Source organism: Equus quagga, chromosome 11 (genome assembly GCF_021613505.1).
Source record: "Equus quagga isolate Etosha38 chromosome 11, UCLA_HA_Equagga_1.0, whole genome shotgun sequence".
Lineage (NCBI taxonomy): Eukaryota > Metazoa > Chordata > Mammalia > Perissodactyla > Equidae > Equus > Equus quagga.
This window is the reverse complement of record NC_060277.1, coordinates 5,442,756-5,586,934: the sequence shown is the minus strand read 5'-3', so window position 1 is coordinate 5,586,934 and position 144,179 is coordinate 5,442,756. Positions and strand designations below refer to the sequence as shown.

Here is a 144,179-nt window from a genome sequence, read left to right as displayed (position 1 = left end):
TCTGAGAATCCAGAGATTCGAACAGGTGGTTTGTGAAGAATTTTAACTCAAGAGATTTATGTCAACAGAGCATAATTATACTTATTGCTGGGTAGAGAACTAATTTTGAGAGCCATTTGGATTAGCCTCTCGGAACAATAAGTTCATGAAAATCAAGGAGGGTGATAAATCAATATTCTGAGGGTTTCAAATAATCTAAGGGAGAGACAAGTTCTCTGGATGTTCAGTTGTCATTTGCTGCCTCTGCTCTTGTGGATGCTGATGATAATTCTAAGGAAGAAAGTCTTTATCTCCTTGATAACCTTGATAACTGGGATGAAAATCCATCTCTTCAGTATTTTCTTTCCTTAGTTTTTAAGATGAGTCTTCAATGGATGAAAGGTGATTTAGGGACGGTATCTCTGGAAGCAGAGGGCTTTTTGTTCAGGGGTGGGGACAGGCCTGTGTGGCTTGCATTTGCAGCTTCCCACAGTGTTATGGAAACACAAGTTAGGCTTGGCCTGGAAAAATGGCTCTCTGTCATTCTCTGGATGTGTGCATCTTCGGGACCCAGGCTGCCAAAACAAACAGGCACCATCAGATTCCTTTCCACCTCCCACATAAGAACGGCCTTATTGAGGGTGACCTCTAGAATGGTGAGAAAGGATTCATTCACCCATCACGGCCTTGGCCCTCCCCAAATTCTTAGACCCCTCACTTGAACCCTGCAGGGGATGCAGACAATCAGCGAAGGAATGTTTTTGTAAACACCGTTTTTCAGACAGTCCTTCATCAGTTAAAAATGAACCCATCCTGGAGCCTTCCTCTGCCTGTGCTGTTGTGAACTGGTTCAGGAGAGTTGGCTTTTAAAACACCACCTTGCTGTTGAGCTGCTTTTATAGACCCACATATGCAAGCAAGTAGATTTAATCTAAAGGTGCTCATTAGCAGGACCTGAGATTTGCCCTTGCTGCTCAACAAGAGGTGGCAGAATGTTAAGAGCTGGAAAAGATCTCAGATTAATTAATCCAATCCCTCTTTCCACCTAAAACATAGCTTGCTTGCGGCCCAGTGATTCACAACCACTCGACGAAATGCTTGCTATGCATATTTTCTTGAATATTTTCATAAATTTGTCTACCATTCCCCAACCCTTCTGAAAACACTTCTTTTAAAGGGCAACAGGCCTAAGTAACCCGTTAATAATTACAGTGAGAAAGTCATTCTGATAAATAGTGTGAGACCAATGAGAAAATACCTTGGATTTGGGGTAAGCAAAACACATTATTAAATATCAGCAATATAAGTATCATCATTGTAATCATCTGATCCTAAAAGCATTTTTATTTGGCCATGTTTCAAACTAATAAGCCAAAAGCGAATCTTTCTCTCATGGCCTGATACATTCTCAGCCCTAAACTTGGTATCTTGAAGAGCGTGAAAGAGGTGAGAGGCAGCTCTTGCTCACCGAGACCTGGCCGAGGTGAAGGTGTCGCAGCCCATCCATGAATCAGAGAACAGAACGAGACCCAACAACGGGCTGAAGGGCATGGCGCCTAGCAGCAGGGAATCTGGGCAAAAAGGGAGAGCAAGGGTAATTGAGGGAAACCTTCCAGCAGAGCACACACCCACTAGTCACTAACTGGATCTTCTGGTACCTAAGTAGTGGTGTTTCACTTACCAGATCTGTTTGCTACATTTAAATGCAATACCTGGTGCAAGGAAATGTAGGTTTAGATACACTGACACAACAGTGAAGTAAAAATCATATGACTTCTGCAATTACAGTATTTCACAGTGATTTAGCCCCTACATCCTAAGTGTACCTGTCAGATTTTATCATATTAAGTCTCCCATCAGTAGTTAGCATATTTGTAAAATCAATGTCTTACAACTTATTCATGATGTCACAACAGAAGCAGCAAAACCAAATTCAGGGAACGAAAGCTCGTGACTGAAGTTTGTTCAGCAGCAAAGCACAGGGTGTAAGGGGAAGTCCTGACCACCTCGTCCCGTGAAAGTATTGATAGAATTTTACCACACACGCAATCTTGTGCGCAGGTCAGCACGCTCACCACTCAACCCAACACATTTTTCAACTTGTTTCAGATGTATCCTATTAGTAGTTTACTCAAAAGCAGGTTGCATTCATCACTTTTTATGAAATGAAAAGATATATAATTTACTGAAACCAGCATTAAGAAATATATATATATGTATGTATGTGTGTGTCCATATATATATATTTCCATTTATAGTATAGACACATATACATACTTAGATATAATAGCATATAAATCTATTTATAACATACACACACACATTTTCCTGAAATGTAAGTATTGACTTAAATACATGAAAGACGTTTGTGTTTTAGAATTAGCTATTAAAGCAAATGTTTCATAAGTAAATGATAGTTTCAGGGTTCAGAACAAATCTCTACTTTATCTCACAAATGAGTTGAACAGGATCTAAAAGCATGCATCTGTTAGGACCTATATGACCTATAGACCAAGTCTGTGGAATGCAGTAAACTGGTGCATTAGTTATCTATGCCTGCATGACAAACTACCCCAAAACACACGACTTAGAAAACAATAGGGCCAGCCCCGTGGCCGAGTGGTTAAGTTCGCGTGCTCTGCTGCGGTCGCCCAGGGTTTCACTGGTTCAGATCCTGGGCATGGACATGGCACCGCTCACCAGGCCACGTTAGGCGGCATCCCACATGCCACAACTAGAAGGACCTGCGACTAAGATATACAACTATGTACCGGGGGATTTGGGGAGATAAAGCAAAAAAAAAAAAAAGATTGGCAACAGTTGTTAGCTCAGATGCCAATCTTTAAAAAAGAAAAGAAAGCAATAACCATTAATTCTCTCTCGAAGTTTCTGTGGGTCATGAGTCTGCACAGGGAAAGTAGGGACATCTTGTCTCCACCCCACAACGTTGGGGGCCTCAGCTGGGAGACTGAAGGCTGGAAGTGGAGTTAGCCGGAACCTCTTTCACTCACATGTCAGCTGCTGGCATTGGCCGGTAGCTTAACTGAAGCTGTCAACCATGAGAGAACATCTGTCTACACATGGCCTCTCGAGGTGCCTGGCTTTTTCACGAATGGAGACTGGGCACCCAGGGCAAGTGTCATGAGAGAAAAAGCCAGCAGAAGCCACATCCTTTTTGTGACCTAGCATCGGTTGTCACATGGCATCACTTCCACATCCTAAGTTGATTGGGGCTTTCACAGCCCCTGCCCAGATTCAAGTAACAACAGACATAAGTACAGGTCAACAGTTACTTCTGGTTGAGGAGGAAAGGCAAGCTGGTACTCTGGAAGGGCTCTCAGAGGTCTTCTGAGGTAACGGGTAATGTTCTACTTCTGAACTGGGCAAGAGGGATGGTGTGAGTGTTCGCCCTGCATCTCTTCTCAAACGCCTCAAAACACACCTTTGCACATCCATCCCAAAGGATCACCATTGTTCTAAAATTAATGTTTAGTTTTCTTAGTGTATCCTGCCTATCTCATCAGTCTTATCTTTCACATTCTATCTTACACCTCATTTTTGTTACAAGACAATTTTTAATTGCAAAAAAGAAAGTAGGCTCATACCGATTATGATTAGAGATTGGTAACCCAAAAACTGTTCGCTGTTGGACGGGTTTACATAAATCATCGGCCTTTTATACCTGAAGCCTCCGTTTGTGTACTGGCTTTTGTTGTTGCTATTGTTGAGCTTCTCGTCACTCCTTGTCTATTCCTGGAGAGTAAGGCTGTGAAAACCATCCCTGAAACGATGCTGATTCTTCGGGTCTCTCCTGGAAGCGAAAGAGGAAAAATGTGTTTTGCACATTTGAAAAGCTGGAAATAGCTATTCAGGCTCTGGGTTTATTCAAACCACTGATTTCTAATTTGTAAAATTCTTCAAGTGTTGTTGGACGTAGAAAGCTCTACCAAAATTTTCAAAAGTGTCTACTTCTCTGAATCATGTATGTTTTGGGTCATTTCCTTGAAGGGCGCTTCAGTTAACATCTCTTGTGCTTGACATCCCTGTTGGCTAAAGATACACCCCTGCACCGACTGTTCTGTTGGAACGTATTTCTTATGTTCCAGTCTGTCAACAGGTATTTGTTGTGCAACTCCCGTGTGCCAGGCACTGTGCTAGGTCCTCAGTATTCCATGGTAAACAAGATTTCCATGTTCCCGCCACCATGAAGTTGTAGTCTAGTGATTATGCAGAAAGTCTTGGTTTTATTGTATTTAAACTCTAAGAAATATTATTTCATTATTGTCTTGAAAATTTCAGAGGATGAATTCCTTGATAATTTTTTACTTCTACCTTCTAAATGATAGTTTTAGTATCTGATCTATTACAAATATAGGACAGAACTTAACTGAAAAGAAAGTACAGAGAATAAAAGAAAAATAGCATGAAAGGTAAGACTATGAACTTGTTAATAAACAGGCCTAGGTGATCGTGGATAATTTGTTAGGCAGCCATTTCTTTCATATGCTAAAAGTTGCAGTTTATCAAAAGAGAGCAGTCCAATGGCAGAGTCACATATTTTGTGTTTCTCGTACATTTCAAACTGCATGTTTCAGCTTCCTTTATTTTTGAGTAAATCTTATTTCTTACCTACATAGAATAAACATAACATTTAATAAGAACCTGTCAAAGTTGATGAAGTATTGATGCCTTTGATGCCAAAAGACAAGACTGAGCTGGTCACAAGATGACTGCAGATCTTCACAGCCATAAAGATGATAAAACCCATGCTCTAGGATTTTTATATTTGCAGGAGATGCATAACGTCTGTGCATCAGTTGTACAAACAAATAAACCGGTTTAAACGATTTTCACTTGCTTATGAGTCTTCTTTTTCCAGCCACAAGCAATATGGCTTCTCTGACTTCCAAGCAGTGGAGGGAATCAGTGATATTTAATAAGACCGATGTGTTGTAGCAGTCTGAAATGTGACCACTCTCTTTCTTTTCCGGGATTGCCGCAAAATGAGCGGTGTCCACTAAGTTGTGGAAATTTGAGTGGTTCTCAAGAAATGTTCCCTCAGGTAAAAACAACAGTAAAACAGAGAACAAAAATCTTTGGATAAATCACTACTTGACCAGTTTTTCTCTCCTGGAAAAACAAAACTCATAGAAAATTGACCTGAATTCAGTGTTTAAGCCATTTTTCATATAGCAATAGCTTTCCAAGTAACCTTGAAGCAATTTGGACGATATTTCTTCCTCAATTAATTTTCCTGAGAGTTTTGTGGAAATGCTAACTTTCTTAAACTGACACACATACCACAGTCCTTTCCAATTATCTGTTTATATATACTACATGTGTATTACGTATGTATATGTGTGTGTGTGTATATATATATATATATATGCACACATTATTTATTTATAAAAGGAAAAGGCAGATCTGAGAGAGGAAAATGGAGAGTTTATTTTGCTGTCTCTACTTCTAAACACTATCAAAACATCCTCCTTTGCTGCCTATTCAAACATTGGCAAATTACTTAGCAACAAGAGCATTTATTTGGGGTGTATTTTTTTAGTTACCACATCAGTGTCAAGGATAAGAAATATTATCAGGTATGTACCTTCCAAAAATACCACATTATCAAAAAAAATAATATTGTACCAAGTAGGTCAGCCATTTATTAAAGTCTGGGGTAACAGCAGTCACAGGCAAATGTCAAGAAAAAGTAGGTCTGGCTCAGCAGAGAGAAAGCACCTTGTCTGCAGTAAATCAAACACTAACGTTTGGATATGGAGAGGAAATTACTTCCTCTTCAAGATTTTATTTTTAATCTTTAAGCATTCATTCATTCAACAAATATTTATTAAGTGTCTGCTACATCAAAGACATTGGGCTGGGGGGAGGGGGACCGGGGAGCTGTTGCTCAACCGGCTTAAAGTTTCAGTTGTGCTAGCTGAATGTGTTCTAGAGATCCACTGCACAACGTAGTGCCTGTATTGTAGTGTGCACGACACAATTTGCTAAGAGGGGAGACCTCATGTTAAGTGTTCTTATCATGAAAACAAAAAATACACAAAAACAAAAGGTCTCGAGGAAACTCTAGGAGGTGGTGGATTCGTCTGTTACCTTGACTGTGGTGATGGTGTCTCAGGTATTCACCTATGGCCAAACTCATCAAATTGTACACATTAAATCTGTGCAGCTCTTTGTATATCAATTATACCTCAATAAAGCTGTTACAGATTTTTTAAAAAAGAAGACACTATTCTGGGAATTTGGGATGTAGCAGGAACAAACAAGTCTTTGTCTTCACGGATCTCACTTTCTTGCAGGGGAGATAGGAAATAAATGGAATAGGCTACCAATTAGTGATGTGCTACAATTGTAAGTGACGTATCTTGAGTTTGAAGCTTATCAACATCGCCATCACACACATCAACATTAGCATCGGCGCCACCACCTTAGAATGAATTTATTCAACACTCACAGGAAGCAGCACTAGGCCACGTACTACACAAAGTAAGATAACAGATACTGCCTCTGCCCTCTGGAGATATTTGATACAGGTGAAAGTGCCACAAGTCAACAAAGAAACATCTAATAGTCATGCAAAGTCAACGTGTAATCAACAGTTGGTATTACAGACTGTGGGGCTACAATCATAGGAGGGATAGGAAGTAATATGGAGGTTCCTCTCGTTCCATGGGTCATAAACTGACTTCTTCAAGTTTTCACCAGTGAAGGAACAGACTTTCATTCAACTCAGGGAGTTGCCACAATATTTTCTCTTTACTCAATTATTCCCCTTACTCAGTTATTCTAGGTAATCCACTTACTCAATTATTCTGGGTAATCCTGTCAAACGTCCTGTTGTAGCAGAGCTAGAGATTGGCGTGAACAATGCAGACTCCTTCCTAGGATTAAGGCCCATCCCTAGGAGATGATTATTGTTCTCATCAATGTCTTGCTTGCAATGAAAGCTCCATTATGGGGACAGAGTATCAAGAAAATCAAAATCAGAAAACAGAGTGCAGCTGGGTCTCCTGTGAATTGAACCTGGGTACTGGAAACCCTAAACCTTCCTACCCACAGCCATTAATCCAGGTTCCACATTGTGACCTTGCAAATTGAGATGATAACAATTGGTGGACTTCTTAGTTAAAATGCCTGAGAAACAAGGGAGTTGACACAATACATCTCTATTTGAGCAGAGTCTTTTGTATCAGATGATGTCATAGGGTTCGGGTCAGACAGTGGATTACTGTTTTTAGGTCACACGTCAGTGCATGATCCAGTTAGCTACAGCAGTGTGTCCTGTGGTTCATGTTGCTGCAGCTAAATGTCCTGAGGGAAGGAGTTTCTAGGGAATGAGGTAGCAAGTGGGAGAGGAATTGATAAACGTGAGTAACTGTATTAAATGGAAATACGTCACTTGGACTCAACAGCAGAATAATCCATTGAATTATCAGATTAATTAACTATCTCACTGGATCTCAGGATCTCAAGGTGGTGGAAAAGAGAGCAGGAAAAATTAGCTGGAGGGAAAGAGAATAAAAGACAGAAGGGGAAAATTAAATGAGCTATCCAATCCAGAAAGGGCATGTTTTTGTGCTATGTAAATGAGTGGTTCTTTGAGCACATAAAGATAACACAAGAAGAGTGTGTCCTTTATAGGAAGATAAGAAGCCTGCTATCATGGAAAGTTGTTATCAAAGTGGGGTGAATATGAAAACTACTTTTTCCTCTTTCTTAATTTTGCTGGAGGCAAGACATTTATGTGTGACATGAAATGGCAAATTTTCTGTTTTCATCCGGACGCTTAACAACACAGATACAATCTTGAAGTTCATGAAAATCTAGCAAGGAAACAGATCAAAGTATAAAATGCATAAGCCAGCAGAATCCTTCTGAGACCAAAGGAACAGGAAACAAATACTAACAAAAATGAGCGGAACACATCTCCCCAAGCCACGCCGTCCTTTCAGCGCATACTCAAAGACTCAACTCCTTGTCTTCCACAGGAAGGGGATATAACGCCTGCCAGTAAAACTACTTACGATGCACTCTACGAGACCCCTATTCCTTCTTCCCAGAAGGTCCAGCCTGTGCTAAAGAGCACAAGGAAAAGCAAATGGTTTGGAAAGAAAAGTTGTTGATGTGTCTTTTCCCCAAAGGTACTTCAAGCAGTAAATGAATACACACAATCTGTGTTTATTTTCTTTTAAATATATTTTTGAAAATATTATGTGATCCAAAATATGTGTTTTCAATTTTGCTTGCCATTCCCTGGCCATGAGTGATGCATTTTATCCATATTCATAAGCATGCACAAACTTTCTATTCATAGCTCATTCTGCAGTATGAATTCTGGCGGCTAGGAGGAATTTTCCTGTGTGGCCCACATATGATAATCTTTTACCAGAGGCTTGGCTCCAAATCAATGTTAGCATTCCTGCAATGGCTCAAGTTAAATGTAAAGGAATGAGGTATTTGGGTCTTCCTTCAAAAAATTAAGTGCATTTACATATCCAGGAAGGATAAGAAAGAGTGTTCATAAGCTCTTGCTAGCTTCAGGAATGTCTAACCTGATTTCCTGTCATAAATATTTCATTAAAAAAAAGACTTTAGAAATATGCCAGTTCAAACTCAGTGCAGACCCTTCCAACACCAGCGATCCGTGGCAGTGGGAAGCCATCACCACAGTCCCCAGTGCTCAACACCAGGAGGTCATGGGTCTCCCCACTGTTCTCTTCATCCTCAGTGTGAGGGAAAGCCATTCCCCCTAGGAGTTTCTTCTGGGTGGTAGAGGTAGAAGTGTGGGTGGTAGCTCAGGGTGTGTGCACAGCTTAGACAGGAGGCATGTTTACTAAAGGATGACTTCAAAGCTGGCTCATAGAGGAAGTATCTGTCCCCATGTCCACCCCTGCTCCAGAGAACAGGGTTTTAGTTTCAGGCAAGGGCCTTGTCTGAGTGGCCACTGCCAGCCCCTTTCCTCTGCACGTTGATGAGATGACACTGGCCCATCACAGGTTCTCCTGGTGAGCAAGCTTGGAGGGTACATGCAATGCTTGCCTGTGGGCTGATACCTGGGATGATCTGGCCTTTGAAAGTGAATGAAGTTGTCTCTTAGGTTAAAACAGTGGGCCCAGGGCATTTCACTTTTCAGAGCTCTTCATCTCGTCACATCTTCCCACTTGGCATTCATTCCTGGGGCTACCAGTGAACTGAAACTGAGAGGCTATGAAAATATATACGGGAGAGAGAGGTGAAGGAAAGGCACGGGTTGTTCTCTGGGATCCAAAGTCATAACTTACTCTGGTTTCTTGTTCTTGCCTTCCCACTTTGCGGCTCTGCCCCAAATAAAATATCCTCCTGCTTCCTTTAATTTGCCTTCATTGGGAATGTAGGGTCAACTTTGGGGAGGAAGCAAAGAGATGTATTTAAATCCACTAGGAATCAGCCACAGAGTGCTCCTTCTTTCCGACAGGTGGCATGCCTCTGAGGTGAAACATGAGCAGAATTTGGGTGTTTTTATCGTACATTTCCCAGATGCAGTTCTCAGGTTTCCCGCAATGCAACTCAGGAAGATCTTGTTTTTACTATTAAACTTGGATTCATTCATGTAGAGCTGCAATCACTGTTTTAAGTGTTTTCAAACTGACTGGCATAAAGTTAATAACGTAGACCAAGGCCAGCTATGTCAACGGAGACCAAGAAATTATTGAATGGCCAATTCATTGATGATATTTATAGCTTTTATATAGATGACGTGTCAGTAATTATCATAAACAGTAGTGAAAGTTTGATGTACATTCTGCATATATCAAAGACAACTTCATCAAGAACTCTCATATTAATAACTTGGGTGTGTGTCTCTTTCAACAACAAGTTTCCATTCTGCTTTGCTCGTCAATTATATACTCAATCATGTATCTAAGAAAGGGTTAACACCCACCAACATTTTCTGGGAACTGTGTGATACACAGGGGATACAAGTGGGAAAGATATGGCTTTCTTCCTTAGCAGATGATACAGATGAGCAAATCAACAATTATGAGACAATGTTATACATATCACTTTAGACATGTGCTTACGGTGCTATAGGAGCAACAGATATATATCTAAGTCATATTGGGTAGTGAGGTGTCAGGAAAAGTTCTTCATAGAAGAAAACTTTAGCTGACTCCTTGTGATACCAACCCTGATATCAGTTTCCCTACATTAAACCCAGCATATATGGGGTTAAAACCAAAACACTCATTCCCTGCTTTCTCCCTGGCTTCCTGGTTCCAGAATCCACCATCCTCCATGGAGACAGACACCGCCAAGGAAAAGCACCTGGATTCATTATCTCCTCCCCACAAGGAGATACAGGCTAATGGGAAAGCTGCTGACCAACAATGTCATGGGCTCCCTCCTTTCTGGAAGTAGTCTCAAGGCCAAAGACAAGCTGGTGGGAAAGCTCCGACCAGCAAGGCCATATGCTCCCCATCTCTTACCTAAAACCCCAAATAAAAACCCTTCATTTTAGCTTTCCGGAGAGTTTGGGATTTCAGCATTAGCTGCCCTTTCTCCTTGCTCAGCACTGTGCAATAATGAAGTCCCACTTTCTTCCACTACACCTGGTGTCAAAAATTGGCTTGCTGCACAACCGGTGAGTGAACTCACCTCAGGTTCGATATCACTTGACTGACAGATAAGACTTGCTAGGCCTGGAGTAGGGAGTGTGGTATGTTGTTCCAGTATGTGCAAAGGTATGAATATGGAAGAGTATTAGGAATCTGAAGAACCTATAGTTTGCTAAGACTGGAGTATGGACACCAAGAGTTAGGGAGGAAGAATTAGGTAGGGGAGTGGTTCATGAAAACTTTGACGCCATTCCATGAAATTTGCAATTATCCTGACATCATCATCTTCCTGGGGAAGCCAAGCCAAGATTTTCTCAGGAGAATAATCTACAGTTTTTACTTTAGATACATCATCCTGGCAGTAACATTAAGGACTGATTAAGAAGAGAGAGACAAGACTAGACTCAGGGAGGCTATGAAGTAGCTACAACAATTAGGTTTCAAAGAGAAAGAAGAGGGGTTGGCCTGGTGGCACAGCGGTTAAGTTCGCATGCTCTGCTTCTCAGTGGGGTTCGCTGGTTCAGATCCTGGGTGTGGACATGGCACTGCTTGGCACACCACACTCTGGTAGGCATCCCACACATAAAGTAGAAGAAGATGGGCACGGATGTTAGCTCAGGGCCAGGCTTCCTCAGCAAAAAGAGGAGGACTGGCAGTAGTTAGCTCAGGGCTAATCTTCTCCCCTCCCCCCAAAAAAAAGAAAAGAGAAAGAAGAATTCCAGAGCTCTGAAAGGTAAACACTATAAATCTCTGAGCCCAATTTGGTGAAAGGGTAGATACATGAGCGAGGGAAATGTAAAGAATTGTAAAAGGTCTGAAATTTTACCCTACTTGTGAGCTAACAATTTAACCTGCCATAGTTTCATTGATGCTGATAGCAGACACAAGTCTCCTGGATCAGAGACAAAGGAGAGACTATTACTCAAATCCATGGCAGGAGCCAGAATATCTGCATTTTTGTGCCAGTTCCCTGAGCCTTCATCTCCACAGGCTGACACAAAGGAGGGCCAGGTGACACCTGCACACACAGTAGGTTGCATTACAGGAAAAGAACTCTGAGTTTAGGGAACCCAAACAAAATCATGAGAATTAAGCATACCTGCCCCTTTCTCTGGAAGGAGACACTACCTCTCTCTTCCAAGACTATAAGCAAATCTGCAGTTTGCTCCAGAGAGAGGCACTACTTCTCTCTTTCAAGGCTCTTCACTCTCCAAACATCCCTGTAAAGGCAATCTAGAACAATGAGCACTCAGTGCCTTGCTTGTAAGGCTTAAAGAAATGCGAGACACCCACGGAGGCCTGTCTCACAACAGGAAGCACCCAAGGAAAAGAAGAAACTAGAATGACTTCCAGTTCTGTGACGTGAGGAAATAGGTGGAGGAACTGCACTAGGAATAGGAGGAGAGGGTTTGTTTTCATGTCTGTGTCAAAACTGAAACGGTAAAGCACATGGCACCAATGAATCTTCAGTATCACGAGGCAGAAATATTAAATCATATCTGACAACAATTAACCTCTAAGTTCACACAGAGCATAGAGTTCTCTTCTCAGTACCTTACTGATGAGACTCCTTAACCAGTATAGTCCTTTCTGGAAGAAATTCAGAACTCTTGCCAAGACTGAACCAATGTCCAGCTCAAATATCTTAATATGATACCTGGCCTTCTGGCCTTCCAAGAAGAATCTGTGAGACCAAGAGAAATCACTGCAAGAGCAGAATCAGCAGGAAATGTATAATTCCATCCTTGACACACTTTGTGAGAAAGGTTGATGCTTCTCAAGTTTTCCCAGACCAAGGATAAAAACCATGGTCTAAAGATTGTTAATAATCACATAGCATCCTCCAAGCTAAAAGAAAGGCCACTGAGTTTGCTCTGGACTGAGCTAAGGTTTGGGAGACCTGCACACACCTATTCCAAGCCCCACAGGAGCACCGATTTCTTGGAGCTGTAATTCTTTGGCTACAATTATTCATCTCTTCCAAACTAATGGTTATAAGTTTCCTGAAACTAGGGAGTGTCTTACTCATCTTTATATTTTTCCCATACCCTATCTTCAGTCTGATTGTTACAGAGATCAGAAATGAGAAGTCAGTTTAAGTTTAACTTTTGCACTTTAGAAGCTCTTTTATCCTCCATATCGTATATCATGGACACCATCCAATAAGTCAAATTATCTTCAGAAATGAAGTAGAATGGCTCAAGCAGTTTCTACAAGCAAGATTTAGAAAATCTCATTTATGTGTCATTAATGTTTTATAATTGGATGAATATAATCCCCCCATACCAAAAAAATAAATCACTCTAATCCATATTTTCCTTCTTAAGGTCATTAACAGTTTTGGCTACTTTGATGGACTAATAAGTTGCTTTGTAAAGAAAATAGTGACATCACTATATTAATCTACGGATTAAGTACAAAATTTTGATTGCTCTGAATTTTAACAGCCCAATTAGCATTTGTCTTGCTGTTAGCCTTTTTAAAGATACAATCTACTTACATGTGTTAGTGTTCTGCAGTTGCTATAGTTTGCTTAGGCCCCAAGGCTTATGTCACCAAAACCATTACAGCATTGTAAAGTAATTTTGATATTATGCAGAGAACAATCAGTGGCTTCAATTAATTACCACCATTGACTTATATCTGAAAAGCCAAGGTTTAGAGTTTCACTTGACCGTAAAGGAGAAAAGTTTTTAGATACTTGATTGAAATAATTGGAGCATAGTTATGGAGACTTATCAGGATTTTATTAAATTAAATACTTCTTCCCTAAAAGGTTCAGCGATTGTATTATTTTCCAAGAGCTGCTTTAATAAAGCACCACAAACTGAATGTCTTAAACAACAGAAAATTGTTGTCTCACAGTTCAAGAGGCCAGAAGTCCTAGATCAAGGTGGCATTTGAGCTGCTTCCTTCCGAAGGCGGTGAGGAGAACGTCTTCCATGCCTCCCTCCTCTCCCCATTGCTCGGAATGTTTGGCATTCCTTGACTTGTGGACGCATCACCCAAATCTCTACCTTGATATTCACGTGGGGTTCTCCCAGTGAATGTGTCTATCTCCAAATTTCCTCTTCTTATAAGGACACCAGTCACACTGGATTAAGGCACACTCTAATGACCTCACTTGAACTTGATTAACTGTATAAAGACCCCATCTCCAAAGAAGGTCACATCCTAAGTACTAGGTGTTAGGACTTCAACACATGAATTTGGGGGAGGGGGAACATAATTCAACCCATAACAGCTATTGATACCCAAATCTCATTTTGACAGTCACTCCTCTTTTCGTGCATTTGGTTCTCTTCTCCGGAACCCACAATCTCTTTCAATGACACACATTAGCCAATGAGAAACAAATAACACTCCATTGAACTTGGTTGATCAGAAAATTATTTCTCAATTTTTATATTTCAGACCTTCAGGCACAATTTTTTTTTAACATAAATAAGAAGTCAGTTTCCAATTGAAGTAAAATCATAGTTTGATGCATTACCACTCCCAATTTGTATCTAGAATTTCAAATGTCAAGTAAAAGATACTGAATTCTGTGCTTAATTATGTCAGAGTGCCTAGGACTGTTCTGAGCATATACCATATCCTTAATAAATGTCAGTTAACTTTCTTTAAATACAGCAGTTATAAATGCTAGGCTCAAGAAATAATTTATTTCTTTATTGCCTCAAATCAAATTAATTCCCTTCCAGGATCTCCATCCACTGAGTCAGAAGGAAATTCCATCTCATTGGGATTCTAATGTTTTAGCACAGACACATCTTGCTCAACTATGCCCATCTTATCTGTTCAGGGGCAGCTCTTTCTAGTTCAAAAGGGAATTTCTCCTTATCTCCTTCTTCTCCAAACCACTCCCTCTGATTTCAAATCTTATTTGAACAATAAATTTTATGTCACAGTAAACTCAGAACCTGACTCATTAGCAGTTAGAAACTTTGTTCTTCTTTCTTTTAGGACAAAAAGATTTTAATATTCCAATCTTCCAAGAAAAGTGAAAAGAAATATGTGTATTTTAGTCTTCGAGTAATTAAAGAAAGGGAAGAAGACAAGAGAACTATCTTGCTACAATAAAATTCACATCCAGGCTAGACTAGACTATGGCTCCTCTGAGGGCAGGGGTCAGAGCTGTTGAACCCGCCTCTCCATACACAATGAGTTGCTGAATGAATGAATAAAAGTAGTTGTTTATTGACATTACATAGGAAAAGCCTTGAGGTATCCCGAGGGAAAAAGGAGGGGCATAGGCAGTGTATTTTAGTTCAACGTCTTACATTTTGGAGTGAGAAGACCCGTGCTCAAATTCCAATCCTTGTTGTGTGACCCATTTTAAACCTTGGTTTCTGCGACTGTGAAATGGAGTTACAAGTTTTCAGGATTCTTGTGAAATGTAGAGATAATTTATATCAACTGTTAGGCACATTGAGGTACTTCACGTATGGGTAGCTGTGGTATTTATGATTATTATTGTTTTCTCTTTGCTGATGTTTTACGTTCCCAACAAATCATGTAGAGCTTGGCACATAGTTGCTGCTCAGTGAAAGGCTAACTATGGAAAACTGAAGCTTTCTGTTGGTTTCTACCAGATAGTATTGATCTCCTGGATATTAAACTTTAGTTTTTCATTATAAAACACTGTGGGAGACAGAATAATGACCCCCCTCAAAAATGTCCATGTCTCAATCCCCAGAACTTGTGAATATTTTGCCATATACAGCAAAAAAGGACATTGCAGATATGGTTAGGTTCAGGATCTTGAGATGGGAGATTATCCTGATGGATCCAAATTAATCAAAGAATTCTTATAAGAGGAAGCAAGTGGATCAAAGTAGAGAGAGATGAGAGAGGCAGGAGCAGAGGTTGGAGGGATGAGCTTGGAAGATGAAGTCTAGGCTGCTTTCACGGAATACCACAGACGGGGTGACTTAAACAACAGAAATTTATAAATCTTCTCATAGCCCAGAAAGTGATTTGACTGTGGGAGAGAAAGACCAGCTAGACTTGTGGCAGATTGCTGAGATCAGGGTCCGGCTGCAGTCTGCTGCTGGTTTCCCAGGCATGTTGATCCAGCGTGAGAAGCCTACATCATGGGAAATCACTCAGCATCTACACTCCATGGGACATCTTCATCCTCCAATCCTTTTGCTTTTATTAAAAAGGATCTTGCATCTTATATGGCTTGGTTTGGCATTACAGAAGAATACAGGTAAAGTTGAAAGAAGAGAGATGAATTTCTAGTGTATAGGGGATAAGAAGCAAGAAAGGCAGACAATTAGTGGGTGGTAGGGACCGTAGAGTATCCAACAGGACAGGAGAAAGCTGTATGTAGACGGTTCATTAGGGAGGTTCTGGAGAAGAGGAGAATGTGTCCAAATTCCATGGTGATTTTTACGGTAGATTCTTCTTAAAGGGACAGTGCCAATAACGCTTTGCTACTAGCTTGTTGAATATAAAAAGAATCAGACAGAGCCAGTAGTGCAGTAGTAAAAATACCAAGAAAGTGTAGAGTCCTGGAACCAAAGTGAAGAAAGCATAAAGGGATGATCATTTATGTCAAATGCAGATGATATATCAGATAATATGCAGCCTGAGTGGTACCTGAGATTTACAGCTGCTATATTTAAATAAAGCCAATTCATATTTAATATAAGCATCTGTTTTATGCTCAGACACTGCTAAGCACTCAGGCACATAAGCATATAAGTTATTCTCTTTGACTTGATATTTTCCCCTCTTAATCGTGACTGGGTGTGGCAACACACCAACTTTCACATGCAGTGTTCATTCCCACACCTCACCCTGTGCCCTCTGTACTCCAGTTACTATGTACACTTTACTTTTCTCTGAGCAATTCTGCCCCATGTACTTTTCTACCTCATATTCCTTCTGTCAGAAATGCCTTCACCCTTGTCCACTTAAGCATCCTTCAACCAAACTCGTGGTTTTTCCTCTACAGGAATATAGCCCTCTTTTTTCTTTATTTCTGACTAACATTCATTAAGGGCAATCATATGCTGGCACTGAGCTAACATTTTCCATGCATGATCTCATTTAATCCTCAAAACAAACCAAGCAGGAAGGTCCTGCTATGCCCACTTTACAGAAAAGGCACAGAGAAGAGAAATAATTTGCCCTAGGGTCACTAACTATTAAGCAGTAGGGCTAGGCTTGCAACCCAGGTCTGCTGAGTGATTCCAGAACTGGAGATCTTACCTTCTGTTCCGCCCGCCCCTCTATTGCCACCTTCTTTCCCCTCCCTCCCCACTCCCTGCCCAGAGAGCAACTTGCAGTGAGGTGGTCCAAGATGATGAAGTAGGGAGACCCTGAACTCACCTCCTCCCATGAACACACGGACTCTGCAGCTACCTACAGAACAATTCCCTCTGAAAACCAGCTGGGCAGCTCCTTCACATCAGTACAGGAGAACAGGGTCACATGGAGGCGGCTAGGAGAGGCTGAGATGTGGTCTCGCCATGAAAGAGAGTCGCTCGCTTCCCCTCAGTGCACCTGCAGCCTGCCTTCTGGGCACTAGCATATCGTAGTGTACTTCCAGTCTTGTCTGTTAGGCGGTTTGATACACATCTGTCTTCCCATTAGACTTGGAGTTTCTTGAGAACCTGCACGTTTTCTCTTCTCCTCAACAGTGTACTCTCTGCGCATGGCACAGGGGTGGGTCTATAGGACTTACGGGGGGTCCTTACTGCTGGTTGACATGTTTTTCTTCTCCAGAGAAGGAATGCCTTTATATAGTCTAAGCTTCATATTCAGCTTAACAGCAACGTTTTCTGGTTGGCACATAAAAACAAATATATTAAGAAGTTTCCTTCTAATTCTAGTTTGGCCAAGGAAGCTTCCAGGGTGATAGCATTTAACTGTGGTTTTGTTAAAACCAGATAGTTATGATGGAGAAACAGATTTTGAGTGCTATTTTGATGTAACTGATGCTACTAGTAAAGATGTGCTCACTTTCCAAAACCTGAGCATTCAGAGTAAGTGTGTGAAATAAAGCAAAATGCTAAGGGGCTGTTTCTCATATTTTTGCTACCTATGCAACAGTAGACACACTACGAAAATCAACAGGGCTATACTAGGAGGGTTGTTTCCAAAAGTAATGAAGGGAAAGGGGCTTCATATTTTTGCTTCTCAGGTAGGGACCTCTAGTCCATTATTAAAACAATCAGTATTTTAATTAAAATGTCATCAGGTGTTGACAGATCTAGACCCTGAGCCCTTAACCAAAAAAATAGCGTATGCTCCTTTTATGGTAAGTTGTGAGTCATATTCATTTGTTTTTGATCTATTATGGTAAAATAGACCACTGGAAGTTCTGTAGACAGAACTACCGGTTCCCATCAGCCCTGACTCCCGACTGGGTCCTGTAAGCTGGACTCACCCTGAGGCCCCTTCCTGCTGGCAGCCCCACCCTGTGAGCCCACAGGCGTCCACTGTACCTGAGCCAGGACCTGGTGCCCAGACCGCCCGGTGAAAATACAACCTCCACCATTTGAACCCTCAGGGCTTGTTACTATAGAGAGATGGGTTTTATTTCTAGTATGGTATTTACTCCGTAAGGTATTATCTGCCAGTTTCAAAAGCAATTAATTAATTTGAACAGAAATCTTTAAAAACAGTATTTTATGTTTTCTTTCTCTTGAATCAATAATCAAGTGTCATTTGACATTTTCTTCATCATTTAATATCACCAGCATGAATTTTTGTTTTTTAAATATAGGAGCAGTGGGTTTTTTTGCAGGGAAAGATTCGCCGTGAGCTTACATCTGCTGCCAATCTTCCTCTTTTCTTTTTCCCTCCCCACAGCCCCAGGGCGTGGTTGTGTATCCTAGTTGTAAGTGCTGCTAGTTCTTCTACGTGAGCCGCCACCACAACACGGCTACTGACAGGGGATGTGGTGACTGGGAAGTGACCCCAGGCCTCTGAAGTGGAGCGTAACAAAGTTTAACCCCTAGGCCATCAAGGCTGGCTCATGAACACTTCTTAATGAGCTCTGTTGCAAGGTTATGATGCTCCTGAGGTATACTAAAATTGACAAAAATTTGCACTAAATGGCCCTATATAAAGTTTCAAAACTTTTTTTTCCTTTAGTGTTTTCCCATCTTTTCCTGGGTACTCAGACTACTACAAAGTCCTACTACCCCTCGGTACCACTGTGAGTGTAGACGTCAGTGACTGCAGATCTGAATAGCCTTGAATTTGGAAACCAGTTCTGTCTAGAGTGACAACAGATAAGTTGTGTGATACGGTAATGTCTGCGACGCATGCCCAGTAACAGTAAATACAGTTTAACTGAGGGCCAGCCATGCCCTCCCAAGAACACTGTAACTGTGCCTTGGGGCCTCGATTTGGTGTGTATGTGCTTTTTAGCAGCTCACAGCTGCTTTATTTTTTTTGGTTTGCAAGTGTATTCCAAATAGATGAATTCTTTACTAGGGCAGGTGCTGAAGTGCTGAGCCCATTGATTTTATACTGTGCGATCGTGTTCACCTGCAGCATTCCAGACAGAGCTTGAATCACATGGTGGTTAAGAGATTGGGCTCTGTAACCTGGCCTGGCTGCTTGCAAATCCCTTCTCAACCACTTAGCAGTTGTGTGTCTTTAGGCAAGTTGTCTAACCTTTCTGTGCCACGGTTGTCTTACCTATAAAATAGAGGTAATAAGAGTACCTAACTCACGGGGCTATTGTAAAGATGAAACATGTAGAGTCCATAGCACTCTGCCTAGCACATGCTAAGCGCTCAATGAATGTTAGCTTTTATTAACATTGATATTGCAAACCTAGAACTGTGAATCCTCCGTGTTAAATTGAATCACTCCAAATGCTCAATATCCATGGTCCGTCGGTAACTCCACTTCTTGCAAAGAACTTTTCCAAATGTAATCGACTCTCTCTTTAAAACAGTAGGGGAGCTTGGATCTGCTTTTCTTTGTTGCTCCTCTTGTACCCACAATTGCAGTCAGAGAAACACGCTCTGCAGAGGGAAAGAAACACAGTATTGATCACCTTGACCTATAAAGCACCAGTACTGGAGACCAATCAATCACTAGTCTTGTAAATGGAGAGTGGACGTATACTTATGCACTAGGCAGCTCTTTCACTCAAAAGTTATCTATAACTTACTTCTTGAGGAACATCCCTGATTAAGGATAATCTTACAGGGGAACACTTGCCCTGGGAGTGAGTAATATTTACCGGGAAAATAAAGTTCTCTAAATCATTTTTGGGCTGGTAAATCTCAGCTCTGCAAATCTGTAGAAAAACCAACCACCCCAAAGAAGGTGACTCAGTAAGAACAGCAGGACTTTGCTCTCATGCCCAGACCTTTCTCTGGGAAAAGGAAAATCAATACCCTGCAGGGGATTTTCCAGGCTGACTTCCTCCAACGTTGCCCTGCTCTGGCAACGCACGTCGACAGCCCAGATGGAAAATGTTGAAACACTCAGAAGGGTGCTCTTCCAACCACTTCAAGCTGAAGCCTGTGGGATGTCTCTTTGATATAATGACCCTCTTTCATGCTTTTCCAGTTCTCTCCAGTTAAGAAGGGAGGAATGTGGCTGACATGCGTCATCCTTTATCAGGGATAACCAGTCTCTTGGGATCATTGGTTATAGGTTATAGTACTGGGCAGTTCACGTTCTATGAAAATAGTCATGGACTTTTTTTTTTTTTTTTTTGAGGAAGATTAGCCCTGAGCTAACTACTGCCAGTCCTCCTCTTTTTGCTGAGGAAGCCTGGCTCTGAACTAACATCCGTGCCCATCTTCCTCTAGTTTATACATGGGACGCCTACCACAGCATGGCTGCCAAGCAGTGCCATGTCCGCACCCGGGATCCGAACCAGCGAACCCCGGGCCGCCGAGAAGCGGAACATGCGAACTTAACCGCTGCGCCACCGGGCCGGCCCCGACAGTCATGGACTTTTAACTCAGAAATGTGTTATGGTTACAGAGGGAAAGTTGCACTCTGTAGGGTATATGTATTGTGTAGTTACTTCCAGAGACAAAAATCCTCTTTGAGGGCAGTTTAGAAAGAAAGAGGGATTCATGTTAGCCAAGGAGGAGGAGGTGTGAGAAGCATTGCTGTCTTAACGAAAGGGAGGAACTCAACCTCTGGAGAAAGCACGACAGGCTTGTCCTAAGTTTCTTGATTTGCAAACATGCCCTACCCTCCTCCCACCCACCCACCGCTCCATGTCTCTGCTGTTCCTCCTCTGAGGGGCACTTTCCCCTTCTAACCTCCCTTAGCCTCTCCTTGCTGCAAGACAACTAAATTAGACTGGGCTCTTCACACCACCTTGTGGCAATGCCTAAAAACCTTTTAAAAGGGTGTTTTTGATTCTCTTATTCAGAAGTATTCCCGAAGCCTTTATGCAGCTCTTCCTTTTCTAATTTAACAAGCTTTTTTTTTTTTAACCATTTAAGATAACTAAAAATTTGTTTCATACTATGCGATGATGTAACATATATTATTTTGTATTTCACTAGCATGGGTTATTGTTCAGGATGCTTTACCACCATTTGTATCTGTGTATTCTTAGTTTTGTGCTACTGATTAACAATTAACTTTTATAATATAAACTTATTTTTGAGTTGAAAAAAAGTAGAACTAACATTGAACCAATGAAGCAATAGTCATACGAAATAATAAGAATATACAATTTTAATGTCAGAAAGGATGTGGAGACAATCACATTCTGGGTTGCTGAGCTTGGCTGAGGGTTTCAAAACCTCCTTCTCATACATCACAAGGAAGCACCAGGAAACTGGCTGCTCTTCCGCTCTCCCAAGCAAAGTCCCCCTCCAAATGCTGGCAACAGTCATAGGCCTGTTATCGTTTCCCTCCCTTCCAATAAAAACTCTACAAATCATTGATATCTCTTAGTCCCTCCTTTGTCCCCAAAGACTCAGTAACTTGGACAATATACGGTGTGTCCTACTTGAAGAATAAAGTCACTAAACAAAAGAATGGTTGAGTTTGAAGAAGACTCTTTACAGTGTTTGGGTTCAAGATAGAAGAGATATGAGCAAAGATCTAAAGTCTCAAAAAAAAAAAACAAAAACAAAGAGAGACTTCTAGATTTAAAAAGAAACTTCCAAACTCTCATTCATTAGCTGAGGAAATGAGGAAACATAACCAAGGTCACACATGGCTTATTGTTAGCAGTGTGGGACAAGAGCCGAGACTCTGATCTCCAGCTCATTGGACCTTCCTACAGAAGAGGAAGAGACTCAGAGCACGTTGAGACAGTGGCAGTGAAGGTAAACAGGACAGTGACAGTAATGCTCTCCTTCTAAGTCTAGACTTCCCTGGACGCCTTGTTCTAGGCTGTATGTAATACACAGAGCTCTATGTAGAAAAAGGGGAAGATCTGATCATAACGGTAGGTACACCATATCACCTTGTCCACATTTCTAGATGACTCCCTGAGTAAAGAAACAGGGGCTACTTTGGGTTTCTTGCCAATCACATGAGCAAATTTCAGCAGATTGTTAGACTAAATGTTAACTGTGAGTTCTGAACCTGTTTCAGATTTGGGCTTGTAGCAGCTGCAGACATGGTCCTCCAGTTGCACAAGGAATCTCTGGAGCAGGCTTAGAATGAGGCGCTTGATGGCTAACCTCCCTCTTGGCATATCTCAGTTCCAGCAAAGCCAAACTTCAGTGTAACTGTTGTCTGTTCTAATCTCTCTCAGTCATGGATTTCAATAAGAATTCTACTTACGTAAATAGACAAACACCACATCTGATTTTTATCATATTGAGCTAAGGAGAGTTTCTCTCTTGTAATAGTTCTCTTATTAGAACTAGGCACTCTTACTATTTTTTAAAGGATGATTGCCTCTGCATTTGAGAAGTTAAGTGACGAGAAAGACTCAATGCCATTTGGAATCCAGCGTGCTTCCCAACATATGGTGTGCCATGATCCTCATCGCTCCTGTTGAGCACATGGCTCTCAGAGGCAGACATGCTGGGACATCTGTAGCTGTGTGATGTCAAAGAAGGGTTTGCTGCAGGCTTTGGCTTGACAAGCTTTGAAACATTTCCCAGCTTTTTGGAGGTATTACTATATTGTCCACATGTAATGAATCCATTTTTTTGTGCTGCCAAAATGTGGCATATGGGAAAGACAACACGGAAAATTGCTTATACCTACAGGATTCTAGTTCTTGTACATTTCTGTGATCTACACATACAAGTTAGGACCTGGGCTCAACCAGGACAGTAATTACCACCAACATATTACATTACTGAGCTACTAATCTTTATATAATATGGAGAGTCTAAGCATTCAGACAACAAACTGAGTTAGTACAAAATAGTGGCAAAGAGTATGGCCTCAGAGTCGTGTCGCCTTGGTTATCCAATTTGCAAAATAAGAATATCTATCCTTTAGATTTGTTGCCAGTATTAAATTGTATAATGCAAGCAGAGTACTGCTCAGTACTGGCACAGATTGAGTGTTCTAAAACTCTTCCCTACAATCAGCATTACCTGATGCCAATACCCTCAACTAACAGTGGGAACAAGGGGCCAGCCCTGTGGCTCAGTGGTTGAGTTCATGTGCTCTGCGTCGGTGGCCCAGGGTCCAGGGTTTCGCTGGTTCAAATCCTGGGTGTAGACATGGTACTGCTCATCAAGCCATGCTGAGGCGGTGTCCCATGGGCCACAGCTAGAAGGACACACAACTAAAAATACACAACTATGCACTGGGAGGCTTTAGGGAGAAAAAGGAAAACCAAAATCTTAAAAAAAAAAAAAAAAGTGGGAACAAGACAATAATCCAGACTTTGTTTAAATGATTAGGGATATTAAAATATTTGAAATCATTTGATCAATTGTTGTTGTTTTCTTTTTTTGAGGAAGATTAGCCCTGAGCTAACATCTGCCACCAATCCTCCTCTTTTTACTGAGGAAGACTGGTCCTGAGCTAACATCCATGCCATCTTCCTCTACTTTATATGTGGGACACCTGCCACAGCATGGCTTGACAAGGGGTGCATAAGTCTGTACCCGGGATCCGAACCTTGGGCCGCCAAAGCGGATTGTGTGAATTCAACCACTGCACTACCAGCCTAGCTCCCTCAACTGGTTTTTAAAGGCTTGGAATAACACAGATTTATCCTTAAATTACCTTCTCTAAATATGGGGATGCCAGCATAGTGCTTTGCATGTAGTTTTGGTACATAGATGTTTGTAAAATAAATGAATTTAAAAAATGAATAAATAAGTGTGTTTTTATTCACACAGTATATGATTTTTTCTTTCAAATCCCATGCAAAAATTACATAGAAATTTATCTTTAGCCTCCATTTGCCTGAGCACATATGAGAACTGAAGAGGGATCTGAATATAAGTCAATGAATATTCTTACTTTTCTGGCCCTCATTTATATGAGTAAGTTCATTCCTATTGACGACATGTTAGTCACAATGTTAATGTCTTTCTGTTGTAGAGTGCCTCACAGTTTTCAAAGCACTTTCACATAAAATATTTTACTTAGACTTCATGGGTCAAGTAGATGAGGATCATTATCATTGTTTTATAGAAAAGGAAAAATGTTCAGGCAGATTGTGATGTCTAAGGTCACACAAGTAGTAAATCAAAGAGAGAGAAGAGTATCTGAACATAACTGGCTCTCAATACATGTGTCTTGAATGAATGAATGAATGGATGGATGGATGGATGGATGGATGGACGAATGAATGAAGGAGGGAAACTGTTATGCATATGCTACATCTACTGTTTTTTCTACTACACCAAAAAAAAAGAGATTAAAAAACTGTATCTTAGTGCTTGTATTTATCCTGGTTTTTGCACCTTTACGTATGTTTATGGCAAAATTATTTACCATATTTGAATAGCAAGCAAATCTGTGTGCAAATAATTATTGGCACCTGCCAGGTATTAGGCACCGATGATAAGATGTGAGAAAGAAAGAACTTCCTCAAGGAGCTGACATTCTATTCAGGGACTGGAGAGCATGGACAAGAAGCACGACAACAGCAGGATAAACGTGATCTTTTCAGTTATTGATAATTTATTGAGACGATAAAATGGAATAATCTGATAGAGACTAGAATCTAGGACACAAGGGGAGGTTAATGTTTTGCAGGGCGAGCGAGGAGGTTTTCCTGAAGAGGTAAATGGAGAGAAGGCAGTGGTGAAGACGTTGAGAGAGAACCTTACTTTTCCTTTCAATAAATCTTTATTTGTAAATGACTTTAAGACATCTATCTCTCTATATTTTTTCAATATTATTAACTATAAGCAGTCTATTAATTTATAAAATCTTCACACTTTGTATATTATTACTTATATGCATTCTATATTAAGTTTTAAAACTTCCTGCTGATTCTGAGTACTTTTAAAGATACAATTATATTTTACAGTGAAATTGTTTATGCTGATATTTTAAAATCTCTTCTTTCTCTATCTGCTGCTTTAACTAGATTAAGTCAAATTTTAGGAACTAAAATTTTCATTTTATCCTTTTAAGAAATTCCATTTGTATCAAAACAGCCTGATGAAAATATTGGTACCAAATGATTTAAGCCAAGCTGGAATAAGACAAGAAGGCCATGAGGGCAGAAGCAAATGAACATGCCCTTTTTCCAGAATTTTAATTAGATGCCGGTTGTTGATTTTTCCACAGTTAATGCACAGAGGAAAGTCATGATTCAAGCAGAGCACAGCTCCAGAGATCTGAAATCGCTCACCATAACGACACGAAATGTACAGCAAATCTGAAATGGAAACCCAAGGAAAGTCTTGCAAAGCCCTTTGCAACTCTATAGTTGTTGATGTTTGTTGCAATGAAACTGTACAGAACAAAACAAACTTCAGCAGGACATCAGGATCCTCTCCTGAGCAACAGTGTTCCCGCTGGGTACATCATGACAGCAAGTCAGGAGACAGACGCTATGGCCTGCCATTTGCTGTGGATTTCAGGCAGAGGAATAACCTGCGGACAGGGGAACCCAGTTTGCCCAGTCCATCGATTGGGTGGTGAACCGTAAGAATGGTATTTTCAATTTTCAAACATACACACAATATGATACCTAAATTGTAGAGGGAAGAATTAAACTAATACACGTGTGTTAAAAATATTCAACAAAATATTCAACAGAGGGGCTCTGAAGATACAGGCATTTAATCACTACACAGCTTAAGAATTTTAAGGTGCTAAACTCAGGCCTCTCAAAGACACATAATACAATTCAATTCAATCCAACATAACATTGAGTGGTTATTATGTGCCAGAAATTGGATCCAGGGGAATTTTGTCAGTATCTTCAAAACCACGCCCAGTGCCTGGTATGCGGTATATGCACCATAAATGCTTCTGAATGAATGAAGAATGAATGAATAAAACTGCATGGCCCACTCAAGGATCCGATTCCAAAATTAACTTCAGTTATATTTCTTTTTCTATATGATTCCCTCTCTCAACATTCACAATCTTACTTAAGGAGACTCGATGTTTCTAGTCACCCATGTTGACTTTAGTTATTTCCCCGCTGGACTGGTTTCTCTATTACTGTCCTAAAAATTACTGACACAAACTTAACAACCTACAATGACACCCATCTATTATCTCCTTGTTCTGCAGGCCCAAAGGCCCAGTGAGCTCAACAGGGTCCTCTGCTCAGGGTCTCCCAAGGCTGAAGTCAAGGTACTAGCTGGGCTGGCTCTTATTTGGAGGCTCTGGGAGAAGAATCTCCATGCAACCTCATTCAAACTGTTGGCTGAATTTAGTTCCTTAGAGTTGTAGGACCCAGGTCACCGTCTTCTTGCTGCTGATGGCTGGGAGTCGCTTTCACTTCCAGAGGCAGTCCTTGGCCCTCCCCTCTCCATCTTCAACCAGCAGTGGCGAGTCTTTGAGTCCTTCTCATGACAGTGTTGAGTACTTCTCATGCTTCAGATCTCTCTGACTTCTTCTGCTCCCAGCCAGAGAAAACTCTCAGCTTTTAAAGGGTTCATGTGATTAGATTAGGACCATCTGGATAATCTCCTCTTTGTCATACAACATAACACAATCACAGAAATAACACCAGGAGGTGAAGGTCATGGGGCCATCTTAACATTCTACTTACTGTGCTCCCCATTGTCCCTCACACCCATTGAATTATCAAGTCTTATAGAGGCTCACATTCTCTCCTTTGCATTACTGCTACCTACAAATGAATGAGGTGGGATGGTATATTTACCAGGAAGTGGGAAGCGCAAAATCATGCATGTCCCACCTAGCCAGTAGCCCAACGTTAGGTTTTCAAGGGAAGCCTAAAAATCCAGATTTGAAGAGGAAAGTATCTTTATTTCAACTCTATCAATATATTTTTTAAAAACTATGCAGATCAAAACAAACTTTTCTGCTGGCTGCATCTAACCCTGGGTTACCAAGTTGTAATCTGCACTAGACGGTGCACAGATTTTTAGCTGTTCTCAGAAAAGGAGTTGTATCTATATATTTCAACATCTGGAATCTCTCTGACACCTATTAGTCCCTCAATTAATGTTTTCAATAACTTAATGATTATATTAATCTTTTAGTTAAAATTAGGGTAATGGTGTCTGTCATCTGCCTCTTTCATGGGAATATAATGAGAATCAGATACTTTTCATCTCTTTAGATAACAGTCTAATTATCATTTTAATATTTGAGGAATAGGGCACGTTCTAGAAGCAGTGGCCCTCACAATACCTAAAGAAACTGTTTCCACCATCGAAACTGAGATTGCTCAAGGAAATAAATTAGGCCTTTGACAACATTTATATCCACATCCTTTACATGTATAATCCTTTATATATAAATGCCCAAAAGCATTTATTCTGCGTGCGAAGCTGTACTGTAAACATCCACCACCCCCTGAGCTACCCATTGGATACTTGACAAATGGGTTCTTTACTGTACCCGAAGCCCAGGATTTTAGGTAAATTATCAATCCCTGATACCCCAAGACCTTCTCACATGGCTGCTGACCAGGGTAACCGTCTTGCCTGATACTATATTTAGCACCAACTTTGAAGCCTCATACGACATCTAAATGTGGTATGTTTTAAAAAAATAAGATGATCCCAAATTAGGGGGTGGATGTTGCCTGGGGAAGGATTAAGAGCATAAATCATGACTTCGCTGAATTACTTAAAAGTGCTTCAGTCACTGATATAGATAAAAGGTCCATCAACGAAACGACATGCAATAAAATTTGGACTTCTGGAATAAAAATCATTCTTCCTTTCGTTGTATCCACAGAAAATGCATTTTTGAGCTCAGAAGTGACCAACAAAGAAAGTTAGGAGAACTGCCAATCTATTGCTACTGCACAAAGACAAACGGCAGCCCGTGGATTAGCCGGCAGATAAATTTGGACATTGGGAGCTAGGGTGTTGTCACAGTGTTGTTTCCTGTCAAAATTAAAGAATATAGGCATAGATGAAAGATTTAAAAAAAAAAAAACTCTCCAGGTTCATCACTAGAAACAACAGATGCTGTTCCCCAGCAGACACATAAAAATGTTGTTATTCTCTGTTTAGTATCCAAACAGTAAGTTCCAAAGGGGCACAGTACTGGATTCACACGGATAATCAGCCATTTTCAGTTGGCAGGTCTCACTTCCTCATTCGAAAACTTAAGTGCTTTAGGAAGAGAATGACGTTTATGAACTAAAAGGAAACCTGGCATTCTTAAAAATTGTGAAGAAACTTAATCTATACTTTGTGGTAGAATGTTCTGATTTTTATTTCATGGTTACAAAACTAAATTTAGTTAGCCGACCGATAACATCCAGTATCCTAGGCCAGCTGAATTGATACTGAGTTCTCAGAAAAATAAATGAAATGTTATTTTAAGAGAAGTAAATCTTATACCATAAAATACAGCTGCTTTTCAAATATCAATTGGATTTTTAATATAAACTATCATAATGCTGTTCCTTCCCCTTTGGGAGGTGTTTTAAGTCAATATAGTAACCAAAATCTACAATTTGGCTCTAGCCCTTCAGGCATTCTTATGTTCAATTCCCACTATTTTAAGCTGTATGCAGTTGTTCCAACAACATACCTTTTCTCAGAAAGTAATATTTTCTTCACTTTCAAAGAGAAAATTTAGGAAAAGTTCAGAAAATGCAGACTCCCTAAAAAGTGACTTGGCATGCTTCTTCTCAGAAGTTAAAAACCATGGAGCTACTTGAGTTCAGTTAAGCTAAAGCAGAAAGACAACAGCGGAATTCATTGTTATAACCCACAGAACTTAACCAATGGGGAACTGCCAAACTTTGACTTCGTCCCTTCAAACCGCTTAGCTGCCTGCTGTTCATTAACTTACCTTATTCTGTAGTTGGTCTCTTTATTGTCACTGATTCTTATGGTCAAGACTTGATCGTCTAGAAAACATTGGCCCCAAAGACTTCATTGCGGGGCTGGCCCCGTGGCCCAGTGGTTAAGTTTGCGTGCTCCACTTCGGCGGCCCAGGGTTTACCAGTTCGGATCCTGGGCACGGACCTGCGCACCACTCATCAAGCCATGCTGAGGAGGCATCCTGCAGAGAACTGGAATGACCTACAACTGGGATATACAACTATGTGCTGGAGCTTTGGGGAGAAAAAAAAAAAGAGGAAGATTGACAACAGATGTTAGCTCAGGGCCAATCTTGCTGAAAAAAAAAAAGCAGCAGCAGCACTGTGGTGACTGTCTGCTAAAAAAAAAGACTTAATCGCTCTTTCCAGTATTACACGTAGAAACATCATATTTTTAATATATTGAGTTAAATAAAATATTAAAATTTTAAAAAAGGAAAAGGAAATTGAGAGCTTGGCAGTAGGCTCATATTTGACCAGCATGCAATGACCCGGCAGGGTAGGCAATAATTGCATTTATGTTTTACTATAGTGATGTGATTAATGATATATTGGAGAGATGTGATATAATGAGTTTCAGGTTAATATGAACAAATGATACTAGTATAAAATACCTGAAAAAGCATGAAGTCAGGAGTCAAGTGTAATTCACAGGGATGAAAATTATCCAAAACGAAAACTGACTGTGGTGATTTCTACTTTCTAGGGGGTTGAGTAGGTGTTTGAATAATTAATAGTGAAAAAATAAATCTCTATTGGGAGAGGGGGAAAGGCTGAAACTTCAACGCCTCTGCTATGTGATGAGACCTAGAGCAGGTGGTTCCTTGTTGAGTGGTGCCTATCAATAAGTCCTTCGGTGATGAAAAGTAGGCTCAGAGGTGAGTGGAGGGTGGAGAGTTACCTTGTAAGACACGAAAGGGTGATGGGCCAGAGACAAGGAAGAGCAGAGCGAAATAGGAGAGGCTTTGAGAAACGGCCAGGGCTGAGGAACGTGACTGGAGCAGTGAAGGCAGCCAAAAGACTTAAGACCAAGGATGGGCAACAATTCATTTTGAGATATTTGCACTCCATAGCTGTGAAAACTCTCTGCATTGCACCTACACTTAGGTAAAATCTGAAATAGACACACTGCACCAGTCAGTCTGCCACTCTTAGTCATTTTCAAGCATTAGCTCAAATGTCGCCCCTTCTTTGTGACTTCACCTGACCCACCCATTTCCCAAATAGTCTGTCAGAGAAGAGTAACCTCTTCTTGCTCTGTGTTCTCTTAGCACTTCACAAGTAACTTCTAGGACTTACCTACCTGAATTATATAGCATTACTTTGAAAGTCTGTCTCATCCATAAGACCAAGAGCTATTTTAAGTCTGGGACCTTTTCTATGCATCTTTGTCACCCCAAAATCCTAGCACTATGTTGACTGACACTTAATAAGCATTCATTAAATCTTGGTTGAAATGAATCAGTCAAGGAAGCCTTCTAAGTACAAGGAAACTTTTTTAAAAGAAGGAAAAGGTAAAAATCAAAAGCTTCAACAACTATTTATTGATCAGATAGATAGATACCAAAATTAATTGTATTATATTAGCAATTAGTGTGGACTTGTAATGGTTTGCAGGTCATTGTCCAGGACACATGGCACTTTGTCCGTGTGTCCCTTATGGCACTCATATGATGTATTACTACTAATCGTTTCCAGGTCTCCCACTAGCCTGTAAACACCCTGATGCCAAGACTGTTTTGTATGCCTGTATCCATCCCCAGCAGCTGCCCAGTACCTGACAGACATAGTAAGGGTCTAGAAAAAGAGTGAGGAAGGAAGGGGGAAAGGGGGAAGTTGAAGAGGGGACAGAGTGGAAAAGAGACAAAGGGTAAAAGTTTAAGACTGTGATATAAAAATACCACACCCATTCTGCTTGGGCAGCTGGGGTTTCATGGGTTCGGATCCCAGGCGCAGACCTACACACTGCTCATCAAGCCATGCTGTGGCGGCATCCCACATACAAAAATAGAGGAAGATTGGCACAGATGTTAGCTCAGCAATAATCTTCCTCAAGCAAAAAGGAGACTGGCAGCAGTTGTTACCTCAGGGCCGATCTTCCTCACCAAACACACACACATACACCCCAAAGATTTTTTTATGGGCTTGGGGATGTCTGAGTGCCTCATTTGGCCTGGGGTTGGAGGTGTCTAGGCCAAATGAGGCACAGAGAATATAAGAGTTTCCAAGCTGACAGCAATTGAGCCAAAAGAAAATCTATTCTTCCCGGTCTCCTTATTGCTCAGGTGCCACATGCATATCCGACTAACGTCAAAACAGAAAGCTGGACTCTTCGTACAAAAATGTGCTGGCACACCATCCAGTGACCTTTAAGAATCAATCATTGCATATGGGCATCGGAGCAAGAGAAAATGATCTTCAGCTGAGCTGTTCCTCTTCTGCATACCCTGGCTGGTGGAGAGCAGGCAGGCAATTACAAGGAGTACAATTTTTGTTTTCAAACCGCCTGCCCAAACCTTCCAGTATTTTCCATAGCTTTATTGCAGAAAATAACACTAGCTCCAAGTTTCACAGGATGTGAGAACGCCCTCCACGTCCCGGCACAGGTCCCCTCCTATGCCGCTGCTCAGCCCATTGGCCTCGCCTCATTCACCCAGTGCGATGTGCGTAAATTGTTTTAACAGCCAGATACCAAGAGCAAACATTGGCCTTTCTGCTTCCTGTGTCCCTGGGTTTTCCTTTATCCACGTGCACCTGGCGACTCCCCAAAGTCAGGAGGAATTGCCTAGGTCGTATTTATTAGCTCAGTGTGGACAAACACAGCCGCTTTCTTCTTTACTCAGCTCTGTTCTTCCCTCTCCAAGGATAGGGTCCAGCTGCCCACCTGAGGCTGCCCTCCTGAGGCTCTGTTTAGAACACCATCCAGAGTGAAGTGTCAGGCAAAAAATACAATACAATACCTTTCCAGACCATTAAAAACAGATAAAAATTGTGGTTTCTAGAATAATATTACTCTTTTGGCACTTCTCAAAGCTCCTGCTCACAAGCTTACACATTGTTTGCTACTGAACAATTAACGGAACTGAGAGTTCCTGTTCTTCTAATGAAGACACATGTGCGCACAGGAAACCTGTTCGGTTTATTTGTTTGTTTGATTTTGGAATAGAGGAGATGAGGAAAGGAAGTTGCTTTCAGTTTTTAGTATACATCCTTTTAAGGTAAGCCTGGTGTTGGGGCTAGCCTGGTGGCGTAGTGGTTAAGTTTGCGCACTCCACTTCCACGGCCCAGGGTTCACCAGTTCAGATTCTGGGCGCAGACCTACACACTGCTCATCAAGTCAGGCTGCGCCAGCATCCCACATAGAAAAACTAGAAGGACTTACAACTAGGATATACAACTATGTGCTGGGGCTTTGGAGAGAAAGAAAAAAAACATGAAGATTGGCAACAGATGTTAGCTTAGGGCCAATCTTCCTCACCAAAAAAATTTTAAAAGCATACCTTAAAAAAAAAGGAAAAATCTGGTTTATTAGCTTTCAAAAATCATACCGTATCAGAACTTTGGGTATAGGTCATTTTTTCCTAAAAGATAATTTCTTTTTGTTTTTGTTTTTGTTTTTTTTTTTTGAGGCAGATCAGCCCTGAGCTAACATCTGCTGCCAATCCTCCTCTTTTTGCTGAGGAAGACTGGCCCTGAGCTAACATCTGTGCCCATCTTCCTCTACTTTATATGTGGGATGCCTACCACAGCATGGCTTGACAAGTGGTGCCATGTTCACACCCGGGATCTGAACCAGCAAACCCCTGGCTACCCGAAGCGGAATGTGCGCACTTAATCACTGTGCCACCAGGCCGGCCCCTAAAAGATAATTTCTAGTACAAGTAAAGGGCATCAATCAGAAATGAAATTAATCTGCTCTCTAAAGCAATGTTATGTTAGAATAATCCAAATTTGGTTATCACATTTTGTCACCAGCTGACAATAAGTAACTACCCCACTGAAGAAGTTTATGTAATGTTTAGACGTTAATCTAACTTTGTAGACAAAATACTACCAATAGAAATATTTTTCAATTTTGAACAAATCTGTAAACTATAATACACGTAATAGTCACTACATAGCCAACTGTGAGTAAAAAGTTGTGGAGGTAAACGCTTTTGAATAAAATTCATACTACCTCACCTTCTAAAAACTTTATTAGCATTGTCTTTTCTTTTTCCTATATCATGTGGGAATAAGTTTCAAAACCTCTTCATCTATATTCTCTTCTGTTCATATTTCTTCTTAGAAATTCGCTGAGAACATGTCTTCAGGGCCCTACAGTTATTTGAGCTCTAGGCGTCCATCCCTGTCAAAGTCTGCCTAAGCAGTGGGAAGACTTCTTTTCAACAGGTTGGTGTACAACTAGGTTTGTTCTCCAGCACGGTTGACATCAAGCCACTGGCTCCAATGCACAGGAGACGTCTCCAACTACGCAAGCGACTTCCTCCTGCGGAGTATAGACTAGACTCAACCCTGCCGAAGAGGAGCTCCAGATGGCTCGGGAAACCTATCTCTTGGACTTTTTACAGAGCTAGAGGAAGCCAATGGAGTCCTTTGAAGCTCCTCTCAGTGCCTTCTAATTGTGGTCTTTTCTCCATCATGATCACTCCGGGGGTTCGTCGTGGCCAATTTGAGAAACATGCTCCTGACATGGTTAGCTACTCTTTCCTACAGTTCTGTAACAGAGAGAAAAACAAAGGTTTTGACCTCTCCAGTTTTATGAGAGAACTTTCCAGAATATTAATAATCCAGGACAGGCCCCTGCTCCCGGTACAGCCAGTGCCACGACAGGCGGGTTCTGCAGCTGTGGAAGGAGCACATCCTGTTCCTTGTCTTGATCAGCCAGCCAGACTAAATAGGAGCAGGGCTCCCCTCGCGGCGCAGCCGCCCTCCAGCTGGCCTGCAGGGTGCCTCTGCCGGCCAGGGGTGTCCTCCGGGGAAGCTGCTAAAATCAGCCAGCAGGGCCCCCCTGTGCTGCCTGGGGATACTGCTCCCCATGGGCCTCCGCCCTCAGCAGGCTGTTTGCCTTGCTGTCTTTGGAAGGAGTTATCTTTGGCATTTGGGAGCATTGATCATTGCTGTGTCTTAAAGGTGTAACTCTCTAGTAAGGACCAATGAGTGGAAATTCCAGGGAACAGAGCCTTTTACTATACGAATTCTGGGCAGGAGCTGCCAATAGAAAGATCTTTTGTAGGTTTTCTCCTGCAGGCCCCATCTGGGGCTGGCAGTTGAGTCCGAGGAAACCTAATGAAATAAGACCTCCTGTCTGGTATGGATGGGGCCCCCTCTACCGTTTCTCTGCCCATTTAGGACGAAGGTGCCAGCCTTTCCTGTGGACCCCCGGGGGCAGGGGAGCAGCAGGCAGAGGCCGCGCACAGCCTCCCGTGTTCCGCGGGCAGCGCAGCCTGCTCCCCTCCCAGGTCCCAGTCCTGGTTCTGCCAGCCCTCAAGCTCCCCGGGTGAAGGCCGCTGTGTCGCCTCCCGGAGGTCATCAGGACGCGTGGAACTGCTGAGGCTTCCCTCTACCTCCCCAAGGCTGCCTGCAAGCCCCAACACAAACTTCTGACTCCACATCTGCTCACCTCGCCCCCGCCCGCTCTAGCTCTCCCTGTGGCCTGGGGTGACTTCCCCCCTCCCTCAGGTTGGCCCTGGTGCCCTCACCTCGGCCTTACCAGCCTCTCTCCCGTGTCCCGTGCAGATCTCCGGTCCTGCCTTTCTGCTGACCAAATGCACCTGCGCCCCGGCTGGCCCTTCTCTCCAGGTCTCTCGTGTCTCTCTGCCACCCTTCAAATCCAAGTTCTGCTTCCCAGAAAGCAAGAGTTTGGGCCACAGCATGGAAGAACGGCTGCAGGTGGTGCGAGGTGGCTGGAGAGGAGAGCAAGGCTGGGATGAGAGGCTCTGCCGGCCGACAGGGCTCACCTGCTCCCTCACCTTAGGCAAGCCTGGACCTGCTCCAGGACTTGGGTTTTTCATCCTAAACAGGAGACAGTACTAATACTCAAGGACTAATTATATATTCTATGCAGAGCCCTCTTGGGGAACTGGGCTGGCACATGGTGCTTCTCAATATGAGTTTTATTATTACAGTGGCTTTTAGCAGGATATTTCCTGAAGAAATGAATCCCATGATTTGCTGTATCAAAAAGCTTTCCAAGTTCAAACTGCCTGGGACATGCTGTGGACTGATGCTTACCCAGCCTCACGTGGAGATTCATGATGCTCAGAGACAGTCCTTCAACAGAGGAGCCTGGACGAGTTACTCACCAGCTCTGCCACTACTCTCTCACCCATTAAATGGGCCAATAGTAGTTTCTGATTCCTTTTATTCTGTGAGCACGAAACCAGGTGCCATATATTAAACTTTTAGCAAAATACCTTGCACATACCTGCTTGATACATGTTAACAAGGAGTATTACAATTATTACCACCACGATTTAATGATACAGAGAATTTCTGCAATTAAAAAAAGAAAAAACTTTTTAATGTTGCTGAACCAAGTGTTTCCCAAACTTATTTGACCCTATCTCCATCTGGTGACCAGGAGAGAACACTAAAGAGCTGAACCCTTTAGAGATGTGCGCTTTTCAGCAAGAAGCTCCTGGCCATGTTGTATCTTCTCGGACTACAGCAATATTCACTGAACTCACCATGACATGTGTGGTTCATGCTGTGGGAGAACAGACATGGAAGAGGGTGCAGTGGTGGCAAAATTACAGGCCTCAGAGTCCAGACTGAAGAGCATCCTAGCAGAGTGCCAAGTGCATGCGCCTAAGACTCGGATGGAACTGAGCCTAAATCCTCGCTGAGCACTGTTTGTTTTTGGGAGATGAAGGGGATTACTTAATCTCCCTAAGCTTCGGCTTCTCATCCACAGGATAGGAATGATTGTGCCTACTTCACAGGATTCTTACCTAGGACAGTAAATGGCGTAAATCAAACTTCAAGAAATTACATCTCTTAGTTATTGTAATTGTCTTACAAATCTTTGGTATTTGGATCCCAGATTCTCTACCTAAGCAGCATATCATCTTTGGTGTGATTTCCTTCTGTGTCTGGAAATTCCTCCCAGGCATTTGAGGACTAGATGATAAAATGTGCAGGAAGAGGGTGGCACCCGGGGGGTGCTCACCCCACCCCCATCCTCACCCAGCTGTATCTCTGTGACATTGATGGTACTCCACTTTGTACTGGTCCCCATTGTTTCTTATTTTGAGACTTTTTTGGACCAGACTGCAAATCTTGAAAAGAAGATTACAAATTCTCTCCCCTCACCCTGCTCTTTTCTCAGTACCTAGAACGTGCTAAGCCTACAGAAGGGAATCTGATTCACTGTGAGAAAGGAACAATGGAATGTCAGGTATCCAATCAGATGAGGGTGGGAGATGCTGTCAACCCGGCATCTTTCTAGAGCCCTGCAAATCAAAACCCAGGAGAAAGGCTCTCTCTAGTTTTGTGCTCCAGTGTGAACAGGCACCACTTCTTTTGTGGAAAAGAGCAACAGGATTCTTGGCATGCTTTCTTCTTCCTGAGTTGGAGTATCATATGTTAGATATACCTTCAATTCAGTTGCAGGGTCCCCAGGTTGAGGAAGCAAAATCCTATGGGTATTTTATTCTGCAGAATCCTCTTCCCATCTTCCCAGATGTAGTCTGCTAATTTCCAGGCCCTCAGGAGCTTCCAGAAAGCTGCAGAATGGTTCAGCACAGCCCCTAGGGCATGAGTCAGTATCACCTACTTTGTTCTGAAGATTTTGTGCTAAGATAATTATATGAGAAAGGAAACCTCTTGTATCTGAATGTCTTGTGATCTCAAATTTCCACCTTCTATGACTATTCAGAAGGCAGGAATAGACATAGTTCATTTTACGTGTCAACTCGATTGGGCTAAGGGATGCCCGATAGCTGGTAGAACATTACTTCTGGGAGTGTCTGTGAGGCTGTCCAAGAAAAAGAGTGGCATTTGAATTGGTGAACTGAGTAAAGCAAATCGTCCTCACCAATAGGTGGGTGGGCATCCTCCAATCCATTGAGGGCCTGAATAGAACAAAAAGGCAGAGGAAGGGTAAATTCTTTCTCTCTCTGCTTGACCTGTGATGTCCATCTTCTTCTGCCCTTGGGCCATTGATGTTCGTGGTGCTTGGGCCTTGGACTAAGACAGTGACTTACACCACCTGCCCTCGAGTCTCAGGGCTTCTGACTCAGACTGAATTACAACACCAACTTTCCTGCTTCTCCAGCTTGCAGACACTCTTCTCCGCCTCCACTACCCTGTGAGCCAATTCCTTTAATAAATTTCCTCTTATAAATATCTGTATATATCCTGTTGGTTCTGTTGCTCTGGAGAACCCTGGCTAACACAGACCCCATAGGATGGCTATACTGTGCTATCCTATGAGGCACAGTTTTAAAGTTGAAATTTGATTGACACTCTATTTTAGAAAGTTGAAAAAATAGGAAAATTAGCCATGTAAGTGTACTTCCTTTGGGGAAAAACTGAATTAACATTCAGTTTATTTCTAAATAAATATACAACCTAAAAACTCATTTTTTAACAAGTTAAACACAGTAGGTAGTTATTTGCTTCTCTAGTCAGCGTCCTCCTTGAAAGTAAGGACTTTATCCTTTCTCTCCACCTACATTGTGTGCAGTGCAGTACCTGACATATGGTCGGCACAGCATACACTTCTAATATAAGAAGCTCTCTTCAAGTGCATTTAAAATATAGAAATTAACTTGCACAGCTTTCATTACCTAACCCATCTCTTTCACATATCTGAATTCTCACAGACAGGTAATATAATGTGAAACTTTCTATTCATTAAACAAGATTCAAGAAAACTGGTATGTTTTTATCATACCAGACACCACTAAACATTCAGGTTCTTAAGACAGAAAATTAAAATTTAGCGGCATTTGTCACAAATGGACATTGACAATAAATTTTGGGATGTTTTATTATTTGTTTAATGGTTTCAATTTGAAGCAGCTAGAAACACTTGGCATACCATTATTTTCAATAGATTCTACTAGTATACATAAGACAAGAGACCGTGAAGGAAACTTTGTCTGGGTTCAAAACCAATACTTTATAATAAATGCCTTTCAGAAGGCTATAGATGAACTTTCTTGTCCTTCTTAAGTAATACAAGTGAATATATGTATTATATATACACCATATGTTTCTATACACTGATATATACACTAATAGAAAATATGAAATTCTATTAGAATTGTATTCAAGATTTCTATACAGATCCTCAAAGCCCAACAAACCTTTTGACAACATTCACATCCGTCTTAAATTCTTGCCTTGGGTTCCTTCTAGAGAAATTTACCATTCTTTGCAAAGCGACAGATCTACCACAAGAGGGCACTGTGCTCCCAGTTCACTCCAAAAGAAGCTGAGGTTAGAAACAGCTCTCTTCCTGGGTTACCCCAGAAGGTTCCAGATGTTGTAAAAGGAACGTTTGCACGTGTCTGTTGTATTTGGAGGGAGATGAGACAGAGAAGCCGTTATGAGCTCAGTTGTTCCAAAGGCAAGAAAACAAATGTGACGAGAACTATAGGTTTGTCAGCACAGGTCATTTTTAGTTCGTGCCACAAGATGCCATCTGCCCCGAGCACTGATGCGCAGTCAGCGCTGAGCCAGCTGTCGATTTCTTTTTTAAAAATGTGGGGTTGATTATCAGCACTATCATTTTGTAAAAAGAATATTTCTTATAAGTAGAACTTTAAGAAACTTTTAAGGTTTTTTTTCATGTACTTAGGAAAATTTGCTATTTTTAGAGAATGTATTTCTGATAAAGATGATCAAATGTTAGAATAATGAAATGGAGAGCTATTTTCACTGCATGTGGGGGATTCCCACCAGAATCTGAGAAGAGGCTCATTTAATCCAGGTAATGCTGAGTTTCACAAGTCTTTTGTTTCCAGCACCAGGTTAAAATCTCCTGATAAAACTGATAGAAATCCTTACTTTAAACAATCAATAACAATTCATCCATGAAAACCATGAAAAAGATAAATTTTATTTTAAGGAATATGTTTTCATTACTTAGTGTCGCAACTAGGTTTTCAATTCTGAGTTAGTCGGATAATTTTCTAGCTCATAGAAAACTCATACTCATTTGCCTTTTTACTTACACCGTCCATCATTAAAGATCTCAAGCTTGAGGCATTTCTGGGCCATATTGTGGCACCTTGAACTGTGGTTTCTCTTTGTCATGTTAGGGTGACTTACTCTTCTTTTTAGGAGGAGGAAAGAGAGCAGCATGAGTGAATGGCTTTTTGTAAGAAACATGGACTAATATGATGTAACGATGAGTGTTGATGAGTCTTTTTAAGAAGTACTGCATGCCTTTAATTAACCAGTTGTGAGTATTCTAGGCTCATCCCCTGAGATTGTGCTCCAGTAGGTGTGCTATGGGGACTGAGACTGGGGATCTTTATTTTTACAAAATGCCCCAGGTGATCCTGACTCACATCCAGGTTTTGGAATCACTCACAAGGAAACTATGGCAAAAGACCAGATAAGAGATAATAAGAACTTGAGTTAAACTTGTAACAGTGAGAATGGCAGAAAGCTTTCAAGGGTCTACAGGACATAGGGACAGACAGATAGAAATGGGTGAAATCTAGGATGAGTTCAAATTTCAGTTTAGGTCAATGAGAAAATTGTGGTGCCAGTTCACGGAAGATAAGAATATAGACTTTTTGGAGTAAGATGAGTTCTATTTAGGATATAATAAATTTGAAATGAATGTAAATCATATATAATTATATTATATTATATAATTAGAGACAATAGTGCCTAGAGGCCATACAAGGCTGGGAATGAGCTAGAGCCTGTTCCCGACAGCTGGAGTGGAAAACTCATAATTCATGGGGCATTGGTTAAAATACTAAGAAAGATCTTGCTTTTGTAGTGGGGAAAAATTAACCCCAGACTAAATGCTGCTCTGTTTGCACCAACAAAGCTTAAAAGCAAGATCTGGGGATTGCGTTGTTTCCAAGTAACTTAAGAATGTTCCATAACAAGCTCAAGAATATTTATAGTAATAGAAAAATATCCAGTGACCAAGAAGGTAAGTTTCAAAGTATCTGGCATTCAATCAAAAATCACTGCAAAAAAGTCCTGCAAAGAAGTGAGAAAATACAGTCCATAATGAAGAAAAAAAGGTCAATCAGTTTAAACTTATCTAGAGGTGTGAAGGTGATGGAATTAGTAGACAAGGACATTACATTAGTTATTATCATTGTATTCCATATGTTCAAGAAACCAGAGGAAAGATTGAGCATAAGTCAAGACAAGGAAGATACACAGAAGATTCAGTTCACTTTATCCAAAGAACTTGAAAACGCAAAGGCATAAAGATACCTGCACCCCTATGTTCATTGCAGCGTTATTCACAATAGCCCAGACTTGGAAGCAACCTAGGTGCCCATCAAGGGACAAATGGATAAAGAAGGAGTGGTATATATAGACAATGGAATACTTCTCAGCCATAAGAAATGATGAAATCTGGCCATTTATGACAACATGGATGGACCTTGAGGGTATTGTGCTAAGCGAAATAAGTCAGACGGAGAAAGTCAAATACTGTATGATTAGTGGAAGATAAAAACAAGAAGAACAACAAACAAACATAGATACAGAGATTAAATTGGTGGTTACTAGAGGGTAAGGGGGGAAGGAATAAAGCAAAAGGGGTGACTGGGCACATGTGCACCGTGATGAATGATAGTAAGTCTTTGGGTGGTGAACTTGATGTAGTCTATGCAGAAATCGAAATATAATGATGTTCATCTGAAATTTCTATGGTGTTATAAACCAATATTATCTCAAGAGAAGAAAAAGAAATTAATCACATTAGACAGTCTAATGGACATAGATTTTTAAATGACTATTTTAAGAGGATTTTTAAAAATTTGATATTTTGTTCTAGCTTCCTGGTTGTGCTTCAGTGAACTTTAATCTTACGTTCATTGTAATGAAGTAAAGCAAAGATTTAACATCAATTCTTCACATCAGAATAGGTAATAAAGGCTACTATGACCTGGAGACCAAGCATTGTATAACAATTCCAAGTGGAAGCGTTTTTCTGTAGATGTGCGATATTAGTCACAGGACACAGCTGAAGCTCTCCTCTGCGGGGTCTTTGCTCGCTCATCCCACTTCTCAGTTCGCCTTCACTCTCGTAGGCAGAGTGCTCAAAAGTGTAGTTTATAAATCATACAGAGTTGAATGGATCCAAATCACGTCACAGAAAAAAATATTCTTATTGGAGGTGCAGTCATACCTTACTCAAAGAAAGATCTTTTAAGCTGCTGAATTTAAATAAATTCATCTGTAGATAATACAGAAAATAAGTTAATGGCTCCAAAAATATCACTAATATTGAGAGAAAATCAACACTTAATCGTGCACAATATACATGTCAAGTATTATGACAAGTACAGATGTACACCAGACGTGAAAACAACTGTGTCCTATGGCGGTGAAAATTGATGCTGCATTAGCATCACCATCTCTCCCGGGAGTTCCTTCACAGGGAGGCAGTGACGTAGATGCAAAGAGTCCTGGGGAACTGCGTAAGTGCTTCCACCTTTATCAGAATAAAGAAGTGTATGTTTTTTTAAATAGAGAATTGATGAACTAAATCATGAAGAGATTGGGAAGCAATGAGTAAGATGGTTCAATCAGAATTAAAACTGGAAATTAAAACAAAAACAAAAACAGAAAAGTGAGACATAAGAGACCAGAAAGTTGAAGATCTAAATAATCCCAAAATAGAAGGTATAAAACACAAGCCACAGTATGAAACACAAGCTACAGTAAAACAACAATTTGGAAATTTTTAAAAGAGGCTTCGAATCATCACAGCAAAAGGTTAAGAGACTTAACTTTTATTTTAGAGCTAAATCCTCAAAAAGAAAATTTAAAGTTAAAGTAGTTGCATTCAGACTTAGCAAAAATAGTAGTAACATGGAAGGAAGTAGGCAGAGTCCGAGACGTGAAGGGTCAGGCAGGTGGTTAGCGGTGGTCTCTACCTCCCAGTCCGCTCCGTGCAGGCGGGATTTACAACCAGATACACGAACGCCCTCTGATGGACAACAGAGAGAAACACTTTCCCGCTGAATATAGCTACTCTCCCACCCCACTCTCTTTTATTTCTCTTACTTCCTTGTTCTTGGTTAACAGAGTATTATTATATTTAGTAGGATTCCTTGGAAGAACCCATTTTTACAGACATATCCTCATGAGAGAAGACAACTTATGGAATGGTTTCTCAAGGTGAGGTGAAGACACCAGCATCAAACATGGAAGAAAAAGTCTCCCAAAGCAACAAAAAGTAGAGCAGAATTTTAAAGCTGGTCACACAAAAAACTAATCATCTACAAGACAAGAAAGGGGAATTGGTTCACTTGAACTCTGAACTATTGTTAGTTTCAATGAGAACAGATTATTTCCAAGAGGAGATAAAAGAGCACAATACAGTTTTTCCTCCTCAGGAACATAAGACATGACAAGTAGCCAGTCATTCAAGGGCTTGTGTGTGATTGATTGCCACCTTCACTCAGACGTAATAGTCATCAGCATTGGTTGCCAGGCAACGTACATCTTAAATGTGAGATCCTGCAAAGGGGAGCAGGAAAGCGAACACTGACCCAGCTCACTGTGCCAGGCGCTGTGTCCTCATTATCACATTTAATCCGTGATCCACTTTGTAAGATCAGAAACGATTACCCCTACTTTACTGATGGGGAAAACTGAAGCTTGGTAAGCCCAAGTAAATTTGGGTCTAGTTTATGTGCGTGTAGTTTGTAAACTGACTGAAACTTAGGTCTCCCGTGATTCTTGCAGTACAAGGGGCTGTCTACGTAGCTTTTCAGAAAACAGTCACCTGGAAAGCAGTTTTAAACATTAAACGAGAAATATCGTGAAAAGCACCTTGCAAATTCCAAAGCATTATGTAAATATATGGCATTATTTTGGTTGTCAATATTTAATGCAGTTATTTAAAAATATTAAGGGGGAGATTTGTTCAATTCAGGCTTGCATCCTACATTTGTAGATTATTCCCCTCAATTTCCAATTTTTTTTGTATTACATCAATTCCACATCATTAGTCTGTGTCTTTAGGTCTGAAACTTGCCAAAGATATATTGCCTTACTTGTCAATATTTCTCAAATACCTTATTTGTGCCATGTAATTAATTTTAGTATATTCTTTTTTAAAAAAGCTACTTTACTTTTCCTTGCTTTCTGTAAATTGTACTAACTCTAGATTAATTTTTTAAAAAGTAGTGTTTGGAGCCAGCCCAGCAGCGTATTGGTTGGGTTCGTGCGCTCTGCTTTAGCAAACCAGGGTTCACAGATTCAGCTCCCGGGTGTGGACCTAGCACCACTAGTCGAGCCATGCTGTGGTGGCATCCAACATAAAACAGGAAGATTAACACAGATGTTAGCTCAATGACAATCCTCCTCAAGCAAAAAGAAGAAGGTTGGCAACATATGTCAGCTCAGGGCCAATCTTCCTCACACACACACAAAAAATAGTCTGTGTCAGCAAAATAGAACAGCAAATAAGGAATGGACCAGTGAGCCCAAGTGGAAGATCTATGTCTGTTGGGCTGTTTTGCAGCTGCCCGTGAAAAGCTTGGAATCTCTGGAAAACTTGTTACAGAAACGTAGACATGCTCTGCTGGGAAAGTTGTCTGCCTCAAAGCTTGCTACTTGGGGAACAATGCTCCACCGCAATGTGGTTCATCGGTCAATGAGTTTGGGAAATGTTTCATAATACATATCTTCTCTTGGATTTTCAAATGCACATTCATATATTAAAGGCTCTGAGAATTTCTGCAGTGAGCCTGTTCAAGTTTGTAATGATTTTCCATGATTTTTTATATTTTCCATGGAACACAGCTCTGGCCAGGAGAATAAGGGATGCTGCCATGAGTCTATTCAATTGACCATTTTCTGCTCATGGAGTACCAGTTTGACTCTTCTGGATTTGGATACAACTGTCAGTCAAGGTCTTTTAAGGCTATCATGATCAAAAAGATATAAACTAGGTTCATGGTCCAAATAGTCTATGGAGAAGTGATGGTCCATGATGATGAATAGGCTTTTCATAAATGTATTCAAATTGAAGGACTGGCATTTATTCTGAATCCCTCCACTGTCCACTGTTTTAAATGACATGTTGGTGATAGCAGACTTTAGCTAACTCAGCTATGAGCTTCATCGCAAGACTCTAATCTCCGTCATGGCAGAGACAATATCTGTGTTTGGTCACAAGTGTAAACCCAGCACTCCCAGTGGTACAGAGCCTGGTTCCAAGTAGGCTTGCAATAAAATTTGTTAAGTAAATAGTTATTATTCTGCTTAGTGCTCTACTTGACAAAACATATAGTTGACAACCCTATATTGGTCTAACTTTTTTTTCGTTGAGGTAACGTGGGTTTATGACATTACATAAATTTCAAGAGTACATCTTTATATTTTGATTTCTGTGCAGATTACATCATATTCACCACCCAGAGACTAATTACTATCCATCACCATACACATGTGCCCTTTTACCTCTTTCGCCCTCTCCTCTCCCCCTTTCCCTTCAGGTAACCCCAATCTAATCTCTGTATCTATGTGTTTGTTTGTTGCTGTTGGTTTTATCTTCCACATATGAGTGAGATCATACAGTATTTGTCTTTGTCTGACTTATTTCTCTTAGCATAATACACTCAAGGTCCATCCGTGTTGTTTCAAATGGCATGATTTCATTTTTTATGGCTGAGTAGTAATACCTTGTGTATGTATACCACATTTTCTTCATCTATAAGAATTGTTTGTAAAACTCAAAAACTTGGAATCACTGGACCAGATAAAAGTCAATTTTGCTAAAAATATATATTGGAGCATAGATATTTTCTCCTCTGTGGTGTTGTCATTGGGAGGCAGCTACCGAAACAGACATTACGTTCCCAGTCCCTTTTTCATTTTAGTGAAGCCATGTGACTAATTTTAAACAACAGAGGGAAAGTGGACGTGATTTATGTCGCTTCTAGGTCAGGTCTTTCTCCATGAGCAGGCTGAATGCAAGGGACTCTCAGGCTTTCGGGATGATGGAGCCACAGGATCTTAGGTCTCTGAATCAACTTGAGAAGGAAAGCCCATCACCAATGAACCACACACACGAAGCTAGCACACGAGCATGAAATAAACTTTATTGTGTTAAACCTCTGCTATTTTGGAATTCGTTTCAGAAACTAGTGATGTCTAACACCTAGATATGGATTCACACAAATATATACTTTCATAGACCTGAAGCATATGCACCAAAAGGTTAAAAGTGGTATTCTCTAGGTAATCAGATTAACAGAGTTTGTTATTTATTTTGTTTGAAGTTACCATATTTTATAAATTTTCTTCAGTGTATAGGTATTACTACACATTTAATTTATAATCAGAGGGAAATACACAAAATAAATTATTTATATATATATTTTTAATGATTCTCAGTTCCAAGATCTCTTCCTGTCTTGTTTTGGGGATCCTTCCTTACTCCCTGGATTCTTCAAGCCTTTTGTTTGTTCGGGACCTCCAAAGGGGGAAGATACCCCATCTTTCGTCAGAACTGCCAGCCATCCCGCCCCTTTCCCATCAGCATCTAAGGAGTAATTGCCATCCAGCTTCTCTCTTTGCCACCCCAAAACGGTGGAGACGTCTGGGGAAGAAAGATCACTCTACTGTTAGGTGGATCCTTCATTGTTTCATTTGCATTTATAACTTTTTACTCTGAAACAACTTAAACTTACAAAGTTGTAAGAATAGTGTAAAAAAAGCCCTTATACCTTTCACCCAAAGTCCTCAATGATTATTTCACCATATTTGAATTATCATTCTCTCTCTGTAGACAGACAGATAGATCATAGATAAATAGATAGAATACTTTTCCGAACAGTTTGAGAATAGTTTGAACAATAAATTGAAGACATCTGGCAACATTCATCAAAATTCTCAAAAATTTATAATTATTAATTCAAAATTCTCAAAACCAGACAATTATTAATTCTGTAATTCCACTTTCAGTAACATTATAAGGTAATACTTATAAATATGACAAAGTTTTAACTATAAGACTGTTGATCACAGCACTGTTTATCATATTGAAAAACTAGAAATGGCCCGTATGTCCAACAATAAGAGTTTGGTTGAGCAAATTGTTCAGTGCACTTATGTACTGCTTCCACCTGTCCTCCTGTTTGCCGCTCATCATTGTCCTCCACAGCCGTTAAGATACGGTTCAAAGCTTTAATACGTCTGCCTCTGTTGACTGCATCACTCTTATCACTGCCAGGACCACCTTAATCCTGCCTGAGACCCCTCCAGAGAAGATGATCACCCAAGATACCCTGAACCTCACACGGCCTTGATGAATACTGGTTTCATCACATGTGTCTCTCCCACCCTCCTGCATTAAGGATCAAACCAGGGACAACTGTACATGAAGACCCCATGCTCCCTCGCTCTCAGGTGCTCCTTTCTGACAGCCTAGGAAATAGGGAGTGCAACTTGATCCAGGGCAGCAAAGGAAAGCCTGGGCTATTCTGGAAGATCTTGTTCAATGCAAACTAACTGAGAATATAGTCAGAATCCTGACAAATTTTCAACAGATAACCTATCATAATTTCCAGTAAAGAGTCAATGCCTCGAAATTATATATTTATGAGAATTCCTAGGAGAGGAAGAATGTCAGCTTTATTCTTAGAAACATCAACTGGAAAAGTAGAGTCCCCTGGCTACAAAAATGCAGGCTTCCAAAAGCTGTGCATCCTTTTCTAGCTGGTACTGGGTAAGGTTCTTTCCTTACCAAGAACAATTGAAAGAAATATAATATTACATAATTGCCCCCCAAAATCACTTTACTTTGACATCTCAGATTCAGAAATTCTCAAGTCAAAATCAACAGGAAATTTCAAATAGGAAGTGTTGGGATTATCATATTTCTTATACAAATATTTGGATAGAAAGTCACAGAATCTGATACAGCACTTAGGAAATAAAAAATAAGTAAAGTTAACTATAAAATATGCCTCATAAATATTACAAACATTTCATTAAATGGACAAATCCTGAGAATGAAGAAGGAACCACTCCAAAACACAATATTTATTTAAAAGACAATGTAGTTTGTGTTGAAGACATTGTTTGCTGGGGAGAAAGGCCTTAAAAATAGAATAGAAAAATGCAACATTCTTTATTAATTTGACTGGAAACATCAGTACTGAATCATTTTCTTCTCTCACGGAGGGTACAAGATACCACACAAAAATTTAATTTTATTTAGTTTATTAATATGATCCAAACAAATTCAGCCTAAGAAATGAAGAAAGGACACAAAACAAGATTTGGTTGAACTATACATAAAGAACCAAAGAAGTGATGAGCTTTTCAATCGGTGACAATTTTATTATGGAAAGTTAGTTCATTAACTAATATAAAAATAAATCTACAATAGCAACTGTGACTCAAATTGAGCCAGTCCGCAGCATGGGCACCCAGCACGGGCAGGGAGCTGCGTACTGCGTGGACCCACACCCTCCTGGGCTGGCTCACACGGTCTGGCCTCTGACCTGGAACCTCATCAAGGACCCCTCACAGCACAGAGTAGGCAGCCAGCTACATTTTCTCCTCAGCTCACAATCAGTTATATGCCATGTCTGTTTCCCATGGCTTCCTTCTTTTCAGAAAATGACAGAGCTCAAGAAAAAACTCACCTGGCCAGTGCTGAGCAGACAAGAAAAGAAAGTATTTTGAGATGGGTTCCAGGTAGTTTGGTGGTACCCACAGACTCAGATAAACGAGGAGATTCGAATGGGCATGGTTGAAAAGCATCGCGGGAAGGGGCCCATGGTAATTTACAGAAAGGACGGAACAGATAACAGTGAAAGGCAGGAAGGACCATGGTCACGCGTGGGAAGTCGCACCCAAGGAATGAGGAAAGGAAGAAACCTGGAATGGAGGGTACTTCCTTCCTTATATTTTTAAGATGAAGGCATTTTTTAAAGGAATATAGAAAACCAAATCAAAAATTAAAAAGTAAATTAGCAACAATGAGTATTTAAATAAAATGGAATACAGAAGGAAATAAAGAATTCTTTTACTTCCATGTTGTCCAGTTTTTTGAAAAAGGTTCTATAAAGTCAGGCCAGTTTTGCTTTACCTGCCATCGACATGTGCTATCAGACATTTCTGAGGAAAAGAAGAGAACCCGACTGACATCCCTCAGGCGACCTGGGAAAGAGGGAGGAGGGGCGGACGGGAATGTATGAAGGGCAGGTCTCCACGCTCTTCACACTCTCTCTTCAGGAGCTAAGTGTCTCTAACCCGAAGGGTAAGTGACAGGTGAGATCACACAAAACACTGTCACCAGCACAGCAGAATTACGACCACCAGCGCCAGCTGCTGGGCGTGCTGCCGAGGGCCGTGAGGCCCACAAGGAGCTTGAGAGAGACATTTCTGCGCAGAGAAGAGGACCGAGAGGTGCCACACACCAAAGGCTCTGCTTTGTAGGGTCTTTCTATGTCTGGAGGCAACGCTGTCATCCCTTGAATCTGAAAATGAAAGAGCAGGTGATTTCAGAGCAGGACGGCAGCCAAGCTTGCTCAGCCACTGCACTTCTGCAGGGGTCAAAGGCTGGGGGGTGGGGTGGGAGGCTGCTGAGGTGGTCAAAGGTCAGGAGGCAGAGCCTTAGGGACTCCCAGGGAGGTGGAGAAGAGGGCCAGACACATGTTTGAGAAGAAGAGATAGAGACAGGCTCTGTCGCTTCCTGAAGTTCTCACTCATCCTGTTCCTGCTTCATCCCAACTCTGGTTTTAGAATCAATTCCCCTCTCCAAAGGGATGGAATCAGGAGTTTCTGAAGTTCTCACTCATCCTGTTCCTGCTTCATCCCGACTCTGGTTTCAGAATAAATTCCCCTCTTCAAAGGGATGGAATCAGGAGTTTCTGAAGTTCTCACTCATCCTGCTCCTGCTTCATCCCGACTCTGGTTTCAGAATCAATTCCCCTCTTCAAAGGGATGGAATCAGGAGTTTTCAGTCAACCCAAGTAATTACTGAACAAATAAATTATCAGATATACCAAAAGACAACTGGGCCGTTAGATTTATGGATATTGGTCTGTTCCTTAGATTTTACCTGTTGTGGATTCAGGTAAATGGTGACACCTGGTTTCCCAGAAAATGAAAACAAAGTGGAGCTTACCGACCACTCCGCGTTGTCCGTCTTGGAGCATCTCACGTTCACCGGCAGGCTAAGGACCAGCTTATTGAAGGAGAGACCTTCCTTTTTAGTCCATTTAAACTTATTCATTGCATCCATGAAAGAAAGGTTTCTATACTGCTTGGGGCTTTTGATAATGAAAGGCCAGGTCCTGAATTTAAAATAAACCACCACGATTACTCATATTCAGAAGAAAAGCATCACATGTTTCCATTACTTTGCAACTTTCTAAAAGAGACCTCGTATGCGTTCATTTTTACACACATAGATAACGTAACGCAGAGCACTGATGAACTCATCAGCAATTACTGGGAGAAATATATGCCAAATAATGAGTCTTTTTAAAAAATCAAATTCCTTGTTTTAGTACCAGATGGGTATTCCTTTCAGACACATAATTTTGCTCAGAAAGCTCCCCCAGAGCCTCACAATTCCTCCCTTATTTGTTTTGGCTCTAGTTACAATGCAAATGGTTAAGCATGCAGGTCTCAAGGGCGTAATGCTAATGGTGTAATAAAGAAATGCTCATGTTCTTAAAAGAAGAGAGATGGAAATTTCAATTCCGTGCTGTTGAAAAGTCTGACTCCTGCTGGCTGCCCTGTTTTGTATGTCACTTGGCTAAGTGACAATAAATACACAAGATTTGAAATTGAACCAGTGTTTTTAAAATTTGACTGAGAAACAACACTCTGTAGAAGATAAACTCTGCTTCCACTTATGGCTGGAAAGATACACATGTTAAACGTCCAAGAAAGAAAGAAGAGGGGCTGGCCCCGGGCCGAGTGGTTAAGTTCGCACGCTCCACTTCGGTGGCCCAGGGTTTCCCTTGTTCGGATCCTGGGCGCGGACATGGCACTGCTCATTAGGCCATGCTGAGGCGGCATCCCATATGCCACAACTAGAAGGACCCACAACTAAAATACACAACTATGTACTGGGGGGCTTTGGGGAGAAGGAGGGAAAAAAAAAGGAAGCTTGGCAACAGATGTTAGCTCAGGGCCAATCTTTAAAAAAAAAAAAAAGAAAGTAATCACAGAAGAATGACATGACCTTCTTGAAAAGATACACTTCAGGTGGCATCTTTCATTAAATATGAATTTTATATTATTGATTCCTGAAAAAAGTAAAAGTCTAAGTGTTGTCACATCACAAAAATTTACGTGAACAAATCTATGGACCTTCCAGGAGATTATTATGGGTAATAATAGCAGGTATTTGTTTCCTGGACTCCTCAAGAAGAGGTTTCACTGATTTTCAGTAATTATCAACTAATTATCCTCCAGCCAAGGAATCTACATTTTTGATATTCCATCTTCACAATTTCTTCATTTATTTATGTCATTACTCACTCTCTCTCTTACATAACCTACTCAGACACACTGAATATTATCTTTTTAAGTATATTAAACATCTTTTAATAATTTTTTAGAGTTACAAAGATAAATTTGTAATGTCTAAATTAAAATCATTTCCTCCATACTCTTAATAAATGAGACAATGAATAAAACAGTGGGCAATATATAAGGATCTTTCTCTTCTTCATCCTAACTTCCTTTTTCCTTTACTTAAAGTCATATCTGCTTTGAGTTTTAAATGCATTACTTTCACAGAGACCTTAAAGTTAAGTACCATAAAGAAAGAGGAATCAGCATCACACTGCATTAAACATATCTAGGAATGACCTAACATCTATAGCATTTTAAAATTTAATTTGCCATGAAGACTCATAGAGATACAATCCAGAATTAGCGTAAAACAAAAATCTGACTTGAGAAGGGCCTATTATATTTATATACAATGCCCTTGGAAATACACTAAAAAGCTACAGTTAGGTTTTATTAAATATAAAATACTTTTTAAATCAAATATTAAAAATAAAATTTACTTTTCAAAAAGATAAGTTATCTATCTTGAAAAAAGAAAATCGCCTTTATAACCAAGGAAATGCTGGGGGAAATCATCAGGGTGTAACCACCTAAAATGCCACAAGGTGGCACTGGAATCTCTCCTAAGGCGCCGAGGTGGCCTAAATCCTCTGAATTTCCTGCAGCCTTGCTGGTGAGAGTGAGAAGGGTAGTACAGCACATAGATGAAATCTTAAAAAGCTTTGCTGCTAGAATAAATAAGTAAACTAGTATGTATTGAGATGGCACAGCATAAAGTGACAGAAGGGGTGTAAACACATTTGTTAACATAAATACACAGAAAAAGGATAGAGAAAAGGGCGAACCCCATGGTTCCTATGTTGGAGACGGCAGGACTGAGGCTGGGTGAACGGGGGTGCGGCACTCAGCTCTCTTAGGTGGAGGTTTGTCTCAGTATTGTCTCCTTTCCATTCCCACTAACTTTGTTCAGGCTCTTGCTCTGTAAGACCATCACACCAACAAACTTCCTACGTGTCATCTGTAAGCTTTCTATCCTGCACCACGCTTCCAAATCACCCCCCGAGGAAAGAGAAGGAAAAGACAGAAAGAGAAGTCCTTGAAAAGTGAATGCTTATCCTGGGCATTTTTCCTGCAAAGATTAAGCTTTCAACCAGAAAGAGGTAACCTTGAAGCAGTAAGTTCTTCTGCTATCACTGGGGCTGGGACCTGGGAGTATTAGGAACATGACAGAAATTAAAACTGTTACATTTCTGCACATTTGAGCAAGCTGTAAATGTCTACTGAGATACACAAATAAAAGGGTATTATTTATACATCACTGCAGTTGATCAAAATTAATCATGTTAATATGATTTAATAATGATGAGTAATTTTCCCTTGAAAGTTTAATCTAATTGACAAGTTGATTTAAAAATATACTCGAAAATGCAGTAAACTTAGACTATACCAAATAATTTTGGGAATAGAAAAAAATGACAAAGTTTGGCGATTTACAAGCTCTTATTTTAAGACTTACTATAAACCCATAATAACCAAGTGTGGTATTATAGTAAGTCTAAATACGTACAGCAAAGAAGCAGAATACAGAGTGTGGAAATAGTCAATATATGGTCAAATGATTTTCAACCAATACTCCAGGGTAACTCAATAGGAAAAGTGTAGTTTTTTTCATCAAATTGTCTTTGAACAACCTCTTCCCACACACACAAATTTCCTCAAAATGGATCATTAACCTAAATGCAAAAGCTAAAACTGTAAATGTTTTACGGGGGGAAGAAAAAAAAAAAAACAGGAGAAAGTGCTCACACCTTGGGTGGGGGGGTAAAGATTTCTTACACAGGATCTAAAAGGCACAAAACAAACCGAAAATAATCAAATGGATTTCAAAAAATAAGTTAAAAAAATGAAAATCAAGTCACAGACTGGGAAAAATTATTTGCAAACATATATCTGACAAAGAACTTATATCCAAAGTATGAAGAACTCTTAAAAATCATAAAGAACTCATACAACTCAGTAATCTGAAAACAAGGAATCCAATTAAACAATGGACAAACATTGAACAGATGGATCAAAAGGAACAAGTATAAATGACTAATAAGCATGTGAAAACTGGCTCAACGTCATTAGTCATAAGGGAAATGGAAAATAAAGCTACAATAAGATACCACCACACACACAAGAAAATAGGTAAAATTTAAAACGTTGAAAATCAAAACATTGGGAAGAATGTTAAGCAACAGGAACTCTTAGATGTTACTGGTAAGAATGTGAAAATGTACACCATTCTGGAGGACATTTTGAGAGTCTCATGGAGTAAACATGAACTTAGTAAACAATCCAGTGATTCCACTAGGTATTAACACAGAAATTAAAAGCAAGTGTCCACACAAAGACTAACACAATCATGTTCGTAGCAGCTTTCATCATGATAGCCAGAAACTGGAAGCAAACCAGATATCTCTCAACTGGTGAACTGACAAATTCCCACCCAAGGGAATACTACTCAGCAATGACAAGGAAGGGGCTGCTGACACACACACCAGCATGATGAACCTCAGAAACATTCTCAGTCAAAGAAGCCAGGCACAACAGAGTACATACCATGTGATTCCATTTTTATAAAAATCTAGAAAAGAGCAAACTACTATAGCGACATCGAGCAGATTCAGTTTCCTGGGGCTCTGTGTGGGAGGTGGGACTGTCTTCAGAGAGGCACAAGAGAACGTCTGGGGGGATGGAGATGTGTTATATCTCCTGTGTGATAGGGTTAAACAGGCGTACACATCTGAGAAAACCTTCTAACAATATACTTACAATCGGTGCCTTTTATGGTAAGTTTCACCTCAGGCAATTTGACTTTGAAAAATAAGGAATAAAACAGAAATAAAAAGATATCAACAAGCTGACGAAAAAAGACACAACCTGATGCCATAAAGTTGACACTCTAATTGTTAAAGAAGGAAGCCAGGAAATCTGACGTAACAAGCTCCTACCCTAATCCTCTGACACTCTATGTAAAGGAATACGGGAGCGCACTGTAAAGGTGAGTCCCCCTGACAGAACATCTGACAGCCTGCTAGAAGGCCTGGGACATTCCTCCATGGAAAGGGAGTCAGCTCCTACCAGTTAGAAAACTTCCTCAAATTGGCTTGTAATAAAATCTGAGGAAGGAATAACAGTCCCCCCTCCACACCCACAGCCCTTTACCCTCAAAATGTAGAAAAGTATGTACGTAAAAGATATCAACCAACCCTCAACTGTGGTGTGGAAAGAAAGAAAGTTACGCTCAGATTTGCTCAGAAGGTCGTTAAGAATCTACCCACATTTTATAAGAGCAAAGAGGGGGTGTTTCAGAACTGGCTCGGCATAACTGAGAAATGATGTAATAACCATGCAAGCAGAGGGCAAAAAGGAAATTATATCATATTTCATGTAAAGAGACACAAACAGCTGACTCCAGAAGAAAATATAAACCAATTATATTGGAGAGAATTCCCACACGTGTTTACGCTAAAATTCATTTCATAAGAACATGAATTTAATGGAACAAGAGCTCAGATACGAGATGATAAAACAACAGAATGCGATGAGAAGGGAGATAGCAGACCAAGGAAATAAATTTAAGACAAAACAAATTTAGCACCAAATAAATTAGAAAAAGCAAGAAGCAGAAAAGCACTCCTGAAAAATTATAAGAGAAAATGCTTGAGAAAAATCTCGAATAGAATAGAAAAAAGCTTGTAGATATAACATTAGAAAATTTTCCTGAAATGAAAAAAAGAAGTGCATATACGGACTGAAAGGACACTGTGTTCCAGGGAAATTTGATTCAGATGCTCAACACTGAAACACGTTTAACATAACTTACGAACTCCACAGGTAGAGGAAGAATGCTCCCACCCAACCACAGAGATCTCCGAAGGGAGAAAAAATGTTATGACCCCAAAATATTACATCTAGCCAAACGTGGTCCAAATATAAATGCAGAAATTCTCAAACATAAAAGAATTCAGGGCATAAAGTACTTGGAAGCCATTCCCGATTACACAACTTAAACATAAAATTCTGATGAATCAGAACTGTAGAAATCATATAGAGATTGGAGTTGCCACTGAATCTATTTAAATAGAAAAGTTGCATTAAATATTGTGGGAATTAGGTTTAAGAATTAAATGTAAAAATTAAACATCTTGAAAGTACAAAAATTATAAATAGTAACTATTTGGAGGTATGGAAAAGGGAGGTGGGAGAAAATGTGAAAGTATGAATGTCCTCGTCTTTTATGATCTAAAATGCAGACGTATTTAAAAGAGTACAACATCTAAATGTCTTTTACAATCTATTTTCTCAACCTTCAAGAGGCCCTTTAGAAAACAATTATCTCCAGGCCAGCCCAGTGGCACAGCGGTTAAGTTCACACATTCTGCTTCATTGGCCCGGGGTTCACCGGTTTGGATCCTGGGTGTGGACCTATGCACTGCATGTCAAGCCATGCTGTGGCAGCCGTCCCACATAGAAAGTAGAGGAAGATGGGCATGGATGTTAGCTCAGGGCCAGTCTTCCTCAGCAAAAAAGAGGAAGATTGCCAGCAGATGTTAGCTCAGGGCTAGTTTTCCCCAAAAAATAAAATAAATAGATAAATAAATAAAACAATTGTCTTTTGTGGTTAAAAACAACAGGGCAGCATTTATTTGAAGTTCAACCATTGTTCTGTTTTAGTTTAGTTTCTTTTCCTTCTGATAAAACAAAATTAAAGTCTAATGTTTTGTTTAAAACAGTGAGCAAATTATAACCTTTATAACAATAATTAATTCATGTTTATATCAACGCCTACATAGAAAGTGTCTGTAATAACACCCAAATAATGTTAGTATTGTTTATTTGTAACAGAATTTGACGTGACTGCTTTTGTCTTCTTTTTGAAACTTTTTTCTGTATTACCTAAATTCTTTATAAAAAGTATGCGTGAATTTTACACATTATAAAGTGATTTTTCCTGCAAAAAAAAAAAAAACTATAGAAACACTTCTCTTGTTTCTTTTTTAGAAATAGAACAAATAACACAGGAACTTTCCATCACACAGACCTCACTGGAACTGCACAGACAGGGGTGATGTGTGGTGCGGCACAGAATACAAAATTTATCTAAACTCATTATCTAGTCTGTTATCTGATCTGTGTGAGTTTGTTGTTTTTCCTTAAGCCTTGCCAGATCTGTAGGAGGCAGAGAAAAACTTCATCTCCCAAAACAGACAAATCCTGACACAGGATGTAGTTGTCTCTATTTTTCTAGCAGCTTATCTTCTAATCCTAGGATTGCTACAGAATGTTTAAAATAAAATGGAGCATCTAACTAATCAGTATATTAAACACAGAGAATAGGAGATTTGGGGTTATATGTTATATGATATTCCTTTCTAGTACTGTATCCTGAATCCAAATTAGCAATAATCCTTTAAGCAAAACAGAAAAACACCCAAACCATTTCTCTCTTTCTGATCTTTTCGCCAGTACCTTGCTGGTTTGGCTTTCAGTAACATTTGTGTCACTGTGATGATGAGCTAGTCTTGAAAGTCTGATTTAAAGCCCAAACATGTATTTTAGAACAGAGGCTCTTTTTTACTGGTATTTTTGAAGAAGAAATATATTTAGCCACGTAGTTAAATGCTTTTACGAGGGCAATGACATCTCAAAACTGACCTTGTTCTGAAGCATTTCTCCTCATCTTTCTAAGTGATGAAAAACCCAACTTCGATATTTCCTGGGGGAGACCAAAGGTGTGGACAGTGACAGAGCTCTTTGGGACGAGGGAGCTGAGCATTTTCGGAAGCTTCACACAAGTTAAACACAAAAGGAAATACCTGGGCCATAGAATGCATTTCGAATCATCATCTTGTAAACACACAGCTTTGAACACCCATTTGTTTTCAACATTCTCTCAGATTAACCCTTGATTAGGAAAAGTTTCTAGTCAATATGCAAAAAATATGCTAAAGGAAAAAAGGTCACTTAAGTTTTAGCAAGGAACAATGTAATATTTATATTTTAAACAAAAAAAAAGACCGAAGCCTTGTGTTTTTAGAATGACATTTTACGCACTCTTTTGATTTTTATTAATGTTTTATTTATTTGTTGGCATATGTAATTATTTATTTTGACTAAAAAGAGACCACAGTACAAACCCTAGCTCCCCATTTATTCGGTACGATATGATGTTGAACAGTGTCTTAACCTCTCTGTCTCCATTTCCTCCTCTACAGAACCGGGATTAAAATTCCTGCTCTACCTATAGAATGGTGCAGAAATAAATTAAATGAAATTATGCAGGAGAAAATGCTTCATAAACTACAAACTAATTTGCAAACAAAATTTGCATTTTGTTCTTCGTATTTTAGTAGATATAGATTCCTGCTCTGTGGGACACTGGGTTCTCTTGGTAGGAACTCAGTGGAACATATCTACAAAGACTAAGTTCAATTTAAAAAGAACAGTGTTCCTAGTTCACAATTTATAATCTCTGTAATATTTTGGAACAAAAAGTAGACCATAATCCCATTCTCCTTCAGCATCTGCATTTCACCACATCCTCACTGTGTCCTTTACCCTCTCCTTAAATACACCTCAAAAATCTACGTGTATCTTTTGCCTAATTACGTGTCTCTTTCATTTTGAAAAGCCCTAATCATTAGAAAATTCTTCCTTATAGTAAAACAAAATATATGCTCCAAAATTTCCACCAGTCACCTTAATTCTACTCTGTGGTGTTACTAAGAGTGGATAAAATCCTTTTCTCTCCATCATCCTTAGTATATCCAAAACAGATCTTCAATTTCTTCTTCCAAGGTGCTCCCACGCCATTCGCACCTCCTCAGATCCCCTTCCTCCCCTCTTTCCCCCGCCATCTTCCTGAGACCCGATCAGTCAACACGTCCAGTGGTGCTACCTTCAAAAGGTCACCTGAACGTAACCATCTCATCAACTCTACTGCCACCACTCTGGTCCCAAATACCCTCACCTCTCAACTGGACAGTCACAATAGTCTCCTGGTTGGAATTATTGTCCTCCTAGAGTCAATTTTTTATATTTGTTTATACCCTACAATGGCTTCTCTTTGCATGTAAAACCCAAAGTCCTTATGTTGCCTGTGAAGTCCTCCATGATCTGGTCCCACTTGCTGTCAGACCTCCTCACCTATTCTCTACCACATTTCATTCTGTTCCAGCCAAACTCAGCTTCTTCATACCCACCATTGGTCCTTACGCTGGCTCTCCTCTCTGCAGAGAGGACACTTGCACATCTTCCCATGGCTAGTTCCTCATCACTGAGGTCTCTGCTCAAACATCACCTCCTGCCGTGGATTGAATGTTTGTGTCCCCCCAAAATTCATATGTTAAAATCCTAACCCCTAAGGCGATGTTATTAGGAGGTAGGACCTTTGGGAGGTGATTAGGTCATGAGGGCAGAGTCCTCACGAATGAGATTAGTGCTCTTATAAATGCAGCTTGAGAAAGCTCCCTTGCCCCTTCTGCCATGAGGTTACTTTGAGAAGACAGCTGTCTACGAGGGTCCTCACTAGACACAGAATCTGCCAGCGCCTCGATCTTAAGACTTCCCAGCCTCCGGAACTGGGAGAAATAAATTTCCATCGTGTATGAGCAACACCGTCTATGGCATTTACGTTATAGTAGCCTGGACAGATTGAGACCCCCCCCAAAGGCTTCCACCACCCTACTGACAACAGCTACACACTTCCTCCACTGTCTCAATTATTTTCATAACATCCACTAATACCTGAAATTTTATATTTATATTGTTTATTTGTTTATTACCGCTCCCTCACTCTAGAACATAACCTCAAGAGGGCAAAAATAATATGTATTTTGTTTATTATTTTACCTTAAGTAGTTTCTGTGATATGCACTTATGCAGAAAGAGTTAACATAGCAGGCCTGAGACTGCCAACCTTAGAAATGCCTGCTTGCGGACCAGCCCCAGTGGCCTAGTGGTTAAGTTTGGGGTGCTCCACTTCAGCAACCTGGATTTGGTTCTGAGGTGCAGACCTACACCACCTGTCTATCAGTGGCCATGCTGAGACAGCAGTTCACATACAAAAAGTGCAAGACTGGCAGCAGATGTTAGCTCAGGGTGAATCTTGCTCAGCAAAAAAAAAAAAAAGAAAGAAAGAAATGCCTGCTTGGATGGCCAACCTTTGGCTGACATCGGCAAACTTAAAACAGCCGACAATTTCCTGATATAAAACTTCCTCTAAATGATACAGGTGACTCATGCTGCCTACACTGTTTGTACAAATGATGCTGTTTATGTTGAACCCCTTCTTTCCTTCTGGAGTCTGGAATTTTGGTACTTGCTAAGCAGAGGGCACCTATGTGACCAGCCCCCAATAAAAACTCTGGACACTGAGTCTCTCATGAGCTTCTCCAGTTGACAACATTTCATACATGTTATCATAATCTGATGCTGGTGGAATTGAGCACATTGTGAGCAAGTCCACTGGGAGAGGGTCTCCTGGACACTCACCCCTGGTTTCCTCTGGACTTTGTCCCACGTGCCTACTCCTTCTGTTGTTTCTTTATATTCTTTCACTGTAATAAATATTAGTCATGAGTACAACTATACGCTGAATCCTTTAGGTCCTCCTAGAAAATCACTGAACCTGGGGGTAGTCTTGGGGACCCTGAAGATAGCAACCAAGAAGCTAATCTGGTCTCCCAGTTGAAAAGAATCAAATAGAATAGCACATACAGGAATTCCATAACATGGTGATGAATCCAGTATGAAAATAACGCCATCCTTCCCTGAAGTCCGTTACCCCCACCAAGAAATCCATTTCCTACTTACGTGACCGGCCTGTAGATCTCCTTAACACCGATGAACTGAAGCTGCTCCATAATGTCTGGAATACTTGCACATCGAGTAAGATTAATTCTTGGGTAATAAAGAAGATACGAGAGACACATTTCATTCCTGGTGCTTAATCCTCCCTGAAAATAGACATTTTTTTAGTAAAGCATAATTTGGTCTTTAAAAAGGTATCGACATATTTAAAAATTAAAAGAATTATTTCTATCTCTTTAAAAGTTGCCTCTCTTAAATAACCTAATAATCTCCTTTAAGGTCTGTTTATGTGACGCAAACTTTCCACCACAGTGAACATTTCAGAGGATTATAGGGAGGTTTGGTTAACATGATAGATACCAGTCAGTCAGTCTGGCGGAATCTTTGCCTGATTGCACTGAATTTTCTATAATCTTGTTGTCATGTCTATAAACATCAGCAGCTACACACCACAGAAGAGACAGATTTCACATTTTGAATCTCAGTAGTAAATTATCTACTAAAATCTAAAAAGATCAAAGATCCTCAGAAGAACAGAATATAGAGTTGCTACAACATATTATCTATAATGTCCAATTTTCAACCAAAAGTTATTAAACATGAAAAGAAACAGGAAACTGTCATCTGTACTCAGAGAAAAAAAGTTAGTCAGTAGAAACTAATTGTGAGAGGATACAGATGCTGGATTTAGCAAAGACTTAAAAGCAAATATAAATATGTTTAAAAAGTTAAAGAAAGATGGTCAAGTAATTAAAAGCAAATACGCTAAAATGAGTGAACAAACAGAGAATGACATCAGAGAAAAGACAACATAAGAGAGAAGCAAGTAGAAATTGTAGAGCTGAAAGCTACCATAACTGGATTAAAAATTCACAGGATGAGCTCAACAGCAGATTTGAGACAGCAAAGGAAAGAATCAGTGAATTTGAAGATAGATCAGTAGAAATTTTCCGATCCAAAGAACAGAGACGGGGGAGAAAAAAAGACTAAAGAAAGTGAAAACAACTCAGAGATCTGTGGGACAATATTTAATGTTCCAATATACATGTAATTGGAGTTCCAGAATGAGAGGGAAGAGAGAAAAGAATAGAAAAAAATTTGAAAAAATAATGGCTGAAATTTTCCCAAATTTAGTGAAAAACATTAACATACAGACTCCAGAAGCTTAATGAACACCAAAGATAAATATGAAGAAAGCCACACCTAGACACATCATAGTCATATGGCTAAAAGCCAAAGACAAAGAGAAAATCTTGAAAGTAGCAAGAGAAAAATGACACATCACATATGGGGGAACAAGAATACAGTTGACAGCTGACATCTCATCATAAATGATGGAAGTAAATGAAAGATACTGGAATTACATACTCAAGGGCTGCAGGGAAAAAGAAATTAACTAAGAATTCTGTGTCCAGCAAATCATCTATCCTTCAAAAATTAGGGTGAAAAGCTTACCAGTATTGTTCACAGTTATAAATTAATGTAGTGACTAATATGCAATGACTGTACAAATTGCAAAACATAATATTTTGCACTTGATGAGCAAGGCAGGATTGGGCAAAGGGAAAAGTTGATCTACAAATGACGTTGCAGCTGACACCTCAGTAAATATCACATTTAATTTATCCTTTGAGTTGGATGGCTCTTCAGAGTTGCACCAAATTGTAACAACGGAGCTGGGCCTTTCTATCCTTACATCAACCAGTCACGGGCTGCTGGCTGCCCCACTGGAGAGCGTGCAACTTTAAGTGAGGTGTTCCTTGATACCAAGGGCTAGGCCCAGTGAGGGACACAGTTGTGAATTCTTATCATCTGATATTTTCAGTGGCTGGAGTTTAGCTGTGTTGGCCCCGAAGATGGAGAGCATCCAGGAAGAGCACCAAAATATACACTAAAATAATAATTTATTATGTCTAGAGTAAAATATTTCATCCAAACAAAATTATATGAAAGGCATGAGAAAAATAAAGCCAACACCAGTATACTGACTACCCTCTGTGTGATCCTCTTCAATTCTCCTCTTTCCCATCCTAAGCAAAGATGTCTTAATATTTTGTTTATCATTTTATTGCTTTTCATCACAATTTACATTCAGTTTATTGATGTATGTATGTGTAGACAATATATTGTTTACATATATTTTGTATGTTCTTGAACTTTAGATACATGATAGCATACTACATATAGTCTGATGCAAACTCGTTCTTTTCAATCAACATGATGTTCTTCAGATACATTCATGTTAATATATGTGGTTTTAGTTCATTAATTTTCATAACTGTATACTATTTATATATCATATGGACATATTATAATGCATTATTTGTTCTCCTTTTGAGAAATAGTTGAGCTGTTACCAGTTTTTGTTCCTGTGTTGCTACACGTTACTATGAATATTTTATATATTTCTCTCCTGGAACACTTTGCAAAAATAACCTCAAGGTTAAATGAATGGAACTGGGTAGAGCATATATGAATCTCCAACTTTTCTAGACAATGCCATGTTTTTCCCTGAAGTGGTTTTATAAATTTACATTCAGCAGTGTATGAGGGTACCAGTGTTAGCACATTGGAATTGCAATTTTAAACATTGCCAAACTGGTGGGTATAAAATATCTCCTTCTGGTTTGCATGTGCATGACTCTGGTTTCAAAGGAAACAGAGCATCCTTTCATCTGTTAATTATCTATTTGGGCTTCTATTTCTGTGATGAAATGTTTTTGTCTTTTGCTCTTTTTCTACTGTATGTTTGTCTTATATTACTGATTTATGGAATTTCTTTTATATGCAGGATACTAAGGCTTTGTTAATCTCTGCATTGCAAGTATTTTTTTTAGTTTAAAATTTGTCTTTTCACTTATTTAATAGTGTTTTTTGGTAACCCAAAACTTTAATGTAGTCAAATTCATCATTCTTTTAATTTATAGTTTGTGCTTTTTATGTATTAAGTTCTTACCTACCCCAAGTCATAAAGATATAGTCATGTATTTTGCTCCTAATGGTTTTAAAATTTTGTTCTTCACATTTAAATATGTAATTTACCTGGAGCTTATTTTCTGTATATATTGTGAGATAAAGACACCATTTTATTTTTGTTATCTGGATAGCCAATTGTGCCAGTAATTCTTTAATGAAAAGTCCATCCTTTCCCATGTATCTGAATGCCATGTCTCTCCTAAGCCAAGTTTCCAAATGGAGGATTTGCAGCTGTTTCCAGGCTCCCTATTCTGTTCTACTGCTTTAAGTCTGGACGCAAAACACCATATTCATCAGCATAGCTCTAAAATGAGCCTTCAGATCCAGTAGCTTGGTTCCCATCTTGTTCTTTTTTTGTAGTCTTTTGCCTATTATTAGCTCTTTGCTCTTCTATGTAGATTTTAGAATCAACTTGCTCCATATAAAAGCTAAAACTGTAAAATTTTTAGAAAAATTAAAAAATAGGAGAAAATCTTTGTGGCTATGGGCAGGCAAGATTTCTTAGGATATTAAAACCCCAAATCTTAAAATCTCTCCGATTTATTTTTACTGGAATTACATCATATTTATAGACCAATTTAAATTGAAGGATCATCTTTATCTTACTGAGCCTTTCTGTCCATGAACACAGTATCTCTTAATTTCTTTAATGTCTTGCGATAAAGATTAATAATTTTTCTGTAGAGATTAAACATCTCTAATGTTAGATTTTATTGCTATAGAACTTATAGTTAAAAATTGCATTTTCTTGGGATAGTTTCTTGTATACTAAAATACAATTAATTTTAGATATTATCAGTTTTTAGGAAGCTTTTGATGGAGTAAATTGCAATATGTGTGAATAATGTGTTTTACTTCTTTGTTTCTTCCTTTCTGGTCCCTATATCTCATTTTTTTTCTTTTCTAGTACAATGTTGAGTAGAAAAAATGATAATAAATACCCTAGTATTCTTCTTGATTTTAAAAGAAATACCTCTAATATTTCACTTAGCTTGATTATTGCTATCAATTTTTCATAGCTGATCTTTAGCTGGTTAAGGCAATTCTCTCCTCTTCCTGGTTTGCTAAATGTTCTTTCTGCCCATGATTGACAAATTTTATAAATACTTCATGTGCTTCCATTGAGGTGATCATATATCTTTTTCCCTCAATCTCTTGGTTGAAGAATGTGGTTAACATATTTTCTGGGGCCGGCCCTGTGGCTGATTGGTTAAGTTCATGCACACTGCTTCTGCGGCCCAGGGTTCACTGGTTTGGATCCTGGGCGTGGACCTACACACCACTCATCAAGCCATGCTGTGGCAGCATCCCACATAGAAGAACTAGAATGACTTACAACTAGGGTATACAGCTATGTGCTGGGGCTTTGGGGAGGATCTAATTTAAACCAATTTTACATTTTTTGGTTAAACCCAAATTGGTCCTAACATTACATGTTTCTATTATGCAAGATTTGGTTTGTCAATACATAGTCAAAGATATTTCCATCAGGTGCATGTTGTTGACCTCTCTCACACTGCTATTATCAAGTTTTAGTATTAAGATTATGTTAACTTCATCAAGTGAGTTGATGGGAGATGTTCCCTCTCTTTGTATTCCCTGAAAGAGATGAGTCTATTTCTTGAACGTCTGGCAGAACTTCCCAGAAAATCTGTTGGGATCAGATTTCTCTTTGGTTCAGAAGCCCTATGATCATGCAGTTCATTCTTCCTTTTGAAGTCTTAATTCATCTGAGTCCAGACTCACGTAGATGGCCATTAGTGACCACAGGTCTCTTATTAATAATATTTGGTGAGAAAAAACTAAAAGTCTAAGGAAAGCTTTTCATGAAGGAGTCAATAAATTACACTGCAACTATTACCATAGTATCATTACTTAATCTGATAAAATTCTAAAACAGCTCTGATTTCAGTTTTATAATGTTTCATGTTCAAGACTTTCAGGAATTTTGCTTCCAAATGGGAATGCCTTTTACTTTTTTTCTTCTACAAAGTTTATTCCTCCCTCTCCACAAATGAATTTTAAAAATGAAAAAATTTTCTTACCCAAGTCATCCGGCCTCTATCTTTTGTGTTGTAGCGACACTCAGTAATTAGATTATCTCCCTAAAACATAAAAGTAAAAGCTTTCAGACTAGCATTTTATGCTATTTTATTTAGCAAACACATTTGTAGGCCAACAGGTTAATTTGCTATATGAATGGATGCATTAAGTCATTGGATTCAGGAGAAGACCTTTGATCTATTTAATTCTAGGATTGCTAGTATAATACACAAACAAACAACGAAGGCTTTCCGGCCAGACTCCACCATGTTCTAGCTGCATGACCTTGGGTAAGGAAATGAATCATCCGGGTACAATTTGTTCATCTAAAAAATAAGGATAAAAATAGCACTTATTTTGCACAGCTGATGTGAGAAAATTAAATGACATAACACACACTTAGCTCTTAGTACAGATTAAACACTTCATAAATGTTAGCCAGAGATGTTAGTTAATGGATCACCTCTTCATTTACATTATTTTCCTTAAAGGTCTTTAGTCATGTCTATTTCTTATATCAGAATTGTGAGGCAAAGTAATGGTACTTTATTGTTCCAGTGTTTTCCAACTTTTTGAACAATTCGGCACACATAGGAAATATTTTTTTATGGCTCCCACTCAGGTAAATGGATGGGCTATTCATGGACCAGAGGCAGCTAGCTCTGGGTGCCAGCCCCCAGATCTGCTCAGAGGGCCCAGGGGTCAGTATCTCAACACAGTTATACCTGCTCAGGGCACACCAGGTGGGAGCTCTGAGACAACACAATAAAACTGGTTGGAAAGCCTCAAGATAAGACAACACAATAGAGTGCAGTCCTTAGGAATCTTGACAAGGTCATTGCTTCTCAATCTTCATCTTTCTACTCTCAGGGGGTATCGAGGAATTTCTCGTGTACAAAAGATTACCATTGCCATTACTCTCATTTCCTAAATAGTACAAGAATCTGTTTTTTAAGAAGAAATTAAAGGTAGGAAATTGTATAACTATCGAGCTTGATGCTTATGGAATAAAAATATTGACGAAATGAAGCATCACAAAATTTTTTCTTAAATCCTTCATTATTCTGTGTCCTTCCACCATAATCCAAGTATTGTTGGATTACGCAACGTGGTATAATTAGCTATGCCTGAATACCTTTGTCAAATGAAAGAATTATCTTTATGTTCATTTTTACTGAGATGAAGCTACCAAAAACTATCCTATTGTATAAGGAAATCTCTGATTTTTTTCATTACCAGAATTGCAACCCAAAGGAATGTTAACTGGGGAATCAGTTAAAAAAAGGAATAATGTTTAGTGCTCAGAACCCAAGTTTTTATTTTCTTTTTAAGTCAACAACTTGAATTGCCCCCGGGAATCAGAAGAAAAATGAGCTTCAATTTTGGAAAACAGATCAAACACATTCCATCTGTGTTGTGCAATGCCCATGGTGGGTGGTTTCAGACTATGGATACGATGAGCAATTCATTTTGCTAGTAGAAACCTTACTAATTTTGGCAAATAGATGTCTCATGACTTTTATAAGATTCATTGAAAAAGAACAAAACATTCATACGGGTAAGATTGTTTGTTCTTCCTTTAGATACTGGAACTCCTGGAAATTGAAGTCGAAATCGTCATCGTAAGCAAGTAATCTCATTTCTTCCCCTTTGCGAAAATGACGCAGCCTGATGCCTCTGCCAGCCAGGTGAGCGTGGAGAAGAACAGCAAACACGTGGATCCCACTTGGCTTTTCAGCTTCCAGAGCCTTGGAGGTTGGGGACACAGAGGAAGACTCGATTACCCCAAATGCACGTGTGTTCAGACAGTTCGCCTTCAGACTTGGAGAAACAACTGAGAAGACATCTAAAGCAATTTAAGTGAAGGCCTGAGATGCCAAACATTTTGAATTTGGATTTTTCATGACTTATTCCTAGCAGTGTTATCCTCGTGAAGCAACATTTGCAGGGAGAAAAGAAAGGGAAATAATGCTTATTAAGGACCTACTGGACCACTTCTAAATGTTATCTATTTCTTTCCTTTAGGAGTAAGGAGGTAAAGCTCCTGTCAAAAAGATTCCAGGATGTTAGTAACCCGCAGGCTGAAGAGCTTATAAGGAGAAATTATTTCCACTTTTCCAGATAAGAAAACCGCAGTGGGAGAGTGGAATTAAGTGAGTTGCCCATGGTCTTACAGCTAGTAAATGATGGCATGGCAATTTGAATCATGTCTAAATAACTCAGAAGAGAGCAATCTTCCCACTTCACCTGTCTGCCATACTAACAATATTTTATAATTCATAAAGAATACGATTCATGTTGAAATACTTTCAGTGAAGAAAAACTACAGGGAAGCAGCCATTATACTTATATATGGTTTTCTCTTATCCAATATGTATTTTTATACTAGATTTTCGTCCTTTTTTGTTAAAGAAGGGAAAGAAACTGTAAGGCAGAGAAAAAGAGAAAAAATTGAAAATGAATAATGGAAAAAAATACAAAAGGTAAAGTAGAGAAAGGAAAAAGAGATTACATAAACAAAGGTAGAAATCGTAAAAGATAAAACCAAGTGTCCAATATGAAACAAAGGAGGGAGCAGTGGGAAAGAGTCACCCTGGAAGTTATCTCGTCTTCAAAATTCTACTCCTGTAGCCTTCAGATTTTAAAAAGCAATCAAAGGTCTTGCTAAAATTATAAATAATAGTTTTACAGCAGACAACAAGAAAAAGACTAATAATAAACAAGCATGGAATTTTCCTAACACAGTTTTCTAAGAGCATTGCTGCATCTGTAGACAGGCGCTCAGCGCACCTCCTGCAGGCACTCCAGCGTGCAGTGGCCCTCGGAGCGGAACTCGGGCATCCCGGGAGGGATGGTGTGGAAGAGGCTAACCCACAGGCCAGCCTCAATCGCCCCCGCATCGTATTTCCTTATTTCTGTCGTATGAAATATCCTCAGTCCAGAATTATCTATTAAGCCTGGAACAAGAGCATAGAATTAAAAGTGAGTTTGAGTTTCTTAAAAAAAGTTCTCCATATTTAGTGAAAATGGGCTCATTAATTTTCCTTAAAATCTCACAAGGGAAAGATTAATGGAAGACAACACGCAGCTTCATAAACAGGAATTAAAAGACAAGTCGCCATATTGTCTACAACTATTTTGGACTCACACAGCAAACCACAGAAGAAATGTTTGTACTGTGCAGCTGATATATTCCACAATTATCTAACATGAAGACAGGATGAGAATTCTAAAGTCATTTATTAGAATGTAGAATGACTCAACAAAAGTTTTATTTTATATTGCTTTGAGGTGAAGTTCAATAACATTTACATAGAGGTGAAAATCCCTTAGGCTAGAAACCATCTACTGATGGAGGAAACTGCTAATGATTAACTTTCCTTATAGTCTGTCACCATCTCTTAAGCATTGAGCAAACATTCAATCAACAAACAATTATTAAGAATCTATTATGTGCACAGCACTACATTAGGCATTGCAGGGATGAAAGATGAATAAGACACATTCCTTGCTGTGACATAGTTAACATAAGGATGGAGAGCATGAGTCCAAAACACTTCATAAATCTGTTCTAATGACTTTGAAATTAATTGACTCCCTTCTGCAGTGGGGACTTACCTCCCTGTGACTACCAAATTGACCCTTTGGACCAATTAGCAAAAATGTAATTTTATTAACTAGTGTGATTATTTTATTGTTTCTCTTTCCCACTACACTATAATTTCCACAGGGGTGGGGACAATGTCTGTTTTTCGCTCACATTATATCGTTAAGCACAGACCCAGCACATAGTTGGTGCTCAGTATTTGCTGAATAATTGCACAAATCAATGTAAAATAATAACTTTGAGTTGCTTCGGTTGACAATTTCATAGTGAATCTTTCAACTTTTTGGTTTTGGAAAATTACATAAGTAAATTCAAAAATCAAACATAAAGACTTACCCCTCTTCATTTTAATATCATATTACACAATATCACTGCATAAATATTTCTTGGGTATATTTATGGTTTGCCCATCACATAACAAAGTACTTAATATTTTCTAGTGTGACGAACGGTAGTTTTTTATTGTGCAATTAAAAAGAAAATGTTTCGTAAGCACCATGTATTGGGGATAATTTACATCACAAAGGGAAGCAGTCAATTATTCTGTCTCCTGATAAGGAATATGCAAATGGCTTGTTAAGATTAGTGACCACATGTGTCCATTTGCCTGGTTCAGTGTGGCTTAATGACTGTTGTTCCAGTGGAATTATTAACAGCACCCTCTTCCACTCTAAAAAGTATCCTAATTTGGATGACAAATGAATAAGTTAATTCTTTCTAACATTGGATGCTATTTTCTTTCAACTATGTCAAGATAAGAGTTGCGAGACTTTTTAAAAATCATTGGTAGAATGTATGAAGAACAAACTCACCTTCCTTATATGTCGGATTGTCATAATGGACTTCCAGGAGCACATAATGAGGATCTAACGGAGTGCCGAGGGATAATCCAACATGAGGTGGAAAGGAAAAACCCTAAAGAAGGAGAACTCCATGAGACTGTCCGTGAAAGGCCCTGGAAGCTCTACTCTACTCAAAAACCAACACTTCTGAAAGATACTTCAACATTCTGGAATTCATTAATCTATAGTTGATAAAATAAAATGGCTTAAGGAAAGAATTACTTCCTATGGAAAGAAAAATAAGCCACCCTCAAATCAAAAATAGTGTATAAAGCTTTACTTATCAGTGTTAGACTCATAGGGCAAAAACACAATCAGTTAGCAGTGTTACATCTCTGTCATCGTTAGCCCCACCTCTCCGCCAATGGCCCAGGCAAACATGACAGTCTCGCAGGTGAGGAACGCATCGGGCATGTTCGGGTGGTAGCACTCATGGCCGTAGTCCAGGACGCTGTCGTTAAAGCTGCTGCCGCACTGATAGAGCAAGATGTGATGGACCAGACTCTCGTGGCCTCTCTGAATCACCGGCTCAACCTAAACAGGCACAAATGAGAGGGAGGACGTGATAAATAAACCACCCTACAATACCCTACGATAAGCATAAAACTGGCACAAAAGATTATCAGTGTTTCAAAGGAATATTTTCTTAACTATGCAAAGGTTATGGGGTTCAAGTATAATTTGTTCTGGAGATGATGACAATGATGATGATGATGACAACAATGGCAGCAACAAAGATGAGATAACCATTTACTCCAAGAACCACAGGACTTTACCAATCCATTGTTTGGTTTTGGTTTTGTTTTTGTTTCTTTGAGGAAGATTAGCCCTGAGCTAACATCTGTCGCCAATCCTCCTCTTCTTGCTGAGGAAGACTGGCCCTGAGCTAACATCTGTGCCCATCTTCCTCTGCTTTATATGTGGGACAGCTGCAACAGCATGGCTTGCCAAGTGGCGCCATGTCCCGACCTGGGATCCAAACCAGCGAACCCCGGGCCACCAAAGCAGAACTTCACCACTCCACCACCAGGCTGGGCCCCATTGTTTGTTTTTTTAACTCACTTTTGTTTCCCTTACCATTAGGCACAGCCACTGTTTCAAACCTTGCTTGCTCTCTTCCAGCCTTGACTTTGCCCTGCCACTCCTCTCTCTTTGTTCTTTTTTCACATAGAAAAAAATAATCAAGGCTATAGGTATAAACTCTCTCATTCTCTCTCTTTTCCACTTCACAATGTTCTTTACCCATCCCTACTGGAGGTGACAGACAATGTCTCATTCATCTATCTATCTATCTATCTATTTTATCTATCAATCTATCATCCATCGATGTATCACCTGTCTACTTTTCTACTGTCTATCTATCTATCTATCATCTGTCTATCTGGTGCTGAACATAGTGCTGGGTACAAAGTAGGGCTCAATAATGGATATTTTTATTTTAGTAATTAAAATGAAATTCTAATAAGACTTTCACTATTAGAATTTGGGAGAGAAAAAGGCTTTGCAGTGATGTGCTCCTGTGACACTGCTCGAACAGGAGAGAGAACCTAGAAACCAGTGAAAACAAGTCGGTCCCAATATTGAAAGCACCATCCATGTGAGCAGCCCCTTCCAGCGTCCCTTCTATACTACCCCCTTCAGGTCAGGAACTCAGAATGAGCTAAGACATCCTAACATCCCAGGGAGCCTCACAGCCAGAGGAAATGCACGAGCCCCCTTAGCCGAGCTGGACTCTAGGTGTTGCCATCAGTTACAGGGTTCTCTGAACCCTCCGTTCGTCTGTCACCGAAGCCCTGGTGCATCCCTGAATTTCCAGGAGTTGAGCTGCCTTAGAGCTCATCCACGCTTCTCCTTTCAGCCCTAACTCCTCAAACGCAGGCAGTGCATTCTGAACCCCGGCTTGCTCTCTGCTTTAGACGCGCATGTAAAGATGAAATGTTTTCAGCTCTTTTGTCCTAAGGCTTTCCATTCTGACTTTCTATATAGTTTTCCTTTTTTAATAGGAAAATCTAAGCAGCCAAGGAGGGAAATGCTATGTAGCAGGCAGAGATCTGAAGGGACAGCTGGGGGTTTGAGTTTTCCAATCCAGCTTTCTTTTGTGTTGCCCAGTGAGTCAAGCCCCACCCAAGTCACACGCACATTCTTAACATCACAGTCACAGAAATGATACTGCGCATGGCTTCATCTGCACTTGTCTCATCTCCAACACATCTTGCACCCTGAAGGCAGAAACTATTTTCTATTTTGCTTGAAAATGGCAGTGATTGTTCAAGCATGGTTGCACAATATACAACAATCACACAGAAGGGTAACCCAGGATTTCTATTCGATTTTAGTTTTCACATGTAGTTTGAGCTTTCTTGTGAGACTTGACTTACTTGGGCACCTCGGTACTCCAACGGGGACAGGGCTCTGAGATCATATATGTCCACAGCCAGATGGTCAGGTGCATGTGAGACTTGCTAAGCACCGCCTAAGTTCAGGCAGAACTTGTAGGTCATACTGAGCTCTGCAAGGGGGGTCCCGGGGAGGAGCCATTAGGGCAAACAAGAGCTGGCTCTTACAAGGCAGCTGCAGAAACTAGTAGTCTTCACTGAGGCCAAGCCAGAGGGAACGAAAGAGGGTGGGTGTGGAGTGCATGAGGCTGGGCGATGCCTGCCTTTAAGGAGCTTCAAATAAATTTCTTCAAAGAACCTTGTAAGAACAAGTGCTTTTACAGAGAGAGAGAGAGAGAAAGTGCTGAAACCAACACCAAACTGCCAAGCTACCAATGCATTCTGGGAACAACGATAGTAACATCTGTCTTTTATTTAGCACTTATTCTCTGCCAGCCACTGTATTAGTCATTTGGCATACTTTGCTTAATATTTACAACAAATTTATAAGGTAAATGTTACTGTCTCCATTTTACAGATGAGAAACTGAGACTCAGAAGATTAGGCACCAAGCCCAAAGTACCACAGCTAGGAACGGGGAGATGGGGATTTGAAACTAGGCTGGTGCGACCCCCAAGGTCAGTCCTCTTCTATCGGCAGCACATTATTGCAGGAAGATACGCTGGAGAAGCACCAAAGACCCCGGACATCGCTGCCAGTGAGCGGGAGGATGAGAGGCTTCAAGTGGGCAAGCTGCCAAGAGCCGTCAGCAGTGAGGATGAGGACACCGTGGAGCCCAGGCCAGGAGGTGCCTTGGAGCCACTACCAAGAATTATCACAAGACACCGCCATCCGAGGAGCAGTGCCAGCCTGCAAGCCTTACGCTGGAGGTCTCCCGTCCCCTTTGCCACCCAGCCCAAGTGCCCCGTGGCCTCTAGCAAGAGGACACAGACCCATGGTCCCCGTGGTCTTTAAATGTGCTCTCTCCTAAGGAGGGCAAATAACAAAGTCACTCCTTCAAATCTGGTGAGGGCTTCAAGGACCCCCAGATTACAAATTGAGGGCACAGCCTAAAAAGTGAGGATTTCCTTAGAAAAAATACACTCATAAAACAGCAAGGCAACTTTCCACATGCAAACCTAGGTAGTGATCAAAGGAAAGTACAAGAAGTCTTGGAGGAAGAAAAGCTCCTGGCAAAACAGAAAAGATGTGAGACAGGAGAGGGACAAAGAAAGAATTATATGTAAGGATAACTAGTGAATTAAGGAGTTGCTCGTATGGAAGAAAAAATATGGGTTATGAAACTCCTGAAGAATAGGAGAATTTCTGGAGAGGAAACTTTCCTTTTTTTTTTTTTTTGAGGAAGATTAGCCCTGAGCTAACATCGTCACCAATCCTCCTCTTTATGCTTAGGAAAACTGGCCCTGAGCTAACATGCGTGTCCATCTTCCTCCACTTTATATGTGGGACGCCTACCACAGTATGGCATGATGAGCAATGTGCAGGTCTGTGCCCAGGATCCAAACCGGGGAACCCCGGGCCGCCAAAGCAGAGCCTGCGAACTTAACCACTGCACCACCAGGCTGGCCCTGGAGAGGAAATTTTAAGATGACCCTGGGGGATAATTAAGTGAGACACCAAGGATAGTCCTATGGATGGGGATAACCCATTTATTGCAGGGTACAAGTTCCAGGGAATGGGAGTATCTGATCAAAGTGAGTCAGTGCTGTTGGCTCACGGTGCCCAACATGGGATAGCATCTCCCACAGCTCCCTGCCATGCTGACAGAGCTCAGTGATGCCCATGCAGCACTACCAGTCCTGAAATGATGGCTACTCATCCTCTTCTGCTTCCTCCATCAGTTGCACAAACATCTGAAGCAGTCATAGCACCCACGTGTGGTACCCTGTTGTGATATTCTCCTGAGCCCGAGCAAGGCTGAGGAGGAGACTGGAGCACCGTGTGAGGGCGGAGAGCGAGGCACACACGTGCTCCATGACATGGCCTGCTTGTTGGCTGAAAGCGAGCATTAAGCACTGCTCTTTTTTACGTACTCAGAAACTGTCCAAGAGGAAAAGACTCTTTCCTTTTGCATCACTGCATCATATGAAACAAGGGTGGAGTTACACGTTTCTGTATTTAAAATATTTCTGAGACAAATGAGGCTGTAATGAATCATGCTATAAGGGGCAGCACTTAAAAAGGATTTCCCATTTCGGTTACTTCACAGATATCACATTATTATCACAATCCGAATGGAATGCCAAGAGTTGCCTCTATTCAAAAAAATATTAAAATTATAGAAATTCTCAAAGAAGAACACGGCAACATCAAGTATAAACATAGATACACTGGTATAACTGAGACTAGAATAAACATTTAATTTAATTTTTATTTTAGGCTGGCTATTTGGTGGTCAAAGAAATAAACTAAAAGGGATATAAAGCAGTGCATATGGAAGCAGATGGCAATGACACAAACACCTGATGACATATGAGGCCGCGTCATTGATCACTGTGTGCTTGTACATAGGGGGGATTTACAGATGCAGAAGAGAGGATAGGCCTGTATGCCCACTTTCAGATGCAGTAGGGGCCAGGCAAGGATGCTCGCAGCTGGGGTCCCCTGTTAGCCTCGGTGCATTTTAAAGGAACAGCCGGGAAACAACACACAGATGAAAAAGAAAGGGGAACATTCAACCTGAAGGACTTTAAAGAATAAAACAACTCCTTCAGTTAGTTCGAGGAACTGGCACTTCATGGTACTCTGGAGAGGACTTAGGAGTAAAAAGAGAAGAAGAAGAAAGAGAGCTGCTGTGCATAGCCAAGGCCCAAGTGGAGATTAACCCTGACCGTAAAACTGAACCCGGAAATCGAAAGCCCAAATATTTACACCGTTCCTCATGACCCCATCATCTTCTCTTACCTTCTTTATCCGGGTCAAATATGTCTAGCACAGTCCCTGAACACACAGATTGCTTAGTAATTATTTATTGGAAATGAAGTGAGTACTACGCTTTCCATGAAGCCAACATCAATGAGGCTGAGTCCACAAATTCATTGCCTCCTATTTTCTTGATTGTCTCAATTCCAGAGACCTACCCTGCATCCAGCAACCCCACCCCGCTGTCCCACCCTGTGCTTATAACCACCCAAGACTGTGCTCCCTCTGAAGCTTTCTGTTCCTCTTTCCTGCTCTTTTCCTTCTTTCACACCTTTCTAGTTGAGCGAGCCAGCACTTTTCCCAGGAAGCCAGTTGACCCTTTCCTCAGCAGCCCCTCACAAGGGACCAGACACTCACGACTGTGGATCAATCCTGGTGGTCCTCCACTTGAAGACAGAAGACACTTCCACAACCATTCACATAAAACCTCAAAACTCATGACTCACACTTTTACCTCCGTGCATCACTCTTTCTTTATTTTGCTCTGAGTGCTGGTCCTTAGCTCTGGATGGGCGTAACCATTCACCGCAGGGTGTAAGTTCCAGGGAATCGGAGCACTTTGCTCCCATTGCAAACCTTCCAGAATCCATGCATCCCACCTAGTCCGCCTCCGTAAATGACTCAATTATTTTGGCAAGAGAGAAAAGAATTTCCATCTCCTCTAAAACTGCATGAGGGTAGAGCTGGGGGTGGAATTTGATGCAAAGGACACAATATGATTGAAAAAGCTTAAACATCAGCAACCTATTCTACATAGTCAGTAAAAAAAAAAAGTACATAAAAATTACATAAAGTAATGAAATGATCCAAAGAATCTCACTTGGGATAAGATGAGAATAAGACAAAAAAAACTAAGTGTCTCAGAATTCCTCAGAACTTAGAACCAAGGCACTGTGTGAGAGCAGCAGCTAAGGAAATCTTAGGGGAAATGTGTGTAATCTTTCTCTCATTGAAGGCATGGCATCCTTGACAAAACTGTGCCTGCCTGCTGGTCTCCTTTCACCAGTTCCTGTTGTGAAACAGATTCAATTCCAAAAGGACTTCTCCAGAAAGCCCCTGGGCTTTGGCAAACTTGAGAACCCACATGCTTTTGTAACCTCCAAATAGCAATTACCTAAACAATAACACTTGCTGAAAGAAATAATTTTTTTTTTGCTTAATTCCCCTCTACTGGGTTGAATAGCGTCCTTCCAAAATTCATGTCCACCTAGAACCTCAGAAGGTGATCTTATTTTGAAATAGGGTCTTCGCAGATATAATTAGTTAAGATGAGGTTACACTGGCTTATGGTGGGTCCTAATCCAATGACTAGTGTCTTTATAGAAGAGAAAGGAGAGGGAGACTCAGACTCAGACACACACACAGAGAAGAGGACCATGTGAAGATGGAGATTGGAGAGTGGAGTCAAGCTGCCACAAGCTAAAGCACACCAGAAACCATCAAAAGGTGGAGAAGCTACGGAAGGATTCTCTCCTAGAGCCTGTGGAGGGAGCGTGGCCCTGTTGATGCTTTGATTGTGGACTTCTGGCTGCCAGAACTGTGAGAGAAGAAACTTCTGCTATTTCAAGCTATCCAGCTTGTGGTCACTTATTACGGCAGCCCTAGAAAACGAATACAGCCCCTACTCTCAAGGTTTTTTTTTTATCATAAACTAAAAATTCACAGATTTGTACATTTACACCTAGGTCATGATTGTCCTTGCATTTATTTGTGACATCATAAATATATCACAAATATGCATTGTTTCCCTTGACATGACTGATGTTAAATGTGTCATTATCTATAGCTAAATATACATGCATCTTGCTTTAGTTTTTATTTTGGGGGGGCTACAAAAGGGGGAAAAAGTACCCTTCTTGATTGGCCTAAGTATACTGAGCTTGGAGGGAGAAAACCAGGAGGCTGTTAGAGCTCTTCTGAGCAATTTTCCTATACCTATCCTTCCAGGTCTACCCATTTAAGATGTTGCTTGTTGAAACACGAATGGATGATAGCTCTCCAAAAACAACCTGAAATTCAACAAATTAAAAATTAAAACAAAAGGAGAGAAGTGATGGAGGAATCTGTAATGAGCTGGAAAGTTTGTAAATTCCCATCACCCTTCTTCCTGCCCATTCTTGTTCCTGGCACTCTGCTTTACATACCCACTGGAGGCACAGGTTGCTGTCCATATAAGAGCCATTAAACTCTCTCTGACACAGGTTATCCAAAGGGCAGCTGGCTAATAAAGCAATGCTCCCTATGAGAACATTTCAGCCAGAACCAGCAGTGTAGACAGATGATTATAAGATCATGCCGATATGCTCACGTGACTGGTGGGACGGGGGTATCTGCCTCTCTCTCTCTCCCTCTCTCCCTCTCTCCCTCTTTATCCTCATCCCTAATGAGAAATGCTCTTTTAACATGACAATATATCTAACTTATAAGAGGCGACCAAATCAAGCAAGAGCGTGGTATCATTGTCCCATAGGTAATCCACTCTCAAAAAGGTCAGGGTTCAAAGCAAAGCCTGACTTAACTGATGTGGTGTCAAGAAGCCAGATCATGAATGGACCTGGCAGCTAAAGCCCGGAAGTGATGGTCAAGTGGGATAGAGATGAAGAAAAGGAAGGAAGAAAAGGGAAGAACTGAGGGAGAAGAGACTTCTCGGAAATAATTCACCCTCTACTGCAACTCTGGATTCTCACGGGAACTACCATCTTCACGCAAACCCATGCCCTGCCAGCCACCACTGACCAGTTCAGGGACCCGTGCCCAACCCATCAATCTTGTCTTGGGATTTTCAGACTATGGCAAAGAATCCATCACTCTCTAGAAGCTGAAGACTGTGGAAGAAGCCAGTGTACAGTGAGATACAATAACGTCAACACACAAAAAAGTTTCAAAGACAAGATAAGACAGCCTCGGCAGGGTTTGATTACATAACAAGTTATTCCTGAATCCAGCTGCATCTCTGCCATTCTGTGGTTTATTTAGTCAACCTTTCCTCTTATTTCATGAGTAAATACATTCCTTTCTATTTCCTAAGCTAGCTCAAGTCTGGTTTCTGTTACTTGCAACCAAGAGTCCTCATTAATAATCAGACACAAGTAACTACAATCATCAATCCATCAATATGTGTGTGTATTTATGTATGTGCTATCTGAAATAACCTTTTCTTTTCCTCTTAGGAAGCTTGCCACAAAAAACCACCTTGCTTTTGTTTTACTCTTTCATTTTATTTATTATTCTTAATTGGATCTGGGTAAGTTACTAACAAAATTACTTCAATAAATGCCCTTGAAAAGCAATACAGGAAAAAAAATCACCCCCTGCAACACACACAAATGCCTCTCTCCCTCGCTTACTGATTCCTGAAATTCTACAAGGTATTTAGTATTAAGCCTGTTTTACTCGATGTATATGTGAGTACCCTTGAGAGAGTAAAACATTATGATTTATAGTCATTTATTTCTGAATGTGAATTAGACTCTTTTGCTAAACAGCTCAAGAATATAAAAACAAACAAGTCAAAACGGAAAATTACCTTTAAGAAAGCTTATAACACAGCACACTTAGTGAATATATTGTTCTTTGAATTTTTGATAGATTATTCACAAAATCTAAGGTAGCTTCTGGTGCTATATTAACATATATATTAATTTGCAGTTAACTGAGATACTCAATAAACTAGATCACATAACTACTCTAAGAAATTTTAAATTAACGCTTATATAGCCATCAAGGAATAGTGGAAAGACCTAGAGGTCAAGAGACCAAGTTCGCTTCTTGGCTATGCCACTAACCAGCTGTGTGACATGACCTTGAGCAAGTCTCATCACAGGAGCTCTCACCTTCCACTGGACTCTAACGCCCTAGTCTGTATATAGACGAGATGAATATATGTATACATAGTCATTCAACCCTCAAAACAACCTTATGAGCTTAAGTAACAGAATTATCACACATTTTGCAGCTGCAGAAAATAAAACACAAATAAGTTAAGAAGTTCGCCCAAGTGTCAGAGCCCAGATTTGACCTTTGGCACCTGGATCAGAAGTTGGTGCTCCTAACCACCACACTGATACAGTCATGTCTTTATTTGCAGGGAAGAGATGGGAGAGTGTCAGTGCTCCAGCACGGTCACTTCAGTCCCTTTAACCTTTTCTGTGTACCCATCACCCAGGTTCTGGCTGCCTTATTTCTAATCACTTGCACCTGTGACTTTCCTCAGAGGTCTGACCTTGGGTTCATTTGCAGAGAACAAGAAGCATCAGAAAACATACATTCCTCTGGGGCAGGGGAAAGTCAGGGGAGGATGAATGTCCAGCCATCTTGGGTCAGATGGGACAAACTCTAAACCTATTTTATGTTCTCCATGGGTGCTATGGACTGAATATCTATGTCCCCCAAAATTCATATATTGAAATCTTAACCCCCAAGGTGATGATATTAGAAGGTGGGGTCATTGAAAGCAGAGCCCTCACGAGTGGGATTAATGCTCTTAGAAAAGAGACCCCAGAGGGATCCCTGACCCCTTCCACCATGTGAGGTTAGAGTAAGAAGACCAGCCTCACCAGATACCAAATCTGTTAGTGCCTTGATCTTGGACTTCTCAGCCTCTAGAACTGTGAGAAACAAATTGCTGCTGCTTATAAGGCACCCAGTCTATGGTATTGCGTTATTGCAGCCTGATGGAGTAAGATAATGGGATTAGGTTGAAGGTAGAACGCCAAGGCAATCACATGCTCCCTGGCCATACTCTCCCGCTGTGTTTGCTCCTGACACCACCTTCATCAATCATCTGAACATAAATATTTGTCTCAAGGAACTGCATCTGGGAACCCAACTTGAGACAAGCAACATAATAGAAGAGCATTTTTTGGACCACATTTTCTTGGGTTTGAATCTTGCTCCATCACTTTCTCTATTTCCTAGTTGCTTAACTTCTCTCTATTTCAGTTTCCTTATCAGTAAATCAGTGATAATGAAGTTCACTTATAAGATTACCCGAAAATTAAATGTCTGTCACATGTAAAGCAACAGATACCTTGTAGGTGCTCAAAGAATGATGCGAGTATTATTATTCTAAGTTGGATTCGGGGTTTTTCAATACATTTTTAACATTGTGCCCACATAGATAACAACCAAATCTACACAAATAATCCATTCACAAATTCCAGTATTTCAACATCTAATTTTAACAGTTGTATGTTATAAAGATTCAGGCAAAAAATATTGCGATGGTCAAATGTTTTATTACAAAATATATAATCATATGAAATATATATTTATGTGTGCCATGCCAATTTATTTAGGATTTGATTTTCAAATTCATATGTATAAGATGGAACTGTATTTTCTCTACAGAGGTCTTTTTCTGAAATATGACCTCTCTCTTTTCTCCAAAAGAAACTTAGCCCTAATGATACTTCTTATGTGTGCTTATGTACAGTTTTGAATATAAATTTTCCTTACAATTTTGCTCCAAAGATCTTTTCTCTAAGAGATCTCCTCCATTCATTCATTTACGCATGCACACATGCCTTCAACTAATCAACTAAAAAAAATACAACCCATCTATATTAGCTACTATGTGCTCTTCATTAGATGCCAACGGAGAAGCCAAAGATGCATCAGACATGAATCTGACAGTCACATAGTTCATATTCTAGAACGGTAGAGAAGCCAAGGCCAGGGTATGATAATTTTTGGTTGCCTTCCAGCATCGATTCCCCAAGAAGACCTTCCTAGCAGGATCCTGAATTGCCTAGCCACACCATTTGGCTAAGAATGATTCCTACTTCTCTGGAGTATCCTAAACCCATCTACGTGATCTCATCCTTGACATGGACTTAAATTGGTCAAATCACAGGGAATTTTACATGGTGGTTGACAAGAGAGCTGTCTTCTCTCATCCCTAAGATGTGAAAGAGAAAGTGCTACTTCAGGAGTTTGAGCTGCCATTTTTCTACCAAAAGGGAAAACAGCCTAGGGATAAAAGACAATACAATATTTAGGGAAAACCTCAAAAGGAAGCTGCAGCTCTTCAAACATCATAAATCTTTGGACTAAGGGATTTGCTTGAAATAAACCCAAGCAACACTTAGTTGAGATAAAAATGGGTTTGATGCTGATGGTAATTGTCAATGACGATTATTTTCTCAGTCACCCTTTATTTGTTTCTTTTCCCTCTTCAGACAAACAATGAAAATGGAGATGACTACCCAACTCTGGATTAAGTTAGAAGCTTTGTTAATTAAGCCTTTTGAAAAAAACAAAAAAGAATTCCCAAAATAACTAATAGCTGAGTCTCTTCTTCTATAATGTATTTGAAAACTGAATTCTTTCACGAGAACACTGAGTATTTAGAATATGTCAGAGCAATATGACTCATCCTATTCCATATTTCTCATCTTCAAAATGTCCTTCAAGTTACTTTTCAGTCATAAATCATCCTAGTCCACACCTCCTATCCGTCTGACCTGGGGTACACCAACAGCCACGTCCTGGTCTTCTTGGATGTTTAGGAGCTTGCCTTCTGGACAATGCTCCATATTCCAGGCAAATGATCTTCCCAAATCAGCACTTTTCACCTTGTTAATCTAATCGATAATATTCAGTGGCTCCACATCACTCATTCTGTAGCTGATCACGTCCTCATTTCTTTTTCTGACATTCAGGGCCCTCTGTCGTTGGCTGCATGTTACCTACACAGTTCCACATGCATGGAATCCCAACCGTAGGGATCCCTTCCCTTCATATGCCATGTTCATTCCTACTTGCAAGATTTCATTCACACTGTTTTCTCCATCCAGCAAGTCCCCCTTACTCAACTTTGCTTATTAAAATCCTCCTCATTCTTGAAAGCCCAGGTTTTGTTTTCCCTGGATGCCTTCTCTGATTATTTTGGCTCACATTTTCCCTGTTTCTCTGAACTTCTTTCAGGAGGCAGGATTATGTGGTAGTCTGAAGCCAAAGACTTGGTGTGGAATCCAGCGTATGGCACTTACTAGCTCTGTGACCTGAGGCAAAGGACTTACCCTTTCTCAAACTCAGTTTTCTCATCTATAAAATGAAACTACAAATCAACTTTTAATCCATTATGAAAAGTAAAGGAGAAAATGTATCTAGCACATCATAATTTGCAGTAAGCAATTGAAAACTATATGCAGTTCTGTAAACTTAGCACATATATCATTTGTTATTGATTGCAATTATTTCATATGTGAATTTTTTTCTCCTTAGTTGGAGTATCAACTCATTGTTTTATTACTTGCTGACAATTCATTACATAGAGCAGACTTCTTCAAAGCCTTTATTATTTGTGCGTGTTGTAATTAAGAAAACATAACATCAAGACTAGATTTTGCTGGGTATTCTGTGACAGGCTATTGCTTACATCTTTGCAAGTGCGATCTGTTTTTAAATGATATATTAATTGTTTTTTAGGTTAACCTGCATTTAAAATGCTGGCAATTCATGTAATTGAAAGTACATACAGTTCATATAAAGTAGATATGATTTTGCTGTTTCATAATGCAGAAAAATTGTTCAGAGAACTTTTCCAACAGTTTTATTGGTCAACGCATACTCTTCAATCCAGCAATACATAGCTCAAAAGTATAAGTATATGTGGATTTCTGCCAATCCTATGCAGGGTGAAGAGAACACATGGACCAACATGTTTTATGGAGGACAAAAACTGCAGAAATGGGGAACATCTTATAGGAACATAGTTCCACATCACAGAATGACAGGGGAGACAGAACGGTGCAATAAAATGCATGGACATTTCAACTTTATTTAATATAACCCATCCTCCTATCCTGCAGAAGTGAACTAAAGATTAGTAGAGAAAAACTTGGAAGCAACATTCAGCAAAGATAAGTAAACATTAAATTACCAAAATGATGAAGAAACTTTTTGCAGCATTTATGTCACTAAAGGGCTAATTCCGTTACTATAGAAAAGCTCTGAAAAAACAAACAAAAAAAGCCCAATAGTGAAATGGGCAAAGTACATGAACGAAAAGAGCAAAGAGATACAAGCAAAGAGATACAAGTGGTTACAAACAGAGAAAAAGGTTTAAAATTCGTTCATAATTAAGTGAATGGAAATGAAAACAACATACTCTCTCATCTATGGGACTAGCAACATATTAAAAGTTTGTTCCTAAGCAACGCTGGAGAGTATTCTGGACTGAATGTTGCATCCCCCTCAAATTCATATGTTGAAGCCCTAATCCCAAAAGTGACCCTATTTGGAGATGGGCCTTTATGGAGGTAATTAAGTTAGAATGAGGTCATAAGGGTAAAGCCCTGATCCAATAGGATTAGAGTCCTTAAAAGAAGAGATGAGAGAGCGCTCTGCCCTCCGGAGCTCACTCGTGCGCTCTCTCTTTCTCTCTCCCCGTGTAGTGAGAACACAGTGAGAAGGCAGTCATCCACAAGCCAAGAGAAGAGGCCTCAGGACGAAATGTACTTGCTGGCATTTTGATCTTGGACTTCTCAGCCTCTAGAACTGTGAGAAATAAATTTCTCCTGTTTCAGCCACCCAGTCTATGGCATTTTGTGATGGCAGCCCAAGCTGACTAATACAGAGAGAAAGTACGTAATAGCATAAAACTGGAAATAATTTAGTGTTGCTTATTAAGTTATATTAAATTCAGACAATGGACTACCACATAGTCACAAAAGAAGATAGATCTATACACACTAAAGGGAAACATTTTCCAAAACATACTGCTAAATGTAAAAAGCAAGTATCAGAATATATAGTGTAATCCGATTAGGGTCTAAAAACAAAAACAAGAAAAACTATATATATATAAAGAGATGAAAATATAAACAAAAATAGACATAAAGGTATATGATTTAATATGTATAGAAAATTTCAGAAAATATGAATGATGGCTTATGGGAAGTGGAACTTGAGTGGTAGAAGTTAGAGCTTTTGCTTTTCACTCTATAGCCTCCTGTATTTGAACTTTTACAGGGAACAAATATTATTTTTAAAATTCTGGTTTCATCTCTTACTAGCTGAATGGCCCCTGACAAGTTAATGAACTGCAAGAGTCCCTATTTCCTACCTCAAGGTGCGCATGAGAATTACATGAGACCCTGCAAACCTCCGCACAGGGCATGCTATACACAAAGCAGTCATCAAATGTTAGTTCTCATATTTCGCATCCATAATCTATCACAGATAGATAGATTATATATACTGTTCCATATATATTACATATAATATTACATATCTATTTATGCCATGCCATTATACTTAATTTTATAACACAGAGTCCCCCGCAAAATCTTCAAAAATGTTTATTTCCCTAATCTTACGTCAGTGCAACATTATCTATTTCCTCTCATAACTTTTTTTAATTTAAAGTTTGTTATTTAGAGTAATAATTGACCAGGATGGGTTTGAGCTAAGTTTCCAGACAACGCTTTGTTCCTTTGAAAACCCAATGATATCCTCTGAGTTTTTAGGCCTTTAGAGTAAAAGAGTTTTCTTCCCCAAACCTGCTGTCAAGACTTCACAGCCCAGGGGCAGATGTCACTAGGTGTGGCTTCACCCCTGAGCAGGCACAGCTCCTGCTGGGAAGGTCTCAAGAAAGACACCGAGACCTTTCCTTGGTTCTGTGTCAAACAGTTTCTGTCTCTCTGCGTTGCTGTTTTGTTTTCTGGTCTCCTTTGAAGTTACAGCCACCAGTCTGCTTTTTTCGTTGTTGTGTGTGTGGGTTTTTTTATGGCTTAAAGGCCTAATAATTCCATTCATGAAAGGACAGAACTCAATTACTAACAGATGATCCTCATGATAAAACGCCACAGCCTCAAATTAGGGGAAAGGAAAAAGCTTAGTTTTTCATTTAGTCCAATACAACTTACGTGTAAAAATAACCAATTTAACTCTGCATATTTTAAAAATAACATTTTAAAACTTATTTTCACATCCTGAAACTTTTAGTACTTGTGTTTATATACAATTTATCATAATGATTTTGGCAGTTTTAAATGAAGTATATTATTTTAGCATTATTCATCATAATTTGAGAATTGTGTTTCCTGGAGAAATCTAATAAATGGGCCATGGGTTTTTTTCTTCTAGGAGTAGGGAAATAATCACTCAATGGCATTTTTTATTCCTTCAGGCATAGTTTAAAGACTAGATCTAATCGTAGGCAATACGAATTAATAACACTGCCTCATGCAGAGTACTATGTTGGCTTTTATCCGGAGGTCTAGAATTCATTGCTCTTTAAGTTTAAACTAAATTTAAATGTAAACTATATTCTGTTTTATCCTGTAACGAAAGGAAAAACTGCTGTTACGTGTTTTCCTCTAAGATACAAAATAATGTTGCTTTAGAACTGGTAATAAATGCAGGTCTTCAAATCATAATTTATTGAATTTTGGCCCCTTCCATGGAGTCTACAACTGGCACAGCAGAACTTTTCAGTACAGCCCTTAAATTAGATACATCATCCACGGTGCTGCACAGTCGAAGCTCGTTTGTCCCGGGTAAGAGGTTTTCTGAACACCATTTACAACTCGCCATTGTGGACTGGAGTCCAGATTTGAGCCACTCATCCCACAAACCCCCCTCGAGCACCACGGTCAGGAACGGCACCCAGGTTTAAAGATCAAGGAGGAGCACAGCACAGTGTCAGGGGCTTAGGCTCCATGGTCAGATAAAAAGATGAATCCCATAAAAATCATATATGTGCTATGGGATCAATAATTGCTACCCTTTGTGCATTTGTGCACGAAGCACATTACACATATTACCCCAATTAATTTCATTTACTCTTCATTTTCTCTGGAGACAGCTATCACTGTCTTCGTTTTACAGACAAGGAAATTGAGGCACAGTTAAGTAAGCCGAAGAGACTCACACAGGCTTGAAAGTGCGCCCAGGGCCAAGGGGCTTAAGTCCCACTCTCTGGATGACTGTGCTTGTCCCCCTTTGTTATTTGCACAGGCTACAGGGTGGGTGTGAGGGAGTACCTATGGAGTAAGGAATATGGCTCCAAATCATCTTCTACTTTCATATTATAGTACTGTTTCAAAGAGCCATTGTATTTATTTCATGGAGTTTTGCCCTCTGGTTGGAAAAGGGATGACACATAAATGAAAAAGATCATGCTTCACTTGTCACAGAATTTGTGATTAACCATTACTACAATTAAGAGATATAGTCTTTTATACTTCAAGAAAGTTATATAAATGAATCCCAGCGGATGGCTTTTGTAATTCTGGCTCCTCCCTTTATTTCTCTCTTGTTCTCTGTGTGTTTAAACATGAGGCCTCCATAAAAAGAAGTCCTCATTTATAGGGCAATCCCAACAAAAAGGGAAAACAACAAGCTGAACTGTGTCTCAGGCTCTGGCTGAGCTGAGCACTGGTCTTGTGCAGGTGCATCTCCACTCCGGGTGGACAACCTCTATTCCACGAAGGCTTTGCTTGGCTTAGTAAACAGGTTCACACTGAATTCACTTCCTCAAAGCCCTTAAGTCTCCTGCTGCCTTCCAGCTATTTGAGTAAATAAGTCTTCTCCTCCAGATGTAGGTTTCTCGAGAGCAAAGCAAATGTCTTATTCATCTTTGAGGTTGTTTGCTTGCCTTTGAGTTAATTTGAAAATTTTATATAGAGAGAAAATAATACAACATCATTCATAGAACAACCACCCAGAATTAACTAGCATTTTGTCTTCTTTACTTTGCTATCCATATTTGATGAATAATCCCACATAACCCAAAACATTTCCATGTTCCCACAAGTGCTCAATGGTGACCTGAATTGTCAAACCCAGACATCAAGATAAGTCTCAATGAAAAACTCAGGAGATATTAGTCTCAACATGTCTGATCTCCCTTTTTTCCTAAACATGTCAGCCATCTCCTTTAAATTAAACCTAAAAGAACTTTTGCAATCAATACTTTTTAACAGTTTAAATATTCTCAGATCTGTAGTCACAGAAATTACACTAAAAATGGATCTACTTATGAAGGAAACATATAGAAAGCATGGGTGATTGATTCCATATCCTTCTGTATTAGTTAAAAACCACATTCAATCTTAACTTCGTAGTTCAGAAGTTTAGGTTCTGCCTAGGTGTTCATATTCAAAGAGAAATGTGCGGTTTCAGAAATGTGGTTAATCTGCTTTCTTGGCAGTTGAAAGAAGAAACCTAAAAAAAATCTGATAAATGGAATTAGGATAATGGCTCCAAAAGAAAACTCATCATCTTCTCTTCCACATGAACCATCACTTCTTTCAGATTTTTGTCAAAGTCCTAACCCTGAACATCAAGTGAGCTGCCAAGTGTTTCAACTTCTCCCTCCACAACAACTCTTGTGGCATTCTCTCCTTATGTCCAAGGCTACTTTCCCAGCCGAGGCTGCTTTTTCCTCTCACATACACTCTTCTAACATGTCCAGGCTAAACTCCTGGCTCGAAATTGTATTCCAAAATTTCTACAACAAATCATGCCATTCCTTCATCCAAAACCCAATAGTTCTGCTTTATCTCAAGAGAAACTCACTTGTTGGCCTCTTATCCATGCTCTCTGTGATCCTGTCACAAGACCCCCAAACATTACCAGGAATATCTGGTCTCTGAACTTTTGGTCATGGCACTCTAGACTTCTTAACTCTGAATCTGGCAAAACTGAGTCGTAGCCCTCAGAATGTGAGCTTTCAGGAGTCTAACTAGGTATTCCATACATCCTTCACTTGGAAAACATCTGGATTCTCAAAACTTAAAATAAACACGTCTTCAAATGTATTGATAGGCTCAGGAAGAAATTAAGGGAAATTTCCCAAAAGTAAAAAATATATCTATAAAATTGAAATCAAAATGACAAGCCAAAACAGAAACTAAGGCTCCCGTGAGAATATACGTCTATCCTATGATCCTAGAGTCTCCAGGAATGATGGTCATAGGATAGGCTAATTGAATGATGGGGGGGGGGCGGAGACTGAACTTGACACACACCTCTTCCCCCTGCACCATTCATTTAGACATGGAACCTGGACCCTCTAAGTTGATACAACTCTAGTGAAATGGTAGACTAGAAAAATCAAACTGATAGCAAAGGCAGCCAATGAAAAAACCTGTCTGTCTCTGCCACATTCTGGGTTATCATGGACTAAAGGTTTATGTCATCCCCAAATTCTTAGTCCTAACCTCCAACATGATAGCATTTGAAGATGGGGACTTTGGGTGGTAATTAGGGTTAGATGAGGTAATGAGAGTGGGGCCCTCATGATGGAAGTAATGCCTTTATAAGAAAAGACACCAGAGAGCTTGCTTGCTCTCTCTACACTCACACAAAAAAAGAGGTCTTATGGGCACACAGTGAAATAGTAGCCACCCAAAAGCCAAAAGAAGAGGCCTCAGAATGAAACCTACCTTACTGGCACCTTGATCTTGGACTTCCTCGCCCCAACAACTGTAAGAAATAAATCGCTGTTGTTTCTTCAGTTTACCAGTCATTTTATTATGGCGGCCCAAGCTGACTAAGACATGGGTAGAAAAAAATAATAACAATCTTCTCCCCTGGAGATGTGTAAACATAGGCCCTCCCTCATGCGACAGGAGGATTTGAATTTATAGCCCTGTATGGTTGGGAAAATTCCAAACCAAGAAAACAAAGGACCCCTCATGGGTTGCATTCCCTGGTTTCTGGCAAGAGAAAATATAACAGTTCCTGGAGCAAAGCATCCTCAGTCCAGAAGCCTGTGATTGCCACGGGTTACAGGAACCTGGCAAAATAGAACCAACACTTGGAGAAACAAGAGACTATCCACAACATATTTAGATTCCCAAGGACTTGAGTGATCGGAATTATCAGACCTAAAATAGAAAACAGCTATGGATATTTTATTTTTAAATGTTATTTATTGTATTTAAATGTTTAAAAACAATAAAAGGTGGTCTTGGAAAAATGAGCAAGAACTATCAAGAGTGACTCAGTAGACTTAAAAAAGAACAAAATAGGATTTCTAGAAATAAAAAATAACATAGCAATTGAAATATAAAACTCTATGGATGAGTTAAATGACATAGTAAAAATAATTTAAGGAAAAATTACTGAATGTGAAAATATTCTGACCTCAGACTTCTCCAGGACAACATTGTATTTGACTTTTATTAAGGTATAATTGACATACACCAAGATGCACGTATTTCAGTATAAAATTTGATAAGTTCTGACCTATGGACAACCTCATAAAACCATTGCCACAATCGAGATAATGAATATACTCATTATCTCCCCAAAGTTTGTCACGCCTCTTGGCAATCTCTCATTGTCTTCCCTCCTTGTTCCATCATCATCCCCAGGAAGCCGCTGACTGGCTTCACGTCACTATAGATTACTTACATTTTCTAGAATTTTATAAAAAATGGAATCATATTATATGTACTCTGTCTGGCTTCTTTCATTCAGCATAATAATTTTCAGATTCATCCATGTTGGTTTTATGTATCAATACTTCATTCTTTCTAATTGCTGAGTAGTATTCAGCACAATTTGCCTATCCATTCATCTATTAATAGACATTTGGGTTGTTCCTATTTCTTGGCTATTACAGATAAAGCTGCTAAGAATACTCTTTTACAAGTCTTTGTATGGACATATGTTTTCATTATTCTTGGATACATATCCAGCAGTGGAATAGCTGGAATATGTGGTATTGTATGTTTAATTATTTAAGAAACTGCCACATAGTTTTTCAAAGTAGTGGTGCCACTTTGTATTCCCATCAGCAGTGTATCAGAGTTCCAGTTACTTCACATCTCACCAACCCTTTAATTTTAGTTATTCATATAGGTGTGTGGTGGTACCCCAGTGCAGTTTTAATTTGCACTTCCTTAATGAGTAACGATGTTGAACAGTGTCTCAAGATGTTGGACATCAGACAAAAAAGGAGAGTGACCTCTGAGAAAGGAGAAACAAATGAGATCAGTAGTATGATTTCTTCAGCTTACTGCCTGGAGAGCTTCCAGGCTGTTTCACAGGAAGGGGAAAGCCAGGCAGAACCTGGCATTCTCCCTGAGTTGAGGGGATAGAGTGGGGAGTCCAGGGAGGCTAAGTAGGTTACAGCTCTTGGAAAAAAATACAGGAAAGGAGAGAGATGCGCAAAGAACTCAAGACGTCTGCAGAAGGTCTGCCTCAAGCCCCTTACTGAACACTGATCCTCCCATGCTGGTAAAAATCACCCTAAAAAGTCCTACCCACCACTAGGTAAAAACCATTCTAAAGGATTAGAAGAAATAATGACAGAAATATCACAGTGTGGAGAATAGAGCCTTTCCCCAACATAGTGGAAAATCTCATAATTCACAGAGCATTAAGTAAAGTACTCAGAAGAGTTTTGTCTTGCAGTGGGTAAAATTAGCATCTAACAAAGATTAAAAATAAGACCCAAAAGGTCTGATTCCAAGTGACTTAGCTACATCCCAGAAGAAAGCTCAAGAGTATTTATAGGAATACAAACATCCAGCACCTGATAAGGTAAATTAAAAATGTCTGGCATCCAACCAAAAATTACTAGTCATACAAAGAATTAGGAAAATAAAATCCATAATGACAACACACAAACCAATCTAACCCAGAAATCATGCAAATGACAGAAGTAGTAGACAAGGACATTAAAACAGATAATATAACTGTATGCCATATGTTCCAGAGGATAGAGCAAAGATTGATCATGTTAAGTAGACACATGGAGATATTTTTAAAATACTCAAATATAAGTTTTAGAGATTAAAACTATAATGCCTGAGATGCAAGAGATAGTGTTCAGTAATAAGAGCAGAGTAGATAGTGGAGAAGAAAAGATTGGTGAACTTGAAGATAGAGCAATATAAAAAACAGAATGAAAAAAATGAAGTTTCAGTGAGCTATGGGACAACTAGAAGCAGTCTACTCTACATATAATTGGAGTCACCATAAGAGAAGAGTGATGGGAAAACCTAGAACTCACAGCACACCTGATGATAAAAGACTGAATACTTTCTCCCTAGGTAAGGAACAAGCAACGGGTCGCCTCTCATCATTTCTGTTCATCATTAGACTGGAGGTTCTACACAGTGCAATAAGGAAAAAATTTAAAAAGAAAGAAAGAAAAGGCATCACATCAGACAGGAAGAAGTGAAAGTGTCTTTCTTCTCAGATAACATGATGATCCACGTAGAAAGCCCAACTGAATCTGTAACAATGCTGCTAGAATGAATTGGTGAGTTTAGCATGTTTGAGGGATACAAGATCCATATATAATAATTATTTCTACATATTGGTAACAATCAGAAAATTAAATTTAGAGGTAAATGCCTTTTAAAATAATATCAAAAATATTACATGCTTAGGAATAAATCTGACAAAAGCTGTGCAAGACTTAAACACTAAAAACTAAAATCATTGCTTAGAGAAATTAAATAAGAAAATATTCATGACCTTGGGTTTGGCAAAAATTTCTGAGTTACAACACGAAAAGCACAATCTGCAAAAGAAAAAAAAAATAGAATAGACTTTACCAAAATTAAGAACTTCTGTTCTTCAGAAACACTGCTAAGTGAATAAAAAGGCAGACCACAGATTAAGACAAAATACTTGCAAATCATATATGTGATAAATTATATCCAGAATGTTAAGAATACTCAAGATTCAAGCCAGCCCCAGTGGCGTTGTGGTTAAGTCCAGTGTGCTCCGCTTCAGCAGCCCGGGTTCAGTTACCGGGCATGACCTACACCACTCATCCGTCAGTGGCCATGCTGTAGCGGTGGCTCACGTACAAAAAGAGGAAGATAGGCAACAAATGTTAGCTCAGGGCAAATCTTCTCAACATCAACAACAAAAGAATACTCAAGATTCAAGAATAAGAAAACAAACACCCAATTTTAAAAATGGACGAAGGTTTGAAGAGGCACTTGACCAAAGAAGATGTGTGAACAGCAAACAAGCACATGAAAAGATGTTCCACATCCTTGGCCATTAGAGAAATACAAATTAAGACCACAATGAGAATGGCTAGAATTTTAAAAGACTGACCATTCCAAGTGTCAGTGAAGACATGGAGCGTAACATCTCACACATTGTTGGTGCGAATGTAAAATGGTGCAACTACTTTGGAAACAGTTTGGCAGCTTTTTAAAATGTTAAACATATTGCCTACCATGCGACCCAGTCATTCCACTCCTAGGTATACATCCAAGAGAAAAGAAGAAAGTGTATGTTCATACAAAGACTTGTACGTAAATGTTCCAGCAGCTTCATTTATAATAGCTCCAAACAACACAAATATTCATCAAGTGAATGGATAAACAAATTGTGCTATATCCACACAATGGAATGCTGCTCAATAATAAAAATAATCAGCTATTAAAACTACAAACATGCAACAACATGGATAAATTTCAAACAATTATACTATACTAAGTAAAAGAAAGCAGACGAAAAAAAAGTACATATACTGGGATTCCATTATAATTCTAGAAAACTAATCTATACTGACAGAAAGCAGACATACAGTTGCCTGGGAATAGAAGAAGGGAAAGAGTGGGAGAAAGAAGTTACAGAGAGCCATGATGAAATTCGGGGGATATGCTTATTATTTTTATTACGATAATGATTTCACAGGTGTGCACATAGATCAGAAATTATCAAACGATACATTTTAAATATGTGAAATTTATAATCAGTTGTACCTCAACAAAGCTGCGAAAAATAACACCATATAATACCACTATACTCCCTCTAGAATAGCTAACATGAAAAGTATTGATAATATCAAGTATTTATGAGGGTATGAGTAACCAGAACTGCTTTACACTTTGAAAAACTGTCTTGTACCCAGGCTGGAACTGTTTATGGGGGCAAGAGTAATGGTGTGCCATCCCAAGACAAGGTCTTGAGGGGCCTTACAGTTTCTACTCTCTCTTTTGGAACTTTGCCACCACCATTTGAACAAGCTCAGTCTAGACTTCTGGAGGACAAGACACTATAAAGGAGAGCCCAACTCCCAGCTGAGCCTCCGACACCAGCCTACAAAGAGCCAACTCTCAACCATGAGGGAGCCCAGCCACCCTTAAAGAACTGCCACCCAACCCAAGCTGGATACAGACGGAAGAGTAAACAAAGCGGGAAACAGAAGCCCCTGGCTGATCCATAAACAACAACAGATGTGTATTTCTTCAAAGCCTTCGAATTTTGGGGTGGTTTGGTCCACAGCATTAGCTAACTGACACAAATGAATAAAAAATTCTGGTACATTCAGACAACACTATGCAAAACTCAAAATGAACTATGATTTTCTACATGCGATAGCATGGCTGACTTGCACATGGTGTTGAGCAAAAGAAGCCAGACACAAAAGAGTACTCCTGTCTGATTCTCTCTACATACAGTTCAAAACAGGCAAAATTAACAAATAGTGATCAGAGTCAGAACCGTGGTTACACCTGGAGATGACAGCACCTGGAAGGGGACTCGGGGTCACTTCTGGGAGCCTGTTAACGTTCTGACTTCTTGACCTTCATTCTGATTCCATACATCAGTTCACCATGGGGAAATCCAATGAGTTGTACACTAGTGTTTCTGCAGTTTTACACGTCATTCAATAAAAGGATTTTAAATAAAGAAATTGGTAAAAGTTTGAACAGCAAATTCACCAAAGAGGAAATATAAATAAAAAGACCATTAGTCTCACTGGCAGTCTGAGCAAAGTAAGTCAAAGCAACCACAAACATTAGTTTTCACCCATCAGTAGGCAATACATTAAAAGACCGAAGCACCCAGTACTTGAGAGGGAATGAGAAAATACGCACACGTGCTAGTGCGTGGATTTTAGGAAGTATCTGACAAATATATTAAAATTTGGAATGAATATAATCTTTACTCGATGCATTTAGGAATCTATCCTAAAGAAACGAAATCACTAATAAATAAGGATATACTTACAATAACATTTATTGAAGCATTGTTCATAGCAGCAAAAATATTAAATCACGTCGAATGTTTATCAACAGTGGCTGGCTGCAGAAATTGTGGCTTATACAGAACAGGGCATTAAATTATGTAAATATTAAAATGGATGTGTTGTTATATTTTGACCTGATAATGACAAGGTGGCAATTTGAAAAAGCAAAATTCAAACTAATACATATACTGATTCTAATTTTGTTTAAAAAAAGAAAGTAGGTTAACTCAAAAAAATCTTGTGTAACTTTACAAATATTTTCTTGAGCATAAAGTTATAGAAGAATACAAATAGATTTGTTAATATTGGTTACCTCAGGGAAGCAGAATTTTGAGGAAGGGGGACACCATCATTATTTCTTTTATACCCTTTCCACTTTTTTTCTTGTTGTAACCAGTATATATTACATTGAAAATGAAATAAATACATATGTTAGAAAACTAAACGTAGTTTTCAAATATGTCAAATTGGCACAAATAGACACAGACATCATACAAAATAGGAAAAAAAGGAGAGAAAACTAAAACAATCTCTTGAGAAACAGTGTACAGAAGAAATTCCTTAATCTTTCAAACAATGAGGAATAAAAATTGAACAGTTATGATCTCTTTCCAAGATTGGGAAAGGCCAGTCCAGAGCACATGATATAACATATAAATTTCTTATGATTATTAATTCAAGCTGAAGAAATAAATTATCCCATACAACATCTTTCAGCACTTGCAATAAGTATATTTGAAATAATGGGACTGAACCAACAATCTGTTGGAAAATTTTATTTGCTATATGAGTGGAAAATATTACTCAGAGAACTGACATTTCCTGTTTATCATTGAAAAAAGAACTTAGTTCTCTAACCTTGTAAATTTAATTCAATTGTGGATTTTACAACTTCTTGCAGTGAGAGCTTGCCTTACATAACAAGGAAGATGCATTTGGCAGGGTAGCTCTTAAACGAACTAAACTTTATCTTAAAAGTGACTATAGAAATAAAAATAAGAGATAGTGGAAATAGTGAATTCCAAGTTGTAAAGGACCTAATATACCATACGAAATCCAGTTGGATATAAACAAATATATTTCAATGTTTTCCCTCTTTCTAATGTCTCAGAAAAGTCAGTGAAAGCAAAGTGAGTTTCATAACTGCTCTAAATTGCTGGATAGTTACATCTAAGTAATTCAGAGCTTTTTCACAAGCTCTAAAAATTCTTTCACTATAGATTTGTAAGAGATGACAAAGTAGAAAGGGATATAAATCTTGGGTATATTTTTTACCTTGAAATTGGTTTTGATTTCATATGCTGAAAGAGAGATACAGACAAGTAACAGCAATTTGGGATTTACCATCTAACTGAATCCCAATTTCAATTAATTAAGTGGATGAAAAAGGCAGTTTTTTTTCACTAGCCTTCATTTCCTGCAATCATGAAATAAAGTGTTGACCAAAGAAAACACAAAGGTTAGAGTGTCAGAGTAAAAAAACAATTATTACAGAAGGACAGTGTTTCATATCTATTATGTATCGGGAGCTTTATAAACAGTTTCAAAAATTTTCACAGCAATCTTGAGAAAAGGCAGTGTCTCAATTTTGCTAACGAGGAAACTGAGGTTCAGAGAAGTCCCATAAGTTTCCCAAGGTCATATACATGGTAAATGGGAGAGCCGGGATTTGAAACCAGCTCTAAGTGACTGGGAAGAGAGAGCCCTCCAACCTCAGGCTCACACAAGTTAAATAAATTGCTCAAGTTCCCACTGCTAGACTAGGCAAGTGATGTTTCATGATACTAAATACTCTGTCCCATTAGGAAAGACGTCCAATTTTTCTGGGCCTCAGTTTCCTCATCAGCAAAATGGTGTAAGTCATAAGTAAAGCATAGTGTCTGGTACATAAAAAGTCATCAACAAATATTTGTTTTCCAAAATTCAGTATTTTTAAAGGACTGTCAGAGTAATCTTGAGAAGACGTGAATTGTTATTTCCATTTTACATATGGGTATATACTGATACCCAGATTATAAAAGGGAAGAGAAAAGCTAACAGGCTTATTCAATAACAGGCCATGATGTTGATCGTTGTGACGAAAAACCTGTGCTCGGTTTCCATCCAAAAGGATTAATTTTGCCTGGCAGTCATAAAGTTAAAATCAGCTATTATAGAGGAAATACCAAATTTCATTAATAAAGAGGATTTTAGAAAGCCCATGGAAAATGTAACAATGATGAGAAACATACATCTTTGAAGGGTGGTTTTAAAGCAATATTTTTTCAAATCTTGGGCAATAAATAAATAATCTCTTGAGATCTTGATCAGGCCCATGATTCAATAAAATGGAAAGCTAAATGATACAAACCCCTTCTACAAAGATGCCCATATACATTACATACATTTAAACTATCAAGAAAACACGACTGACGGTGACAATGGGAATGGACGTCCAACAAACTCAACAGCCAAGTCCCTCTACAGTGACTACAGCTCTAGGGAAATCCCCTTCGCTTCCACAAGCACTGAAAGGCCCTCACTCTCTTCTGAGGAGCTGCCTGCAGCTTTTCTTTAAAGAACTAAATGGCTATGTGCATGTGTGTGCAATTAAGAGGTAGCCTTGATTTCTATTTTGGAGAGTATGACGCAACTTGCCAGAGTTTTAACAGTAAGTAAAACTGGTAAGTTCATGTCTGGGGATAAAGCTACACAATGGTACCATTCAGGATAAAGTCACTGACCCCATTTAGGTACTAAAGGCTACAGTCCGCAGTCCCTCTCAATATTGCACACTAGGGGCTTTGGTATGGTGAAGGCATTCTCCGATGAAAAAATGCAGTTACCCTGACAACAAGTAACGGCAGGGATTCTTCATTCTAATCTGACGCAGCTAGACGATGGACTTCAAGTGGAGCCAGCAGCTGCTAGCTGGCTGTAGGACGGGCAGATGTTGGTTGCAGCATCCAGTATTCTCTGTCACATGTGGGACCAGATGGAGCTTCCACATCGACCAATGCATAATACTTCAGAACTCTAACACTGAAGCAAGAGTCCTACTTTTTAGTCAACGAATGTTGTTTTCCACAGACCTAAAAGTCATGTTTTGAGGCTAAGCCAGCAAAAGTTTGCATACATATTTATTTTTAAAGTACACTATCTTCCTCAGGGAAGAGTATACCAACAGGAAAATTATCAGCACTGGGCAAGTTACTTAACCTCTCTGGATTTTGGCTTTCTCATCTGTAAAATGAGAAGAGTAACACTACCTACTTCCCTGGTTTTATTATGAGGATTGATAATCCACAAAAGAGCCACGGTGCTCTCCATAAATGCTGTCTTATCATCATTTTGGCGCTTAAGCACGTAAACAGAGAGGTTGCCTCCTAGCCATCTTTACCATAAGTCCCCACCTACCTAAGATGCATCCAGATGTACTTTCCCCAAATTATCCTTCCCACACGGCATGGGACTGTGCCCAAGCCTTCAGAGCACTCTCCTTTCTTGTTGTCTCTACTGCCTAGACGATGCGGCTTGACACAAAGCTTCACCTGCTGGCTTGGGGCTTTCTCTATTACTCACGCGCGCATCTCTTCTCCTCACCTGGACTGGGAGGTCCTGGGGGTGAAGGGCTACGTCTTATACTGCCTTGTACATATCGGACAAAAGACAGAGCACAGAGCGCTGTCCGAAGCAGCACTCACTAGATACTCCTTGACTCCTCTTTGCGATTTAGAGGGTAGTGTGCAGGGATGTTTCCAGCTGATTAAGGCATGTAGTGCATTAAATACACATCTGGTTTCTGAAGCACACCACAAAGTGCCTCTCCTACATTCTCAGGACTTCCTCATGCCAAGCTAAAGGCTGAGAGGTTATGGGCAGCATTTATGTATTTACTAACAGTTATTTACATGGTCTTGCTTTACAAAATATTTAAAATTCCACATAGAGCAATTCAGTGAGACTTCAGTGATGAAAAGATCTCTCTTTATTGGTAATGGAATGCATTAAAAGTCAACAAGGTGGCCTTCAGTATAAAATTTCTAGAATGGGTCCATTACCTTATAAACATTAATGTATAGAGTTAACATCGATGTATATGTTTCACTAGAACATAAATCTTTTTCCCTTCCCAGAAGAAAGTATCCCTTATATCTGAATTAGTTCATGTTGAAATTTTATAATGAGAGTCAGCTGTGGTTCCAGGAAACAGCTGGTGTTTTTGCCTCTCCACTTCCACAAAAAAATATGCAATGCATCAAGGAATAAACTATCGCAAAACCATAAAGTGCTTAAATCTTCTTCATGTGCAGAAAACTAACACTGTATTTCGATAGTATGCTCGACTCTGGTTCAGTTTTTATAATATTTGTTGAATAAAACAGTGTATTGCTGTAAAAATATGTATTGATGCTATGATATGAAGGGCATTTTATTAGATGCTATAAAATATAACTTAAATACAGTCTCCTGGGAAATTTAATAAATATGAAACAGTGACTCTCAACCAGGGAGTCTGGATCAAGACCACGTGGGGAACTTTTTTAAATGCGAGCAGTGACCACCATCACTATAAGGACCTAGGCTCCATCCCCAAAGATTCTATGCAGATGACTCTAATGTGCACCCCAGGTTACGAACCAAGGAAAATACAACGACTCAATGAAACAAGACTCAACTGTAACATTTTTGATAGGTGAGTGTAATATTTTTCTTCATAAAATAGATACATTATTAAATTCATGTATAATCTGAATTTTTGATGTAGAAATACATTCATTTTAAATGCACCGAGAGGTTTGATATTTTAAAGAGTACAACTGTGCAGCCTTTTACAATTTGATGAGGGTTATCTAAAACTGTCCTTTGATTTATAAGTTTTATAAACTTGAATAGTAAATATCTCATTTTTTAAGGTGAGTTTCTACTACACATATAATTTTTTCTGCTAATTACTAAAAGTTCCATTCATAAAAACTATAAAAAACTTCACTGTTGCATCAAAAAGGAAATAATGGATGTCATCCTGTTTTGATAAGTATACGATTTTTTACATTGAAAACATATCAAAATAAAATTTGCATGTTATATCCCACGGGAACACAAGAGAAATTATCTTCATTCCTCTTAAAATTTTTTAGGATAACCTGTCAGTACAACTTTTTAATAAATTTTATAAATTTGTAAACATAAACTTATAAGTTTATTTTATAAAGTTACAGTTTTGTTAATTCTAATATTAAAGTTGTAGAATTTTAAGGGTTAAAGATCACTTAGAACAATCACTCAGTAATAAAGAGTCACAGTTGTGAATTGCACGACTGACACGGACTCGGTCTCGTGCAGAGCACTGCGGTGCAGCCACATTGCCTTCCAGCTGACGGGTGGGTAATGCAGGATCAGAAGCCGCACACACAGTCTGTCCTCAGACCACTCCGAGATGCCAACACTTCTACTTCTCTCTCCAACAACATAGCTCTTCCTGTTTTTATGATACTTTTCTCCAGGCATTTTACCATAAATTTAACTTCCAAATGAAAATCTTAGTATTTCTTCTCACAGGTCCCTTTTTATAAGACCATTACAGGGAAGGGGAATAAAATAGGTCATGACCATTATTTATACATAACTGCAGAGTACTGTTAACTCAGCCTACACAGAAGGCCAGGGGCTGGTTTCCAATGATCCTTATGTTACAAGACGTGTCCAATAAGATTAGCTCTTCCCACTGAAATTATTCCCAGTTCCTTTCTCCCTAACATCATCTCTAAAATTTAACATTCTGTGCAGTTTTGTAGCCATATCCATAATTTTTCACCTAATCATATTAACTCTAATCTTATTTAAATGACTTCCTACATCACAAATGAAACTTTCTATGCATCATCACCAATGAAACTTTCTATGCGTCATCCCTTGTTGATGAGCCTTTCCAACCCGCGAGAGTGAAAACAGTAGGCCTCTGTGTACTCAAATGCCACCCCAGGAGGTCTAAGTCAGTTCTCAGGATCTTTGAACTGGTATCTCTGAAGGGTTCTGGTGGGATCTGCTCAGGTAGCCCTGTCTATGCCTTGATCCTCTAGGACCCAAAAGTAGGCTGGGCTCCGAAAAGCTTATTCAAAGGGCCAGTGGCTAGATAGAAGCTACCAGACATCTCTTACACAAATTATTTTTCACTGTAGCATATATCATCTAGAAAAACCATAAGGCGTGTCCTAGCAGAATTGTATAGAGAAAGGTGCACTGGTTTTCCTAGGAAGGTCTGCGTTCCATCGTGACTGTGCTTCACAGAATTTGTGTAATGTTAAGCAAGTCACCTATGTCTGCTGTACCTCAGTGTGTTCATCTGGAAAGTGGTGGTAATCCAGCTTACTCGTGGGAGGCTGCAAAAATCTAACAAAATAATGTGTTTAAAGTAGCAAAAAATAGGTATTTTACCAGCATACTTCCCTGTGTGTAAGTAAAAGTCATTCATATTTTAATATTACCATACTTCTTAATTCTATTGTGCCATCCACAACTAGAAGACAACATAAATATGTTAATACTCTTTCAATAAAAGTGCTGTTAAATTATTTACCCATTTTATCGGCAATAATTATCAAAACAGCCTGCTAATGCTTTTCAATTTTGTCATCCAACCTTTTTGACTAGTTAAAAAAGATGTACTAGGTAGGGGGTAGAGTTGGGTGGCAGAAAAACAACAAAGAAAAATGAATACCTTTGTATGTCTGTTGAAAATAGTATTACTTAAGGCCACAGAATGGCAGGCTAATGGATTACCTAAGAATGTAAAAGAATATTTCCCAGAGGATAGTCACCAGCTGGTTTTCATCCTCGCTTAGACAAGAACAGGAGGAAATGAGCTTAAATTTCATTTGGTTTAGAATAATGGAAGCAAGCTATGAAATCTAATTCCCAGGGAATCTTTTCTTCAAAATAAAATAGAGACATACTGCCTACTGTAGTTTCAGCATGGCCCTGACTCGAAGAATGAGAAAATATTGGTGAAGTTTCAGTTGTCCATCTCTATAATCCCCATCAAGAGAAGAAAACAAGCCATCACGGTCCTGTTATGCAACAGGTGTTTTCACTGGTATTCATTTCATTGTCACTGGAAATGACTTTTCCACCCCTCAAGTGAAGATGCAAACTCTGAGAGTGTAGTTTTCCCAAGGTCACTGAGCTAATGAAAAGCAGAGACAGAACACAACCCCCACCTGTCTCCAGGGCCCGTCCTGTGCACTGTACCAACCTACAGGCCACGTCACCCTGGCACTCTTAACTGCTGTTCTTCTTTAAAAATGACATTACTTCCAACATTTAGATTTATTTATTTGTTTAGATTATTTCCAAGATTTAGAGATACCTGAAAAGCAACATAAATTGGGGACATATCTAGTACTTACTGAGCTACCTAAGATATGCTGGACATGCCAGAACTCTGCAGGTACCCTCTCATTTGATAATGAGAGTGACCATTTGAGACAAGTATTATTATCCTCGTTTACAGATGAAAACCTAAGCCTCAGAATACATGCTAAGAGATGCCATGCCTCAGGAACTGAAGAAGGGGGCCTTTCAACTTCCAGGGAGGCAATGGGGTCCGAAGCACTTTCCCCTGGCAGGCCCAGGGATGGTGAGAACCAGCATCTCAGGAACTCGGACCACAGGGCAGCCAACCCCAGCAGACTTCACTTCTAGTTCTTAGCAAGTCATAGATATTTAGAAATAAAAAGAGCCAATTGAAATCATCTGGTCCGATCCCTTTATCTTACAGACAAGGAATTTGAGCACCAGGGCGAGGTTAAGTACTTTCTCTAGGGTCAGAAAGCTAATTAGGGACAGAGTTAGCAATAAATCACTTCCATGAAAAGACATGCTTTCAAAGTGGATTCCGTGACCTCGCACTCTCAAGAGGCTAGGGAGAACACCCATGTAGCTAGACAACCGCCAATGTTTCCGAGAAGTGGATGTAACCCAAGAGGATCTAGAAAGAACTTTGCAACACTGAGCATCTAAGTCAGCAACCTTTAAAATGTGCTAATTGAGTCAACTCATTATTGTTAATGGCAGTGTTCCTACCAACTTTTTTCTGTTCAGTTATAGTTTCAGTCACAGTAAATGCCCAAGTATTTTCATCTCTTCTCTAGTAGATAAAAGCTATATAAAATTTCAGATATACTTGGATATAAGGGTAAAATTATTTTGGTATTTATAAACATCATATGACACATTCCCAAGGAAGAGGGTTCTTATAGTTTTACAGCATAATTTTTTCTAGAAGATCAAGAGTCATCCATTTGGTCAATCGGTGACAAAATCCACAGATGCCAGTGGTAATGCATTGAAATTATAAATTTAATAACCAAATGTAGTGTTGCAAAGCATTTAAAAGGAACAGAAAGTGTTTTCACATGAGGCATACTTTGAAAGTTAATTTCTTTCAACATACTAAATAGATCTATCTAAAGATCCAAAGATTTGCCTTTAGGAAATATGGTTAAATTATTAATAGACAAAAGGGAACATTGATAAGCCGAAAAAACTTCTACAGAGTTGGGATGGAAAAGGGTGAAAATACAGACAACCATTCAGCCCGCAGTCAGTAGCAAACATCTACTAGTCTGCTACACAGTGAGGTGAGGTGAAACAGAAGAGGACGAGCACTAAATCCGAGAGTCTGCGGATGCATCCTGATGACAAATCAAACTGCTATTTCCATCAGGGAAAAAGAAAAGGAAGAAGATACCCTGACAGAGAGTTCTAAAAGTTGTCACATCACATAGTTTGACACTGAGAATTGCCACGACTTACAAAATTTAACCCTGAAGTCTTACACATTTTCAGAAATAGAAACCTTCTATTACACTTGACATTTCAGAATGTATTAATGCTAGAGTTCTCCACTTGACAGTATCTTTTATTTAAAAAAAAACAAACAGGATTGAACATAACAGGGAAACTGGTCAACACTGCCCATGCAACAGAGCATATAAAGCCGAATGTTCACGCTACATGAACGGCAGAGGAAAATCAATTTTTGAATGACTTCCATGGCTCTACAGTACTCTGGCTTCAAGGTCATTTCATGGTTATTCAATGTCAATTACGCTTTGATTTTCTTGTTCTAGGAGACATTCCCTAAATTAAATCGTTCAGATTGACGAATGCCACCAGCAAAGAAGAAGAGCAGCATCTCATCTCACGGCAAGAAAGATGCCCTCTTCAGTAGCTAACCTACAGCACAGCATATCCCTTCCTGTGTCTCCTGACGAAGAGAGAACGATGACCGTGTTTGCTTCACCTCAACCTCACATTCCTCCACAGCACAAAGTTCTCAAGGTGGCCTCCTGAAATAAAACGAGTTGCCATCTGGGTTTTATTTGGGACTCTGACTGTCTAGAAAGGGTTGGCTGGTGTGGGATCCCTCAGCAATGCAGAAACCTAACAAGATGATCAACAGATTAGCAACTGTATATTGCTAGTGACCTATATAATTTTACTTAGTTACTTCATTTAACCAACACCATGTGCCAAACTGTTCTAAATACTTCCCAAATATTAAACTTCTTTGATTCACTTAATAGTCATAATAATCCTATTAGGTGAGAACTATTAGGCCCATTTTCCAGATGAGTCTGAGGCACAGGACAGTATACAATTTTCCCAAGACCACACAACTAGTAAGAGTAATCCTCTCTTAAAACCCAGCAATGGTCAAACTTCAGGGTGATGCTCTACCCCTTCCTGCGCCGCCTCACTACATAGTAGTTTTCAGTGAAAAGTCATTCAGAGAGCAACACTGAAAATAAATGGCCTTATCATAACAGTTGGGTTTATTAAGAGTTTTCTGTGTCAGACACTGTGCTAAGTGCTAATAAAATTTGAAAAAAAAACATTGCTATTAAATCTTCAGTCTAAACAACCCCATAAGGAAGGCACCATTCCCAGTGACACGATAAAATAGAGCTGTGAGGGACTAAGAACTTTCTCATGGTTAAATGACTAATAATGGAAAGAAAGGATTCAAACCTGGCCCGTCAGAGCCCAGAACCCACCTACCATGCCATGGGTCTCACCATCTCCCTGTGAGAAGCTGGTCCTTTTAGGGGAGACGACCAAGGATGATGATTCGACCTGGTGTTTTTCTTTTTTCTCCTCTTTAACATAATAGGCCATCAACAACTACTTATTAAATTGACTAAGACACATCACATTTAAACAGATGAGTCAGGAGTTTTGTTTATCTATGAGGAGACTTCCCTAACAACAAAAGCTCCTTAAAAAAGGCAGTGTGTTAAACCAACTGATAACGCCAGCTTCTAGCAGAGCATATCCAATTATTCCTTTAAGTTGTGATAACCATATTACTATTTACCAAAGAGATTAGAAGGAATCACTTTCCCTAAAAAAATTTTTAATTTTGAGTAAAGTCACATATTTGGCAAAGCTTAAATAGGGTCACACTTAGACATGGAGAGAGGGGCTAGACAGTGGGTCTCACAGAGACACAGAGACGATCTCATAGAGAAGTGTGGGTTTAATATAAATTACCAAGAATTTTCTTTTTTACAATCTCCACATCCATCATCTGACTATACAAACATTTTCAAGATAATTTAAAACATTTTTTTTACAAGAATCAAAATACAAATCAAGAAACTGGAATCACAAGTGAATTGGAACCACCAATAACTTATATCATAATTTCATCTTTCCTGCAGATGAAATTATTTATCTTTGTCATTTTATAATTTTAGAAATTATTTACCTTATTATTTCAAGCTTTTAGTACCAAATAATTTTTCATGTGATTAAAATTTAAATTGAAAATGTAATTAATATTTTGAATTTTAGCCATTCCCATTAAATATATTCATGATCAATACACTGATATATTTTGTTGGTCTCCTTAGTAATAGCTACATAATCATGCTTATTACAACTACTACATGTATGTTGGGCAGTACCATCAACGTTTAAACTACACACTTCCTTGCTTGAAATAGAGTCCACACAACGAATTGATTTCTCGCAATACTCCTGTAATCAATACGTTCTTCAAACTCACTGCAAATGACACCCCACACATTACAATATAAAAGCAATATTCTTTTTTCCAAGAAAGTGCTTTTGGTTTGTATCAGAGAAGGACTGAGCCTTCTTGAGTCAGCGATTTGTGGGACACAAAATAAGGAGAAGCAGTTCGCTGATGGTTATTCAAAACACAGTCTTTGATGCTATGAAAAGAAGATACGCTTTTCTTAAATTATTAGAAATCAACTCTGCTAAGGAAAAGAGAATGGAAATTAGATAATTTCTTAAGGTAAGTTCTAGATCTATGAATTCTACTTCAGAAATTTATTAAAAACTTTATTGTAAACTGGCGTAAACTGCAAATTAAAACTGTTTTTTTTTTTTTTTGAGGAAGATTAGCCCTGAGCTAACATCTGCTGCCAATCCTCCTCTTTTTGCTGAGGAAGACTGGCCCTGAGCTAACATCCATGCCCATCTTCCTCCACTTTATATGTGGGACGCCTGCCACAGCATGGCTTGATGAGCGGTGCCATGTCCGCACCTGGGATCCCAACCAGCGAGCCCCGAGCCGCCGAAGCGGAATGTGTGCACTTAACTGCTGTGCCACGGGGCGGCCCCAAATTAAAACTGTTTTTGAAAGACAGCCTCAAAATGTATTCAACTTATATATTTTGAATTTATTTTCCCTGGAGAGCTTTCCTTTGGTTTTTGCTTTGAATTATCCTAGTTGAGTTCATTTTTGAGTTAAATGTTTCTTAACACTCAATGAACTTTAAAATGCTTTTGGGTTTAAGAGCAAGCTCAGGAATCTATCCTATAAGTGGTATTTTTAAGTAATTATAGAATTTTACATTCTAGCCACCGGCCCTCTGACCCTGCAATAACACACGCTTGTATGAGCACCGCTCATCTCTGACCTGCAGCCCCTCCCTCAAATCCCCAGCCCCCGCTCCCACTCGCTCAGGATAAAGAACTTTCCTCATTTTATAGACCTCCAGTAATTGCACAAACTGCCCCAAAGCCTTTCCCTAAGTCACTGAGATCCCTCTTGATACCTAGTGAAAACGGCAACGTGAACCCAAAGGGACTTAATCCTAAGCCCGCCCTCGGATAACAGATGCCCACATACCTGAGTATTTCTGTGATGGGCTCGTGAGGGGAAAGCCAGCTAAGAATTCTTAGCCAAGGTACCAAGCAAATGTCCTACATAGAGGGTCAGAACATATATTGCCCTCCTTTAATTATTATTTTTATTTCATTCAACTGAATTATTAGCACTAACAACGACAAGAATAAAAATGCATTAATGTTAAGTGGTTAAGGATTTCACATCTTAGCAATTAACGTCTGCTGAACAATGAATCCAGGACCTAGTTTGTGAAACATTTGCTTTCCTTTCTGAACATATAGTTTTACATTTGTCCCTTAAGGCAGGTTTCAATTAAATTTACTGCAAATGACACACAGTAATATGTGTCACACAGCATATATAAACACAATATTCTTTTTGCTAAGAAAGTTGCAGTATTCTTTTTCATTAGTGTAAGGGAAGGACTTAGGCACTGCATTAAGTAAGACCAGAATTCACATTCCCCTTTCACACAAGAAATAGAAAATAACATCACACAGAGGTAAGTAACTCACCCGTGGCCACATTGTTGGTAAGTCTTTTTTTTTTTTTGAGGAAGATTAGCCCTGAGCTAACTACTGCCAAGCCTCCTCTTTTTGCTAAGGAAGACTGGCCCTGAGCTAACATCCATGCCCATCTTCCTCTACCTTATACGTGGGGTGCCTACCACAGCACCGCGTTTGCCAACAGTGCCATGTCTGCACCCGGGATCCAAACCGGTGAACCCCGGGCTGCCGAAGCAGAATGTGCAAACTTAACCACTGCACCACCAGGCCAGCCCCTGTTGGTAAGTCTTCTGATTGCAAAAATATTCTGCAAATATTTAGGACTACTTATGAATTCAATAAATATCCCCTCAACCTGCTCCTCTAGCCTCTCTAAGTAGCTATGAGTCATTCTGTAAACAAAAGGCAGATCTGTGCCACTGGACAAATATACTAGAAATTAACAAATTTAAGGCATTTTATAGAATGTGTTCAGTGTTTCCATCTCTGCCAAAATGCCTGGAGGTTGGTAGGAAAAGTGTTATTACTGACCGCCTTTTACAGCGTTACCCAGAGCAACCTACCTGAGCACAAAGTGAATTAAAGAGTCGACCTGCAATCTGAACCTACATATTTCCCTCTAGATTCCAGAATCTAGAAGTTTCTTCCTTTCTGATATTTGCGGTGCTTTATTACACAGTCTGAGGGCTGACAAAAAGTTGGCAAACTCTGGCCTTCTGAAGGTTCACAGTATTTCATATGCACTATTTAATTCTACCTTCTTCTTTCTTGTGTCTTCGTCATGACACCAACAAGCCCACGGCAGGTTCTTTGAGAGCACAGATCACACCTTCAGCCTTTATGGAACTGCCAAACATTTCCCAACCCAGCGCCAGGGACCTGGAAGTTTTTTTAAATACTTGTTCATTCACTAACTAGATGCAAACGTTTTAAGAGACCCATCCCCAAGGGAGCTGGGGAAATTATATGTCACAGGCAAATTGGGCTTATTTATTATCCAATTCTGTATTTTTTAATTGTGTAGGAATTCATTAATTTCTTGTTGTCCTGTTTTCAAAAAAATACCATGGGGCCAGCCCTGTGGCCTAGTGGTGAAGTTCACGCACTCCGCTTTGGCTGCCCAGGGTTTTGCCGGTTCGGATTCTGGGAGTGGACCTAGCACCACTCATCAAGCCACACTGTGGTGGCATCCCACGTAGCAGAACCAGAAGGAGCTACAACTAGAATATACAACATGTACTGGGGGGCTTTGGGGAGAAAAAGGAGGAAACAAAAAAGATTGGCAACAGATGTTAGCTCAGGTGCCAAGGCTTAAAAAAAAATACTGTAACAGTTATTTTTATGACATTATCCAGTATTTTCAATGAAGCAGATACTCTCAAACAATACTGGTGGGGAATGTAACCTTTCTGGATATAATTTATCAGTATGAAAATATATTATTTTAAATTGAAATTCCAGCCATTCCAATTGTACAAGCGTTGCCTAAGAAATAACTAGAGGTGTTCAAATGCATCCCTAACCTTTTACCTTTAACATGTAAAATGAGGAGACAAAACCCAAAATGCTAGCTACAATGCAAAATACCAGCTACAACCCAAGGTTTCTCTCTAAATTCCATGACTCTTAAGACAGTCTGTGGTTCACACAAGCCAGTTCTTTGTTCTTTAAATAAATTTCATGTAATTGAAAATCATTTTGAAACTTTTTTTATCGTTTTTATTTTAAAAGCAACAATTTCTCCTCAGCTGAAAGTAAGTTTAACCTGTGGGTAAGACACATACCTTTATGACATGATGCTTTTCCTGGAACACAGGAATCTTAAACATTTGGCACCAATATGTTGTACCTTTGGTTGGGATGGGGACCTGTCTTAAGGAAAAGGGAAGGAGGACACAGAGTCATATTCTGTTGACGTGCTATTACACACAATAATGAAAGTAAAAACTCTCATGCACTTCTTCCCATAAGCCCACCCCCACAATCATAAAACCTGAAGACACTTACGTCCTGGTTTACCAGATCAAAGTATGGAGTGGCTGCAGACAACACGTTGGTTTTCTCAGGATTCAATAAGCGCAGACTCCTGGTGCCACGGTTGGAGCCGTGGTACTTGGGGCCGCCCTCTCCCACGTCTTCGTGGTGGTAGGCCCAGATCACCCTCACGGTGCTCTCCTGGAGACCAGACATGGGCGCCATTACATCTCAGGAGAGCACTTCCCCTACCACTGAGCTGAGTTTAAAGAATTCTATTCAAAGCAGGATATAGAAGTGAAGAAAGGAGAATAATGACGTTTAGAGTTCTCAATATGGCCTCTAACATTAATGGTGTGAATCTGATTAAGTCATTAGGTATCCAGCTAGACAGGTTTCCTTTTGGAAGAAATCTTCTCTCTCAGCATGCAAGAATTATGTGTTCCAAAATAGAGGGAGGACCATCGACTCAGTGGTGATGCTTTCATGCCCACGGCAACTGTAACATCATGGTCATGCTAAAACTCCAAACCAGGAGCTACCCAGCAAACTCTTATTAAGCAGCAGAGATTTTGGAAAATTAAAACCTGTTTTAATGCCACAGAATATTTTAGGGAAAATAAACAATTCTATTTGTAGGAAATAAATAAATAAATTCTAATTTTCAAATTAGTTTCCAGGTCAGGACTTTTCCTTTCACAGTACATTTTCCACAGGCACTAGCCCAGCCACACGTACAAATTTACAGAAATTGCAAATACAGGAGAAAGTTCTGATTCTGGGTTTGTTCATTATCCTAGACTCTATCTATAGTCATTTTATGAATCCTGGGAATTTCCAAGGAACTGGAGTATCCTAACTTGGGAAAGTACTGTCAGGTGAAATTGGTTTCCATTGAGCAACCAAGAGAGATTGCCCAGAGCGTGGGGCCGGAGGGGGGGGGGGGGAGGGGGGGGGGGGGGGGGGGGGGGGGGGCGGTTGCTGGGGTATAAAGAAATTGTTCAGTCCTCCCACAGATAAAGGTGTCTTTGCCAGATCTTTGTAAGGAGAACTTTGAAAATAAATAATAAAGCCAAAGCTATTTATTTTAAAAGCTATATTCTTTCTTAATAAGTCAAATGACTATAATTGTTATTCCAATTAAAATATAATTGCCCTGTATATGACATAAAAAGTGATTCACGCCTTTTCATGTTTTTTTCTTTCTGTTTTACTCTTTATGCTGAATGTTAATCAAAACTACTTCAGATTTTTACGTTCCCATTTTTAAAGCTTTCATTTACCAAGTAAAAAAGATAATTTTATTGTTCTACACAAAATGAAATTGATCCAAGAAATTCATGCAAACTTCCAAAGCACCATATGAATTACATACTCTCTAAATATTTACTTTGCATATATATAAAGATATTAATTTTTGCACGAAGTCTGACAATAAGAAATCCTGTGTAACATGTCGATAGGCAATTTTAATGTCTATTACTGATCTTGATTTTAGAAATTTACAAAAATGAATTAGTTACAAATCAGATGAATTATATCCTAATATTCAGTAATGTAATTCCCTCTTGTGTAATACTTTTCTTTCAACATTTATCTGTGGTCTATTTTCAGACTTTATAGAGAAGAAGCTAGAAGTCTTTTATAGGTAAAGTCACACACACTTGAAACAGCTCTTCAGAATTTTAGGTTCACACAAAAACTGCCTTAACTGAAATTTATAGCCTTAGATTGTTTTTGTGGCCTCTAAAGAGAATTCAAAACTATTCCAAAACAGACCCTGTGCCTTTGTTGTCAAAGGTTATTTTTAAATATTTGTTCCTTTTATTCTGTAAAGTGTTTCATAACCGTAAACGTGCAAGTTGTTCACGCACGCCTCGCTCACAGGCTCCTTACCGTCAGAGTTCTGTCGTTGACGTCACACGTATGCAGCTCTCTGGTAAATTCAATTACTGTGTGTGTACTATTTTCCATGGCATATTCTAGGTGGTAATCTTGCTGAGTGTCTTTTTTCAACTCTCTGTTTGCATTTGTAAAATAATCCTGTGGAAAAATATGGAAAAGAAAATCAGGATATCCTAAATTCAGAGTGAAAAGAATTTAAGTGTATTTTATAGGACCTTAAAAAACCAATTCTGGGTTTGCTTATTACAAAATCCTGTCTCTATAGACATTTTTGAAGTCCTGGGAATTTTCAAGGGGCTAGAGTATCCCAACTAAGCAATCAGTTCCCTAGGAAGTTGGTCCATATTTGGACTTCTGGCCCTTCAGGAAAATGTGGCGAGAATTTATAACGTTGTAGAGCATCCAAAGAGATGGAAGGAACAGACATTCGAGATCACCGAGGACTTTACCTTCCTCATCAGACAAGCGAGAAGAGAAACTTCCACACTGAAATGGCTTGCCCCAAAGTGAAATAACTGGTTTGTGACAAAGCCAGAACCACCCCAAGGCCAGCACGTTTTCTGCTCTCACACCAGGAGGAGCTTCCTTTCACTGCCCCTAAACCAGGGGAGACCATCTTGAGGGTACAGGTTGTTTCAGTGTGTGCTTTAATGGCATATGCTTATTAAAATGAAATGCAATGGAAAATACGGAATGTAATGAAACTACTTGAATTGCAAGATATTGAAAAACTGGGGAAGTTTTGTTTTTCTGGGTCAGCTATAATTTTTGTACCAAGCTTGTTCAGTGGTTTACAGATCGCTTCTGGGAGGCACACAGATGCAATGACAAGGGCATGGGCTTTGAAATCAAATGATCAGGACCTGATCCCCAGCCCTACCCATAAACAGCCTTGAAGAATGGTTGAAGTCAAATTCTGTGAGCTTTCGTTCTAACATTAGCAAAATGGGGATAATATATACCTATTTGATGGATTTTGAAAGATAAATATGAAATAGTATTTGGGGGAAAAAAAACTGCCTACTATGGTTAGTGCCCATTCAATGCTAATTTCTTTCCCTCTTTTGCAATATAGTTTTGTTTTCAAGCGAATTATTTCCCTATGCCTTTTACCAGTAGCGTACTATGTTGAGAGTTATAAAACTCATGGTGTTAATTTTCATCACTTACAGAAGACACAAAATTTGCCTTAATTATGCTGTTTTTCAGTACATAGTTATGTTTTATTTTTTAAAAATCACAAGAGATATTTAGAATATACATGCTGAACATAATTGTAATTATCCTTACGAACATTAAAATTACATTTGAAAAAATGGTTGCTATGCCTGGCAAAGAAAATACAGTATACAAGAAAAAACCTTCAATTGTCTGTAAGCGTCATACTCAAATGGACGGCATTTGGCACTTTTATTCCTAGTACTGTTTTTAAGGTAGTTATCCAGCGTGTGTAAATTTGACCTCCAGGGTACCAGATTTAGATCTTGTTCAAACCCCACACTACTGGCGATGCACACAGCCTAACCTTCCTTCCCTCTGGTGACAGCCACAACTTACTGGGTACACACCATGTACCAGGCCCAGCTCAAGCACGTGTTACACATATGTTAATACCCATACATGTATTAATTCATTTAATCTTCATATCCAGTCTACCAGATAAAACTACTTTCCTATTTCACAGACAAAGACACTGAAGCGCACAGAGTAGGTAATCATCTTGCCCAGGATCACACAGCTGGCAAGTAGCAAACCAGTATCCAAACCAGACAATCTGACCGGAGTCTGTATCCTTCTTCACTGTTCTACACCATAGTGGCCGCTTCTGGAAAAGTATGGATTCATTTATATTTTTCTGCCTAAGAAAATATCAACATCAAGGGTTTTTGTTGGGTTTTTTAACATAAAATGTTGCTTTTCCTACTGCTAAAGTTGAGATTTTTCAAAAAATTTATTCTGAGAGCATGTTGTCATTGTGAAAACAATTCCAATGGAATATTCCTATAATCCTGTGATTTTCCCACTTTCGATCATCTAGATTTTCAACGTGTAAATGAACTAACAATGCCTATGGGCAAGGGGGGTTGAGATGAACCAAGTGTGCTGTTACGCTGAGCTCACATTTCATTATAGGATTCCAGCAATCACGGTTTTTGTAAACGAAACGAATACAACACAAAATGCAATCAGTTCAAAGAGTAGAATAATTATCCTAGTCTCACAAATATGCTTCCAAAACCATTAGTCCCACAAAATACCCCGCTGGCTTGCCAATTTTCCATTTGTTCTATTTCCATTCATCAATACCAATTCCTCCCAGCTTTTCCACCTTCTTCTGGCTTTTCAGATAACTTAGCTACGAGAAAATGGGAGAAACTTTACTCAGGTCTTATTAAAAAATCCCATACGATCACCCACCCTGTGAAAACCTCTGAGTGTTCAATATTTAGAAAAGACGGCTGCCAATTATATCAAACTTCTAGAAAAATGCGATCGTCTAAAAGAAGCTGATATCGTCAACCTTATTGAGGGAAAACATGAATGGATTTTATTAAAACTAAAATTGAAATGTGAAATATCCTGATGTCCACTTAATTCCTTTACAATTTTTCCACATTTTCCCATTTTAGAGCCTATTTTGAGACATTATCTTCAGATTTGATCACATTATACCTTAACTATCCAAAGAGTATTGTTATTTACATGTTTACTTCAGCTGGGCCCTTATTAATGCTTGGAAATCCAGGTGTTAATCTCTTGCTGTTTTCTCAGGAGACCTCCCAAGACAAATATTGCAAACCTTCTCTGTACAAGAAGTCAACATTTCCCCACCCTCAGCTTCTGATCATACAGCACACTTTATTAGAGAATTTCAGTTATGATACATGAGAGTTCACATCTTACCTTCTTTCTATCCTAAATAATACCCACTTTACGGAGTCATAAAAAATAATCTAAAAGAAAGCAGAAAAAAAGAAATACAAAACAGCACACAGGACAAGCAGAAAACAAACAGATGTAAATGAAGTGGAAGAGAAATATAACAGATCCTACAGACATTAGAAGATGATGTAAAAAACTTGGATAATTTAGATGAGAAACAAGCAAAGTCCTTGAAAGACACAAACCAGAAAACTTAATCAGGAAGACAGGTACTCCGAATAGCCGTAGAATCTACTCACGAGTAAAAACCTTCCTATGAAGATAATTCTAAGCCACAGTGCCTTCACTTGGAATTTTACCAAACATTTAAAGAAGAGGTAATATCAATTCTTCACAAACTCTCCCAGAAGACAAAAGAGCAGGGAGTACGTCCCAACTCATTTTTTGATGGCAGTATTACCCTGATACCAAAATCAAAAACATTACCAAAAAAACTTACAGATTAATATTGCTCACGGGCCAAGATGCAAATTTTCTTAAAAGTAGCAAACAGAACCCAGAAATTAAAAAAAGATGATATAGGAGTCAGCCCCGTGGTGTAGAGGCTACATTCACATGTACCACCTCGTCAGCCCAGCGTTCGTGGGTTCGGGTCCCAGGCATAGACCTACACACCATTCATCAAGCCACGCTGTGGTGCGTCCCGCATACAAAATAGAGGACGATTGGCACAGATGTTAGCTCAGGGACAATCTTCCTGACCAAAAAAAAAAAAGATGATATATCATGACCACACAGAGTTGGTTCAACACTAGAAAATATATCAATGCAATTTACCAAGTCAAAAATCTGAAAAAGAATAACCATTTGATGATCTCAATAAATGCAGAAAAAACATTTGAAACATTCATTCATTCATGGTAAAGTCTCTCAGTAAACTAGCGATAGAAGGGTATGTCCTTAACCTTAAAAAGGGCATCTATAAAAAACCTGCAGCTAACATCATACTTAATGGTGAAAGACTGAATTCTTTCCCCCAAGTTTGAGAACAAGTGAACCCTGGGAACAAGGCAAGGATGTCAACACTCCCCACTTCCAGAAGGCCCCCTGCTGACTGTTCACCTCTGGCAGTTTGTCTCTGTTCTTCCCATTCCCTAACTGTGGGCATCAAAGTTCTGTCCTTGACATCATACTCCCCATCTTCATATTTCATCCTTTTGGGAGTCTCATCTACTCCAATAGTTTCCAGTCATCACTTTTGTTCAGTATCACATATCCAGAAGTCTGTTGGATAACGTCGCCTGGAAGTCTTATTATCATTTCAAATGCGATACATCCAAACTTGTATTCACCTTTTATCTGTAAGATTAGTTTTCCTGATTTTCTTTCACTACACTCCCATTCTCCCAGACATCCAAATTCAAAACCACAGTGTTCTTTAACTTCTTCCCCTATTCCTCACATCTCCACAGATAACCCTGCTCCAATCAGTCCGTCCTTTGAAACAACAGCCCACCTTTCACTTCTACTTCATGACAACTTCTCCTATCTCAGTTCCGACTCTATCGCCTGCATATTTCTGTCAAGGTCTTCCTTGAAAACCACTCCCAATGTGTCACTACATTTTATTTAACAGTGTATCGTACAAAGTTCTATAATTTAGATTCAAGTTTCTCTAAAATCTAGCCTAACCTGGTTTTCCAGGGTGTCTATCATCAGTCTCATCACATGACCTCTGCCTTTTGTGAGTTTTTGCTTTTGTTGACATTCTTCCTTTCCATCTCCCCGACTCCCTTCACCCCACTGTGAGCGTCTCCCACTAATTCCAGCCATTGAAATGCCTCTTTCTCTTCCACACTCATGCTTCTGTCTCCTCTGTGAAGCTCTCTTTGATCATTCCAACTGGAAGTGATCATTCCCTCTTTGAACGCTTCCTCTTCTTTCTGCATTCCCATGTAGCGTGCAACATACTCTACACATAGCATGATCTTCTCGACCATGAGGTAATGGCCTAGAAACAAAAACTAATCTTGTTAATCCAGTTGTAAATTTGTACCTTTAATATAGTTGTTTATCTTGTAAGTGGAACAAAAAGAGGAGGACAACAGATTATTTTCCCACTTGCTCTCAATTATATTTACATATGGTTAAGATCTGGTGCGGAATGTGTTTAACCAGATGCTAGAATGAGTTCGGGTCTGCATGATCTGCCAGGCAGACACATCTGGCACTGAAATCTGTGAACGTTGTTATGACCTTTTAGCCCCTAAATGGACATAAATCTTATGAAACTGACATCAGCATTTAGAAAAAAAGAGTTTATGCATGCAACAGCTCTTTGAAATCTTTTTACACTGAGGGTATTTCCTACCTTTTTTAAAGAAATAAGGGGGAAAAAACAGATCTGAAAGAGAAAGCATGTTTCAGAATGTTTTCTAATGTGAATTTATATCCTCAGTGCCTTAACAGAGTGACCTGCATATTGCAGATGCTTATTAACTATGTGTAATTTTAAAAGGAGCATCCTGCTAAGGATTTAGTATCCTTTTTGCTATATCTAAATAAAGGAATAATTTTGAAAATAAAAGATAAGAATCCAAGAACCAGCATGCGATATTCACATCTTTGTGATATAGGAATAGTTTAACTTGGTGGCAGAAAATGATCCCCAGCAGCACCTTCTGTCTTCCTTCAGCCTGGACTAAGAAAACACATGGACTATATTCAAACACGGTCTTAATGGTGTCAATATTATACAGTCAAAAATGGCATATTGGCAAACATTAAAAGCATAACTAAGTGAGGCGAGATCAGAGAAAAAGACGAAAAAAACATCTGGGTCCCCAATTTCCTATCATTCAACTATTCTTGCTAGGAGGAAGAAGAGAAGGAAGAGAGGGATGGAAGAAGGGAAAGGAGGAGGGAGGGAAAGAAAGCCACTCAAAGAACAATCAATCTTGAAAATCCCTCTCACGTAGACTGGCTAACCAGTAAAAGTAGATTCGGAGAGTTTAAGGGTTTCCTGCCAGTTTGACAAAGGGATACACGTTCCTAAAGTGGCCAATCACATGGACTCGTTATTTTGTTACTAGCATCCTCCAGGAAAAAAACCTGGAGAGTGAAATAGACAGTAAAACATGCACCAATTCAGAGTTTGAATATCAGTAACATCACCTAGGAATTTATATTCACAAAACCAATCTGTATAGTACTTATGAGACATTTAAGGAAATTTCCCAGATCATTTTTACTATGTGATTTTCACCTTTATAATTGGAACCAAAGGGTGCCCCTCGTCCCCACTTCCTGTCTCATTTAGCGAATGGAGCCAGATGCAGCTCTACTGTCCATCCCACGATGAAGGCCATTCTTCTGCCATCTTCCTAGGATGCTTGATATTCCAGGACTTTTAATAGTAAAATAGGAACATCAATCAGAGTGCATGTTCAATTGTCATGGGCTGATGTCAGAGCCGTTAAAAAATCTAATTGTATGATGTGTGTATTAATACATTGTATACATTACAAATACAACATAAAATACTGACCAAAAAAGTAGGCTCCAATTAGGTATCATGAAAAATGCACTTTATGAGGGCAAGAGGGTTGAGGGAGAATCATGATTCTGGGAGATTTTGTAAAAGTTTAAGAATAAAAACATGCAGATGTTTTAATTATGTAAATATAAAAGCTGATACACAGAAGTCATTCTCTTTCATTCTTACTCAGTTGGAATATTCTGTAAAGTGAAATGTGAAGTCACGTCACCCAAGATAAGTGGCTTTACGTGGACTTGACTCATATTCGAACTCAGCTATCTGCATAAGATCAGCCTCAACAGGAGATGTCATTGAGGAATTATTTTTTGTTTTATTGTGGATTATTATATTCATCATGCACTTCGCTTGTTTATACTTTTTAAAGTTAAAATACTTCCTGGTATCCTTGGAAATCTGAGGTGATAAGTAGACTTCAGCAATAAAGTTAATCTGCAGTTGTGTCATAAATATATTACTCCTGAAACATGCTCACAGGATATGTTTTCTTTTGAACACTTTAGGCTTTGGAAAAAGCTGTGCAATGTATCTTTGAGGTTTCCCAATGCTGTGTGGCAACAGTCAAATGAGTTGGCATGAGCAGAAGTTGGCATTTGTCATCTAATGTCATAGTGCGGGTACTGACTGACACTTTCAAGCTAAGATACCAAACCTAAAAGGGTCGCTTTGATAATCTACCAGAGTGCTATGACCTCTGGTTTAAAAACATGATTACACAGATGTTAAATTGGTTCTTACTCATTGTCACTCTTTTTCTTCTCTTGAATAAAATTTCTCAACAGAAAAGAGCTTTGACTGGTGCTGTGTTAAAGGGGATGAAGTGAAAACTCTTACGGGTGCAATAAAAGATAGGAAGAAATCCCGATTCAGCGTGCAGAACCGAATGTAAGCACAGCTGCAGAGCGAACCTTGAGAAAAATGCTACCATCTGTCATCATTTTCCTCAACAGGTGCTTGTAGTTTTTCTTCTTTTCTAAATCTCAAAAGCCTCATTACTTCAAACATTTCTGTTTGTGATATCAATTTCTATAACAAGTGTTATGGTGGCTTTAATAATATTGAGCACAATAATAAATATTTCTGTTAAAGAGTATCTTTGATCCTAAATGCTCATAAAACTGTATAAACAAACTAAATATAATCTTCAGATCGCAGTATAAGCTTATTTTATGACATTTCTTCACTAATTTTAGAAATTTGAGCAGAATGTCAAAACAGATGGGGCTCACCTTCCAGAGACCACTTCAGATAAAACTGAAACTCTCTTGGTCTAATAAGAAATCAGTTAAATAGCTACCAGAATGCGAAAATATGAACTCGGTTAGCTTGCATTCTGATGAGGGGCGCACCTGAGCAATCTGTTTATTCTTTAAATGCCACCTTCTGAAAATACACATCTCGAATTTTGTCCCACTGCCAATCATCCCATTTCAGTTTTCATGTAGAGGAATTGAATACTTTGTTATAATTATAGAATCATCAGATATAGAGTAAAAAAGTAAAATAAAACATTAATTTTCTATCTAGAGATCTATCTAGATCTAGAGATCTATCTAGAAGTTCTATCTAGAATGTCTGTCTAGCTAGAGATAGAGTCTATCTCTAACAATAAACTTCAGTGGAAAAATACTTTCAGATCTTACCACCCAAACAAGATGTTATTTTACCTTCATCTTATCCCATTGTCTTAATTTTTAAAAATTTTTTAGATGACTTCTGTTGACCGTCCATGAGCAGTTTATGGAAGGAGAAAATTTTGAGATGAAAGCTGGTTCCTTCCTTCCGCCCTTTCTTCCTACTCTCCTTTCCTCCCTACATATTTTATTGGGTGACCACTATTCCTCAGGCCCTGTGTAGGGCCCAGGTAACGTGATTGTACAGGATAGTAGGCAAAGTCCCTACTATAAGGAAACTTATGGTTTAGTTGGGAGAGCAGACAATTTTTTTAAAAATTTAAATAATAATATAACCAAAAATGTTTAGATAATAAGTACTCATAGGAAAATAAAACAGAGATTGTAGAGAGGGACTGGGAAGGCTTCAGGTTGAATGATCAGAAAGTCACCACTGAGGCAACGACACCGACTCTGAGAAAGAAACTACACTTAGAAGCCAGTTGCAAAAAGTGTGGAGGAAGTAGATTCCAGAAAGAGAGCAGCAGTTGGAAAGAACCCGAAGGGGGACGGATTCACCCAGTTTGATGAAGCAAATAAAAGCCAGTGTGGCTCAACTATAGTGCGCAGGGCAGGTAGATGAGGTCAACAGGGATCAGATGGCCCAGATGTTGTGACGCCTTATAGGTCAGTGTAGGGAGTTCAAATTTAATACCAAGTTTATATAAAAGTCATTTGACCTTCAAGCAGCAAGTGGCATAGTCTAATTGACATGAAAAAATGAGTGTGTGTGTGTGTGTGTCATTGTGGCTACCATGTAGAAAATTAAGAGAAGAAGGAAGAAGAGTGAAGTCAGAAGACAGGCATCATGCAGTGGTCCCAGCGGTCGAGCTTGAGCAGCAGTGGTGAAAGTGAAGGGCCGTGGGCAGGTTTTAGATGAAGTCTGGAGGAAGAGTCCGTTGAACCTGAAGGTGGGTTTTACATGTGGGGTGAAAGAAGGAGAGGAAACGAGGATGACTACTAATTCTTGACTCGAGCTACCAGGAGCTGCCCTTTACTGAGACTGGGAATCTGGGAAAGAAGCAGGTTGGGGGTTAATGAGGTTAAGTCTCAGATGCCTACCTACGCATCAGGTGGGAAGGGCCGGAGGCAGAGAATATGTAGGCTGATCTTAGATCAAAACAGTGCACAAACCAAGTTTCAGAAACTCACCAACTTTACACTCAGCTTTGCTCTTGAAGCCCTCCAAATTCTCCTCTTGGGTATATACCAGTCATAAAACATTCGTTTTCTTTACTATTTTCAGATTTCAAAACTAATAATATATTCATTATACATAATTCAAATATATGAAACACATAGTAGGGAAAGAAATGAAATACTCCTATAACCATTGTAATGGTTCAGTGCATACCTATCCACAGAGACAAGAGCACTTCTTGAGGCACGTTAAAAAACAATATAGACAGTTTCATAATTGTTAATGTCTTCCCTTCTATTAATTTCTTGAATAACCTAAAAGCATGAACATGGAGTGAAGTTATTTTCAGCATTACACTCAAGTTGGAAGACAACCTGAGGGATACCCGACCCTAGCTCCCACCAAAGGATTTCTCTCAAAAGTATTTTTTAAGAGATGGTGACACAGTATTTAACACCTCCAGTGACAAACCTCATGAACCTACAACCTCAGGGGCAACTCCAATTTTAATACGTCTGATTGTTAGAAATGCATTTCTTACACTAAGCTATAATCTTCTACCCTTTAGTGCATGTTAATTGGGTCTTTTTCTTCCTTCTGGAGCCTAATAGGTAGCCTCTAACCCATACTTTTCGAGGAAGACCGTCCACTACTTCAAAGATAATGATGGTGTCGTTTCTAATTGTTCTTTCTTCAGGCAAAGCAGCGCCAGCTCTTTCCTAGAACTCATCTACCCCGATTTCCAGAGAGTTCAACCATTTTTGCAATCCTCCTTCAGAGCGCTCCAGTTCACCCACACATCCTTGAAAAGTGTTATTATTCTAGAAGGTATTTTCTGGTGTGATTAGCCTAGCACAGAGTACTACGTCAGTGTTACTTCCCTCGACGTAAACAGCAGAGTTTATAGTCTAATATTGCATCTGTGGGTTTAGCAAGCACATCTTTCGAGCTTAAAATGAAATCACTATTAGACCTTTTTCACATGAATTCCAATTAAGTCCAATCTTACACATTTTGTACATACACAACTAATTTTTTAACCAAGTGTTTTAACTTTATTTGTATTCTCAGTGAATTTTTAACTTTTAGTTTCCTTTCATTATTTTAATATAATCCCATCTTTGGAGTCTTCATTCTGTAGCCAGTGTATTATCAACATGTTTTGAGTATGCTTAAATTTTTGTGATTGTAACTAATTCAACTTTATTAGTCCATCTTCTGCAGGGACATCATGAGAAACCTTACTATCATTCAGATGGACCATTTATTTAATACCCCCAACTAGAGGTCTAGAAAATCAAATGCAAAAGAAAATGCAGTCTTGTCAGTATAATCTGTGTTTATGGAAACCATGCTCGCCTCCAGTCATTAATGATTGCAAAGTGTTCCCAAATCAATTGCTTAAATTTTGTCCTCGAATTTTCTCAAAAATTGTTATCAATCTCTCCCATCTATACATTTAGCAGCCATCTTTTGCCCAAGTTGAAAAGCTAGGATATTTGTCTCCATGTAATCTTCTGATAATTCTGACATTCCGCTAAGTGACTGATTCATTATAATAATATCTGGTGTTTATTGAGAACTTTCAGTGTGCCACACACTCTGCTAAGTGCTTTGCATGCCTATTTCATTTAATCCTCACAAAACCCCACGCATTCGATTTCATGGTTCCCTTCTTCCTAAAGGAAACTGTCACTTGGAGAGGTTAAAGAGTGTGTCAAGGGCCACACGACGAACCTGACTATGTAGCAGGCAGTTCTGGGGTTCACACCAGCACCGCCTGCTTTTAACAGCTCAGCAGGTATTTCTTGAGGACCCGCCAAGCACATGGAATTGCCCCTGTACCTCTGGAAGATGTGGCAGCACTGACACGGTCATCAACTTGGAAACGTCCCGTCCATATCCTAATAAAATACTAATTACCCACCACCCCTGCTTCATTTCCCTTCCGCAACGACAGCTTTAGAGCATTTCACTGCTTGTTAGTAACCTTGGAGAATGGAGGAGGGAGGGGGAGGAGATCTATTTACATAGCTGGAAAGATGCTTGAGAATTTTTCCAAATATAACAGGAGTCCACTTTGTTACCATTAATTCTAACAAAAGATTTTAGAACAGAGAACTTCCCTTGGCTTAAATACAGGCTGAAAATTACCTGGGACCTTCCTGTAATAATGTTCCTTTGATGCCCTTTGACCATATAACTTATAAAGTGTAGACTCTGTGTGGGCAGCTGTTCCTGCTGCTTAGAAAGACAGCAGCTAGGAGCAAGCGGAGAAGGGTGTGTAGGAATGGTAGAAGGCTGTGAGGAGGACAGAGATTTCTGGTTCAGCATATTTTGAGATACATCACTCCCCATACTTCTTCCATTGCCGCTCTTGTTTCGGCACCTACATTTGAGAAGATACTTAGAATCATTAACAAATTTGTTAAACTCATCTCAGAAGCGTTTCCATTCTAGGAAAACCCACTTTATTTCTGAATTTTACAAAATAACCTTAAATATCCAAGCACATACAAGCCCTTGTTTCGAACATCAAATGGTCACTGTGAATTGCTGTGTGTTGAATCCTGCTTTGCACCCCCATGCCCTATGCCTGGAATCTCCCAAGCTTGTGTAGGTTGACCGCAAAGTCACCTGATTCCTATAAAAGAGCCTGGCCACACAAGGTGAGTAGTTCCTGAACTAGTGTGCACATTAGAATTGCCTGGGAAACTTTACAATATATTAATGGCTGTGTCCAGCTCCCAGAGGTTGTGGTTTAATTGGTCTGGGGGAGGTAGAGGGGCTGCCTGGACAGTGGAATCTTTGAAAGACCTCTCAAGTGATTCTAACATTCAGAAAGTTTGGGAACTTCTGACAGAGAAAGTACCTTTCCCAGTTCTCAGTTCTCTCTTAGCTCTGCCTGCTCGTTACTGGACTGCAATCTGCCATAGCGTGGATCCATCTTGGCCCTGTCCAAAGGGATCTGGATGTCCAAGGCACCAGGAGGCCTAGGTGCTACATGGTTTCATCAACCACGAGTTTCCATGGATGAGTGGGTTTCAGTGCATGAACTTTGCAGGGGGAAAGAAGGCATCAATTTAGTCGTATCTAAGAAATTGAGATTTCACTTTTAGTTTGAAAATTGCCTGAGAGATGGAAATCTTCCCCAGACACATGTGTTTTTGTTGATCTAGCTTCTCAAAGTTTTTAGCTCTCTAACATTATCGAAGATGAGAAGGAACACAGAGTAGAAGAGAAAAACATTCACACCTATTATTAAGAAAGAAACTTCTACAAAATCACCAAGTCTCTAGATCAAAGTTTGAAAGACTCTAGTTGAGCTTACTAAACAGCTGTGTAACAATGCCACAGAAATAGAAAGGAGAGCTCATGTGGTTCAGACACATTTGAAAAAACACTAATTATATTTCCTCCAGGTAGGCAGTTTCCTATATTCAAGGTCTACTCAGTTCTTTGATGCCCAGGCCAGATAATCTTTTTCATGGTATATAATACTTTGAGTTATAAACACTATGGTTAATCTCAAAAGACAACCTTTAAAACTTAGGACACTTGTTTCCCTTCATGTTTTGATTATAAGCATCCTAATCTGAAGCAGCCACACAGGTGCCCCTACCACGTCACCCTATTTTAATTCTCTGCACAGCACTTACCACTTTCTGATATTTTCCTTGCTTATTTATTTTTCACCCCCACCAACTACGAGCTCCATGATACCACTGATTTCATCTCACTCAACGCTGTGCCCCCAGCATCTAGAATTGTTCAATAACAGTCAGTAAATATTGGTTGAATGAGTGAATGAACATTCCAACATTCTCCGCCCACAGGTGAGCACATTACTGAAACAGTCACATGAAAGTCACAAATGATTCCCACGCTGTGTGACCTCGAGCCTCAAGTTTATACACATACAAAGTGGGAGAAATCAGATATTGACCTCCTAAGGCAAACATGAAAACTACACGAGATAACACACTTTAAGGACTTATAACATATGACATATATTAAGAACTCAATCAATGAAAAATCATATCATAGAAATGCATATCTGTGACATTTGTAGTGGAACGAAAGTATTAAAAGAAATACTATGATTTTATTTTATCAATCTGTCTAAAAATGTATTTTATTATACATGTTCTTTCACTATTGAGGAAGAAAACTGGAATATTTTTATGTAAGCTGCTGCTTGCTTGCAGGGAAGAAAGTACACTGAACCGGGATGCAGAGGAAATGAATGTAGCCTGCTGACCTGTCTGGCCTCCAACAAGCCATTTACTAGGCTATCTATCTAAGGCTATCTAAGGCTCAGTTTCTTACCTGTAAAATTGAGGGGGAGAAGGGTAGTTTAGTAAATTTGAGGGGAATCAGCCAAACTCTGAGCTCTGAAGAGCACCAAGTAAATACCAAAAACATCAATATTTAACCAGTAAAAACAGAAGTTGTTTAAAGATTTTCTCATAATTTTTGGCTACATTAGATGAATAAGAAAGACCTCAATAATAAATTAAATTTGCTGTGTACATTAATGTATAGCACTCTGATATATAATCCCAATTTTACATTTAACAAAAATTATTCGCTTGAAGTTATTTTGGCAGAATTCTCTGCTTATGTGCTGTATGCTGTCCTTACCAGCAGCCTTTTTTTTTTTTTAATCTACTCTAGAATTTAACAAATTAAAAAGACATGGATTTGGAAGATGCTTCCTGGAGAAATATTTTTCTGTTTAAAAGTTCTATACTAGTTAAAGTTACAATAAACAGCATTGTGAAGCATCAATATGCAGTTTTATTAAAAATATGGATCAAAACATTTCCAAACACATGATGATGTATAATGAATTCGTCTCTTTTACCAGCAACTTTATTTTAATAGGGCTCTATTACAAATGATGAATCAATAAATCACGGTTCACTTTCTTTGCAGTGGACCGTTGCATCTCCTTGCAAGAATCCAGGAATATGTCATTGGTTGCCTGAAGCCTTGAACGTTGCTGGTGACCTCAGGTGCATTGGCTCTTAGGTCTGCCCGGTTCCTCGGGCTGGCATTACGAAATCATCTATTCTCCCAGGGAGAACCACACAGCTGAAGAGCATCAGCATGTGTTCGCACATGACACTGGAGCATGTGTCCGAATTACTAATGCACAAAGCATGAAGCTTCGAGAGGTCCCTTGTCATCTGGAAATTGGGGGGCGGGGGGGACAGGGACACTATAATCTGAAGACTTATAAATATCTCTTAACAAAGCCCCAGCTGAGCTGTGTCAGGGTTGCGCACTCTCTTCATCTTTCCCTTACAGCTTTCAATTTGCTTTCCAAACATTTCTTTGTTGCCGTTGGCTGGGGTGCACTTAAAAGAAGCACATCGTTAACCGCAAAGAATGCTCGCTGTTTTCTGTTGATTTCAAATCGGCTCCAAGCACTTCCTCAGCGAGCCGCCCCGCAGCAATTAGCCTGCTGCAGAAGACTTCTCATCACAGAAAGGCTTCAGTTTTAGAGGCAGCCAACAAGCAAGGCTGTAACAAATGATGACATATGTTTCAGCCTCCATTCACGAGTGATTTATACCCCCAGAGGAAGAGGGACTCAATTTTTGTGCAAATTCTACGGGCACGCCCGACAATGCTGCTCTCTTCTCTAACCCGCACAAACTGGGCATTCATCACCCCGGATTACTTTTCTCAAATAGGGACTCACAGTTGCTAAGTGGCTCCGGTGGGGGTGGGATTGCTCTGTGTCAAAAAGGGGCAAAGTACAAGGAAAGGACACGAATCCATCAGGGAAGTGAGAGCTGAGTTAACTCATTGAGACAAAATGGTGAGGTTTTCAAAAGCCAACGCAAAAGGAGAGACTGCGTCCCACCCCCACCCCTGGCAGTTCTGGGGAAGACAGTGTAGAAACTGACCCCAGCTGCATCCCAGGGGTAATGTTTCCCCAAGTGGAAGCCGCTCCCGAACAATTTATCCCATAGATTACATGGAGGCAGGCTTCACTTCACAACCACATTGCTCTCTTTTCTTTCCTATTTTGATTGTACCTGGTTATACACCATTTGAGGAACTATCTCCTGCTAGGGTCAGAGGGTTACAAAATGGGAAGGGCAAATTTCCATAATGCCTCCTCTCTGGGTACAGTAGTCTGTTGTCTTGAGGCAAGGAAACCAACATCTGATCTTTCCCTCCACACGCCTACAAGCAAATGTCACACTGCCCTCTGGAGGCAGTCTCACTGGGTCTAACCCTGAATTAGTGATGGCATCCATTGGACAGTATGGGTTGGAGAAGTTCAGAACTCTTTTTCGGGGGTGGAGAGGGGCGGAGAGGTGGAGGGAGTATGCAATAGGACAGTGGAGAAATTATCAAGTGTTCACTAACTTCTTATGAGTGGGGGTGTGTGTGTGTGTGTGTGAGAGAGAGAGAGAGAACGAGGAAAAGGAAAGAAGGTGGACAAGTAAACATTGGCCCTCAGTCTCAGCAGTGTCAAGAGAGGGTGGATGGATGTAGGCAGGTACTCAAAAGTGGCGATAGGAAGGCGACTGTGGCTAGTCAGTGAGGGTGGCTGTAGTAGAATGGGTTTTCCAAAGACGGTCACGCTAATACACTCCATTGCCCTACGTCCCCTCTTAAATCCAGTGAGACTGTGACTACAGCAGAAGACACATACGTGACTCAAAGGCTAACTTATGAAAGGCTACACAGTTTCCACCGGGGCCTCTTGGGATGGTCACTCCTGGGACCCAGTCACTCTGCTGTGGGGAAGCCGAGCAGCTACACGGAGAGGCCACGTTCCCACCACAGCACCGGCTGGGGTCTCAGCCAACGGCCAGCACCAACTGCCAGTCAGACAAGCCAGTGAGCAAGGCTTCAGATGATTCCAGCCACTCACCTCGGAGTTGACACCAAGTGGAGCAGAAAGATCTGTCCCCACCACGCTCTGCTCAAACTACAGATTTGTGCGCCAACTAAGTGTTGTCATTGTGTTAAGCCGCTGTGTTTTGGGGTGGTTTGCCACACAACAACAGACAACCAAAACAACAGGCAAGGTCCCCTCTGACACTGGACAGAATATTCTTGGCACAGAAGAAACCTGAAAAGAAATGGACCTGCCTCTCTGACTTTCATGGATTTTCTTAATTTGGCTTGATTCTGTGTGGACCTTTCCTCTTGGTCCCAGATTAAGTCATTCATGAGCTGTATCTCAGCTGAACTTGTCTGTGTATGTGCGCTACATGGCGCTTTGTATAAGCCTGACCTGTGGCCAGTATTTAGTAATCAGAAGATTTTACTTACACAAAAAATCTAAATTTCTGTCTTCTCTCAAGAAAAACAAAACAAACAGGATCTGGCAATACTTGATTTACATTCCCACATAACACTAGTTCACTCACAAAACCTCAGGTTTCCTCAAGGTCCCTCGGTCGCCCCTCAGTTCTCTGTCGAATTACATCCCGCCTGTTTCCCTCAGGCCCCATCGCTCTCTCACATTTGTGACCTGACCTCCACAGGCCTTTGGGTTTGTGACATCTATTTAGCCAACAATTGTCTACCTGGTTGGCTGGGATTCATTCTTATATAGTTATCCAGGAGTTAACATCCTACTGAAGAGTTTAAGATAATCAGAAAAATTAAAGTCAGAACTATAAAAGAATAAAATATATCTAAAGGTCAAGTTTTAAAAAATTAAATAAGAAAGTATGAAATGAAATACATGAAAAAAGTCACCAGGGGAGGTGAGTGGGATGTCAACATAGGTTATCATCATCCAGCTTGATACCGTCTCCAACCATCAGTGGCTGCTGCACCTACAGTGACGCCCCAGAAGCCAACGTTTTTTGTTTCATTGTTTCTCGTAAAGTTTGTACTCCCTGGGAGTAAAATTACACGAAATCCAAAGTCGACTAATGGAATCACATACACTATGATGAAGAAGATATTTACCTTGATATAGGTGCTGATTATACCCTTATCATACCACGGAATGAAGAATCTCAAATAAATAGTTTCTAGGGAAAAGATTCAATTTCAAGTGTTGGAAAATGGAATCACCCAGCCTGAATGACCCAGATGGATACATTTCTTTGTATTTTTAGTCTTCCATATCTTTAATTTTATTAAAAAGGTTTTTAATGAATTGTCTTTCCACTTAACTAATTAGCATAATTTTACTGTATTTCATGTTCTAAAATGAGTAGGATGTATAAGGAAATGGAATATTAAAGGATCTCAGTCAACTGAAAATGATTGTATTTATATACAAAAATAAGGATTTTATTTCCTTAGGAATATAAATAGAGGGGAGAAAGCCTATGTCTTGCTTATTAAATATACTGGGAAAGTGTCCGTTTCTAAGTTTTATCTCATAGCAATATGTATTCACTCTTTACTTTAAGAAAGGTTCAAAATCAATCTAAAGACCTCTTAATTAATTCTTACGCAATCTCTGTGAAGAACCAGCAGCACTGTGAAGACACTGTAGCTTAACAAAGTGTCTGTTTACAGGGAACCCATCACTGCATGATGAAACAGGACTCTAGCCTCGGCCTTTCATTTCATATCAAATTGGGTGGGCTTTCTAGAAATGCTACTTTTTGGGAAAAACAATATCAAGTTATCTTTGAAAGTACACCCTGCTTTATGAAATTACCACAGTACAATTTCCCATGTGTGCTTCAAAAAAACATGCAAAGATAGTTAAGGGGCATATTACAATCCCCACCCTAAAAAATCAAAAAGAGTTGGCTCAAATAGGTAGTTAAATAAAGTATTGTTACTTCATATGGCAAGAAAGTTATTCAGCCAGGGAGGCCTGTGTTTGGGGTCAAACTCTTGGTTTACAAATTTAATGTCTGAGATGCTGCAGCAGGAGAAAATTTATACATCAATGACTTCAACAGACTGCAATCCTCATAAAACTTTATTTTATTGCAGCAGTAGAGTACTTATTTAGGGAGGAAAGGATTAATTTGTGAAAAAATCGACACCAGGGTGGTTTTGAAGTTTTTATTGATGTCATTTCCTTTGTTTCCAGCCAAAGGTAGCATTCAAATTTGATGGCATCTCAGTCAGAACGTCGTGGAAATCAAATTTAGAAGTCAGGAATAAAATTACTGAGAAATGCATTGTGAAATCCACCTGGTACATTGGTTTTCCCATCATCACAGCGTTAACACAATGCCACAACAGCCAGGAGTTTTCATCCAGATCAAGAGAGGGCTGGTTAGCACAGGGCAGCATTTGGATGAACTTTGATAAGTAACAAAGAGCATGCACGCATTTACTAAGATGTTATGTCATCTGGGAAAAGTGTCCAAATGCTGGTCAAGATCAAACAAACAAGATCAAAGAGAAAACCTAACTACCTTATCATTCCGGTCATCTCACGTCTTTTTTTTTTTTTTTTTTTTTCTTGTTCATAAAGACATCTATGAACAGGCAACATCTCTACTCTGGCTCTTTCAAAGCAACTCAGCAGCTGTCAAATTAACTTTGCTGGCTGCTAAAGTAAGGGGAAAGTTTTGCCCCTTCATAGGGGACTTTGCCTGGGGACGCGGTTTTGCAGGTCTTCAAATGCGGCTTCCTAAGCGGCTCTCGGAACAGCAGAGTTCCTAACCGATTCTTGATTCTTGGGGACCTTTCATTTATCTCTGGGGTGAGGTAGCTGACATCAGCCCCGTGCCTCGGGGCTCCAAAATCGCTGTGATTTGGGAAATTCTGAGATCCCCGACCCTAGACAGCAAGAAAGCAAAGTGCTTAGGCTCTCTGGCCCCTCCAACCCTGAGAGAACCGTCCTGTTAGGTCCCCAAAGCCAGGGTCCCTCTGTTTTCCCATCAAGGGACGCAGGCGGATGCGTGGCAGGTGTGTACGTGGAGGTCTATTTATTAATGGGGCGCTGGGGACCGGAAAGTGATCCAAGATGGAAAACTGCCTGCGGTCCCCCGTGCTCCGCTTCCCGGGGGTACACCTCAGAGCTGGCGGCGGCGACGGGGCCCCGGGGTGCAGGAGCGACGGCGGGGGGAGCGCGCGGGGCTGGCGCTGCGGGGTGACAGCGTGTAGCCCGGGCCGAGAACGCGGGGCCCCGGGGCGCTGCAACCGCGCCTCCCCGGGTGCGGCGGGCTCGGGAGGGGCCGCTTACCTGCAGGTAGGGCCGCCCGTGGGCCACCCCGCCGACGACGATGTCGGCCGCGGCCATGGCCCCGGTGGGCGAGAAGCCGAAGCCCACGTAGCCAGCGGTGCGCACCTCGAGGCGGAAGGCGAGCCGGCCGCCCCGCGGGCCCCAGCTCAGCCAGTACCCGCCGTCGGGGTCGAGGAGCGTGCGGTGCGGCAGGGGCCGGCCCGAGCCCCCCGCCGCCGCGCCGCCCAGCAGCGCCCCCAGCAGCAGCAGCGGCCCGGCGCGCATCCTCGGGCGCTGCCGCCCGGCACCTGGGCTCCCGCCGACTGGCGCGGGGCGGCCCGAGGAGCAGCGGCGGGAGCCGGGCCCGCCCCTCGGCCTCCGCCCGCCCTCGGCCGCGGGAGGGGCAGCACCGCGCGCCCTCCCCGCCCCGGCTGCGTGCCAGGCCCTTCCCGCCGATCCACCTGCCGCCCCGCGCCCCCGACTCGGTCCCCGCGGTCTGGGATCGGCGGGGAGGGCAGCGAGGGGCGTCCGGGAAGGAGAGGGAGGAGGCAGAAGCCAAGAAAAGCGAGAGGGAGGCGTGAGTTGGGGGAGAGCTTGGCACTTGTAGGGGAACGGGGAGGGATCCCCGGGAAAGAATGGGAAACTGATGAGAGAGGGCAAGTTCAGCCTAGCCGGGGAGGGGAGGAGTCGAAGGATCAAAAGGCGTAATCCTGGGTTCAGTGGAGGGAAAGCGAGAAAGTCCCGTCCAGGGTAACAGTAGCATCTCTCTATCCGTTGCTATTGATCTCCCGGAGCCATTGTACCCAGCGATGCCCCCAGGGAGGGACAGGGATCACCTCCTCCAGCGCACGTCCCTGGCCCTTCCACCCCGCGAGCCCCCGTCTGGGAAGTCTTGTTCCTGGCTGCAGGAGTCAGCGCCCCGCCCCATGCTTGCCTGCTGTTTGTTTGGGTTCGGTTTGGTTTGGTTTTGAGGGGGCGAATTCTGCCAAACTACTTTGCCATCAGCAGAGTAGGTCAGGGTTGAAACATCATTTGGGAGTCAGATTTTACTTTGAAATCCTCTTTTCCTGCTATTTCAAGTTCTGGCCGTAGTCATGTTTATTAAAAAGGGTTTTTTTTTTTTTGTCTCGACCTTCGACCACATCACTCCTGTCTTCGGCATAACTACTGAACGTGGCAACTGTAAATTGCCTTCTTTATTTATTCATTTATTTATACTCTGCCATGTTTCAAAAAAGTTTTAAGATGGCTTAGAAAAATACAAACAATACAAAATAGAAAAACAAGTAAGCTAGAGGAAAAAATATGGATATGTGCTCTTTGCTCTGGATTTGGAGGCCCCGCACAAACCTCCTATACTGCTCTCTCTTCAAGTCATGTTTCAGCCTGGTTTTCTTGCTCTAGTTGTTAATTCCCATTTCTGTTCCCATAACTTTTTCAAACTTATCATCATTCATCAAAACTGTGTTCTCCCAAGGATTCAGGCATATTTGACCCTGTCTGGAAGGCACCTTCAAGTGGATGTGCTTACCAGGGAGTTCAAGGAGTGCGGCCTGAGAAGGGGCTCATCCCCGAGGAGAGAGGGGATCCAGGGATCCAGGTCCATGGGATTAGCCAGTGGCCCTAGTCCAACATCAGAGAAGAGTGATGTTGAATCCTTGGGACAAGGCAAGAGATAAAAGAGCCTGTGAAGCTTTAAAAGAACTGAGGCATTGAGAGTATGAGCTGTCAGCAGCCAGGGGGCCCACTGGGCAGCCATCAGGGGCTGCGGCATCAACTGCAGCAGCCTGAGAGCTGTGACCCTAGATCTGAGCTTCTCCAAGCACCAGGGACGTGGCTTCTGCTGCCGGTTCCAGCCAGGAAGAGAAAGGGAATATGGAGAGAGGAACAAAATGGTGGACATGGAGGCCAAGAGGAGTGGGCCTTGGCACCAGGTAAGGCACACTCGGCACATTGCACAGGGATTTCAGGGCAGTTCGATACTCCAGAGTGATCAAGGCAAACTTCCAGTTTTGTGGCCCCACTTTTATTCCTAGCTTAGAGGAGCCTGGAACACATGGCAGTTTCTGCTTACTGGGGTTCATTATAGAGATCTCAGATTCACATCTGGAATCTGACCCCCGTTTCCTGTTCTAGCTTCACCTTCCAACCCTCTCGTCTCACTCACCCACTGCCCTTTAGACACAGGAAAACGACCTCCAGCCTCCTCGGAAGACAGCCCTGCTGTCTCAGGTCGCTGCCTTTTCAGATTGTTCACTCCAACATGGCTGCCTTTTTCTCCTCTCTGTTCTTTGAAGTATTTTCTGATCCTCCTTGCCACACTTCAGTCAGATTGCACTGACCCCTCCAGCATGGTGCCCGTAGAATGTTTTGTCCAGACCTCATGATGGCACCCCCACTCTTCAGTGTCTGTCTAATCCTTGTTTTATTCCAGGAGCCTCATTAGACGAGAACCGCTTCTGGTTTCTCGTTCTAACCGCATTGCGTAGAATATGGACCAGCATGCAACAAGTGTTAATAAATATTTGTAGGAAGAGTAAAGAGATGCATTTCCAGATCTTCCGGGAAAGCATTCTCTTAACAAACTTGGATGGGGGGAGCGCACTTGGCCCCCAGATATGACTAAATGTTCTGCTCTGCGTTGGAATTGAGACAAAAATAGAAAAGACCACAGGTAAATACACAAAAGAAAAGTTCTTAAATTGTTTTTATTCTTTCACTGAGTAAGATGAGTTGAGTGTGAAGTTATTGTCTTTTGTTTGTCTGTGACTGGCATTGAATGTAAAAAACCCTGTGTGCTCAAGAAATATTAAAACTAATATAATCATCTTCAGATTAAGTCAACAGCAGAACATTATTAGCATAATTCACTCTCAAGAGACCCATTCTTCTTTGGCTTGAATTACCCCAGGAAATGAAGAGAAAAGAGAACATTTTACCTAAGTGTGCTTCAGAAGCTCCCTGGCTTCCCGAGATCAAAATCAACTCCCCACTCAACTGCATAGAGGACTCAGTTTCCCAATTTGGAAATTAATTACTGTACAGCTGCTTGTCTTAAATCTGTAAGGAAAGCCGGAAGAAAGCGTAGGTCTGTTAAAAACTCGGAGTATACGGCAGGCAGAGAGGAAGATTACATCAGCGGTAAGGGGTTTCAAATGTACTTTTTTAAAAACTATTCTTTTATAAAAATGATACTTGCTCCTTATTTAAAGAAAAAGGTCAGGAAATGCAGAAAATTGTGAATAAGAAAGCAAACTAAGAAAAATCACCTGAAATTCCACCATCCAAAAATAACCCTATGTGTATTCCAAGATCATCATTCCAGAACCTAGTTCCATTCAGACCTCAGGGGAAGAGCCTGTTAGACAAGAAGTTGCAAAGAGACAGGTGAATTAATTTTGTAAGAAGACTCCACTGGAAATAAACAGAGAGACTCTACACATGCCAGTTACAATCATATTTTTTAGGTTTCTTTTCTCCACATGGATCCGGAAAAGAAACAGAACAGACGAAACTAGAGATTCAGTGAGGTCTTAAGTTCAAAACATTCAACCAAATTACTCATTCTTAAAGTGAATCATTTTCTCACACTTTCAATCCGGAGTTTTAAATGTACTGTTTATTTTAACTCCTCACCCATTCTGATACACAGCATGACTGCACCGTGCTGAGCTTCCTCACCTCCCAAACACTCTGGGAGCATTTATTTATATTTCCACATCCATCAACTGCAAGGGGGAAGAAGACAAAAAAAGAAAAGCCCAAGGGACAGGAACAAGCCAATGCAAAGTCGCTTGGCATGAATGAGAATCATCTGAATTAGGTTTTTTCTTACTTAAATATAGGAGACTCATAATTTTCCTGTCTGCTTGTACCCAAGGTGCAACAGTAATACTAAGTATTTATAAAGTTCCTGTCTTCTAGGGAGCTTAGAGAAAAATATTTATATAAGTGATCTCAGCAGTTCTCCAGCATTCAAATAGGGAAGCTGAAGCATTTTTTTCACTGTCGTCTGTTAACTAAGCTTCTTGTGTGGATAGACTTAGTTAACAGACGAAAGTTGGTCACTGGTTCAAGTTAATACTATGAGTCAGTGGCAGAAAAGCCAAAAATAGAACTTTGGTTTCTTTCTTTCCTTTTTTTTATAAACTACATACTTTCTCTAGCTTCCAGCTCATCTCCATAAAAAAAATAAAAATTTTTAAAGCCACCAGGTCGTCACTTTGAAACTTTCTTTCAACAGGCTGATTCTTTTTCACATGAGCAAGATTCAGTGTTAGCCCAGTGTTATACCCCTCGTTTTAATAATGGATGATGCTAATGATGGTGGTGTGGAGGAAGAAGGGAGGCTATTGTGCATTTACCTTTGTCATCAGGAAACTGAGATGGGCTTACCTGAGTTCTTGAGGTTACTTTGAAATTGAGTGCCAGTTGGCATTGCAAATCACTGTTGGCTCTTCCATATGAAAATAACAGCAAGCAAACCACCGTCTCTACTGCAAAGCCTACACTTTGGTATTATCTATAAACTATGCTCTAAAATAAAACTGTTTCAACTAAAAAAATCTGTGGAAGAAAAAAATAATACTTTTTTTTAATCTCTAATGACCATCTGTTAAAATTTCCCTTTACAGGGAACCATGACATACATCAATAATGTGGTAGGGAAGAAATTGATTTATGCTAGTCCTCAGACAAGATTATTATAAAGGCATGTTTAAAAAGTTGTTTGGGTATTGATGAGAGCAGTAGGCCCTTAAATTGTTCTCTTTATCAGAGTGATCTTTAGCATAAGAAAAATAATCACGTCTTCACATTTCTTCAAATTTCACTTCCATGGGGAAGAAGTAACTGAAGCCATCAGTGATTATGGGAGAAGAAACGAGGGGTGATAAACTGACCTGAGTTAGTTCTAGGAATGTCAGGCTTGGAAAGAGCCTTAGAGACCCTCCAGTCCATACTCCCATCTTGCAGCTGAGGAAAGAAAGTTCTAGAGAGAAGTGAATTGTTCAAGGTTACGATTTTTAAATAGATACAGCAGGAAAGTTGCTGGCCTGGCACCACTGACAACAATGCCTGGCTCTTTCCACATCCTCCTCTTAACAGTGATTCTTTTGGATGTCTCATGGTCACCACTGGTATTGGTTTTACCAAGTTCTAACTTCTGTAAACATGCTGGGAGAAAGAGTAGAGAGGAAGAGGGCATTGTGAATACAATGCGATTCTCGCCAAGCTCAGGACTCCCTACATGTTACTCTTCTGTTTCTGCAACAGGTTTGGCATTTAAATACTTGTGTTTATACTTCTAAGGCCACCAATTTAAAGAAAAGTCTAAGAGCCTCATCAAAATGAGCAGTGGGCATCAATTCAAAACTGAGTAAGAATTTAGGTCCACACTAGAATGATGAGATGATTCAATACTACTTGATTCCAGAATTCCACATGTGGTTTGGGAAAAGTTTAAAGAAATCTGTACTGTAATGAAAAAAACATAAATACTAGAAATATAAATATAAAAATATTTAATTATCCAAAGAATTTAATTGAAGTCATTACAATCATTACTAGGCATAATAAATAATGAAAAGAGGTTCCCTTAAATGAAAGACTGAAAAATGAACAATTAGAAATTATTTCTCCATATGGAAACTGGTAAATATAAGACACAGTCTGAGATCAATACTTGTATAAAAAAGAAAAATATGCGTGTGTGTATTTCCCTATGCCGCAAGATTTTACCTCCTCTCATTCCTAAATCTAAGCTCTAGTCTCAATTCTTTGGAAGTTTCCATATTTAAAGATCCAAATTAGAAGTGAAAGAAATTAAAGATTAATTAATTTAGAAATTAAAGATTAACTTAGTCTTACATAAATGCAATTTGGTCTTAAAAGGTACCTTTTCCCTTACTTAGATAATTAAACAAAAGACACTAAATTTTAAACCAATAATCAGATTGACTGTCACTGCTATAATTGACCAGATAATTGCTGTCACCTTACTTACAGCAGAGTTTGGCCAAACAGAGTCTATCAGAACTCCAGACCATTACAAAATTAGCCTTAGGAGTAAACGTGTCAATAATAATGAGAACACAGAAGTGTGACCAGAAGGGTAATTTCTGGGGAGCCCCAGGCTTGGAGAGAATCTGACTGTATTCGCAGTGCCTTCTTCCTCTCTACTCTTTCTCCTTCCAACACGTTTATGGAAGTTAATACTTGGTAAAACCAATTCCAACAGTGAGTTTGAGACACCAAAGAATACAGAATAACTAGGAGGAAGTTATGGAAGGAGCCGGGTGTTGTCAGCTCTAGGAGGAAAACCGTAATACTAACAATGATAATGATGACACATTGTCACAATAACAACAATAATGGAATTATTGAGAGTTGCAGGTACGTTACATCCAGGAACTTTGTGAGGGCAGTGGTGTCTTCTCCCCACGTGGAGGAAACTAAGGAAGAAAACGGCTTTTCCATTTATATAAGCACAAAGACAACAGGATCTGCTCTCAATTGTGAAGGAAGAAATTCCCTATAATATTAAATATTTATGAATACCACAAACTGTTACATATTTTAGAAAATTTTTTACATCTCTTATCAAACAACTCTATTGGTAGTATTTTTATTGAATATAAATAAAATTAAAAACCACAGAAAACCAATTTGCTGCAGGTCTTGGAGCTCTTCTTGACACAAGTTTCTAAAACTTTCTGTGGTTACTGAGTTCCCAGAGGAGCGGCTATATACTGAAATTGGTTATGTGGCAATGGAACATATAAGAATTTAATGTCAAAAAAGTCATAGTGAGGGGCATGAGGTAAAGAGGGGAAGTGAGTTTGAGTGAAATAGAAGAAAGTGAGTCATCACTTTAAATTTTATTTCTCTCTTATTATCTGTCTTATTCGCTCTCTCTCTCTACACAGACACACACACACACACCACTTAGAGTAATCCAATTATTCTTTTAGGGAAACTGGTAATTATCAAACCATTTTTTCTCCTTTTTTCAGATGTTGGGAACAGGAGAACTAGACATGTTGAAAATTTAAACTTCATGCAACATAAAATGAGAGTGCATGTCTTGTAAGGAACAACTTAGAAAAAAATAAACAACCTAGCTCTCTTCCTCAAGTATATAATCAGTGCTAAGAATTCACAGCAGCAAAAAGTTATGGAGAAAATTGCCATGGTCACATTTTCTCAAATTGTAGGTTTGTTTTGTGATCCCTAGTGACATTAGAGAGTAAAGGCATTTAGATAATTCAGACCATGACTATCAGCATTAACCAGTTAGTGGGACGAAATATTTTGAAAACCTAATTTTAAGAAGAAAACTTTCCTTTAAAAAAAACTGACAAATAATGTTTTACTGTTGATACTTATATTGCCGGACTGTTAAGTTAGAAAAAAGGTGTAAGGGAGGGGCTGGCCCCGTGGCCGAGTGGTTAGGTTCGCGCGCTCCACTGCAGGCGGCCTGGTGTTTCGTTGGTTCGAATCCTGGGCGCAGACATGGCACTGCTCATCAGACCACGCTGAGGCAGCATCCCACATGCCACAACTAGAAGGACCCACAACGAAATATACAACTATGTACCGGGGGGCTTTGGGGAGAAAAAGGAGAAAAATAAAATCCTTAAAAAAAAAAAAAGGTGTAAGGGAGTCAAAAAAAATGATTTGGGATATAAACCAGAGAAATGGAAATATTATTTCTATATCTCCAATACTGTTAAAAAGCTTTTTCAACTAGCATAACCAATGTTTTGATTTGAAAGTATTTCAACAATATCTACCATGATGAGGTAGGCTTATCCATGTAAAGAATATTTAGGAGGCTTAAATATTCCAGAAAAGGGGCTTGACCTGACCCGAGGGACCACTTTGACCAGCCTCCCACAAAGAGGAAGCTGAGTGATCAGCCAGAACACAGCATCTCCTGCTCCATTCTCTCTTCCTCTTTAAAAGTGATGTCTTGATTCAGTCGTGCAGAAATTCCTGGATTGATATATTTCCCAAGGAAATAATAAGTAATACTGAGTAAATAACATTAATTTTACTTCTTAGTTCACTGTGAACAAGAGGAAACACTATGTGATAAAATGCATGTTATTTGAGGTGGCAAAGTTAGACCAACCAATAAATCATTTGGTAGCCATTTCTTAAAGCATTTTTATTTTCAATTCTGAATTACCTAATGAAGCAAATGACCCTTTTAATATGAAGAAATTACCTGAAAAGTGTTGTCTAAGGTAGTGTGAATTCCATGCGTTTCTTCGGTGGCTACGAATGGAAAAAGAGAGAACTAGAAACAGCAACAGAATGAATCCCACGAATGAGTGAGAAGAGTGGGAGATGTGCAAAAGTGAAAGGGATCAGGGTGACAGCCAAAAACCAGAGTCCTGCCAGCATCAGTCACATGGCCTCAGCCCACATTCTCCGCCTCCTTTGAGAAGCCCGTTTCAAGGTAACTCTCCATCAGTTATGGCCATTGCCCTGACTTGGCCAGTTCTTGGTATTTCACAGTAGAGCTTCGAAACCAGGAGAGCAAAAGCTTGGGATGTTCGAACAGAAAACAGAAACTTAACTAGATTATCCAAGACAACTCTGCCCAACTAACGTAGACGTGGATGAGAGGGAAGACAAGTTGGTGCAAAGAGATGACGGTAGGAGTAGAGCTTATCTAAAGATCCGGCCTGAAAAGGAAAGTTAAAGATTAAAACAAAAGTTAAAGGTCTGTATGAGATATGATGCCAGAGTCGTGAGGAGTCGTCCACGCAGTTTTGGCCAGAAGGAAGATCTCCATCTATAGGACAAATTTAAGATTGGGAAACATCAGAACTTTAAAATCAGAAAGTTTAAGAAAATTGTGATTTTTACAGAAAGAACACTTTAAAATTAAGAAATGCTACTCAAATATTAATAGAAAGAAATGTTCACAATATACGTTCTATAATGGAGAAGTTTGGTTTTTTTATTCAGACTTTTGTGAATAGCTACCAGGATTTTCAAGCTTCTGTATTTTTACTAATGATTAAAAATTATCAGAGCAGTTGATTTGCATAACTTCGAAACAAGCAAACATTAAAAAAATTTTCACAAGTATCATTAAGCAAAACCTTTCTAAGAAATCATCATGTTTACACAGCCCTATAAAAAAAAAAAACACTTGCTTAATTCATTGGGATTAATCCTTTAAATATTTTTTGTTTGAAATTTGTGAGTTTTTCATTTAGATTGCATTCCAAGATGTTGTTTTATTCACTTATTCACAAATACTTTTGAGGACCTATTGTGTGCCTATACTTTTGGACATGGGAGATACCTCGCTGAGTAAAACTCAGGAGACAAAACCTGTCGCTCATGGAATTTGCATTCTAATGACTTAGGTAACACAGGAAGCCTTTGGGAGATGAATCAAATTACAGGTAGTCAAAAACCTGATCAGTTTTTTTTTTCCCCTTTTGAGATGGACATGGAACACATTTTTCTTTAATATACAACCAGTTTTGAAATATTCCCATTCTCTTATTTTGAGCTCCATCAAAAGAAAAAACAAAATAAGGGCCTCCATTCTCCAAATAAAGTATTGCAATGTTTTGCTCCATGTGGTAAGAATTATCGGAACATGGAGAGTAACTAAAACAAAGCAAAAATCTGGGGGGAGAGTATTTATATAAGAGCGACCTGCATCAAGATACTCTCAGTGGAGCCAAGACACAAAGTTTAAACCACCATAAAGAAACACTGTGTCCAAGCACTAAAGAAACAGATGGAGATGTGCCATTCTGAGCAGGACTAACATATAATGTCCACGGAGGTCTGAGATGTCAGTGCGTTTTGTTAAGTGATACCTCAAAGTATAGCTGTTTACACCTATCAAATTAATTTATTAGGAAGAAAATTTATTAGGAAGAAAAATGAATGTTTGGGTATGACATTTTGAATTATTAGCTTTGTTACATAAATATTTTCTTCTCCTCCTGTCTTATATTTACTCAAATCGCTTCACACACAATCATTCTTTGGGTCCCCCTGTTCCAGCCACACTTCTGCAGCCTTCCTTCCTCTGCGTCCTGACGTCAGCTCTGGACTACTGCCTCCACAACACATACATAGTTAAAATGCGTCTCCAGTTTCGTAATATATTTCATAACCACGTGTTTAAGAACATCTACACATTACGGGATAGCTGGATTTACCGAGAAAACATATATGCCTATAGAGCATCTCTCTAATATCTATTTAACCCATTTTTGCAGAAGTTAAAACTCACTTATTGAGTCTGCATTTGAAAACAGAATACAGTTTTTAGGAACATGGTAGAAATGGACACCTTTCTTCTGATATGTGTATTTTTCCTTAGCCAGTTATTGAGAAGTTTGTGACTATCCTGAAAAATATGATGAAATAACCTCTTTATTTCCCTACAATCACAGTCTACTTGGCAAATTAAAATGCTTGATTTAAAGCAAATTTAGATTTTAATGTACTATTTCCCTGCTTTCAAGTACAAGGACACTTTGCTTTGCGGTAAAGATAAGATTACACTGGAAGCATTTTCAAATGGTACATACTTTAAATGTATGCTGTCACATTAAACCCAGCTTGTGATGATAGTGATGAAAGTGACTGATCATTGTTACTTAAGATTCTCTTTCTCCTCCTGTCCCGCCTCTGTCTCCTCCCACCCTCCCTCCCTTTCCCTCCCCCCCTCTTCTTTTCCTTCTCTCTCTCCCTTCCTTTCTCCCTTCTCTATTTAATTTCTACAGGCATAGTGTACCTATAGGTGATAAGGTATGGGTTCAATTTTTTAGAAAAGGAAGAACATGGACCTTGGAGCAGGGAACCACCTGGAGTTGAAGCTCAGTCCTGCCGCTTGCCAGCTGTGCAAACAGGAAGTTAGGTAACTTCTCCGTACCTCATTTTTTTAATCACTTATAAAATGTGGATAAAATTAATAGTTATGTCCCAGGATTATTAGGATTAAATACTTATAAAGTCCTTAAAGCCTGGCACTAGGTAGTACTATATAAGGACATGTTAAATAAAATAAATAAAGAAGCCTAAAGATAAAACTGTTCTTCATTCCTAGAAATAATTTCTCTAGAACACAGAAAGTTAGTCAAGCCACCCAGTGTTTTACTTATCTCCCCCATTGCACTTGTTCTTGCACAACAAATATATTCTATTTCCAAGAACTGAAATTGATCCCTTTTTGTCCATTTCATTCACATTTGTAAATAAAAATTCCAGAAATTATCTATTATTTCCATTCCATTGGTCATTAATGAAACGCAGATTTTCTCTGAAATGAGACGACCGTGGAGAGGTGGCGTGGAGAGAGAGAGAAGAACAGCAGAAGTAACTAAGAGTGAAGCAGAGGAAAGCAGAATTAAGCATTGAAAATCCCTACAGCCCAAAGCATGCGAGCGTCCTGTTGACCTCGGCTGACTCCAATAACACGGCTACAGGCGAAGTGGTCCATCCAGCGTGTCGTGAACCGTAAATATAGAGGTGAAGAGTTCCAGGGCAAATAACATCAAAGGCAAAGGGAAAGTGTGATGGGGCCAAGAGGCCCCACCCGGCCTCCCTGGATGAGCTGAGTTTAACAGACTTTTCCAGCAGACTAACCAAACTGGCGGCTTTGACCTTAAGTGTGAATTTTCACCAACTCTGGCAGACAAGCCTCAAGTGGATTTACAGGCAGTTACTCTGGGGGATCAAAAAGCCACTGAAATTAGAGACAGACGTTTCATTCCCTTGTCTCTTGAGTGGTGACTGCGTGGGAGCCCTGAGTTTGACTGGGATGAATAAAGCCCCTTAGATGTGTAGACTCCCCCAAGGCTTCTGACATCACTCGCAAAGCACTCGGTGTTCGTGAGCCTCATCGCATCGTGTTGCCCTCTGACCTAATGGACAGATCTCATTCCCGACAGAGTTCTGAGATAGCTATTCATTTGTGAGGAAGTTAAAATACAAGTGTACGGGCCCAGGAAATCATTTTGAACTAGTCATTAATTCCGGAAATTTAAAATGTGAATGTTTTGGGTTATTTCTTATTGCTCTTTAATCGCTGGATTCACTAAATCACTATTCGATGTCTACTTTCAAAAAGATAGGAGTAAAATGTGTAGCAAGAAAATGTTCAAGAAGTATCTTTATTTACATTATCGAGAAAAGGATAGCAATTTCCTTTGAGATCAGGAGAAATGTAATTTCTCTGTGTGGTAGAGAAAAGTGGTTGCCTAACTTCTAGGAAGCCAGCACAGCGTCATTCTTGGGATACATAACTGCCCTTATCAATAATCAAACACCAGCCTGGCTCTGAATGTGTCTACTTCTGAGCATGAAATCTAATTACTTAAATTATGAAAACTTTCTAGCACACAAAAAGATATAAAGAATACCATGACACACTTTCAGATAAAGATGGTCAACTGAACCCTTGATATGCCTAGACTCCCTCCCTCCTGAAACTCACTAACGCAATTTTCGAAGCCCTAAATCCACAAAGAAAAAGAGAAGGGAAGGGGAGGGAAGAGCAGCGAACTTTTGGAAACCATAAAGCATGTGGATCAGCGGTAACTTAGCAAATCTCAGAAAACTACATCCTCACTAGGCAGGAGAGAAAGTCCAGAAGAAAAGTGGCTTAAATCACAGATTCGCCAAATGACCCAGCCCTGGGGACTGCTGGCTCTGACACACTGCTACAAGTAGGAGGTCCCAATGAGATTGTACTTTTGATCATTATGTTATTCCTTTCTAATTTGTGGTTGTTATTGTTCTTATTTCTTTTCAAATCTGATCATTTTTGTGCTTATTTCATTTTTTACTTCTCTTACTTTCTAAAAGAATGGTTACATTAGATTCTCATTTTCATAATCCTTTAATCCCAAATCGTGGGTTTTTAATTCTACAGCTTATAGTTTCTTCTGAGTCTCACTCGGAATGCCTGTTTCCTGGCGTGCTTTATAATTTTGTGATGTATGCTTACCGTTACTAAGTATATACTACATGGGGATCACGGATGACATGGTTTGAAGATTTGCTTCTCCAGAGAGGATTTAGAACTAATTCTGCCAACCATCTCGAGGCTACCCACTCAGGACCACTGTCCGTGAATTTTTCTAGTTTGGGGTTCTTGGTTCCTGCAGGAAGTGTAAATCCAAACCTGAAGGCATGTGAGGGTCTGACTGTGGCTACAAATTCTTAGGGAACAATTTTTTTCAGAACTCAGGCCAATAAGGATGGCACTTAATGTTTTCCTTTCTTGGTGGGCAGACTTCCTAGGCCTCCTTTTGCTAAGGGTGTAACACTTCCAGGGTTCCAGCTATACTGTTGGGTTTTTATTCCAAATCCCCATCTTTCTGGGTCTAAGCCTTAGTTATTTAATAACTACTGTGGTTAGAAGATTGTGCCTTGGACCCAGGAAGATGGAGACTGGCAAATCTCCTGGGGGAAACTATTAATTCAGTGCTGCTTGGCAGTAAGGCTTTAGCTTCTTTTACTTGTTTTTCCTTATTTCTTGAATGTACACCTGTGTATATGAAGCGCTGTTGTATCTAGTTTCCAAGATGGCCTTCAATGAGGTTTATTTCCTGGTATTTCCATCCTGCTCTCCCACACTGAATCGTGGTTGACCCATGTGCCCAGAAGGATAAAGTAGAAATGAGAGTGTATCTTCCAAGCATAGGTCCTAAGAACATGGCAGCCTCCATCTTGATCTGTCGCGGATTGCTTTTTCTAGGGGAAACCAGTGTCACGTTGTAGGGACATTCAAGCAGCCTGTGGAGTGGCCCACATGGGGATAAACTGAGGCTTCTCAAACCAGCATCAACTTTCCCTCTGCATGAGGGAGCCATTGTGGAAGCAGATCCCAGCTATACTTCCCCTGAATTCCTGATCTAGAAAAACTGCAAGAGATTCTGAACGTTTACTGTTGTTCTAAGCCTTTAAGTAATTTGTTATACATCAATAGAAATCTCGTTATTACAGCAATAGACATCTAATACAGGTGGCATTTATTATATAATGTCCAGCATTTAACAATGTTCCTAAAAGGAGTGTTCACAATCTTTTAGTCTACCATAGTCCCAGAAACAGAAGTATTGGCCACAAAATAAACACACAGATACCCTCCTCCTCAAGGCTTTTTTGTTTGTGAGTCCCTTCCTTGGTGACCCTGCCTACCATTCCATCCCCTCTCTCACACTTCCTATCCTCTTTCCCTACCTTTTCTCCCCCTTTAGCACGTATCACTATTAAACATACTAGTAATTTCATTTATTTTTTAAAAATTGTCTATATTCCAACTAGAACATATACTCTATTAAGAGCAAAGATGTTGTCCTAATTAGTTCACTGCTACGCCCGCAACCCAAGAACAGTGCCTGGCACATAGAAAGGGTCCAATAAATATCTGTAGAATTAGTAAAGGAGTAGATGAAATTTTAGCCTGAGCTTCAGTTACGTGATCTTGATAAAACCTTCCTCTATTGTACTCTGCTATCTCCCCAAAGCTTTCAGAATTCCCAACAGTATCAGGTATGACGTCCCAGTTCTCCAGGATTGGACGTGGAGTGAGCCATGCTCTCCCTCCTGTTCATCTCTATTCCTCTTAATGTCTACAGTGCTCATTTGGTTCTTAATCACTGAAAACTTTTGGCTAGTAAAATTCCTTGAGTTTCTCATTTATCTGGATAGAGTTTGCTTTGGCACAAGTTTGATATATCTTGTCTGTTTCTTAAATCTTATTCAGCTAGAACCAGCCCTCCATATTGGAACTAGCCCATTTCAGATCTCTGAAATGAGAAAAGGGCATCACTTTCACAACTACATCCATTTATCTGGGTTCAGCATTTCCTTCACCATCTCATCTAATTTTTTGATTTAGATGTTGTCAATGCTGTTCCTCATAATATTAAATTTTAAAAACCAGACTCCTACACATAGTAACATTAGAAAACTCCAGAAGTA

The 144,179-nt window shown here is 39.8% G+C and overlaps 1 protein-coding gene across 1 annotated transcript; it reads right to left on the bottom strand.

Moving 5' to 3' along the window:
* Nucleotides 1-46,023: 46,023 nt before the first annotated feature.
* Nucleotides 46,024-129,540, bottom strand: MOXD1 (monooxygenase DBH like 1). Its single transcript, XM_046675592.1, has 12 exons — nt 129,225-129,540; nt 109,819-109,965; nt 107,956-108,123; nt 107,733-107,816; nt 69,364-69,543; nt 68,980-69,082; nt 67,351-67,517; nt 66,117-66,308; nt 64,563-64,622; nt 59,545-59,687; nt 49,280-49,448; nt 46,024-48,629 (listed from the first exon to the last, which is right to left on the bottom strand). The coding sequence occupies exons 1-12, from the start codon at nt 129,486-129,488 to the stop codon at nt 48,459-48,461; spliced, it is 1,848 nt and encodes a 615-aa protein (XP_046531548.1). The 5' UTR covers nt 129,489-129,540; the 3' UTR covers nt 46,024-48,458.
* Nucleotides 129,541-144,179: the final 14,639 nt, after the last annotated feature.

Bases quoted from the DNA above. Each gene is read 5' to 3' on its own strand.
- MOXD1 (XM_046675592.1), bottom strand. From the start codon at position 129,488: ATGCGCGCCGGGCCGCTGCTGCTGCTGGGGGCGCTGCTGGGCGGCGCG. The intron at 109,966-129,224 runs GTAAGCGGCCCC...ATTTTTCCACAG, and splicing joins ACGGGCGGCCCTACCTGCAG to GATTATTTTACAAATGCAAA. The intron at 108,124-109,818 runs GTAAGGAGCCTG...TCTGGTCTCCAG, and splicing joins TCAACGACAGAACTCTGACG to GAGAGCACCGTGAGGGTGAT.